This window comes from Nicotiana tabacum, chromosome 13, assembly GCF_000715075.1.
Source record: "Nicotiana tabacum cultivar K326 chromosome 13, ASM71507v2, whole genome shotgun sequence".
In the NCBI taxonomy this organism is placed as follows: Eukaryota; Viridiplantae; Streptophyta; class Magnoliopsida; order Solanales; family Solanaceae; genus Nicotiana; species Nicotiana tabacum.
In genome coordinates this window covers 105858588-106002766 of record NC_134092.1, presented here as the reverse complement: position 1 = coordinate 106002766, position 144179 = coordinate 105858588, and the positions used below count along the sequence as shown (strand labels likewise).

General features: G+C 38.6%; 6 protein-coding genes across 13 annotated transcripts in view; 4 read left to right on the top strand and 2 right to left on the bottom strand.

Moving 5' to 3' along the window:
* The first annotated feature begins 3900 nt into the window (after positions 1–3900).
* On the top strand, positions 3901–13099 carry LOC142168286 (uncharacterized). The gene is made up of 6 exons (XM_075228948.1): positions 3901–4855; positions 9205–10034; positions 10103–11717; positions 11934–12056; positions 12164–12268; positions 13005–13099. Exons 1-6 carry the CDS (start codon positions 3901–3903, stop codon positions 13097–13099), a joined length of 3723 nt encoding a protein of 1240 aa, XP_075085049.1.
* Positions 13100–26693: 13594 nt separating this feature from the next.
* On the top strand, positions 26694–27173 carry LOC142168285 (uncharacterized). Its single transcript, XM_075228947.1, has one exon. The coding sequence runs from the start codon at positions 26694–26696 to the stop codon at positions 27171–27173; it is 480 nt and encodes a 159-aa protein (XP_075085048.1).
* A 14600-nt stretch (positions 27174–41773) lies between these two features.
* On the top strand, positions 41774–94218 carry LOC107787584 (uncharacterized). 5 transcript variants are annotated; one of them, XM_016631845.2, is made up of 6 exons: positions 41774–42190; positions 43055–43718; positions 43896–44742; positions 45374–45574; positions 45660–45811; positions 45902–46793. In XM_016631845.2, exons 2-6 carry the CDS (start codon positions 43095–43097, stop codon positions 46316–46318), a joined length of 2241 nt encoding a protein of 746 aa, XP_016487331.2. In that variant the 5' UTR covers positions 41774–42190; positions 43055–43094; the 3' UTR covers positions 46319–46793. The 5 variants fall into 5 exon arrangements, with proteins under 5 accessions (XP_016487331.2, XP_016487329.2, XP_016487330.2 ...); XM_016631844.2 differs by having other exon boundaries at positions 41794–42190; positions 43055–44204; positions 44355–44742; XM_016631843.2 differs by having other exon boundaries at positions 41787–42190; positions 43055–44742.
* Positions 94219–95379: 1161 nt separating this feature from the next.
* Positions 95380–103190, top strand: LOC107787582 (uncharacterized). Of its 3 annotated transcripts, none has more exons than XR_012698125.1 (8): positions 95380–95949; positions 98020–98267; positions 98455–98610; positions 98720–98876; positions 99464–99606; positions 99701–99736; positions 100057–100880; positions 101871–103190. XR_012698125.1 is itself a non-coding variant. In XM_075228274.1 (7 exons), exons 1-7 carry the CDS (start codon positions 95874–95876, stop codon positions 100783–100785), a joined length of 1545 nt encoding a protein of 514 aa, XP_075084375.1. In that variant the 5' UTR covers positions 95380–95873; the 3' UTR covers positions 100786–101154. The 3 variants fall into 3 exon arrangements, 1 of the variants encoding a protein (XP_075084375.1); XR_012698126.1 differs by lacking the exon at positions 101871–103190 and adding an exon at positions 101020–101154; XM_075228274.1 differs by lacking the exon at positions 101871–103190 and having other exon boundaries at positions 100057–101154.
* A 557-nt stretch (positions 103191–103747) lies between these two features.
* LOC107787585 (short-chain dehydrogenase ptmH-like) lies at positions 103748–110694 on the bottom strand. Its single transcript, XM_016609176.2, has 3 exons — positions 110216–110694; positions 107163–107322; positions 103748–104260 (listed from the first exon to the last, which is right to left on the bottom strand). Exons 1-3 carry the CDS (start codon positions 110547–110549, stop codon positions 103924–103926), a joined length of 831 nt encoding a protein of 276 aa, XP_016464662.1. The 5' UTR covers positions 110550–110694; the 3' UTR covers positions 103748–103923.
* A 30776-nt stretch (positions 110695–141470) lies between these two features.
* Positions 141471–144179, bottom strand: part of LOC107787586 (uncharacterized) — a 9125-nt gene continuing 6416 nt past the window's right edge. The window contains exons 3-5 of one of the 2 annotated variants that reach the window (XM_016609178.2): positions 143122–143306; positions 142629–142874; positions 141471–142141 (exon numbers count right to left, since the gene is read on the bottom strand). In XM_016609178.2, the coding sequence (XP_016464664.1) occupies positions 141887–142141; positions 142629–142874; positions 143122–143238 (618 nt within the window). In that variant the 5' untranslated portion in view covers positions 143239–143306 and the 3' untranslated portion in view covers positions 141471–141886. The remainder of the gene's footprint in view (positions 142142–142628; positions 142875–143121; positions 143307–144179) is intronic. The other variant, XM_016609177.2, reaches the window with a different exon arrangement.

The following is a 144179-nucleotide window of genomic DNA, read 5'->3' as shown; positions in this document are numbered from 1 at the left end:
GTTGGGGCTGCTTGATATAGTGGTTTGAGTTTAGGACATCAATCAGATCTCCAGCATGCTCTAATAACTTGATGAAGTTGAACTAGATTGATAAGCAGTCCTGCAGCTTGTGAGAACAGTAGCCGCAGTCTTCTGGCAATAGTACTTGTAAGGAAGATGTGCTCAAGTGTTTCCTGTTTCATGGGTGTACAGCACTAACACTTGGAGACAACTAAGTAACCCTATCGTCTCCATATATCATATGTTTGCACTTTCTCTTTCCACAGTCTCCATAAGAAGGAGGATATCTTGAACGGTAATCCATTTATCTGTAGCAGCTTGCATTCATGATTTGGTGTGTGCATATGCCTTAGTAATTGCCAAGCACTGCTTAATGTAAAATTTCTTGATGGTGTAGGCATCCATTTAGGAGTGTCCCGGGAGTCTGTAGATGTATCAAAATACACTTCATGTTTTAGATAGTGAGCAATGTCTTCAGGGAAGTTTTGGTTTAAAATCTGGTCGTTCCATCTATCTCCATCTCTCAGGTATACTACTTCCTGTAGTTCTTCATTGTCATTGAAGTGAGGTGGAACTACATGATACAGTGAACCCAGGCCAGTCCAGTTCTCATGCCAAACACTTGTAGAGCCCTTAGTCATTTCCCATAAGATTTCATGTTCTACACCCTCTCTTGCCTATAACATTTTCCTCCAAACATGTGAACCTTGCTTGGACTGTACAGTTGTAGGCATTTCTTTTTGCAATACTTATTCCATATGAAGTTGGACCAAAATAATTTTGATGTTCTGAACTTCCATCATAGTTTGGCGAAAAGATATTTAGAAACGTCAAATAATGATCTGAAACCTAGCCCTCCTCCTCTTTGGGAAGGCAGAGTTTCTGCCATTTTGTCCAATGTCTGCTCCTGCCCTCTTCTTTTGTACTCCAGTAGAACCTAGCAAAAGTCTTATGCAAGTGTTCAATAATGTTGTTAGGGGGATCTAGAAGTGATAGGATGTGTGTAGGTAAGCTCTGGAGGACGCTGGATATAAGAGTGGCCTTGCCTGCAAAAGACAATAGTTTACCTTTCCAGGAATGCAATTTGGCTTTAAATTTCTGAGTTAGATCATTGTAGTGTTCTTTTCTTCTCGTTGTGTAGAATATTGGAGATTCTAGGTAAGTTAAAGGGAACGTACCTCTTAAAATTCCAGTAATTGAGCCCACACTTTGGAAGAGGTGGCCTGCCACATTGTTGTGCATGTAGTATGAGCTCTTTGATTTGTTGATCAGTTGGCATAATGTTTGTTCATATTGTCTGAGTACTTCAACAATCTTACCCAAAAAATATGTATCAGTAGAAGCAAAGATGATTGTATCATCAACATATGCCAAATGATTTAACGGATTAGTCCATTTAGGCATTCCATACCCAAGGAACCTCTTGTCCTCAAATAATTTTGCCATTGATCTAGTCAGAACTTCAGTAGATAGGATAAACAGAGCTGGAGATAGGGGATCTCCTTGCTTAACCCCTCTTGTTGACTTGAAAAATCCAGTTGCTTGACCATTTATTAGGATTTAATACCAATTGTTTGCCAGTAAATTCCAGATCATGTGTATGTAATGCTCAACAAACCCCATTCCTCTTAGCACCTGAAGAAGATACTTACATGATACCCTATCATATGTTTTTGCCATGTCGTGCTTAATCACCACATTAGCAGGTTTCCCTCTCAGTCTTATATCAGAAACTATTTCTTGTGTGAGCAAAATGTTTTCAAATATACTTCTTCCCTTCACAAATCCAGACTGGCTGGTGGAGATCAATGAAGGCAGTATTTTTTCCAGTTTGTCATGCATGACCCTAGAAATGACCTTGTTGACAAAGTTGCTTAAACTTATAGGTCTTAAATCTGAAAATATTTGGACCTGTGATTTCTTTAGTAGAAGTACCAGGTTATTGTGTGTAATTGATTTTGGTAATGATGCACCTAAGTAAAAATGTTGTATCATGTTGAATATGTCCTCCCCAACAATGTCCCAGTAAGTTTGGTAAAATAATCCAGTAAAACCATCAGGTCCACTGGCACTATCTCTAGATAAAGCAAAAATTGATTCCTTCACCTCTTCAATTGTAGGAAATTTGCACAGCTCCATGTTTTGATCTATGGATAACATGGTGGGTACATTCCTAGGTAAGTCAAAGCTGGTAGGATCCCCAGCCAAAGACTCTACTGCAGCCTCAGACATAAGGTTTTGTGATTCCAGCCAAAGACCATCTCCATTTTAAATCCTTTTGAGTTGCAGCTTCTGTCTCTTGCCATTCACATGGTTGTGAAAAAATCTTGTATTCCTATCACCTTCAGCAAACCAATTCATGCCTGTTTTTTGTTTCCAAAACTGCTTATCAATGCTAAGATACTTCTTCAATTCTTCTTGGGCTTGTTGTAGTACAATTATATTCTCGATTGTTGGTTCTTCTTCAAATAGCATCTCCTTAATCCTGACAATGTCTTCCCTAAAGGCTAGTTGTTTGAAGATGTCACCAAAAGTCAGCTTACTCCAATGGGATAGAGCAGTTTCACTCTCTTCAATTTCTGTTTGAACATTATGAAGGGGTAACCAACAAAATCTGCAACCCAATTCTGTTGTACTGTATCATTGAAGGTGTTGTGAGTAGTCCAGAAATTAAGAAACTTAAAAGGTTTAACAAACTGCGTAGTGTCTTCCCTACAGTTCATTAGCAATGGAGCATGGTCAGATCCAGTTCTTATTAGGTGATCGACCTCAATATTTGGAAATAGAGTCTAGAAAGGTTGATTGACAAAAATCTTATCAAGCCTCTTAAATATGCATTCTGCATTTGATCTTCCATTCCACCATGTGAAAGGACCTCCTTTGTACCCATTGTCAAACAAACCTGAAGATTTAACACAGTATACAAAGTCCTCAATCTCTGTTGGGTGTACATGCAGGCCTCTAATTTTCTCTTCCTCATCAAGAATCATATTGAAATCTCCTCCAACAAATCAAGGTAATTCCATATCATAAGCAAGGTAGTATAGGTTATCCCACAGTTCTAATCTATCCAGTGATGAACATTTAGCATACACAAAGGTCATCGTAATGTGCTTCCCAATATCTTGATGATATATATTGATTGTGAGTTGTTGGTCAGTGTCAATCAGCAGTTCCCACTCTACTACTGCATCAATAAAAAGCCATATCTTCCCATTGATATTAGACAGTGTTGTTTCCAAGCCCAGTCTTCTCCTGTAGTTTTGAAGTAACCTTTGTTTCTGGAAAGGTTCCATGAGTGCTATAATGAAAAAACCATGTTCCTTTTGCATGTTGATAACTCTTTGAAAGGCCTGTTGAGTCTTGACAGACCTTATGTCCCATATTAAGGTTTTAACCATCATCTAGTTGTTGATACTGCCCTCTTGGGCAAGATTCTAGTTGGTGGTAGTGTTTCCTTAGCATGCATTTGCTTCCTTCCTTTCTTTTCATTTCTGGATGAGATCCTAGGTGACAAATCTCCTTCTTTTGCGACAACTTTAAAGTTACCTGCAGTAGTTTCATCATCACCTTCATCGTCCAGTTGTTGTTTGTCAATCAGAGCTGTATGAATTTCAACAAACAGTTCCTTGTGTGTGATGATATCATGGAGAATCTGATTAGGAGAGATCAGTGGCACATTGAGTTGGATCTGGATTAGAGAACTTGTAGAAGAAGCACATACAATGGGAACAGTGGTAATTGTTATTGATTCCCTCTGTACTATTGCAAGCCCCAACTGGTCAAGGCCCTTGTTGGAGTTCTGGTCACAAAGAAGATGTAATTTTGATGGTGAGAGTGTTTCACCATGACCTGGGGCAGCACATGATGATGACATTTGTTTATGCAAAATGTTCAGCAATGGAGAGGTTGGATTTGTGGGATCACTTGTATTATTTAGCAAGTGATATGGAATTACCATGGTTGGTAGGAGGGGATTTCAATGTGTTATTGCATGAAGATGAGAAAATAGGGGGACTTCCAGTACACCCTCCTGAATATGAGGATTTTGCATTTTGTGTAAACTCTTGTGGTTTATTTGAGCAAGGATACAAAGGAAGTCCATTCACATGGTGGAATGGGAGATCCAATGCTGAGTGTATATTCAAGAGATTGGATAGGATTTTTGTGAATCTGCCATTTCAGAACATGTTGGCAACTATTGAAGTTGAGCATCTAATCAGAACTGGATCAGATCATGCACCATTGTTAATGACATGTGGGGTACAGACAACCAAGTTTGTCAAGCCTTTCAGATTCTTGAACTTTTGGACAAAGCATGCTACATTTATGGATGTGATGAGGCAGAATTGGGGAGCTGATTTCATAGGGGATCAGTTTTTGATGTTCAAGCAGAATATCAAGAGGGTGAAGGCAGCACTCTCAAAATGGAATAGGGAAACATTTGGTGATATCTTCAAGCAATTGGCTATCTTGGAGGACATTGTTAGGGTGAAGGAGATGTTGTTTGAAGAAGAGCCAACAACTGAGAATAGGATTGTGCTTCAAAAGGCTCAATCTGAATTGAAGAAATACTTGAATATTGAGGAGCAGTATTGGAAGCAAAAAACTGGGATGAATTGGTTTGCTGAAGGAGATAGGAATACAAGTTTCTTTCACAACCATGTCAATGGCAAAAGAAAGAAATTGCAACTGAAGAGGATCAAAAGTGGCAATGGGGTATGGATTGAAGACCAGGAGCAATTGGTTACAGCTGCAGTGGACTTCTATCAAAAACAGTTCACAAATGAAGGGGATGATTCTGAATTTCCCTTGCTCAATAATGTACCTTCAATGGTCACTATAATGCTGCTCGGTGGGCCGGGCCTGAACCGGACCGGACCGGGCCCGCGGTCCTAACGGGCCTGGTGGGCCTGGTGGGCCGGTCCTGGGTGGGCCGGTCTTGGTGGGCCTCTGAGCCCGTCACGGGCTGGTCTCCATGGTTGAGCCCACGAGCCCGGGACCGTTTGGCCCGGGACCGGCAGGCGGGCCTGGGCCGGTCCTGGCGGGCCTGGCGGGCCCAACGGCTATTTTAAAAAAAAAAAAAAAAAAAAAAAAACCAACGGCCATATTTAAAATCTAGCCGTTTGGGCTGAAAATATGACCGTTTTTAAGTTAAAAAAATGGCCATTTGGCCCCCAAACTTTATTTTAACCCCAAACTTTATATAATTACACTTTTCCCCATTTCTCAACTATAAATACCCCCTCATTCTTTCATTTTTATTCACCAATTCATCAATATCTCTCAATATCTCTCAATCTCTCTCAATCTCTCTACTACAATTACTTAATTTATTGTTGAAATTTCGTGAAAAATTGTGAAGTTGTTGAATTGAAGTTTTCAAGTGTTCAACGATTTTCAATTTTCAAGAAGTTGTTCGGCAATCCGGTAAACTCGTTTCAACTCTTACGTTTTTATAATATATTTTTGTGTGGTTTAGTTTGCATAATTATAATTAATATGGCATTTACTTTGAAAAAAATGTTTGGTAAAGGAAAAGATAAAACCGGTGAAAGTAGTGGCCAACCAACTACCCTTCCCCCGGCTCCCCGACCTAGAAAAGATAAGCAAGTTGAAAGTAGTCGCCAACCTAGACGTCCTCCTCCTTCCGTAATTCTTGATAGTGATCACCCTTGTTTTCAATTTACCGATAGTGAATTTTATCATAATGTTGCACCAGGTGATAGATTAGATGATGAAATTATGAATGCTCTTTATCCTAATGAAACCATCTTAGAAAATAATGAGGAAAATGAGGATGATGATGAAACTCAAGCACCGGATTTAGATGATACACCTACTAGTCCTCTTAATAACCCAAGTGATGCACCGGTCGACCCACCTGTAGAAACTCCTACTTTTAATAGAGAACCTGCTAAACGCTTAGAAACATCATTAGTTTGGAATTCAATTGGGTTCATTATATTAGAAGAGTGTTTAATCCTACTTATAAAGGTTGGCCTCGCGCAACAGTTAAGAGTGATATTTATAAATTCAAACATGAATATGAACAATATTTGCGTTATTTATTTACTCATATACCTAATCGGATTTCTATTACTACTGATATTGGTAGAAGTGGTAATGATTGTGATTACCTAACTGTTACAAGTCATTGGATAGATGAAGAATGGATAATGCAAAAACGCATAATTGCATATAGAATAATTAATTCGCGTCACACAGGTAAATTTATAGCTAACACTGTTGCAGATATTTGTAGATATTTTTGCTTTAGCGATAAAATAATGGCAATTTCAATGGATAATGCTTCTAGTAACACCAGTGCTATAGGCATGCTTACAACAACACTAAATCCTGCATTTACTAATATTTTCCATGTTAGATGTATTTGTCATATTTATCATTTAATTGTCGGTGATGGTATGCGAATATTAAACATAGAAATTGAAAAGGTTAGAATGGCTCTTAATTGGCTTTTTTATTCAAACCGTAGAAGTAGACTTAGAGAGTATTTTAAAAAATGTGATGAATATGGCCTTAGAGAAAGAAAGGTTCCTAAACCTTGCCCGACTAGATGGAATTGTATGTACGAAAGTTTAGTAGTAGCATATGAATATAGAAACCCAATTAATGCAACGTTTAATTCTCGGGTAGGTGGTGAAGATGATGATGAAATGCTTACCACTCAAGATTGGACTAATGTTAAAATTCTTTTAGATTTTTTAGAACATTTTCAAATTGCAACAAATGCATTTTCTGGGCAATATTTTCTTGGCAATATTATCCTACTATTTCAAACTGTTTAGTTTATATTGCAGCACTATCTGATTTGTTTGTTGAATTTAGTGAGGGTGGGGATATTTATGAACTTGCTATAAATGAAATGAAACAAAAGTTTAAAAAATATTTTTTTCCTATCCCTCCTATTTATGGTCTTGCTGCAATGCTAAATCCTACAATGAAATTGGGAGGTCCTCATTTTTGGTATTCAAATATTTATAAGGCTTTAGATCTTTCAAATGAGGAAATTGCGACACTTGCAGATGCAAAAGCTTCAATTAAGATTAACGCTCAAACAGTTTATAATGCTTATCAACTTGCCTTAGAGCATGCTAAGCCAACTATTCCAACCCCTACTTCGTCTAGCTCACAATCCTCTAAAAGAGTTGCGGGCTTAAAAGCTCTTAAATCTTGGACGGAGTTCAGGGGTCTCAAGGTGAAAATTATGATGAAACTTCACATCTAAATGAGCTTCAAGTTTATTTGTCTCAGGGACTTGAAAAGGAGAATCCAGACGGCTCTTTTGATCTTTTGGAATGGTGGAAGGCAAGGGAAAAACATTTTCCTGTTCTTGCAAGGATGGCTCGGGATATTTTATCAATTCAAGCTTCAACTGTTGCATCAGAGAGCGCTTTCAGTCAAGCAAGACTGCAAATAGGTGATCATAGAGCGTCTATGAGGGATAGCTTGGAAAAATCAGTATTGTTTAGAGATTGGATCCGCTCGGAAAGAAGAAACTTTGGAATTGCAGAAGCACAACCGGCGATAGATGAAGCTTATGAAGAAATGATAGCGGAACTTACGGAGGATTCGGCTTCGCCCGGAAGTGGTGATGAACAAGCTTCTTTTCCACCACCACCAACGCAACCTCCTCCGAACCTTGAAGGATTTATGAGATTTGTTAGAGATAATACATAGAATAATATGTAACTTGTATTTTGGCACATCTTCCTTAGTTTTTTTCCTTCTAATGGTGGTATTAGTACCTTGTTGTGCTCATTCCATTGGGGGAAGGATGACTAAGAAAGATATGTCATTTTTTGGTAATAAAATTTATTGCTTCTACCCATGAGCTTCTTTTCGCAATATTTCTTTGTCTATACTTAGAATTATTTATATGCTACAATATATACATAATATACAATATATATACTACAAGAAAATATATTTATAAGATACAATATATACATAAGATACAATATATATACTACAAGAAAATATATAAGAGAATATATATACATAAGATACAATATAATATACTACAAGAAAATATATTATGCTACAATATATACATAATATACAATATATATACTACAAGAAAATATATAAGAGAATATATATACATAAGATACAATATAATATACTACAAGAAAATATATTATGCTACAATATATACATAATATACAATATATATACTACAAGAAAATATATTTATAAGCTACAATATATACATAAGATACAATATATATACTACAAGAAAATATATAAGAGAATATATATACATAAGATACAATATAATATACTACAAGCAAATATATAAGAGAATATATATACATAAGATACAATATAATATACTACAAGCAAATATATTATGCTACAATATATACATAATATACAATATATATACTACAAGAAAATATATTTATAAGCTACAATATATACATAATATACAATATATATACTACAAGAAAATATATAAGAGAATATATATACATAAGATACAATATATATACTACAAGAAAATATATTATGCTACAATATATACATAATATACAATATATATACTACAAGAAAATATATAAGAGAATATATATACATAAGATACAATATAATATACTACAAGAAAATATATTATGCTACAATATATACATAATATACAATATATATACTACAAGAAAATATATTTATAAGCTACAATATATACATAAGATACAATATATATACTAAAAGAAAATATATAAGAGAATATATATACATAAGATACAATATAATATCAAGAAGTGATATTTATGCATGACAATTTAGTGTTTTACTATTGTTTTGTTATTTTCTTTTTCGTCAAGCACTTTAATAATTAGATATACATATATACTACATATTAATATAGCCATGATACTACAAGAAATTGTCTTTAAAAAAAAAAAAAAAAAAACCCGCTAGGCCCGCGAAGCCCACGAGCCCGGCCCGTTAAGCACAGGACCATGTGGGCTTAGGCCCGTCACGGGCCGGTTCCACCCATTAGGCCCACGAAGACCGGGACCGCCAGGCCCGGGACCGCCAGAGCCCGGGACCACGAAGCCCGGGACCGCGAGGCCCGGCCCGTTAGGCCCACTAAGGCCCGGGCCCGGGACAAAATACAGCCCTAATTGGTCACTATGGATCAAAATTTGGAACTTAGCAGATTGCCAACAATTGAAGAAGTAAGGGCAGCAGTTTTTGAGCTTAGTGGGGAGAGTGCTAGTGGCCCTGATGGATTCACTGGCTTGTTTTATCAAACATGCTGGGATGTTATTGGTGCTGATATACACAACATGGTGCTACACTTCTATGGAGGAGCTGCATTGCCTAAATCCATCACTCACACCAATCTAGTGTTGCTGCCCAAGAAACCTAGAGTCGAGACCTTCTCTGACTTAAGACCTATTAGTCTGAGCAACTTCATTAACAAGGTTTTGTCTAGGGTGTTACATGACAGATTGGAGATTTTTTTGCCATCTCTAATAGCTCCTAATCAATCCGGATTTGTAAAGGGTAGGAGTATATTTGAGAATATTTTATTGACTCAAGAAATTGTCACTGACATAAGGTTAAGAGGAAAGCCAGCTAATGTGGTGATCAAGCTTGATATGGCTAAGGCCTATGATAGGGTCTCATGGAAGTACTTATTGCATGTGCTAAGGAAGATGGGATTTTCTGAACACTTCATCAACATGGTGTGGAACTTGATGTCAAATAACTGGTATTCAGTATTGGTGAATGGGCAGTCCTCAGGGTTCTTTAAGTCAACAAGGGGTGTGAAACAAGGGGATCCCCTATCTCCAGCATTGTTCATTCTGTCAGCTGAGGTACTTTCCAGGTCTTTGAATAAGCTTTTTGAAGACAAATCATTTGTGGGATTTGGAATGCCTAAGTGGTCTGATTCTTTAAACCACTTGGCGTATGCTGATGATACGATAATCTTTGCATCTGCTCATCTTTCCTCTTTGAACACGATTATGGCAGTTTGGGGAACTATGAGAAGATATCAGGTCAGATGATCAACAAAGATAAGAGTTCATACTACATGTATTCAAAGGTTGCTAATGGATTGTTTCAGGCACTTGGAGCTACTACAGGATTTGCAAGAGGTAAATTCCCCTTCACATATCTAGGGTGTCCTATTTTTTACACTAGAAGGAGGAAGGACTATTATGAGGAGCTTATCAAGAAGGTGAAGGCTAAATTGCATTCATGGAAAGGAAAACTGTTGTCATTTGGAGGAAAGGCAACCCTCATCTCTAGTGTATTGCAAAGTATGCCAGTTCACATGTTATCAGTCCTTGATCCACCAAACAACATCCTGGGGCATCTACATAAGACTTTTGCTAGGTTCTTTTGGAGCACAAAGGAAGAAGGGAGAAGCAGATACTGGGCTTCATGGAAAAATCTTTGCCTTCCTAAAGAGGAAGGGGGAATAGGTTTTAGGTCCTTAAATGATGTCTCAAGGGCACTGTTTGCTAAACTATGGTGGAGGTTTAGGACCACAAAATCTTTGTGGTCTAATTTCATATGGAATAAGTATTCCAAGAAGGAGCCACCAACTGTGGTGCGTTTTAGGAGAGGGTCTCATGTTTGGAGACAAATGTTGAATGCTAGGGAAGAAGTAGAACATGAGATCGTATGGGAATTGAAGAGTGGAACAACTAATATTTGGCATGAAAATTGGACTGGATTGGGTGCACTTTATCATGTATTGCCTGAAGACTTTCCAATCAATGAAGGTCTTCAGGAGGTGGCAGAACTGCGGCAAGGGGAAACATGGGATGATCAGCTGCTAGATCAAACTTTCAATGAGGAAATTGCAGAACATATAAGGCTAAATGTGCACTATGAAGGCAGTGAAGGATATTGGGATAAGCCATACTGGATGCCAACTCCTTCAGGCAAGTTCAGTGTTAGCAGTGCTTGGCAAATATTAAGGCATAGGGCAGATCCTAATCAGGAATTCAAGTTAATGTGGATTAAAGGTTTGCCATTCAAGATATCCTTCTTCTTGTGGAGATTGTGGAGGCAGAAAATAGCCATCGATGACATATGGAGGAGGCAAGGGCAAATAGTGATGTCTAGGTATTGGTGTTGTCAGCAGCCCCAAGAAGAATCCATTGAGCATATATTTGTCACAAGTCCTACTGCCTCTAAGGTATGGAACTTGTTCATGGGGGCTGCTGGAATTTCTGTGCAATTGATTCAATTGAAGCAGATTATAAGGCATTGGTGGTATGCTCAGTGTTGCCCGAAATTAAAGCCATTATTTCAAGCAGTACCAGTTATCATCACTTGGGAGCTGTGGAAGAGAAGAAATGCAGGTAAACATGGTGGTTCAACGTCCACAAATAGGGTGATTCATGAGATAAATAGGACATTGCATCAACTGGGAAGGGTGAGGTATGCTTGGATCAATAATATTCCATTGATATGGCCAGACATGATTCAATACTTTGAAGGATATAAACCTATATTGATCACTACAAGAGTAACATGGCAACTTCCTTGTCATGGTTGGTACAAATGTAATACTGATGGAGCTTCAAAGGGCAATTCGGGACCTAGCTCCCTAGGCTTTTATGTGAGGGATGATGAAGGTGATGTGGTTTATGCTAGGGCAGTAGACCTGGGAGTTACAACTAATATGGTGGCTGAAGCTAAGGCTATTCTTCAAGGGTTGGAATATTGTGTGGAGCATGATTTTCATCCTCTCATACTGGAGACTGATTCATTGGTGATGAAGAAGGCGGTAGAAGGGGAATGGGATCCTCCTTGGGTAATTGCACAGGATGTGAAGAAAATTATAGAGATGAAGGACAACTTCAATGTGATCTTTCAGTATGTGTTCAGAGAAGGCAACTCAGTGGCAGATTTTATAGCTAACATTGTGTTCTCTTTTGCAGGTACATCTGAGTTTCATTCATTCTCTGAACTGCCTAGTGCATGGAGGAGGTTGATAAATCTAGACAAATATCAATCACCTAACCTTAGGATTAGGATAGCAAAGAGAAGAACCCCATCATATGGTATTTTTGGAGATTGTTGAATCATTTTTCAATGGTATTAGCATACTTTCATTTTTCATTTTTCTGAGGATGGTTTAGCAATGTTTTGAATGATGTCTACATTAAAGGTTCTAGTAGGGAAGGATCTGAGCTTACAAGATCACAAAAAGGAACAGGCTGGCCTTTGCCTTGCAAAGTCTTCTTAAAGCCAGATCATTCCTGGCTTTTGCCTTGTAAAGCCAGCCTAAAGCCAGCTCATACCTGGCTTTTGCCTTGTAAAGCCTGGCTAAAGCCAGCTCATGCCTGGCTTTTGCCTTGTAAAGCCGGCCTAAAGCCAGCTCAAGCCTAGCTTTTGCCTTGCAAAGCCTGCCTAAACCAGGCTCCTCTTCTACACATTAATCTTGATGAGTGAGCACATGATTAATACTTGAGCAAAATCAGTCCACTGCATATGGAGATCATATAGTAGCGACACTTGGAGAATGATGCGGACTTCAACTCTGTGGTGGAGATGTTTGGAATTCATTTTAGCCTATAGACAATATACCCTGGCGCCTGGTGAGAGCTTGATAGATGCTGCTTGGTATTTGCCAATGCCAATTGGATTCACATACACTAATAGGAGAAGGAAGCATTCAACTTATCATGTTGTAATAGTTAGTTCATTAGATTTTAGCTTTTCTATCTTTTTTAATAGCTAGTAGCTTCATGCAACTTCTACTTTGGTTTGGACATCTTGTAAGCATTGGACCCAATTTTGGGATTTTATTTATATATTAGCCATTATTTAAAAAACAAAAAGTATGAATCGGCGCGTTCGAAGTAAGATGGAAGAATTTGAAGTTCATAAGTAGATCCTATTTGTTTTGGGTTGCGCTTCTTAGCTTTAGTGTTGTTCTCCATGTTCTGACGGTGCGAGCGAGTCCGTTTTATATTTACAAACTTGATTTGCCTTTGGGTTGATCTCAGCTTGTTGTACTTCATCATTGCAGAGTTGTGTAGCACTTCCTGTGGATTTAAGTAATTCCCCAATATTCTGTGAAGGCACTTCCTGGCCAGAGTGATTTAGGGTAACATTTAAGTCTCGCTTTTGTGTTCCAAAGCTCCTTTGAACCCAGGTTGTTATGGTTTCCTTTGGGGATGTCCCTTTGAACCCAGGCTACTGTAAATTCTGCCTTGTTTCATTGTTGTTTACTTCAGCTGTGGCTTGTATTTTGTTGGCAGGCTCTATTATTATGTTGGAACTTGTATCTTCAAGGGGAGTAGCTCCAGAATCAATAACCTTTTTTTGGACTGTTTGTTTTTGTTTTGCAATTCTTGCTGAAGTTGGGGCTGATCTTGACCTTTGCTCATTTCTCTTACTTGTGAACTACTAAGTGCAGGAGATTGAATTTCAGCAACAAGAACAGTGGAATGAAATTATTTTATGGTATTATCTTCAGAGTTATCAATCTCAGTAGGAGAAGGATCCACCTCCTTCGGAATAACTACCTGAGTAACCTTAGTTGTATCCTTAGGACCCAATTTTCCACCATTAACTACTTGAGCATTGATTTTAGGATTTGAAATGGGATCTTTTACCGGTTCCAGGGCAACTGGTTCATCTGTTTGAAGCTGTATAACTGGTGATTTTTCTGCTTTGGACACATGTTTCTCTGTCACTTGTTCTGCTGGTTGTTTGAATTTATGTTGCTTGCTCAATTGCTTCACACCCCTAAAATTTCTTTTCTTTTGAGTTTTCCACTGGTCTTTGGGATGGTTATCCCTTGGTTGTTGCTGAGTTGTTGCCTTGTGGTTTAATCCTTGCTATTGTTCCTCTATTTGGTGTTGCCCTCCCTAATTCTCTTTAGAACTCTGATTGGTCTGGAGTTCAATGTGCTGATGTTGGTGATGTTGTGGGCCAGGAGTACTTGTAGCTCTGGTTGCAGTTTGACTGGCATTGTTGTCTAATGAATCTGCAGCAGATTTCCTTTTCCCTTCCTCATCTCTTTTCTTGATGGAACAGTAGTAATCTTCATGTCCCAAATGTCTGCAGTGACAACAGTAAGGGGTAAGGTCTTCATACACAACTTGCAATCATTGGCCATCCCCATTGACATCCTGATCATTATCAAAGTCAAGCCACACATGGTAAGGCCTTGTTTGTGTTAAGTCTACATGTATCCTTACTTTGGCTACACTTCCCCTGGTCTTTTGCATTGAAGCAAGGTCAGAGTGCAAAACCTTACCAATTGTGATAGTAAAACTGATAAAATCTCCCTGTAGTAGCAATGCCATGGCAGCTCTGGGATGACTATCCAAACAGGGACAATAGGAGTATCCTCATTAGATTGAAGTTGGGTGTCCAAGCCTGTAAATCCACTCTTAGTCCCTGAATATACATCAATTTTTTGTCCAGACAGTGGTGTGATCATACTCATTGTCAAGGTCAATGTAAATTATTCTAGCATTAAAATAAGTTATCTTAACTTTGTTTTAGTGGATTTTAACTTGCTGTCTCATTTTGTGCATTTTTCATCTGTAGAGAAAGCTATAGAAACTCGAAATATTATATACAACCTGCAAAGGCCTCTAAATTGGGGGAAGCTACTTGTTATTGAATTTGTTGATACCCAATAAGTGAAAGATAAGGTCGAGGCACCACCTCAATCTCCCTTAACTCATGCAACTTCTGTAAGCACACTCCCTACTTCTGCTGCCCCACCTTCTGTTAGGCTCCAACCATCACCAAGGCAACAGATGCAAAATAAGCAGCTTCAACCTCATCCATCTCTCCCACCTCTGCCACCGTTGTCTAATCCGCTAATATCAAGGAAGCTCCCAACAGCAAGGGAGCAACATCATCTACCAGCACCACCTCCACTTCCTGAAAAACTTGACCCTCCAGTTGTCACTATGGATGATCTTTTTAGGAAGACAAAGGCAACACCTCATATTTAGTATTTGCCTTTGTCTGATGAACAAGTTGCAGAAAAGTTGAAGGCACAAGGGAAGAGTATCAAGCAGTAGAATTTGGCTTTTTTATCCTAAGCTCCTCTTGGATTTCTCATGGATCAGTCTTACACTGTAAGATAATGGTAATAGAGTATCATATTATTGCATCTTTGCAGGTCTGCAGGTCTTGTGCATTGGAAGGTGTGGTTTGGTTGCTAGAGGAAACTGGTTCGATGACAGTTTTTTCTTTTCAAAGTGTTACCTTGGTCTAAAGGATAAGTAACCGAGATAGCTTTCCCCCATAGCAAGGAAATTCTGCTAAAGCTCATTGCGTTTCTCCACCATATAAGATCCCCAATTTTGGGGAGCTTTGAATTTTGCATCTGTTATTTGGTGGAATGAAAAACCTTGTGGATTTGTCTCCATAACTGTAATCATGTGTAGTTTAGAGCAAAAGCTTGATTTTGGGGTGTACCTTTTGCGAGAATACAATCCTTTAATCCAATATAGTTTGCTCTCATGTAATTATTTCAAGATAATTCTTTAAAGTAATGTGACACTGTAACGACCCGACCGGTTATTTTGCTTTCTAGATCCTCGTTCCCCTAATTAAGACTCCCCGTATGTGCTTGTATCTTAGTTTTCTAGCTTACTTTTTGTCATTGGGAAGCATGCCATCCTGCAAGTAGGTAATAATACAATTGCGCCAGTCCCAAGTTAAACTTACAGATTTTACCTTGATTTGGTCTAGTGACAAGTTGAGGAGATGGACTACGCTTTTATCCCCAGTCGCGATGCTTCTGGTGGCGGCGGCTAACTTGGCGAGGCCAATTGCTATGATGTTCTGAGCTCGCGGGATTTGGTCTAGCTGGTATTCGTCGAAATTGGGCAGCAACTTACAGATCTCGGCTTGATGTTTTTGCAACCTTTGTTCTTTGAATCCCTGTAACTTGGTTGACCACGAGTTGAGAATCACAGCGGAGTTTCAGCCACTTCGCCTCATATTTGAGGGCTAGCCTCAACCCAGCGATTACGGCCTCGTACTCGACCTCGTTGTTAGTCATGGGCATCTTATGGACTGGCAAATTATTTCACTGGTAGGGACCTCGAGTACGAGTCCCAGCCCGCGGTCGTCCAACAAATGTCATAGATTTTCGGTCAGGTCGACCCAGCGATTCCCTGATCAATCTATGACATTTGTTGGTCGACCAGTCAATCTTTGGACTTTCTTCTTAGTAGTCAACTGCTCAGGTATCCCATCAATAGCCTTGAATTGATCAAGGTTGACCTCAATTCCTTGTTGTGATACTAAAAACCCCAAAAACTTTCCCGAGGCTACGCCAAATACGCACTTCTCGAGGTTTAGTTTCATCTCGTATTGCCTTAGTATGTCAAAGGCTTCCTTCAGGTGGTCGATGTGGTCTTCTGACCTTATGGATTTAACCATCATGTCGTCGATATATACCTCCATGGTTTTGTCGAGTTGATCTTTGAACATATTTGTGACCAGCCTCTGATAAGTGACCCCTGCGTTCTTTAGCCCAAACGGCATGACTCTATAACAATATGTTCCCCTGTGAGTGATGGACGTGGTTTTCTCTTGGTCCTCTTTTTCCACGAGTATCTAGTTATAGCCCGAGTACACGTCTAGGAAACTTAGCAGCTCGTGCTCGTCCATTGCGTCAATAAGCTGGTCGATATGTGGCAACGAGAATGAATCTTTCGGGCACGCTTTGTTTAGTTCTGTGAAGTCCACACACATCCTCCATTTCCTATTTTTCTTTTTGACCATTACCCCGTTGGCTATTCATTTAGGGTACTTCGACTCCCTGATGAAGCTGTTTGCTAATAACTTTTCAACCTCCTCATGGACTACTTCATTGATGGTGGGGTTGAACTTTCGTCTGACTTGCCTTATCGAGAATGAAAGGGGTTGATGTTCACTTTGTGTGTGGCGTTCTCTTTGGGAATGCCTGGCATATCTGCATGGTTGAAAGCGAATAAATCTACGTTAATTATTAAGAATTAAATAAATTTACCTGGTTCTTGGAGTTTACAGCCGATGCAGGACTTTTTGCCGGGGTCGCAGCGGTCTAATTGAATAGGGTCGAGGTCCTCTATAGTTTATTCTGCGGCGTCAATTGTTTCAGGGTCCATAATGACGTCCCTAACTACTTATTGTGGCGACCTCGACCCTGCTGATTGTTATGCATCTTTTTCCTTGTCTTTCTTTTATTGAGTTGTCGTGCTATCCATGGCGATGCGGTAGCATTCCAGGGATATGCGTTGTTTTCCTTGTATGCTGAATATTCCCCAAGGTGTTGGGAACTTGAACACTTGGTATATGCTGGAGGGGACGGCTCTCATAGGAAGTATCCATAGTCGTCCTACTATGGCGTTGTATGCGGTGGCTTGGTCAATGATGTGGAACATTGTCTCCAGAGCTACCCCATCGTCGAGGACGGGGAGATTAATTTCTCTTGAAGTCCGTTCAACTGCATTGCTAAAACCGTTTAGTGTGATGCAACGTGGCACTATCTTATCCTCGAGTCTCATCTGGGCGAGGACTCAGGGATGGATGATGCACGCTCCACTTCTATCATCTACCATGATAAGTTTAATATCAGTATCTGAAATTTGTAAAGTAATGACAAGGGCATCATTGTGAGGGAAAGTCAAACTGTCGGCATCTAACTCGTCGAAAATGATACTTTCTTTGAGTCCGTCATACCGTTCGTGGGTGAACAATCTTTAGATCTTATAGGTGGCAGTGAACTTAACACCATTGTTGGAGGCATTATAGATGTCACCAATAATCATATTGATGGTACGAGCTGGTGAGGGGGGCTTCGGCGGGCCTTGACATTCTCGACCCCTGCCGAAGGTGTTACTTCCTTTGTCGCTCAGCAGCTCTTTGAGGTGCCCTTGCTGCAACATGTTCACTATCTCTTGCCTTAGGGCGATGCAATCTTCTATTTTGTGTCCGCGTTCCTAGTGGAATTCGCAGAGGGCATCGGATTTCCTAGTACTCGTCGGACCTCATCTTTGGCGGCCACTTGACCTTTGTTCCAAGCTTCTCTAGGGCGTAGACTATCTCTGTTGGTGAAACACAAAAATTGTGAGCAGATAACAAGGGGGGATACCTCTCTCGTTTATGTGAGTCCCCGTCCTCGGCCTAGACAGGCCAGTATCATCATAGCGAAAGGCAAGATGGGCAGGGTCCCTAACGTAAGGCTGATGTCGTTCCCTGTTTGGCTGTGAGATCGGGTGATCCCTCCTCGTGTTATCCCTTCACTCTTTCCTAGGTTCAGTTTGTACCAAGATGAGTCATCGAGTTAGTCTGTTGAGGTCGTCATCATCTGCTCGGACTTTGGCGCTATAAGCATTATGGATTTCATCCTAAGTGGTTGGAGGGTACTTCATCAATCGGCTCAGCAGCTTTCTGGTAGCTCTTGAACCCTCTCTGCTCAACCCATTCTGAAAGGCTGTGACTGTCATCCATTCGGACACATTTGGTAAGATCATCCTTGCCCTCTTTAATCGGGTGAGGAAGTCCCTCTCATAGGGATTGCTTGATGGCGAAGATGTCGTTTACTCTTGTTTCGGCTTTCTTGGCCCCGACATGTGCCGTCACGAACTTGTCGGCCATTTTTCGAACTTTTCTATGGAACGGGCTGGTAGCTGTGAATACCATGTTAGTGCCCCTCCAGTGAGGGTTTCGCCGAATTTCTTCAGCAAAATGGAGGACACATGTTCCTTGGTGAGGTTGTTGCCCTTTACAACGGTGACTTAATGAGTCATGTGGTCTTCGGGATCGGTTGTCCCATCGTATATTCTGAGATACGGTGGCATTTTGAAAGTTTTTGGTATGGCATGTGGGGTCACCTTCTCGCTATATAGTTATTCTACGAATCTACCGGCGTCCCCTTTCGGTAGTAGCTTAGGGGCGTCTGGTATCTTGTCGACTCATTCTTGGTGTTCTTTCATTTGGTCTTTGAGCATTTTGTTCTCATTCTCCATTTCTTCCATTCTTTTCAAAATAGCGGCGAGGACGTCGTCACTTGCGCTGTCAATAACACTGTAAGTTATACCTGGAGTTGGAATGTCTGGTTGGTCGCCCTGTTCGTCTCCTCGTTGTACCGTGTGGGCTCTCGTCGTTTCTATAGTCGTGGATGGAGATTGTTTGTTGTGCACGCTTACTAGGGTATCAGTTAGCCATGCTTCGAGGAGCTTTTTCATGGCAGGTGGCGTCCCTTCTCCTGTAGACGTGGAATCCCCTTTCCCATTTGGTTTCGTGGTGCTACAATGAGGGGGAGGTGACCTTTCGCGCTTGGGGAAGGCAGTAGGTGTTACATCATCTCCCAGTGTTTCATAGCTCCCGTTGATAGCGTTCATGAGGTTACTGGGGTCATCACCTGTCGCCCTAGTTCCGTTTCTTTGGTTACCTGCCATGAAAATGTCTACACGTGTGGAGAGTAGAAAAACGTTATGGCTCGTTAGGTTAGCAAATCGCGTGAGTTGTAGATCTAATGAAAACTAAAAGATTAGCTAAGAAAATCCCCACAGATGGAGCCAAACTGTTTGACCCAAAATTTAGACCTTTAAACAATTAGATTTTTCAATAGACTAGAGTTAATCTTAGCCAATATTAATATCCAAAAGATGTATTAATCATTTTTGGGAGAAGATAGTACGAGTATAATCTACGTAGCAATATCCGGTGACACTACTATTATATTCAATGATCCAAAAATGAAGGAGGTACCATTAAATAATAATAAATAGCAATTAATGATATTTAAGTAAAGAAAAGCATGTGAGTCACCCGGGTGAGATTATTTAGTATTCTTTCTGATAATGATTGATGAACCTTTAAATATTCGGATTCCTCTTGGATCGTGGGGAAAAAGTTAGACAAGAATCTCAAGAAAAAGGTATATTTTGTATGTGTGTAATAAAACAAAATTTTTCAGAGAGTGTCAATGTGTTGTCTTACAAATGAGTATTCAATGTCCCCTGTAACTATGTCTCTTTCTATTTATAAGGGAAAATGTACCAAAAAATTCTCATAGTACAGAGAATATCCACTGGAATATTCTCTTTAGAGTCTTATCCTAAAACTAGCTATTATTACTCTGTTTAAGATGAGTGCTCGTCCTTGACCTTGATCTATGTTGACTCCCCGACCCCGCCCTTCATCTCTTGTGAGACCACTTCGACCTTGAGCATGCCTTTTGTCGAAGTCATACTGGTGATACGTGGCAGCCCTTGAAGGCCCTCTTAATGCTGATATGGTTTAATCATAACTAAGATAATTTTTGGCCCATACACATATTAAAAAGAAAGTGTCACATAAAATAGAGTAAAAAGACTATATTATTTGGGAGGTCATTTTTCTAAAGTCATTCAATAAACAAATTGAAAGTGCAGTAGATTTTTACTTTGAATAAAATGTCCTATTACATAAGATGGAGTAACAGTTTCTTTTTCCTCTTGACAAAAAGTTACTACCAATAATCAAACTTCTGCAACAAAAAATGCTTAAGAGCCATCTTCAAGATACAATCTGACCTTCAATCCAAGTCTAATCCCTTGTACTACTTGATAATGGCTCTTTCGCAATTTTTGTTCAAATTGCATCTCAAAGATTCTAAGCAAAAGTATAAGTTCCTAACAATAAAAAGCTACAAAAAAGTGAAGTTACTAAGACGTATGAAATAAAGCTATAACTTCCTATAAAGAAGATCGAAGTTATATCTAATCTTTGAACCTTCCCTCAGGGCCGGCTGAGGGGTGAAGCAACTAAAGCATTTGCTTTAGGCCTCACCCTTTTGGGGCCCCAAATTTTACCCATAGTAGACTTAGTTGAATTTGTATTAGGTATTTTATGTACAAAAGGGTACAATTCTTTATTTAAAAAATGATGTAACATTTTAATTGTGATTGTTTTTATCGTTTCAGCAAAAAACTGGCGATGTAAATCTTACCCTAAACCCTTTACGTGTAAATAAATTGAGGAATGGGTTTGCATGAGTATAATTATTTTCTCTTTACCTTTCCTCAATAGAAAATATGTTAGTACATTTTATAATCTCTTTCTTCGCTTTTCTAAATAGTCAATATCCTTTTATACCTTTCTCATCAGAACGTGTAATACATCATTTTTAATCAACTTCTTGAATCATATTTTATTATTTTAATTGTCTAGTTTTTCTCTATAGTTTGTGTTTTTGATATTTGTAATTCAGAAATATTTATTTCCCTTTTAATTAGTTATTGCAATTTAAATATATCGACTAAAAAATAATTGCATTCCTAGAAACATATATGATTTTAGCAATAAATGAATATTAGTACAAAATTAAGAGATCTATTAGTACAAGGAACGAATTCAACTGAGAAAGATTTTTCAAAGAATAAATTCTTCGTAACCTGGCTAATGAACTGATGATGATAAATGGATTGGCTATATTATCAATTAGAAAATTACTACAAGAAAAAGATTATAAAAAATTATTTACAACTTTACATCTCAAAATGCTAAAAACGTAGACTTCAAACAAAAATAAATAAATATTTTTTTAAAATAAGGCATCTCATTAAATTTCGGATTTAGGCCACCAAACCTATTGAGCCGCCCTGCCTTCCCTTCCATAGATGAATGGAATAAAACGGTAGAGAACAATGAGAAAAATAGAAGATCATGCAAATAAAGACTCAAAAAGATTCACGCTAGCAGGGAAGCGACTGGATACTCTAGCAAAGTGAAATCAACGCCAACTGAATTACGACTAAAATTTTCTAAAAATTTATAAATAAAGTTTAATAGTACGAAAATGATTAGGTGGATAGTTAAAAATACCCCTATATAAATTTGTTAAATTTTAATCTGTTTTTGTCTCCTTGTAATTTTCTTTCTAAAAAGTTCAAAGATAATTCTCACAAAATAACCAAAGGTGAAATTCATGAAAATGATCAAGATGAACAAAATATATTAGAAAACAGAGAATAAACTAATGCAGCGCTATAATAGGTTACTGTAGAAAACTTCTAAAAGATGTAATAGACTCTTCTTATTTAATCTTACTGGATAATCTTTTGAATTGATCAGAGGATACAATAGTCTTCACGTAATTAAACACAATACTTTCACTGTCTAGACAATTTTGCTGCCATGAAAATTAAAACAAATTCACACGAAAAAATTTCATGATTTAATCATATTGAAAATTTTCATTTTTTTTTTTGTTTTAATAAAGGATACAGATGAAGATATTACGATAAAGAAATTACCCCAACCCTTCAAGCTGTCTTCGTTTCCCAACTCAAAAACAGAAACCAAAACTGGCCAACGTCATTTCTCGTCCCTTCCTTTTTTATTTTGGTAACAATTTCTCGTCATTTTCTTTACTCGCCTTCTGTTTATTATTTTTAACATCGAAGAGAGGAAATCTCCAATTCAAGTGCCTTAATTTAAACCTTCTTTATTTGCATTCAGTTTAATGCTCAAAACTGACACTGAGAATTGGAACGGTTGAATTACAATTGAAGTGACTTTTGACTTTTATAAAATGGCACATAAATGGGAAAACGGTTGAATTGGAATTGAAGTGACGTATCGGTCTTTAAAAAAACAGCACATAAATAGTTAAAAGTAGGAAATACACCTAAATTTTGAGAAAAAAGATAAATAAATTTCTTGGCCAAAATAGATGTCACATCAACTTCTCATGTGGCCTCCTTTTATACTCCCTCCGTTCACTTTTACTTGGTACATTTTGACTTTTCACATCCCTTAAAAAATAATAAATGAAATGTATAATTTACCATGATACTCATATTAATTGATGCATATTTTATTGGGTTTGAGAAAATAATTTGAAATGAGTAATAAATATTGTAGGCTTAACAGGAAAAAAAAAATTGTCTTCTCTTAATATGCGTAAAGTGACAAGTAAAAATGAAAAAATATTTTTAGTATACATGTCAAGTAAAAGTGAACGGAAGGAGTATATAGATATAGATTTCTGGAGACTAATAACTCCATATTAAAGACAACAGTGTTATATTTATGGTTTGTAATGTTAAGGAGTTTAAAATCAACTTAGATTTTATCTCTAGAATATCAGGTTGGCTAAATTTATTGTTGGATCACATCTAAAACATTTCCGTGGATCATGTACCTGGCACTATTCAAATACACGTGTAAAATCCATTAATACATCCTTCATTACTTTACAATAGGGATCTAGATGGGAGCCACATGTCCACTAAAATATTTAAAGGCTAAGATTAATTAAAATATTCTTCTTCCTCCTATGCTGCAATTAAAAATAATAAAAGAACTACATAGTATAGTTACTCCCAAAATTAATAATCCGTAATATATATATAACCAATGTATATTTTTGTATATTTGGGTAGCAAATGTGAGTAGTTTTGGCGGTCAAGCAAATATGTATTTGCCTAAAAATAATAGGTTGTCAGCATTGCGAATTGGTTACCATGAAATTTTTACGAAAGGCAAAAGTGCACGGATACCCAATATTAATACCATTGCTTAACCTACACCCAATTCTTAAAATTGTTTAACTTATACCAATTTTTAATAAGTAATTAACATTTAGACTAAAATACCTTTAAAGTGGGAATTTGGGTATAAACTTCCGACAAATCCATACAGTGAAACTCCATGGGAGCACAATTTTGACATTACCAATTCATAACAACATAAAATAAAACAAAAAATGTACAAGCGAAGAGAAGGAAATCTACATATATTAACAATAAAAGCAATGTGTGAGCTTCTTCGTTTTCAACTGAAAAAGCTGTCATGTTTTGAACCGATTCACTAATTTATCATGATCACACAAAAGCCATGGTTATTTGTGTACGTCCGCTGCTTTATTCAAAGCAAAAAATTATGTGAAAAAATATGCATCTAATAGTGTGATTGCAGGTATGAACTTAAGATATTTTGTATGAATTTCAGATATTTTTGTATGAACTTAGGTAAATTTCAGACATTTTTGAAACTTTGAACTTCAGAAATACTAGTATGAACTTCAGAAATTTGAGTATGAACTTCAAACATTTGACTATGAACATCAGACATTTGGGTCTGAAGTTAGGCTTGACCAATGGCGTAGCCTCCCTATGCCCACGGTGGTCATCAAGCGCACACTCTTCGCCGAAAAAATATATTCTTTATTGTATAGGGTAAAATCGGTTCATATTAAATACTCGTATAATAGAGCGACATGTAGAACCAGAGATAGGGGGAAAGTGAGACAAGTGGAAACCAAGACCGGGGGCAGTAGCTTCGGTTAACACCGGAAAAGCCGTCGAAAGGAAGATTGCTAATGAAGACAAACGAGTGAATGCCACCCGGTAGCATTCAATGAAGAATATTCTGCAATATTAAATACACAGTCTCTTATAAAGAATTATTGCATTCATAGCCTGTTGTTATATATTCTTCAATGGCCCCTATAATTGTCATTTAAGAGGGGCTTGATCCTAGGACCATGTTCCTTAGGTGCAACTATAAATATTGATTTCAATAACCATTGTAAGGGCACGAATTTTCTGACAAACTTATGCTACACATTATTCTAAGCTCAATAACACTTTATTTCTTGTTTATTGGTATTACTATTGCTTATGGAAGCTCTGCTCCCGGAACCAAACTATCTGTTATCTTATCTCGATTTCAACGCTAAGTCTTGTATTTTTATTTAATTTATTTATTATTTTGGGATCAAATCGATTAACTTGTCTATAAACCACGTATAAATTCAATTGTATCGTTTTACGGGTAAATAGTTTGGCGCCCACCGTGGGGCTTAGACAATTGCGTAATTGGGTTGATCCTTGCATATATTACTAAATTGTTTAAATTCTTTATTTCTTAGCGAAAAATTATTTTAAAAAATGGCAGATAACGATGTCAACTTCACGCACAACGTTGAGGACCAAGGAAATCAGCCTAAATACGAAGATTCGATCGGCGATACCCGCAACAAGGAGGACATAGGCCACACCGATCCATGGCGGACAGTATCCACGGCACTTTGGAGGGGCAACTCCTGATGATACTGAAGATGAGCACGTTGTGGAAACAATGAGAATCTTAAGAGAGCAACAAAGGGTTATTATGGGTCATCTCTCACGACAAAATCAGGTCATGACGGAGTTGAAGCAAGTTTTGCCGGGTGCTTCCAACAACACTAATGGAAGAGGTCTAGTTCCTCCCGGTACTCCCGCAAACCAAATAGCACAAAGGATTGATAACAACACCCTGAGGGGTGAGGTCGGCTTCGATAGGGCCGTGGGGAACGGTAACAGATCCAGTAATACAATGAGAATGATCCCTTTAAAACCGAACTCGTGCGATTTATGAGGGAAATAAATGCCCAAATGGATCAAACCCCGGGCGCACCGCCGGTGTTGAAAGGACCGGACTCAAAGAAGTACACCCAGTTGCCGTTCAAACCAAGCGCGACACCAGAGATGATCCCGAAGCGGTTCAAAATGCCAGACGTGCCAAAATATGATGGGACTTCAGATCCTCAGGAGTACATCACCACCTATACAACGTCGGTGAAATAAAATGACTTGGCGCTGCACGAGATTGAATCAGTCTTGTTAAAGAAGTTCGAGGAGACCCTCACGAAAGGAGCCCTGACATGGTACTCACTTTTGCCTGAGCACTCAATAGATTCCTTCGAGATGCTCGCAGATTCTTTTATCAAGGCCCGTGTCGGGGCCAAGAAGGTACATGCCTGAAAGGCCGACATATTTAGAATTACAAAAGGAGAATCTGAATTGCTGCGGGAGTTCGTGACCAGGTTTAAAAAGGAGAGTTTGTTGCTACCGGCTATGCTGGACGAATGGGCAGCTGAGGCATTTACCAAAGGGCTGAATCCGAGGAGTTCTGACGCTTTCCAGAAATTGAAAGAAAGTTTTCTCGAGTTCCAAGTGACAATATGAGCAGACGTCCATAACCGCTACGAATCGAAGATAAGAATAGAAGATGACCAGCTCGGTTTCCCGGCATCAACCAAGTGTCGGGATCGAGGAAAGAATAAGGAAAAATTGAAGGTTGATCTCGACGCAGATCGATGGTATTCTAGAGGTCAGTTTTTACCGTACGAAAAGGCTGAAGGACGTGGCAGATGTTTTCGGTCGACGGATAGATTCGCTATTGATAGGAGAGTTGATCGCGACCGGAATAACAGATCATTGCAGGATAAAGAGGTATCGGCCTCCCGAGACTCCACCTACCCCAGGATGTCCGAATATAATTTCAACATCAATGTGGTGGAATTGTTATCGACAATGAGAAACATGAAAGAAGCTCGATTCCCGAGGTCGATGAGATCTAACCCCAGCCAGAGGGACCCCAATCTATGGCACGAGTATCACGGGACTAACAGCCATCGGACAGGGGACTGCTGTCATTTGTACGAGGAGGTAGCGATATCGCTAAAAAACAGCCATCTCAGAGAATTCCTAAGCGGCCGGGCTAAGAATAACTACATCTACAACCAGGATAACGTGAAACCCTCAAAAGTAGGAGAAGATCCCCTTCGTCTAACAATCAACATGATTTTTGAGAGGAACGAGATTAATGGTGTAAAATTTTCGGCAGCGAAAAAGACAAAGGTATCGGTGACCCATAGCAAGAGACTCTAGGAAGTCGCCAAAGACGACATCACCTTCATGGAGGAAGACGCAGATGGACTCCTACTACGGCACAACGATGCCCTAGCAATTTCTCTTAATGTTTTAGATTTTAAAATTAAACGTGTTTTGGTGGGCCTAGGAAGTTCATCTAATATTATCCGATGGAGAGTGCTGGAACAAGCCAAGCTGACCGGAAGTATCATTCCGGCACTAAAGCTCCTCGTCGGGTTCAATTTAGCAAGCGTGACAACCCGAGGGGAGATTCTGCTGTCTACGAATGCCGAAGGGGTAATGAAGATGACCCTTTTTGAAGTAGTAGATGGCGATATGGGCTACAATATTATTCTTCGGAGACCATGGCTACACGAGATGAAGGTTGTGCCGTCAACATACCATAAACCTTTGAAATTCCCAACTTTGGAGGGAATTAAACAGATAAGAGGAGATCAACCGACGACAAGGGAGAGGAACGTGATCTCAGTTTCCATTAGTAAAGGGAACGAGCATGCGGCATAGCAATTACAGGAATTGTCGCTTGCTCCCGAGCCGAACGAAGTCAACAAGGGGGAGGAGTCATCGGGATCCTATCAGGTACCAGAAGAAACATACGCAACCAAATCCACAGTAGAAAAAGCTCAAGCAAGTCGCATTGTTCAAAAAGTTCTTGGAGAGGAAGTTCCACTTAGGGACAGGATTAAACCCCGAGCTTAGGTCAGGGTTTATAAAATTTCTTAAATTTAATGTTGACTATTTTGCGTGGTCGCATGCGGATATGACAAGTATCCCACCAGAGGTGGCCGTGCATAAGTTAAGCCTGGATCATAACATCCCTCCGGTAAGGCAGAAGAAGCGCCATATTGCCGAGGTCAGAAACAAATTTGTCGAAGAAGAGGTAACTTGATTGCTTGATATCGGTACAATCAAGGAGGTAAAGTATCCTGATTGGCTAGCTAACGTAGTAGTAGTTCCAAAAAAGAATAATAAATTTCATATGTGTGTAGATTATAATGATCTGAATAAGGCATACCCAAAAGAGTTGTTCCCACTGCCAAACATTGATCAAATGATTGATGCGACGGCTGGGCACGAGTTAATGAGTTTCCTCGATGCCTATTCCGAGTTAAACCAAATCAAAATGAACCCGGAGGATCAGGAAAAAACTTTGTTCATAATGAACTTTGGTACATATTGCTATAATGTGATGCCTTTCGGGCTTAAGAACGCCGGAACCACTTATCAGAGGCTCGTGAAAAAAATGTTTGAAAAGCAAATAGGGAAAACAATGGAAGTTTATATGGATGATATGCTGGTTAAGTCTTTGAATGCAGGTGATCATCTTAAACACCTCTAAGAAACCTTTGGCATCCTAAGAAAGCACAACATCAAGCTTAACCCCGAGAAATGTGCATTTAGAGTCAGCTCCGGTAAGTTCTTAGGGTTTGTGGTGTCACAAGGGGGATCGAAGTCAATCTCGATAAAATTAAAGCCGTCGAAGACATTTCCGACTAGTTGTCAAATGTGAAAGAGGTTTAGAGGTTAACAAGAAAACTGCTGCTTTGAGTAGGTTCATTTCCCAGTCTTTATAAAAGTGCCATCACTTTTTCTCACTTATGAAGAAGAAGAACAACTTCGGATGGATTCCGGAATGCCAGCACACTCTAAAAGATTTGAAAAGGTATTTATCGCGCCCTCCATTACTATCGAAATTAGAGGAAGGTGAACAATTGCTAATTTACTAAGCGGTCTCGGAGGTAGCGGTAAGTGCCGTTTTAGTCCGTGAAGACGAAGGTATGCAATCTCCTATTTATTCTGTTAGTAAAATTTTAACGGAAGCGGAAACTCGCTACCCACACCTCCAAAAATTGGCCCTAGATCTTGTAGTCGCCGCTCGAAAGCATATGCCTTATTTCCAATGTCACCCGATAACCATGGTGACAACCTTTCCCCTGCGGAGTATCCTTCACAAACCTGAACTTTCAAGTCGACTGGCCAAGCGGGCAGTCAAAATGAGTGAATTTGACATAGAGTATAAAACTAGGATTGCGATCAAGTCATAAGTTTTGGGTGACTTTATGGCCGATTTCAGTCCTGGACTGCTGCTCTGGCCACCAAAGAAGCGGTGATGGTGTCTAAATCGACATCGGGAGTCTGGACCTTGTTCACGGACGGAGCTTCCAACATTAAAGGGCCCGGTCTAGGTGTAGTATTAATCATGCCTTCGGGAGAAACCCTGAGGCAGGCCATAAGAATTGTTCCCTTGACTAACAATAAAGCAGATTATGAGGCCTTGATTGTAGGACTCGAGTTGACCGGGGGACTGGACTCCAAGGTCATAGAAGTCAAATGTGATTCCCAACTGGTAGTAAATCAGGTACACGAAATCTTCGACGCCAAAGAGAAACGCATGCAACAATATGTAGTGAAAGTCCAGGCTCTGCTTGCACGGTTCAGGGAATAGTCAATAACCTATAATCCAAGGGAGGAAAATGCGGAAGCAGACACACTGGCCAATCTGGGCTCATCCACGGAAATGAAAGAATCAGACTCTGAAACGGTTGTGCAGCTTATGCATTCGGTATTGGATGTGGACGGCTATTATGAAGTAAACACGACCAATTTGGTCTGGTACTGGGGGAATGAGATCATTGATTATCTCGAGCACGGAAAATTACCCGAAGATCCCAAGGCATCCCGGGCGCTACGCACTAAAGCAGCTCGATACAAATTCAGGGGAGGTCAATTGTATAGAAAATCTTTCCAAGGCCCATTGGCCCGATGTTTAGGAGCCTCCGAAGCTAATTACGTCGTGAGAGAAGTTCACAAAGGAATATATGGAAATCACTCGGCGCGGATTCCTTAGTATTAAAGCTAATTAAGGCAGGCTACTACTAGCCCCGGATGGAACAAGACGTTAAGACTTATGTTCAGAATTGCGATAAGCGTCAACACCACGCACAGTTGGTGCATCAAGCGGCAGAGCTATTGCACTCGATTTTGTCGCCCTGGTTATTCATGAAATGGGGGATGGACATAGCTGGTCCGCTGCCGCCGGCTCCCGGTAAGGTAAGATTTCGGTTAATTTTAACTGACTACTTTTCTAAGCGGGTTGAAGAAGGTTCTTACCAAAAAATAGGCGAGCGCAAAGTAGTCGATTTCCTGTGGGAGAACATAATTTGCAGGTTCGGGATACCAAAAGAAATAGCTTGCGACAACGGGTCACAATTTATAGGCGCAAAAGTCACAAAATTCCTTGAAGACTTGAAAATCAAAATAATCACATCATCGCCATACCACCTGAGCGCAAATGGTCAAGAGGAATCAACAAACAAGGTGATAATTCAAAATCTCAAAGAGAGATTAGAAGCAGCCAAAGGCAAATGGCCCGAAGAGCTACCGGGAGTGCTATAGGCATACCGAACAATGGCCAAATCAAGCACGGGGGAAACACATTTCTCTCTCGTATACGGAGTAAAAGCCCTGATCCCAGTAGAAGTGGGAGAACCTACCATGAGATATTTTTGGGCGAACAAAGAAGCAAACAACGAAGCATTATTGGTCGGATTAGAGTTGCTAGACGAACGTAGGGACTTGACGCATATAAGGATGACAACCCAAAAACAAAAGAATGGAAAGATATTACAATTGAAGAGCCAATCTCTGTTATTTCAAAGTGGGAGACTTGATTTTAAGGAAAGTGGCTCAAAATACCCGAGAGCTCAATGCAGGAAAGATGGGTCCAACGTGGGAAGGCCCCTACCGCATTTCAGCTATCACCGAAAAAGGATCATACAAATTGAAAAATCAAGACGGACTAAAATTTTCAAGCAACTGGAATGTGGCACACCTCAAAAGATACTATTGTTGATGAGCACCGCCTATATGGAAAGTATGTGTTGCACTCTTTTTCCCTTCGTCCAGTTTTTGTCCCAATTGGGTTTTTCTGGCAAGGTTTTTAACGAGGCAGCAACGGAAAGCATACTAGGGAAAAAGCATCATTAGCACAAATAAGACCTTTAAATAATAAGGCATGGAAGCAATGAGCTACTACGGGACTGTTAAATAGTCTTTTGCTCGATAGCAAAGTTCCTACCAGGAAATAAAGCTTGCTATCGGGCCGAAGGTTACTCGACCGTTCACGGGTGCAAGTCATTGGGGGTGGTTAGGTAATCTTTGGCTCGATAGCAAAGTTCCTAACGGAAAGTGAATCTTGCTTTCAGGCCAAAGATTATCCAACCATTCACTGGTGGGATCCTCAAAGGAGCAAGACTTCTAGTGTTAAAATTCTCATTCTTCGCATTCGAACACTGAGGGGAATGATATAAGAATACGGCAATATGACTGCCACATAAACCGGTACTATAAAATCCAGGAACAAAGATGCATCATCGGGACCGGGGACTGCGCGGCCAGCCCCGTAGAAACAAGTTGTACAAATTAGCCACAAGTAATGGCAATTTATTTTTCAGCACAACGAATGCTTATATATTTTTCAAAATGGAAGAAATAAAGTAAAGTCCTTTTATTTTTATCTTGTTTCTTGTCCGAACGATGAATTAATTTTATCATTTGAAAGTTAATCAAGTACTTCAAAATACTAGTGCCAGAATGAACAGGAGACGTCCTCTTCAAGAGCACCATAAATATAAGAGGGCCCTCTCTTATAAAACCCTCACAGTAAAGGGTTGGTTCCGGAAGAATTCATGTCTGGGATCCAAATACTATCGGGAATAACACACCTAAAACCTTGCATAACTCGATGCAAAGAGAAATATTTGCACAATACTAAAATGAAAAAGCACTTTTATATAGCAACCGTGCCAAGTAGCACAAGTACAAAAGTATGAAGTGGAAAACAAAAAGGAAAGAAAGAAAAAAGCTAAACTACTGCATCCCCAGAACCCGGGGGAAGAGAAGCATCTGCGCCCCTGGGAGAAGTAGGTGGATCTGCCGCCAGCTCAAGATCTTAACCTTCATCATCATTCCCTTCAAGTTCCTCCTCAGTTCCCAAGAACTCGGAACCGGAAGAGTCAGTCGCATCAGGGTGGACCGAGAGACCCTTCGGGCAGTTGACTCCAGCTCACGGTCCTTGGCAATCTCGGCGTCAAAGTCAATGATGCCCGCTTTGGCCTCTTCCAAGGTTTTTCTCCTTATGTTATACACAGAATATATTTTTTAACAATGAGGGAAGCCGCTCGGTGCTGAAGCTCTTCCTTAAGATGGTCAACCTCGATCGAAAGTTATAGCGGCCTGAAGGCTGACGTCAAGGTCACGGATAGTGGAGTTATAAACTTTATTATGCTCCATGACCTTCCTACACTTCTATTCCATTCGGGAATGCTTCTCCTCAGCAGCAACAGTCTCTTCAACTTTGGAGTTCAAGGTTGCCTCCAAATTATTTTGTCTTTCAGTAGAGGTAGCCTCACGATCAGTAGCAACAAGAACAACATTTTGGACATTGGTCCACTTTGCCTTGGCCTCTTGAAATTGTACCCTTACCTTTGCGGCCTCTTGGCTGAGGGTCACCACCTTTTGCTCACTCTGCTGCAACCGAGCCTCCAACTCAACGGCCTCGACAACTTGTGCTTCTAGTGTAGGGAGGCCAGCGGTAATTTGATCCCGCTCATCCAACAGTTGATCCCGCTCGGAAGTGAGTTTCTTGTTATCGAGGATCAACTTTTGAAGGCCATCGGAAGCAAGAAAGTTAGTTGCAAAATCAAAAGTTCAAATCAAAAATCCTGTCATAACAAAGTTAGAAGAAACTGCATAGGGAACAAATATCATACCGATGTTAAGTTGTGCATGACATTGTTTATCATATACTCCCCCCAAGAGAGAATGTATTTTATTCTTATCTTTCTCTGAAACAAGAGGCTTCAGGTAATTAGCAAGTTCCACCAGTCGGGATAGGAGATGGCACCCGGTAAAGACCGAGAGGGAAACTTCCCTCCTCCTATGGACTGGTGACTAGGGAAGAAGGACATCCTCCTCTCGGGTGTCAGCGGCCGGTAGAGATGATGTAACAGTTGCTGGTGGAGAAGGCATAATTGGCGAAGAAGGAGACGGAGCTGATGGCGTTGTAGGTTGAGAAGCACCTGCGACAGAAGTAGTGCTAGTTATTGGTTGCTCGTCAACCGAAGACAGAAAAGGCTCGGTACACAGTCTCACAACACCGGGAGCAGCGACCGGGGCCCGGAAGTGAGAGTTAGAATCTTCTACTGTATCACACTCTCCCAGAGCGCCTGGACATCATCCTCAGTTGGCGTAACTAGCTCAGTAGATTAAGCATTATGTTGAGCTGATGAAGGTCGTCGTCTTCTATGTATAGAAGCCCATTCATCACTAGCTCCCCCATCATCATCGATCACCATGGTGTCTGCGGCTGACTCATCACCTTTTTATTTTTACCCTTGTCCATAGAGGAACGTCACCTTTTTTGTTACTTGTTCTCCAGTCAGAAACTCCAAGAGGAAGCACCTAAACCGAAAGCAGGTCCTACGACACCCGTTTGGGTGAAGGCCTCCTACAGCAACCTCGTCGCATCTGCGAGATCAGCCAAAACGTCCTTCTTAGGGACGATAACAAAACCCTGTGGAAGACCTGAATTCAACAAAAGAAAAAGTTAGCTAGTTTTCTTATATGTGGGAAAAAAACAAGATAAGTTCGAGAATCAACTTACTATGATTTTGGGCCTTCCACCCGTATTTAAGGGGAAATTCTTTCCACCGGTGGGTCTCAAGCGTAGTAACATCCAAAATCTTCTGGACCCACTGGTCCAAGTCTTCAACCCTTGGTGGTGTCCACCGAGTTGCTGAAATAATATGAAGAGAAGGATCGATAATAACATGGAACAAATTTTAATCAGAAAAAAAAGACAGACGTTGAACTTACATTTACGATTATGTGACTCAGGAAAAGATGTAGTTGTGGCCGGGATGATATCCATGTTGGCAACTACAACGAACCGCTCCATCCATCCATGGTCGTTGTCGTTATCCATGCTAGTGAGCAAAGCATGGTGACCATGTTTGCTAAAGTTTATCATTCCCTCACGAAAAATCTTGAGGGAATAAAGGTTCATCATTCAAACCAGGGAGAGCTCTTCCCCCGTCTCCTGGCATAGCCTCCAAATGCAAGCTACCGTCCGCCATACAAAAGGGCTCACCTGTGCCAAGCATACTTGATAACGGAAGCAAAGCTCCAAAATTACGGAGTCAAGGTGAAGGGGTACGTGTAAACGTACGTAAAACCCTTCTTGGGGAAGGTTACCCGCTCCGCAAGATTGGGAGTGATGCTGTTCAAATCATGGAACCCACAATCTTCCTTCACAACAGGAATGCTAGGAGGACGGATGAAAGAAGGGAATACACCAACAACACATATGGGGGAGTTAGTAGAAGGAAATTTCTCCTCAAAATCCTTGGTTTTGTTGAGCTTTATAGGGATAATGGTGCTCACCGTAGGAGGTGCAGCATCATCAATGCTTTCCTTATTCTTTGAAGAGCTAGAGTTCTTGGAAGAAGAGGCCATATTTAACCGAAGAAAGCAAAGGTTTCTCTCAAAAAGAAGGTTAAAGAAATTTGAAAGCAAGAGAGAGTTGAGTAAGAAAAGATGAGAGAGTTCAAAAAATTATGAAGTGTAAAAGGAGAAGAATGAAGAGTATAAGTAAAGGAATAGGCAGCTAAAATTGTGGCCATGATTACCTCGAGAACCGGTAAAAGTATTGTTAAACCATGGGATGACGCGTGTTCGGAGTATTAAATGTGGAGAGACGTGCGTCTAATCAAGCGTCAAAAACCTTTTCAGAGGGGGTCAGAAAGTTTCTCGCCAAGAAAGGTATATTCACCAACTTCCCGATGACACAAGGATGTGCCATAGGAAGTAGGGGGACTATCTGTATCGGGTAAAATCGGTTCATATAAAATACTCGTATAATAGAGCGACACATGAAACCAGAGATAGGTGGAAAGCGAGACAGATGAAAACCAAGACTGGGGGCAGCAGCTTCAGTTAACACCGGAGTGCCCCCGAAGGGAAGACTGCTAATGAAGACAAATGAGTGCCTACCACCCTATAACGACTCGGCCTGTTGTTTTGCTTTTTAGATCCTCGTTCCCCTAATTAAGACTCCCCGTATGTATTGTTACTGTTTTATGACTTGCGGGGATGGTTAGTTCGGGTTTGGAAGGGTTCGGGTTAAAATCGGAACACTTAGTTCCTTAATATTGGCTTAAAATGGTTAAGTTTGACTTGAGTCAACATTTTGAGTAAACTACCTCGGAATCGGGATTTGACGGTCCCAATAGGTTCGTATGATGATTTTGGACTTGAGCGTATATTCGGATTGGGTTTTGGATGACCCGGGCGCATTTCGGCACTTAATATTAAAAGTTCACGCATTAAAGGTTTTCAAGTTCTTTAAATTTGGTTTGAGGTAGGATTTGGTGCTATCAAGGTTCGATTTAAATTTGTGACTTGCACGCAAAATTTGGTATCATTCCGAGTTGATTTGATAGGAATAGGATGCGCGGAAGTGTTTCTAGAAGTTTTTGAGTTTCATAATTTAATTCATGCGTTTTGGCGTCCGATTCATATTTTTAGATGTTATTTTGGTGTTTCGAGTACGCGAGCAGATCCGTATTATATTGTTAGATGTGTGAGTGTAATTGGACAGGGTCCCAGGGGGCCCTGATGCAAAACGGATAGGAAACAGATTGGAACTTTAAAATTGCCAAGTGTTGGTGCCCCAGTTCTGGTGCGTTCGCACTTGCGGGGTTTTGGCCATAGGTGCGACTTTGCAGAAGCGGATCATCGACCGCAAAAGAAGCCTAGAGAAGGCTGTCCAGTGGTCGCAGAAGTGGAGGCCTTACCGCACCTGCGAGCTCGCAGGTGCGAGGAAAATGGTCGCAGGCGCGGGCTAGGCCAAGGAGGTCTGGATTCGCAGATGCGGACCAGCTCTGTAGAAGCAAAAGCGCAGGCGCACATTCTTCTCCGCATAAGTGGACTTGGCTAAGCTGGGCGAGGACCGCACCTGTGATAAGCTGGGCGAGGACCGCACATGCGATGGAGTTTTTCGCAGGTGCGGCGTCACAGGTGCGGCGTCGCAGGTGCGCCCCAGAATCCGCATAAGCGAAAATCGCTGGGGCAGTGAGGTTCATTTAATGTCGGGACTTAGGCTATTTTGATTCATTTCTTTCACTTCTTGGACGATTTTAGAGATATTTGAAGAGGGGTTTTTACCTAGCACTTTGAGGTCAGTAATCTCTATATAAGATGAGTTTAATACATGCTTTTGGGGTAGAATCTTAACACATAAATTGTAGAATTTGTGCGTTTAGTTGAAAAATCTAGGTTTTGATAAAAATGGGATTTGACCACGAAAATGATTATAGAATTGGGTAAAAATTTTATATTTGAGTTTGTGAGGTTATGGGTAACATTTATCTTCGAAAATTTCCGGAATCCGGGCACGTGGGCCCGGGGTGAATTTTAAGAATCTTCCAATTTAGGTCGAATAATTACTCTAATAGCTAAATTATGAACTTGCGAGTGTGTATTGATTGATTTAAATTAAAATTTGGCTAGCTTCGGATTGTTCGGCACCAAGTTGAGACTTTAGAGTGAATTCGTGGGCCGAAAGGTGAGTTTTGAGACGAGGTAAGTCTCTTGTATAACCTTGTAAGAGGGAACTCATCCTCTTAGGTGTATCTTGTTGTGTATTACTTATGTGGGGATCTATATACGCACTACGTGACGAGAGTCCGTGCGTATCTATATTTCATGATATGTCCGGGTAGTCTTAGATCCACATCATACCTTAATTGTACCATTGTGTTTATTATGTATATTGATTGTTTTGAATAGAGCTGAGGCTAGGGATTTTTAAGTTGCAAATTTTAAATTTAGATTTATTTTTTTGGAAGAATTGAGGAAATACATAATAACTCTAAGAAATCCATGTCCTCTCGCGTCGTAAGTACTTCCGCGAGCGAGGTAAACTTCTCTACTCTCATGGGAGTGGGCCGTTCGCCTTGTCAGTATAATAGATGCATCTATGGTTCGTGCCGTTCGACCCTCGGTAGTGCACACAATATTTGGATAGGGCCGTACGATCTTGGCATAAATCGTGCGTGATAATACTCGGAGCCCGATTACACTTGATATTATTTTATGGCTTGAGAGGTTATAATTTATTTAATAACCGAAATTGATTTGGAACTAGTAAGTGTTAGTTGGAGACTTTGGAATTTACTATCAGTTAAAGAATCATTTATTCACTGCTTGCTATTATGTTATTATTATTATTCATATATTCCATGCCTATTTAGAATTTCTGTATTTTATTTGCTGTCCCATAGTAAGTGTTGATATCGACCCCTCATTACTACTTCTTCGAGTTTAGACTGGATACTTACTGGATATATGTTGTTTATGTACTCATGCTATACTTCTGTACTAATCGTGCAAGATCTGAGGCAGGTGCATCTGGTGTCCATTCAGGCACGCACCCCATTATCCTGAGGCTTAGTGGTGAGATGCTCTCTGAGTCTGTTCTGCAGCACTCGCAGTTTCTCTCTTTTGTATTTACTTTTTGTCTATCTCACTTTCAGACAAAAGCTTAGGTGTTTTGTATATTCTATTAGTTTTTCATACACTCGTGACACCGGGTCTTGAGAATATGTTAGTAGACACTTTATCACTTTTGAGTATTTATTTCATCATATTTGCTCTTTTATTAGTTTACGCTTTACTTTATTAAATTTTTCACTTTTCATTTACTTAATAAATAAAAATCAACTACTTTGAAATTATTAAAAGGAATAAATATATGTCTAGTTCACCGTTGGCTTGCCTAGCGACGACGTTGGCCGCCATCACGGCCTATAGAAGGAATTGGGTCATGACACACCCAGTAGCATTCAATGAAGAATATTCTGCAATATTAAATACACAGTCTGTTATAGAGAATTATGGCATTCATAGCGTGATGTTACACATTATTCAATGTCCCCCATAATTGTCATTTAAGAGGGGCTTGATCCTAGGACCATGTTCCCTAGGTGCAACTATAAATAGCGATTTCAACAACCATTGTAAGGACATGAATTTTCTCACAAATTTATGCTACACATTATTCTAAACTCAATAACACTTTGTTTCTTGTTTATTGGTATTACTATTGCATACGGAAGCTCTGCTCCCCGAACCAAGTTATCTACTATCTTATCTCAATTTTAACGCTAAGTCTTGTATTTTTATTTAATTTATTTATTATTTTGGGATCAAATCGATTCGTTTGTCTATAAACCACCATAAATTCAACTGTACTGCTTTATGGGTAAATATTTATATAAGTTAAATACTACTTTATATGGTTATATATATTACATTTTGAACATCCTTAACACAGTTGAGTGAGTCAGTTAAATGATTCAGGGTGTTCAAAGTGATGTGTTGTTCACGCATTCAAAATTCTTCCCATTTTATTTGCCAAGAGTAAACGAAAACCACCATGTCTGGTCTATTTGGTTCTTTTTCAATCTAAAACGTTTTCAGATAAAATAACTCTTAAAACTTGTTAAATAACTAACCTTAAAAGTAAAGTTTTTAACTATAAGTTATTTCTTACATAAAATTTATAATTTAAAAGTTAAACTCTATAAAAATTTCATCAACAAAAGCTCTCTACAAACTACAAATCCTCTCAACTCTCTCTTTCCTTTGTTTCATGCTTATTTTTATTAGTAAAATTTCTAATGTTGTCTTTTTCTTATTTTAATTTTAATTTTTAAAATTATAGTTCTATTATTTTTTTTATTGTTTAGCCAAATATTGCGTAGTTTGATCTAAAAATTTTGGTACACTATTCATCGACAAAAAAAATTATTGACTTGTTTAAAGTTTGAACACCCTTGACAGAATTTCTGGCTATGCCATTAGGCTTGACATTACCCAACTTCAGACCCATATATCTGAAGTACTACTGCTATATGTCCAATATTTTTTCATGGATGAAATTAAATTTATCTCATATGCTAAGTCCAACAGACACCGTGACAATATTATCTTTGAAAAAATAAAGAGAAATTTTCAGAATCCACTATTGTTTAGTGGCTATTAACTTCCTATAGCTACCATATATATAATTACTTCCTATAGCTACTATTTAGTTGTTACGCGACTGTATTCGCTGTATTCGTGTTACTGTATTCATGAATACAATAGCGAAATTCGCCTAAAAAATAGGGGAGTCCAGTTGTGTGACTGTATTCGCTGTATTTGTGCTACTATATTCATGAATACAGTAGCAGAATTCGCCTAAAAAATAGGAGAGTCCAGCTGTTTAATAACGGAAAGAGGATCAATTAGCGTGTATCACTCCTAATTTAACTCAACAAAATCAATTCTAAATAAATTTCGCTGCTACGCGACTGTATTCATTGTATTCGAGCTACTGTATTCATGAATACAATAGCATAAATACATCAAATACATCTGGAGAGTCCAGCTGTACGACTGTATTCGTTGTATTCGCGCTACTGTATTTATGAATACAGTAGCAGAATTCGCTTAAAAATTAGGGGAGTCCAGCTGTTTAATAATGGAAAGAGGATCAATTAGCGTGTATCACTCCAAATTTTACTCAACAAAATCAATTCTATATAATTTTTGTTTCTATTGTGCTATATTCCATGTATTCGCGCGACTGTATTTATAAATATAATGAGGTAATCAAGAAATAAGGGTGTATACTGTTCTATTCAATTCGATTGCATACATTATATTCAATTCACAAATATTTATTATTCACTATTATACATTGTATTCAATTCATCGTATTCAATTCGACTGTATTCAAATAGCAAAAAATCACAAAACACAGTGATATTCGATTGTATTAAAAAAATACAGACTTTCTAAATACATAAATACAGGTAAAAAAAAATATATTTCTACAAAAATATAATGTATTTGTATCATTGTATGTGACTAAAATAGCAAGGAAGAGAAGAAAGTTCGCCGGAGATGGTATTTTCCGGCCAAGCAAAATACTGTACATATTGTATTAAAATAAAAAATGGAGACGAGCAAAAATTCGGCCCTCAAATCATCTCCGACGTAGCCATGACCAGATCTGTTCACCTAAGAGGATGAGCCAATAATGGATGATGACGCTGACGATTCTGACGACGATCACAATGACGACGATGATTCTGGCGCCTACTGTTCGCCTACTCTTTTTTCGCTTCAGATCTACTCTCTTCGCTTAAGAAAGTCCACATAGCAACCAAAAATGGCTGCTACGATGACTGCCTTGATGGAAAAGGGAGAGAGATTTGAAGGTGAAGAGAGTGAATTGAGAATCTTGTTGATAGAGAGAGACAAAGATTATAATTGGTGTATTTCACTCTTCAATTGTAGGGTATAAAATAAATACCTATTTGATATAAAGTAGAAAAGGTAGCTATAAGTAATAGTATTTTGAAATTATTTTGGTTTATAATAAATAGGGTGTAATAGTTTGCTATATGAGGCAAAATTTAACCAACAATTAAGAATGCTAACTACTACCTTTATCTCAAAGAGTATACATAACTTAGTCCAATGATAAAATCAACAATATCAGAGTTAATGCATCGAAGATGAGCAGCTCTGCAGGTGATTCAACTCAGGCGATACTCATGGGCCATGGCAGCACAACTGAAGAAGACGAAGAAGGAGAAAGCAAAGTGCTCCATTCATAAGTTATGACTAGAAAAAATTCAACATGCCTAGTCTCTCTCACGTTCTTCTCCCACTTTATTGCAGTTACGTTAAATGGATTAACATAAGGAAAAAATAAAATTTCATCTCAGAGAAATTATTGATAGGCCGAAGATCACTATTTAGACAAACATAAATTATAAGCGAATGTGATTGCACAAAGATAGGTAACAATTAGGTTTGGCCAAAGGCAAGAAAATCTTTTGAGATCCACTTTATCCATAAAATGGCCAATTGTGCACAGAATTAATAAAACATGGGATACATTAAAGGGATCATTACACAAATAGTCGGTTGGATTTATTGTTTATTTTTTCTAACTAGTGTACATAATTTTTTTTTATTTTTACGAAAGAAGAGAAATTAATGGCCCAAGAGTGGTGAGTCCATTGATTAAAAGGCCCATCTAACAATAATCTATCTATATATTATTAAAATGAGAGGAAAAATCACTTTCCTTAAGCCAAATGGCATGATAGAAAAATCTACGTGACATAAGTGGTTAATAATTAAATATTGGCTTTTGTTTTTGAATTTAAATATCTATAAAATAATAAAATAAAATATTTTATAATAAAAAATAAAAAATAAAAAAAATGTCCATTCAAATTGGAGAGTAGTTTCAAGTTGGAGTTTTTAAATTATTTTAAAATAAAAAACTAAAATTAAAAAAATTAAAAACTACCAATTCAATATTTCTTTGCTTTTATTAATAATTTTTGTTTTTTTTAAAAATAAAAAGTTTATTTATTCAAAAAATATTATTGAGAATAATATAATAAAACATAAAATAAAAAATATATATCTTCTATTATAAAGTAGCATACAAAAATTTAAATAAATTAATATGCTAATAAAAATTTCTATTAACAATACAATAATACTAAATATTGGATAATATAATAAAAAAATACAAAAAAAAGGTTATTCGATGCCTGTATAAGTCTCTTTAATTTAATTGAGATTTTATTCATTAAAACTCAGAAAATATTATTAGAACAATAAGATAAAATTTAAAATAAAAAAATATTTCAAGAGTAATAAAATATATATCTTCTATTATATTATAAAAAGAAAGTAGTACACAAAAATATTAAACAAAGTAATATGCTAATAAATTTTTTTTATTAACAATGCAATAATACTAAAATTGGATAATATAATAAAGAAAAATAGAAAAACAAAAAATTTATTCGATGCCTATATATGTCTCTTTAATTTAATAAAAGTTTTATTATTGAGTATATCATATTGACGGACAATGTTCAAACAAGCCCGATCACAATTTGATTTAATTAGTATTTTTTGACTACTAGTTTGGTAAAAATGTAAGGGTAATATAGGAATCTTAGACCGTCGATCTCAATCTTCTTCTGCCCTCACTCGTCAGTCGTCACACACAATCTCAGCTCCGTTCTTCTTCGCAGTACACTCGTAACAATAACCCTAAAAAAGAAAAATCACTTATTTTCATCAACATTTTTCAATCCCCAAACACCTAATCTCTAATTCAGATCCTCACTGTTTTTCAACAGAAAATTGAATTGACGTCACCGCCCTTAGAAAAGTTTCCCTTAACCCCTTTTTTGTTTCAAATTTTTCCTTTTAATAATTGTTTTGATTTTGTTTTTCTTTAAAGTTCTTCATTTGTTGTTTTGTTTCTCAATTTCGATGTTTCTAATCTGATGAAGCTCGGTTTTATGTGTTTACGGTGTAACTAGGGTTTTGATACTCATAAAAGTGATTCAAGCCTCTGAGCCCTAATTTACAAGGTTAGTCTTTCTTTCAAATTTGTTTAGCAAAAGACTATCCATTTCCTTTTTTTAATTGTGTTTATTTCTAAGGTTATTTATGTTTAATTGATGCATTTACCTATAAGTATCACCGCATTGTATTTATTCAAAAAGGTTATATCATTGGCAGGAGTAATTTTCACTGATATATATATTGGATTATTATGCTTAATTAATTGATGCATTTTCCTGTAAGTATCACCACATTGTATTATGAAAACAAAGTATCACCCATGTTGTATTATAGGCAGAAGTGATATTCACTCTCATAATATATGGAGGATTCATAATAGCGGACCTCAGCTAATTTAGGATTGACTCATTTTTGTTTAAAAAAGATTTTTCACAGAACTGTGTATTTTTAGACTCCAAAATAGATCTGATTCTCTAAGGAGGTAGGAGGCTTTATGGTCACTGTTCTTGTCATAGAGGCATTTCATTTTCATATTGGAATTTGGTTGGTTTTTGTCTTTTCTTAAAATATACTCTTGCTTCCTTTATCTAGGTATCCCACATTCTGTAAAAACTTCATTGTTTTCTACATTTGCATTTGTCCTATGTGGAAAATGAGCTGGGGTAGAAAAATTGTTGGCCTATATATATATATATCCTTTTAGAGTTAGGTTTGCATTAGTTTTCTGCTGCTGATTTCTCTCTTGCAGACTCAGGTCTTACTTTGCTATAGTTTAAGATGGTCTCTGCAGTCTAATGAGCCTACTTGACATTACAGTATCTGTTAGTTTCAGATTCCAAAATGTTGATGTCTTTTTCTAGTTTTGAGTGCTCTTACATACACATTTGGACATGTTTGCCTTCTTGTTGACTTCTTGATGGTTCGATCAGGTACCATTTTTGGATAAAACTAATATTTGGAAGAAACAGGATGTCGTCACCGTATCCCATTATTGATAATCCGCCAATTGATCAGTTGAAGGTCACAGAGCTGAAAGAAGAGCTTAAGAGACGTAATCTGCCCATTAAGGGGTTGAAGCAAGAGTTGGTAAGGCGATTAGCTGAAGCAATCCTCGAAGAACAGGATGCTGCTCATTCTAAGTCTGAGAACGATAGTGATTCCACGCCTGTGCCAGAGGAAGAAATGGCTGAACCCGTTGATTCTGAGAATTCCAAGGATGATTTTGATGCTGGCAATATCACAGATAAGAAAGCGGATGAGAAAATGAGCGAGGTTGATGCAGCTGAAAACAGAGTGCAATCGGATGAAGGGAAATTCTCAATTGAGGAGCCGGTTGGTGGTGCTATTTCTACTATGGTTGAAAAGGATCCGATAGACCAATTTGGTGATGCGAAAAGCAGTGCTCCAACCGAAGAGGACCAGATAGCTGAAGTTAGTGTTGTGCAAACCAGTGAACATGTCAGTGTGAGTGTAGAGTCTGTCACAGCTTTAAGTGGACAGGACTCGCTAAAATATGAAACCCAGAATGAGAGTGGAGATTTAAAAGAGCAGTTGGAGAATCCCATTTCAAATTCTTCACTAGTGGAGGAAAAGGTCAGTTCATCCATTCTGGAAAGTCAGGTATCTGAGGTCAGCCCTGTTTTAGGGTTCCAAGTAAAATCTGATTTTGTTTCAACTGATGTCTCAATTAGTGAAAAAACAGAACTGAAGGATAATGTAATAGCTAATGATGTCAAGTTAGAATTAGATATTAAACCTGAGATGGTGCAGCTATTGTCGAGCAGTGATGTCCCTGATGATGCAAAATTGCATCCTATGGATGTAGAAGAACCACATGACAAGAAAGTATCTACAGAAGAACCAGGCAAGGAAAACGAGAAATATCCTGAAGTTAGTGTTGTGCAAACCAGTGATCCTGTCAGTGTGAGTATAGAGTCTGCCACAGCTTTAAGTGGACAAGACTCGCAAAAATATGAAATCCAGAATGAGAGCGGGGATCTAAAAGAGCAGCGGGAGAATCACATTTCAAATTCTTCACTGGATGAGGCAAAGATCAGTTCATCCAATCTGGAAACTCAGGTATCTGAGCTCAGCCCTATTTTAGGGTTTCGAGTAAAATCTGATTCTGTTTCCACTGATATCTCAATTGATGAAAAAATAGAACTGAAGGATAACGTAATTGCTAATGATGTCAAGTTAGAATTAGATGTTAAACCTGAGATGGTGCAGCTATTGTCGAGCAGTGATGTCCCTGATGATGCAAAATTGCATCCTATGGATGTAGAAAAACCAGTATCTACAGAAGAACCAGGCAACGAAAACGATAAATATGTTGATATAATGAAGACGGATGGCAATGGGGATTCTGCAGAGAAGTTGCAATTAGACCGAAGTCCTGGTGAGGATTCCATGGAGGAGGATGTTTCAGACGGTAAATTAGCTGATTCTAAGTTGGACTCAGTGAAAGAAACAGATGGAAAGAAAGAAATTGAAATGGACACGAATAGGGAGGTAGGATTTGTTGCTTCTGTGGATGATGCTAGGTCAGCTGCCCATATAGATACCAATGTTGAAGACGATAGTCCCACTGTGCTGTCTATGAAAAGAAAACTTCATGGTAAGTTGACCTCAATAGTTCTTTTTGCTATTTTTTACTACTCTGTTATGGCTTTACAATTTTCTTTTTGTGGATTCTGATTGCTAAAGCGTCACAAGAATCTTATTTGCTCTAATTTTATTGGCTATTAGCGGATACTTCAAAGTAGAAAGAATAATGAGTACAGAGATTGGAGAAGCATTCCCTGTAGGCTTTATGCATATCCCGGTCGCTCCTTTTTCAAGGAACACTTCTGTATTTACATTTCATTCCTCTCATGTCTTCTGACAGTGCAATTATTATGACTTTACAATTTATTTATTTTTGATTCTGATTGCTAAAGTGTCACAAGAATCTTATTAGCCGTAAATTGTAATTTTACTGGCTATTAGCAGATTCTTAGAGTGTAAAAGATGAGTACAGAGATTGGAGAAACATTCCCTGTAGGCTTTATGCATATACAAGTGTTTCCTTTTTCAAGGAACACTTCTGTATTTACATTTCATTCCTCCCAATGTCTTCTGACAGTGCAGTTCTGATTAAGCACTTTGCTATTTAATGGGAATCAAATAAATGGCACTTATTGCTTATATCATTGCTCTGGAAATTTCTTAGATCTGCCCCCAATCTTATCTTCTATGTATTGCTGTAGATCAAGGAACAGCAGCTGGGAGCAATGATATTGTAAAGAGGCAGCGTAGATGGAATTCAGAAGATCTTAAAATTCCTGAGAACAAGAAAGGTGATGCTGTGGCCTCAACTACCCCCAAGGATTTTTTCCAGCCCTCTTTCAGACGTAGTTTCTCTAGATCTGATTCAATGGCCAAGGAGGAACCACCAAAAGAACGTGTGGGTGAGTTGCCACTTCTTTGATGGTGAAATGAGTATACTCTGGATGTATATGGGTATGAATAATGTAATTGTGTTGATTGTAACAGTTCCCCCATCATCAAAAGTGCCTACTAATTCTCTCTTGATCGGAAATTTTCTGCGGCCTTTCACCTTGAAAGCGGTGCAAGAGCTACTTAGCAAGACGGGTACTGTGACAAATTTCTGGATGGACGCTATTAAAACCCACTGCTTTGTTTCTGTAAGCACTCTTATCTTTGTTGGTTTTCTCTCTGCCTCCGACGACACATTTGTCTTGGTGAATTTTAAGTTGCTGTCGAATTTTGTGCAGTTTTCATCTGTAGAAGAAGCTATAGAAACTCGAAATGCTATATACAATCTGCAATGGCCTCCGCATGTAGGAAAGCTACTTGTTGCTGAGTTTGTTGATCCCCAGGGAGTGAAAGATAAGGTTGAAGCACCACCTCAATCTCCTTCAACTCATGCAACTCCTGTGACCACAATCTCGGCTGCGGCCGTGCCTTCTGCCCAGCGCCAACCATCCCCAAGGCAACAGATGCAGAACAGGCAGCTTCAACCTGAGAAACTTCCACCACCTCCACTTCCTGAGAAACTCGACCCTCCAATTGTCACTCTGGATGATCTCTTTAAAAAGACAAAGGCAACACCTCGCATTTACTATTTGCCCTTGTCTGATGACCAAGTTGCAGAAAAGTTGAAGGCACAAGGGAAGATTATCAAGCAGTAGAATTAGGCTATAATTTATCCTAATCTCATCTTTGGTTTCTCATGGGTCAGTCTTACACTGTAAGAGAATGGTAAGAGTATCATATTATTGCATCTTTGCAGGTCTGCAGGTCTTGTATGTAGCAAGCTCTGGTTTGGTCACTGGAGAAGCTGGTTCGATGACAGTTGTCTTTTGCAAGTGTTACCTTGCCTCCGTGATAGCTTTTCGTGCAAGGACATTCTTATAAAAAGCTCATTGTGTTTCTTCACCGAATCAGATCCCCAGTTCTTGCGACCTTAGAATTTTTGCATCTGTTGTCTGGTCGAATGAAAAACCTTGCGGAGTTATCTCTGGAACTATAATTACTGTTGTAGTTTAGAGCAGAACCTTGGTTTCTGGGGTGTACTTTGTTAGAGTGCAGTCCTTTTGATATAATTTGCTCAGATGTTCCTTTTGATATAATTTGCTCAGATGTTGATGAGGATTCTTCTTGCTATTCACTGCCTAGGAGTCTGATTGACTCTATTTGTGTACTTGTTATCAAACATGACGGACTTTCTATTGGTGGGCAGTAAAACAATCAACCTGAGTTTGGTTTTAGTGGACTGAACTATTATTAGAGTCTATTACTGTACTAATATCAGTTATGAATATGCTATGGGGCGTTTCAGTCTAAAAAAATAAATAAATATAGGAATTTTTACTTTCCTATACACTAATTGAAACTTTATTACCATCCCTACTTAAGTTTCAATTTAATTACATCCTATATACAATTTACCAATTATATACACTTTAGGAATTAAATGAGTATCCCTTTATATTAGGAATCAATTATTTCTCATCCTTATTCTCTCCCCCTTTTGTGCTCGCTCTCTCTCAATCCCTAATTCCAGTAATGTAGAGCAAAGGGAAAGAGAGCAGTAATAATTCCATGCTTATTGCACAATTGGTGTTCAAATTCCGGTAATGTTGTACAATTGGTGTTCAAATTGAAATTGTTAATAATAATTTTTTAAGGTGTTTGACTCTCCACCATTGACAACCATTAAAAAGCTTTGAAGCTTTAAATTCGAATTTGGGTTTTCAAAAATCATTATTTGTTTGAATTGGGTGTTGCAAACAATTGAAAATATTGTTTGGAGTTTATATCTCAATTTTGAGGGTGTTTTGGTGAAGATTACACTTGATTTTGGCTGAATTTCAGATAGAAGAAGAAGACATGACATACATTATACTTACGAAATTGTAGTAAAGTTGTAGTAAAATTGTAGGTAAATTGTATTCTGTTGTTTATATATATATTTTTATTTAAATATTGTATGAAAGTTAAACAATATTGTATAAAATTTGTATAAAAATTGTATTTAAGTTGTATGATATTGTAGTTGAATATAACTGGGTAGAAATAATGTATGAAAGTTGTACATAAGTTGTATAATATATAATTAGTTGTATGAAATTTATTTTTACTATGTATAAATCAAATACAAAATATACAAAAGACATATTGTATAAAAATTATATTTAAGTTGTATGATATTGTAGTTATATTTAACTGTGTAGAAATAATGTATGAAAGTTGTAGATAAGTTGTAGATATGTTGTAAATAAGTGTATACTGTATATTTAGTTGTATGAAATTTATTTTTAGCATGTATGAAAGTTATTGATAAGTTATAAATAAGTTGTATATTATATAATTAGTTGTATAAAATTTATTTTTAGTTTATATGATGCTGTAGATGTATCAAATTTGTATTAAAGTTTTACGAAATTTATTTTTTTAATTTATATATTGTTGTACCATACAAATTTATCATCTCTCTGTTCCAATTTGTTGTACTCTAAAAACAAAGACAAACTTGTTAGACAGTTTCCGTGCATGTTGAGTAACTCATACAGTCTGAGAGTCCTAGTCTTGCGTTCCAATCTATTTACTGGAAGTATTGAGTATGATCCAACATGAAATAGCTGGAAAAATCTCCAGATCATAGATATAGCTTCCAACAACTTCACTTGTATGTTGAATGCAGAATGCTTTCCAAATTGGAGAGGAGCGATGATCAGAGATGATTACATAGAGTCACGACGCCACATCCATCTTAGGTTCCTCCAATTTTAATTGATTATCACACGCCCCTGATTACACATGTGTAACCCGCCCCAATATTAGAATGCACGCATATATCAAGAGTGATAAGTTATCCAAGCAGCAAAGTAATATGATATGCAATTCTGGGAAAAAAAAACATATGAAGGAATATACACAATCAAACAAATTAAAAAGAGAAAGTGATTATGAGAATGGCTAGCAAGCGATACGCACCTAAATCAAAGAAGAAGGTGAAGATTGCAGAGAAGAGACCACCGATGAAAGTAGAAAAATAAGGAAAGAGAAAAGGAGAAAAAAAAGAAAAAGAGTGTAACTAAATCCTTTGATTGAAAGCATTAATAATGGATTGAGAGCCTTTTAAGGTGGAATGTATATATTTTGTAGATAAAACTTGTTTAGGACGGATAATTAACTAAACATGAATATTTTTGATAATAAAATTTCAAATAGTGTATATGAACGAAAAAATCTCTTAAATATATGCTATGCAGCTGTGGGCTTCTTTTTATTATTTTTTGTAGAAGAAAAGAAGAGAGCATTATCAACAGTTAGACACCACAAGTTCACACACACAAACTTGTGCAAGAAGCTTCATCATACTATTCTAATACTCTACCATTTAGGATGTGTTTGGTATGAATGGAAAATGATATTTTCTAATTTTTCCTTGTTTGTGGCTTAATTATAATATTTTTCTTATGAACTCATTTCCTTCGGATGGAGGAAAAGAGGAGGGAAAATATTTTCTAATACTCTCTTTCAACCTTCCCCACGCCAACTCTCCTCCCAATCCACACCATTGCCACCTCGGTTTCCAGGCTCCCACCGCCACCCTCATCCCCTTGCCCTCACCCCTTTTGTCTCCTATAATATTTGCCTAGATTATATATATATATTTTAAAATATTTTTGCTAAGCAACTAAATACCATAAAATAAGTAAGAAAATTACTTATTTTTTAAGAAATATTTTCCATGGACAACATTTTTCTTTATACCAAACACACCCTTAGAGTGATTATAAAACAAGAGTAATTTGTGCTTCCATGACTAATGTGATCTAAGAAAGTATATTTACTAGTATAATAACTAAAAATTGGCATCCGCAGCGAAGTATCAATCTTGCTGCTTTTTCTAGTGAAGAATAATCACCAATATTTGAGAATAACATACTCACTATTACTCATATTACCTAGCTAAACGGAGTTGGAATTTCTCCATCTAGTTTAATCTATATAGCAAATTTTTGACAAGTTACATTAGTTGATCATACTTCTTTGCATATTTTTTTTTCACCAATAAACATTTCCAATTTTACACCAACTAGCTTCAGTAAACATTTGTATAAATAATTCAAGTAATCTTATAAAACATCAGTACCAAGGGCGCTCAACTATATATGAGACATATCAATAACTTTTTCCCCTCACGGCTAGGGGTAAGGGTGTCAATGGTTCGATTCGGCTGATTATTATAAGAAATTTATATTATACTATTTTAGTTACTTAATTGAGTATAACCTAAATTAGACTTTTTAAAATCGTCACAATCATCTCAATTTCTCTTCGGGTATTAGTACAATTTAGTTAATTTTCGGTACTTTATTTTTAGAACTTTGTGTAAGAGTAATGATGTGTGGCTATAATTCCATAGTTTCGTACATTATGTGCCTTGCATTTTACATGCTTTAATGATAAATTGTACTTTATTTGCGCATAATGGGGTCTATTTTATGTGTAGGTAAATTGGAGATGAAAGTAGAGCAAAAGGGATACTTAAACGTTGAAAGTGTGCTCGAGAACAGTGAAAAGGAGAGACCTGGCAAGGCCATCCAAAGGCCAGGCTGGACCAGGCTTTAGCCTGGCGAGGCCAGCCTAACGCCAGGCTGGACCAGGCTTTAGCCTGGCGAGGGAGGCCAGCCTAAGGCCAGGCTGGACCAGGCTTTAGCCTGGCGAGGCCAGCCAAATTCCAGGCGTTAGGCTGGCGACGCCAGGCCTAACGCCAGGTCCAATCCAAGTTTTGAAGACTTAATTCGTTCCGGGTTTGACTAGGACTCGGCTCACACGTTTAGGGTTTCTTCTACACATATAAATAGACCAAAAATACCACTTGGAAGAACGTTTTGTTTTCAGCAGCCAGAGGCAAGAAGAGCTGGTGGAATCAACTCTTGGGAGTTAGAATCATCATTTCTACATCTTTTCATCTTTACTCTATATTTTAATTATGCAAAATATTTGGGATATTGTTACTATGAGTATGAGTATCTAAATTCCTAATCTAGGGTTTTGATGGAACCTATTGAAGGATGATTTTCTTGTTACGTTAATATAGATTTGCCGTAGTATTTTCTCTATTTGTTCAACTATATTATTTTTGTGGTTGATTGAAGGGCCCTTCAATCAGCTGTGCCTATTTAGTATGTATTACTCGGGAGAGAGTGTATATTTAGGTAGTTGTTGAACAACATCACTCCTAAACGTATATGAGGGATCAATACGGAGGTTTAAAGGTGGGTTTAGGGATAACGAAATCTTGATGCGATCTGAGTGAGCTATACTTAATGCCAGCTAGCGTAATTCGGGAGAATATGCCTAGTAAATTGTGATAATTACTCGGGAGAGAGTTACGACAGTTAGAGTGCTCATGGTCGATAGAGAAGACTTAGGCAAATTTGTAGAAAATGTAGCGGAAAAGATTCCAACAATAAGGGAAATCACAACCTTAGATCATTCCAATTCTTATTTACAACCCGTTCATAGTGAGTTGTTAATTATTACATTTTCATTACGTAATATTTAGTTAATAAAACCCAATCTGTTACTTAAATATTTCTGAAGATTGATTGTGTGAATTTGTGCGAGTCTAGTAGCTGTGTTTGATAGGTTAATTCCTTGTGGGATTCGACTCCGGACTTATTAGTTGGAATATATTTACAACGACCGCTTAGTCCTTTTTATAAGGCATAATTGGGCATGATCAAATTTTGGCATCGTTGCCGGGGAATTAACGGTATTAATTGCAGCTAAAAAAAGTGCTAGAATTCTTAGTGTAGTCAATTTTCTCCATTATAAACCAAATATATTAAAATTTTAACATTTGTAGTCTTGGGTGTTACAGGTGCATGCCTAGGAATTACTCAAGAACTGGTGAATTGCTTGAAACGATATCAGATCCTGAGAAAGTTTTCAAGGCACTAAATCATGCAAACAAGAGAAGCAAACAACAACGAAACTCGAGAGAACAAATTGAACCAAACATGGGTGACGGAATAGAAAATCTAATAAACAACAGAAACAATGAGAATGAACCAAACATTCGGGGTGTGGTGCCTCTTGTACCAGAAACAACATTATATGATTGGGCACATCCCACCATCGATAATCTGGCAACCGCAATTACAGTCCCTCAGATATAAGCAGAATCATTCCAAATCACAAATAACATGATACATTTGTTGCAGAACAAGGGACTGTTCTCAGGGTCACACATTGAAGATCCTCAGCAGCTCCTGAAGTATTTCCTGTCAATATGTTTAACGCAAAGGCAACCTAACGTAACACCGGATGCAATAAAGCTTTTGTTGTTCCCATTCTCGATGACAGGAGAAGCTCAGACTTGGCTTAATTCACTCCCCATAAATTCCATCACTACTTGGGAGGAATTAGTCAAGCAATTTTTGAACAGATTCTATATAAAATTGCCCAACAGATTGATGATATATTGAGCTACAGGCAGAGACCAACAGAATCACTACATGAAATGTGGGAGAGGTTTAAGGGCATGCTGGTTAAGTGTCCACATCATGGTATTCCAGATCAGATGTTGGGACAGAGATTCTACATGGGACTGGCTGACAGCTTAAAGGCCAATGTTGATGCTTCAGCAGGTGGAGCATTTTTGAGATGTAGACTGGCTGACAGCTTAAAGGCCAATGTTGATGCTTCAGCAGGTGGAGCATTTTTGAGTAAAACATTCGCAGAATGCAAGATCCTACTTGATAAGATGGCACAAAACTCATGATGGATGACTAGAGCCTCCACGATCACTCCGGTAGTTCACTCAGTGGCGTTGGACCCAAACAACTCCATAGATGAGAATGTGGCACTCTAATGACACAAATGAGTATCCTCACCAAAAAGATTGATGAATTAGGTCAGAAGCAGCAGGTTCACATAGTTGACACAACTAATGGGGGCTTATGTACACCATGCATTAACCAACCATATGTTTGCTCGTGGAGGGCGGAAGGTGACAACTAGCGATATCATGAAGATATGAATTATGTAGCCAACTATGGGGGACATAGGCAAGGTGGTCTGAATTGGGATCAACATAATCAACAATATAGACCAACGCAGCAGCAGTACAATAACAACAACAATTCTGGAGCTATGCGACCAATGGGTCAAGTTGCGCCTTACCCAAGGCAACATGGCTACATCCAGCAAAATCAGCAGCTGACTTATCAACAACCTCAATAACAACAGATTATAAGACCAGATGATGGGTTTACTAAACTTGAGGGAATGTTGGACAGCAACAACAGAATGCTGCAACAATTGATTGGGTCCACAGGAAAATGCAACAGAGGGTAGACTCGCATGAATCAGCGATAAAGGGTATTGAGATTCAATTAGGACAGATTTCTATGGCCCTAAACAATCGTCCCCAAGGAACGTTACCTGTAGATACACAAGTCAATCCAAAAGAATATGGCCCGAAACAGCTTATGGAAGTGAGTCTACGAAATGGTAGAGACCTAGATCTGGAGTAAAAGATGGCTCACGAAAGCCGGCCTACTGAAACACTTGTGCCTGTCCCCATTGAGATAGATGACTCAACATGGTTGACAGAGGTGACAGTACAACATGCACCAACCGAAACAAGCAAAGAAAAAGAAGTCGCGAAGGAAACTGAGTCTGAGCAAGAGAAGGCAGCAGAAACAGTGCCAGAGCAGGTTCAAAATCAAACCACATTAAAGAAGCGGCCTCCAGCACCTTTCCCCCAAAGATTGGCCAAATGTAAAAAAGATGGGCAATATAAGAAATTCTTGGAGATGTTGAAGCAAATTCAGGTAAACATTCCATTGATTGATGCCTTAAAGGAAATGCCTGGTTATGCAAAAATGATGAAGGACTTGATGTCTCGTAAGTTTGACTTTCAAGACTTGGCCACAATTATACTAACTCAGATATGTAGTGTTGTTGTGACAAGACCCATAGCTGAGAAGTTATCTGATCCAGGGAGTTTCACAATCCCATGCACTATAGGCAACTATGCATTTGCTAAGGCACTCTGTGATTTGGGGGCAAGCATAAACTTGATGCCCTTGACTATCTACAAAAGGTTAGGCATTGGAAGAGATAGACCCACGTCTATGCTGTTACAGCTGGCTGATCGGACAGTGAAGAGGCCCTCTGGTATCCTTGATGATATATTAGTACAGGTGGGGAAGTTTATTTTCCCAGCATAGTTTTTCATTTTAGACTGCCGGGTTGACGAGGAGATTCCCATAATTTTGGGAAGGCCATTCTTGGTCACTGGGAGAGCCCTAATTGACTGTGAAACTGGAGAGCTAAAGATGAGATTAAATAATGAAGAGATAACATTTATGCAGAAATCTATGCGGCGACCCAGTGAGTTTGCTAATTGCTCTCTGATAGAAGCTATGGATGTGATCTTGGAGGAGGAAGATGAGACTCTGAATGCAAAAGACCCTCTAGCAGCATGCCTCATGAACTTAGAAGAAATGAATGGTGAAAACTTGGCAGAGTGGGTTTTGGCTCTTGAAGGGCGAGGGTACTGGAAAAGAGAGCTGGTGTTCGAGCCCTTACACTTAGAAGAAAGAAAAACACCTCCAGCTAAGCCGTCAATTGAAGAGCCACCATAGTTGGAACTAAAATCGTTACCTTCTCACCTCAGGTACACTTTCTTGGGACCTAAATCCACTTTACCTGTTATTATCTCATCCAGTTTGTTAGATGTGCGGGCAGAACAACTTTTGCAGGTGTTAATGGAATGCAAGACTGCAATTGGTTGGACCATTGCAGATATTATGGGGATCAGCCCAACATTTTGTATGCGTAAGATTCTATTAGAAGATGGGCACAAACCTTCCAGAGAACATCAAAAAAGGCTAAACCCCAACATGAAAGAAGTGGTGAAGAAAGAAGTGATCAAGTGGTTAGATGTGGGAATCATCTTCCCAATCTCTGACAGTAACTGGGTTAGCCCAGTTCAGTGTGTGCCAAAGAGGGGTGGAATGACTGTAGTGCCCAATGATAATAATGAGTTGATCTCAACTCGTACAGTTACGGGTTGGCGAATTTGTATGGATTATCGAAAACTGAACACAGCTACCCGGAAAGACCATTTTCCTTTACCATTCATTGACCAAATGTTGGATAGACTGGCAGGGAGGTCTCACTTCTGCTTTTTGGATGGGTATTCGGGGTACAATCAAATTTCCATAGCCCCTGAGGATAGAGAAAAGACATCATTCACTTGCCCATATGGCATCTTTGCCTTTAGGAGAATGCCGTTTGGCCTATGCAATGCACCGGCCACCTTTCAGAGGTGTATGTTAGACATTTTCACTGACATGGTTGAAGATATTATGGAAGTCTTTATGGATGATTTCTCTGTGGTAGGGGATTCGTTCGAAGACTGTCTGCACAATTTAAGAAGAGTGTTGAAAAGGTGTGTGGAGACAAATTTAGTGCTGAACTGGGAGAAGTGCCATTTTATGGTACAAGAAGGCATAGTGCTGGGGCATCGAGTGTCCAGTAAGGGTATTGAGGTTGACCATGCTAAGGTTGAGGTGATTGAGAAGTTGCCACCGCCCACTTTAGTTAAGGCAGCAAGAAGTTTCCTCGGTAACGCCGGGTTCTACAGGCGATTTATAAAGGATTTCTCTAAAATTGCTAACTCCTTGAAAAGGATCATTCTTTTGTGTTCTCTAATGACTGCAGGTTAGCATTTGAGGAGCTGAAAAGGAGACTAGTGATTGCACCAATCATCGTCTCACCCAACTGGGAGCAACCATTTGAGCTCATGTGTGATGCGAGTGACTATGCTATAGGAGCAGTCTTGGGGCAGCGGAAGGACAAACTGGTACACCCAATTTACTATGCAAGCCGAACGCTAAGTGGTGAACAACTCAATTATACCGTGACTGAGAAAGAGATGTTGGCTGCGCTGTTTGCATTCGACAAATTCAGGTCTTATTTGATTGGTTCAAAAGTGATTGTTTATACTGACCATGCAGCACTTAGGTACCTGATAGCAAAGAAGGGGTCAAAGCCACGCTTGATCCGTTGGGTTCTTTTGCTACAAGAATTTGATTTGGAGATCCGCGATAGAAAAGGGGCAGAGAACCAAGTGGCAGACCACCTTTCAAGGTTGGAGGGAGCTAAAAAGAAAGTCGAGGTAGAAGATATAACTAAGACATTCCCATATGAACAATTGCTAGCAGTGACATTGGAGGAAGCGCCATGGTATGAATACATTGCAAACTACCTGGCAAGCGGTATTGTCCCCTATGATCTTTCCTCTGTTCAAAAGAAAAAGTTCTTTCGTTACTGTCACATGTATTATTGGGATGAGCCTTACATGTTCAGGATTTGTGTTGATATCATGATCCGGAGATGTATCCCCGAGATAGACCAATCTTCTGTTTTGCAGGCTTGTCATGCATCACCATATGGTGGCCACTTCGAAGGAGTAAGGATCGCCGCGAAAGTGCTGGAATCGGGTTTATACTGGCCGATAGTGTTCAAAGATGCACACTTATGGGTGAAAGGTTGTGACGAATGCCAAAGAACTGGGAATATTTCCCGCCAACATGAGATACCTATGAACCCAATTCAAGAGGTAGAAGTGTTTGACGTGTGGGGAATCGATTTCATGGGGCCTTTCATAAGCTCATATAGTAACAAATACATACTCGTAGCTGTATACTACGTGTCGAAATGGGTGGAGGCTGCAGCACTCCCGACAAAATGATGCTAAGGGGGTAATTGGTGTTTTGAGAAAGAACATATTCACCCGATTTGGCACTCCAAGGGCGATAATTAGTGACGGAGGCACTCACTTCTGCAATCGAGCCTTCACAAAGTTATTAGAAAAGTATGGTGTACGTCACAAAGTTGCCACCCCATATCATCCACAAACGAGTGGGAAAGTAGAAGTGTCGAACAGAGAGATAAAGAGTGTTTTGACAAAGACTGTGAATGCTACAAGAACGGATTGGGCAAGAAAGTTAGATGATGCACTCTGGGCCTATCGTACCGCTTTCAAAACTCCGATTGGTATGACGCCATATAAATTGGTATTTGGGAAGGCATGTTACCTACCAGTGGAGTTGGAACAAAGAGCTTTATGGGCACTGCGACAGTTGAATCTTGATATAGAAGTTACGGGCACAAGTAGAGTCACAGAGCTGCACGAGCTTGATGAATTTTGTTACCACGCTTTTGAGAGCACAAGATTATACAAGGAGAGAATAAAAATAATGCACGATAAAAATATTCTTGAGCGGAGTTTTAAACTCGGAGATAAGGTATTGCTATACAACTCGAGGTTGAGGTTATTCTCGGGTAAGTTAAAGTCAAGATGGTCGGGACCATTTAGTGTGGTGGAGATTCACCCCACCGGAGCCATAGAGATTGCTGCATCAAATGACTCTCGCACGTTTAGAGTCAATGGGCACAGGTTAAAACATTATTTGGGCATGGAAGATGCGAAGGTAGTGTTGGTGACTCATTTGCTTAAGCCACCAAGGTTAAGCGAGCCTTAAGTGCAATTATCTGCGTCGTGCCACGACGTTAAATCAGGCGCTTGTTGGGAGGCAAACCAATTCGTAGTTGAATTTTAGTGTAGTTAGAATTTTTCCTTTTTTGTTGTTGTTGTTATTGTTGTTGTTGTTGTTGTTGTTGTTGTTGTTGTTGTTGTTTTGTTTTTAGGTACTAACAAGTTTGCAGGCGAGTTGGGCAAGTCGAACAGGGTTTCAGCATCACCTGACACACCAGGCGTTGGGGCTGGCGACGCCTGGCTAACGCCAGGTATTGCTTGGCCTTAGGCTGGCGACGCCTGGCTAACGCCAGAGTCTACTTGGCCTTAGGCTGGCGACGCCTGGCTAACGCCAGGGTCTGCTTGGCCTTAGGCTGGCGACGCCGGGCTAACGCCAGGTACTAGGCTAGGCGACTCTAGGTAAGTTATTTCGGCCCAGTTTAAGTTATTTTAGTCGAACCTCCTCACATTACACACCCTAAACACTAAACACAATACAAACAACCCTAACCTCACTTAAACCAAAAACACATCAAGCTTTAGGAAAGAAATTCACAAGCACACACATCTTCTCATCACCGTTGCTCTTAACCAAACACACTGCATGAATTGCCCTCACCCACAAACACTCAACAACACATTGCCATAGTGGTCTCCCCCATCCCATTGAAGTCAAGTTTAATCTTGCTATTCTTTCACACTAATCAGAAATTCTCAGGCAGCTTCCTCCTCTCAAAAGCTTCAAAGGTATGATTTAGTCTCTTTCCTTAGTAATTTCGAGAGAGGTACAAGTATACAATTACACACAAAAATTAGTGGTTGTTCTTCATTGTGGTATTGAGTTTGTGTGCCCCAACCCCATGAAACCTCATAGGAATGGTGCTGCGATTATGACAACATGTGGTAGTACGGAACCCCCAAGCCGATTTGGGAGGATGAGGAAATCCCTCATGTCCATAAGAAATTCCATGGCGCTAATGCATGTTAAGTGTTTGATATAATGCCTCAATGGCATTCCTTGTCCCCATTGGAGCCCGAGTCTCCGGGATTAATAGACTAGTGTTATGACGTCATACACCGCGATAAAATCTTAAGTGTGGGGTGGCTCGCGGGTAGCCCATGTATTGTTCTTTGATTCTAATATTAAGAAAAGATGAGGTGAAGTTAGAGTAACCTCGGAAAGTCGGGAAAAATTATGTGTGTAGTGTGTAATGCAGTTTTATCTGACTACTGCTTATTTGTGTAGGAATAACGATTCCTCCCAGAAAAGACACAGGCAAAGCCAAGGCTACTTCCACTGTGCCGGCTAAAGTAAAGGCGACCTTAGCACCTCCCCCAAAGAAGAGAAAATGGGGGGGGGGGAGCTACCTCCAATCTAAGTGGAGTACAAGATGTGGCAACTATAGCAGCTATGCGTCAACAACCACAAGGCCAACAGGAGTTTGGTATCAACAGCATACCACCACATACTAAGGATTGGTACATGCGTTGTAGGCCTAAACATGTACACCCGGAAGCAGCTATCAATGAACGCAGCTTGAAAGTAAAGTATCAGGCAACTTGGAGGGGCATTCAGGATATGGGGTTGAGCTATGTATTCAAGAACACAGGGAACATTAATCTCAACTTAGTCCGAAAATTCTATGCAGGGTTTGATTTGCAGAGTACTGAACAGTTGGTGCCGATTCGTGGGCGATTGATAGATTTTTCACCCACGGCCATATGTAACTTTTTAGGTGCTCCGGATGTTCCTGTGGAGCCATTGGACCACTTCATTCGCCGGCCTACATATAGAGAGTTGAGACATATGCTTTGTAGTGCCGATTCTACGGCAACATGGGTCCGGGATAAGATAACTAATCGGCACAAGAGGTTTCCCAAGAAGAAGGTGAGGGCGAAGGCTCAAGTGTGGCTTAAATTGATAAATGCATGACTCCTACAGTGCAATCATGACACACTCATTAGCCGTGAGAGGACCTGTGTACTCTACTTCCTCATGACGGGTCAAAGGGTAAATGCGGGTCATCTGATCCGCTACCAGATGTCTGTAGTCAAAATGAGTAAAAAGATAGATCGAATGCCATTTGCCAATTTTCTAACTCAGTACTTAAGACACGAGGAGGTTGAGGAGGAGCCAGAGTTTGACCACACCATTGATCAGCCCCTACGACAAATGGACATCACTAGCCTCCGACTGAAAGAAGAGACTGTCATGACATCGTTGACAAGTACCGAGCGCAACGCTCGGGATGATAGTCTTCTAGCCTATCTCTATGGGATGATGGATTTGCAGCTAAGGATAGGAGGTTGACAGGCCACATCTGAGGAGAGGACTGAATTGGAGCACCGGTACCCGCTCAATGCTAATGCCCGGAAGCTGGTTGGGTTAGGAGATGGATACAGACTCCCCAATGATGAGGATATCAACACACCGGAGAAGTATAAAGCTGAGCCAGAGCAATCAAATGGTGAGGGAGATGTTGATGATGATGAGGAGGACGAACATGATGAGGAATGGAGAGCATCAGAGGATGAAGACGTTGCTTGATCAGGGAGTTTCTTTACACCCTCCTCATTTTTCATGTTTTGTCATTTTGTGCATTCACCGAGGACAATGCATGATCTAAGTGTTGGGTGGGGACTTGTACATGGTTAATTTTAGTCATTTAGTTATTTAGTGTTAATTGTTTTAGTGCCGTTATTAAAAAAAAAAGTTGGACTCATCCCGACGATGGATCTCCCAGACAGTTTTCTTGAGGGAAGTAAGTCAAAAGAAAATACCAAAAAGATTTTTCGTGTGCAGGTATTGTAGTAATTCCCCCTTGGTTTTTCTTTGGGCCGCGGTTTTTTTCTAGGGGCTTTTAGTTGAACCGGGCGTAGTTAGTTCTAATTTTTAGGAGTAGGAACCACGAAGCTATGCATTTAATTGTAGCAATATCTCTTAGCTTTGTTATCCCTTGAGAATAGTTAGTACTATGGTTGTGACGCTTAGGCTCGATTTTTGACTCTCGCATAAGTACCTATATTCGTAGATTCCTAATTTTGCTTAACTGCTTTGACTGGAGTGTCACGATGAAACCAATCCTGAGTGAGTTATGTGCCATGCGTGTGTGAGTTTTGTATGTATTCTGTGCATTGCATTTGATGTCTAGAACTTTCCTTGTGTGTGTGCAAAGCGAAATAGTAGTCTTGTTCAGTCTGAGAAGTGATATAGGCATTTCTTTGTTAAGCCAGATATATATAGTTTACCCACCTAAAAGTTATGTAACGTAGTTAACCCCTTTGAGCCTGTAATCCTGTTTCTTTGGAAACCACACTACAAGCCTTACCCAGTTGTTTGAATTAATCATCTATTTGAACCTTTTCACCTCTAATGAGCACTGGAATTATTATGAACTTTGTAAAAGTTAAAGTGTGGGGTGGTTGGTTTGGTTTTTGAGTGGAACTAATGAAATAAGGAGAAAGGTGAACTGTTTTGAAAAAGTAAGAGCCGCTTGAACTGAAAAAGAAAGAAAAAGAAAAAAAATAGTTGTATTGCTGGGAAAAAGAATATTCTTTGTTAAGTGGCGACTCTTAATGTAATTATGTGTAAAGAAATATGGGGCAATATAAATTGAAGTGAAGGTGGAATGTTTGGTTTGGCACAAGTATGGTATGTGTGTTAAAGTATATGTATTAAAGTGCTTAAAGGAGGTGTAGTCACTCATATCCAAATGTATCATACCCGACCCGCAGCCTACATTACAACCAATGAAAGTCCTACTTGATCTTAGACTGAATGAACTCGATTAGTAGAGTATTACACTACGGGCAAGCCTATGGTGCATCATTTGTGGCATATGAATGTTATTTCTGAGAGCGAGTGAATTTTGTCTATCTTGAGTTCCTATGTTCTTAAAATTCAGTGTGTGGAACTAAGCTCTTTGATTGGGTGAGGGCACATGATTCGTAAAGGAAAGGTAATGTTGTTGACATCCATGTCACAGTAAGTAAGTGAATTGTGAATAAGGCATGGTATTTGTGAGTCAAATCTTGAGGCGAGGATGTCACACTTGTGTGCTTAAACTATTTTAAAAATTCTTGGTGTAATGAGTTAGGAGAATTGCTTTAAAAGGTCATATCTATAAGTGTAGTTTGATTGTTCGAGGACAAGAAATGTTTAAGTGTGGGGTATTGATGTGTGGCTATAATTCCATAGTTTCGTACATTATGTGCCTTGCATTTTACATGCTTTAATGATAAATTACACTTTATTTGCGCATAATGGAGTTTATTTTATGTGTAGGTGAATTGGAGATGAAAGTAGAGTAGAAGGGATACTTAAACGTTGAAAGTATGCTCGAGAACAGTGAAAAGGAGAGACCTGGCGAGGCCAGCCAAAGGCCAGGCTGGACCAGGCTTTAGCCTGGCGAGGCCAGCCTAAGGCCAGGATGAACCAGGCTTTAGCCTGGCAAGGCCAGCCAAATTCCAGGCGTTAGGCTGGCGACGCCAGGCCTAACGCCAGGTCCAATCCGAGTTTTGAAGACTTAATTCGTTCCGGGTTTGACTAGGACTCGGCCCAAACGTTTAGGGTTTCTTCTACACATATAAATAGACCTAAAACACCACTTGGAAGAACGTTTTTTTTTCAGCAGCCAAGGGACTTGGACAGGCAGAGGCAAGAAGAACTGGTGGAATCAACTCTTGGGAGTTAGAATCTTCATTTCTACATCTTTTCATCTTTATTCTGTATTTTAATTATGCAAAATATTTGGGATATTGTTACTATGAGTAGGAGTAGCTAAATTCTTAATCTAGGGTTTTGATGGAACCTATTGAAGGATGATTTTCTTGTTACGTTAATATAGATTTGTCGTAGTGTTTTCTCTATTTGTTCAACTATATTATTCTTGTGGTTGATTGAAGGGCCCTCAATTAGTTGTGCCTATTTAGTATGTATTACTCGGGAAAGAGTGCACAGTTAGGTAGTTGTTGAACACCATCACTCCTAAACGTATATGAGGGATCAATACGGAGGTTTAAAGGTGGGTTTAGGGATAACAAAACCTTGATGCGATCTGAGAGAGCTATACTTAATGCCAGCTAGCGTAATTTGGGAGAATATGCCTAGTAAATTGTAGTAATTACTCAGGAGAGAGTTACAACAGTTAGAGTGCTTATGGTCGATAGAGAAGACTTAGGCAAATTTGTAGAAAACATAGCGGAAAAGATTCCAACAATAGGGGAAATCACAACCTTAGATCATTCAAATTCTTGTTTACAACCCGTTCATAGTTAGTTGTTAATTATTATATTTTCATTACGTAATATTTAGTTAATAAAACCCAATCTGTTACTTAAATATTTCTGAAGATTGATTGTGTGAATTTGTGCTAGTCTAGTAGATGTGTTTGATAGGTTAATTCTTTGTGGGGTTCGACTCCGGACTTATTAGCCGGAATATATTTACAACGACCGCTTAGTCCTTTTTATAAGGCATAGTTGGGCGTGATCAAGTAACACTATTATTAGAGTATAGATTAAGAGTACCATATGTTTGACACAGACTCTGCATTCCATACTCATTCTTTACCAAGAACAAATATTTTTCTATCTTAGAGCAATTACTTATAACAGAAATTTTGCAGCCAAAAGACAAAGTCTTAAAAACAAAACATTAAAATCATCAGAATTTTCGAAAGTATATGGACTTAATATTTGATTCAAAATATTGTAATGTAAGTAAATAAAGAGAAAATTAACATACTTTAGTGACTTGCTGCTAAAAATAGCTGTAATAATGGTTTAGAGTGTATAGGGTAAAATTGGTTTACATTAAATGATCGAATGGAAATGTGACATGTGGAACCGAAGACAAGCAAAAAGTAAATTGTGTAGTAATTAGTACCGGGAACAATAACTGTGATTGACATCGGGTTGACCCCGAAGGGAATATGATCAACGTGAGCAGAATCAAATGCTTGTCATCGGTCAGCTGCCCATAAAGATACCAATATTAAAGACAATAGTCCCATTGTGTATTCTATGAAAAAAAAAGCTTATGGTAAGTTGTTTGTAACAGATATGGAGTTGTTTTGTCATGTTAATTTTCCCATTTACTAGTTTTACCTCTAGGAGTCTTAATTGGAATTTATTGTTTCATGCTCAACCCTTATTTCCTATTTGACTCTTGTGTGCCTTTACTGAAGTTGTTGTCTCTTCGATTTCCATGATATCCTTTCCTAATTGCTTATCCTTAATTGAAATTATTATTATCTCTTCTGTAATTGTCTATCCTTATTTGAGGTTATGATTATCTTTTCTGTTGCTTATCCTTAATTGAATTGGCTGCATCTCTTTGTAATTGCTCAACCCTAAATGAAGTTTAGTTATCCTTTGTCGTAGGTGCCTCATCCTTATTTAGAATAACTTGTTACATAGTATTTATCCCTTATTGAGCCATTCTTATTGAGGCTAGTATTACCTATTGTGTTTATTCTTTCTGAGCTCGTTCTACCGCTTCTTTGTGATCCAAAGCACTTGAGTTGATTTACTTCTCGCATTCTCGTGTTGTTGTTGTTGTACTCAGTTTGTTGAGCCGAGGGCTATGCGTGGTTGTGGTATTGACACTGTTTAGATGAAATGTTGTGGAATATGATCACATGTTATGAAAGTCATTCTATTATGATGTTGTGTTTTTGGCACGTGATATTATTAGGAGGTTTTGTTCGGGTGTGTGCACGAGGTTTCTGCCATGATAAGGTTACTATTGATACATGCACATACGGCGTGACAAGGCAAGCTATATATATGGGTTTGCACATATGGCGAGACAAAGTGGAAACACTATTATGTGCGTGCGGCGAGATAAAGCAGGCATTTTACTTTATTATTGTGTACATGGCGAGACAAGGTGGGATATGTCAGGGTTTGATTTGTGATAACTTATGATGGCCTAGGGGCAGTGTTATTGTTGTTATTTGTGAAGTGGTGTGTCTACCCTGTGTGAGTTATACCGTGTACATTTCGTGGTAATTTCTTCTTATGTGCTATTCATTCTCTCTACTCTTACTTGTTGACTTGAGTTATGGTAGAATACTTGCACAAGTATACGCATACTTTATCACTGTATCGATTTAAGAAGAGGAACACTGATGCTACCGATCATTTGTATGTACTCCGTCTACTTGTCTTATATGTGAGATTGGTTCTATTGGCACGTGTGTCGTCCGCGCGGTTATCAGTTGTAATGAGGGCACAAGATGCCAAGTGATTATTGGTGCTAAAGCGGTTATTCTTATCAAGTTGCTACTTGTCTTTTCTTTATTTGTTTTTCACCGGATTTAAACTGTGTCCAACTTACTCTATTGTGTTATTACTTGTGGTGTCTCGCTCCTAATTGTTGCTTCTAATTCCTATTGTAAGCACCGTATTATTGTTGTTATTATGCGTAATTCTGTAGAGATAATGTACTATGTTAGTTTTATACCTATACTTGTTCAGGTTATCTAGTCTAATAGGTGTATTGACTGTCCCTCGTCACTACTCTACTGAGGTTAGTCTTGATAGTTATTGGGTACCGTTGTGGTGTACTCATACTACACTTCTGCATATTTTTGTGCAGATCAAGGTAATTCGGAGTCAGTCGATCACTAGCCATCTGTATGGATCTTGCTGTGGAGACTCAAGGAAAACCTGTTGTTGCGTTCACAAGCCTCAGAGTCACCTTCGATTTTTGTTCTTGCATGGCTTATCTCTATTTTGAACAGTTGTATTTAATGGTTTTGTAGCAAACTCAGTAGAGCTTATGACTTGTACTACCGGTTTTGAAAATTGTAAGTTGAGTAATAAGGTTTTATTTCCTAATTATTAATTGTTGGTCAAATTCTTATGTAGACTCAGTAAGTGTTAGGCTTACCTAGTCTTAGAAACTAGGTTCCGTCACGACATCATACAGAGGAAATTTTGGTCTTGACAAGTTGGTATCAGAGCTCTAGGTTCATAGGTGCTACGAGTCATAAGCGAATTTTGTAAAGTCTTGCGGATCGGTACGGAGATGAATGTACTTATCTTTGAGAGGCTACAAAACTATTAGGACAGTTTCACTTCTTCATTGCCTATCGTGCGAGTTTATTGATCCCGAATTTTGAGTTTTTATCATTCTATTCTCTCACAGATGGTAAGGACACGAGCTATAGTTACTGATGACGCTACCCCCGAAGCAGGTGTCGCTAAGGATAGAGGCTGGCCAAGGAGGAGCACGTGCTACAGCTAGAGCACTTGTCAGAGCAGCAGTTGAGAAGCCACCAGTAGCTCATGTTGGGATACGGGCACCGGAGGCTCTTGTTGTTGCCCCCGGACTTCAGGAGACCTTAGCACAGTTCCTGAGCATGTTTGGTACATTGGCTCAGGCGGGTTGATTTCGGTTGCACCAACTACTTCACAGATCGGGGGAGGGACTCAGACTCCCATCGCTCGTACTCCAGAGCAGCGAGTCCACATTGGTCAGGTTCCACGTGTCATGGCGACTCAGCCTATGGTCCCAGTTCAACCCATGGTTATGGTCGCAACATCTGAGGAAGAACAGCTTAGACTTGCAAGGTTCAAGAACTATAACCCTCCTACTTTTAGAGGTTTAGCTTCAGAGGGTGAACAAGGTTTTCTAGAGGAGTGTCACCGCATTATCCGTACTATGGGTATTGTGGAGATGAGTGGGGTTGCTTTTACTACGTTCCAGCTTAAAGGATAGGCATATTAGTGGTGGCGAGCATATGAGTTGGGTAGCCCGGCCGATGCAGCTTCACTTTCATAGGTTCAGTTTTCATAGATGTTCCTGAGAGAGTTTGTTCCTCAGACCCTTCGGAATGCATGGCGCGCGGAGTTTGAGCAGTTGTGCCAGGGCACTATGTCCATGTCATAGTATGTTGTTAGATTTAGTGATTTGTCCAGACATGCACCTGCTTTGGTCTCTACAATTAGAGAGCGAGTCTGTAGATTCATTGAAGGGCTCAGACATGATATCCGGTTCAGCATGGCACGGGAGTTGGAGTCAGATGCTCCATTTTAGTAGGTAGTAGAGATTGCCCGCTGATTTGAGGGCATGTGGGACCAGGAGAGAGAGGACAGGCGGGACTAGGAGAGAGAGAGAGAGAGAGAGGAAAGGCGAGGCCAGGAGAGAGAACAGGCGGGGTCAAGAGAGAGAGGACAGGGAGGCTAAGAGGTCTCGTAGACCGGAGAGATCTACTGGTCCTTATTTTGGAGGCAGGGTACGGCATGGTAGAGGCTTTGTGGGTCATCCAGTTCAGTTTGCACTTTAGGTTTCGCACGGTATTTCAGGTGCCCATGTGTCCCAGAGTACCCGTACAGCATAGTTTCTTCAACCATGTCATCAGAGAGGTTGCTTTGAGTGTGGAGATACCAGCCACATGGTGAGAGATTGTCTACACTCCGACAAATGTGTCACAATGAAGTATTCAGGATATGAGTTTGATTCCGGCTGTTGTTATCCCTGCACCGTCAGATTGGGTTACAGGTCAGGCGAGTAGAGGGCACCCAAGAAGGGGAGGCCCGACCCATTGATGTGTTTCCTATAGTAGGCTTGAGGATGCTACACCAGATGATATCGTACATGTATAGTTTCGATTTGTTATAGAGGAGCATCATTCGTACTTTGTTTTGGTTCTGCTTATCGGGATGGGTCCTCTTATTTTGCTTCACATGTGAGTGAGTTTTGTGATTTAGTACTCTACTTATGTGTCTGTCCCTGTTGGGAGATTCTATAGTAGTAGCATGTGTCTACCGTTTTGTTTTTATTCATTATTGAGAGTTATGAGATTTTGAGTGACTTTATGTTCCTCATTTTGGTAGTTTTGATGTGATCTCTAGGTGATGGGTTACGATTTGTGATTTAGATGCTCTACCAATGTGAGAGTTCAGTATATGTTGTGATTTTATCTGTGGAATTGAATTAATTGAAGGTTTCGGATGGTGAGATGTGTATGCTACCTGCGATTCAGAGCTGAGGATAGGATCCTCGCGTCTTTATATGATTTGATACGTCTGAACCGGGCTGCGGGCCGTAGTAGAGTTATATCAGGATGAGATCCTTGTGATTTGTTCATATACCTTGATTCTTCCTTGTTAAATTTATTCGTAGTATGGTACTAATAGGGAGATGTGCCTGTCGGGCTTGTTTGATAGTTCTCTTGTGTGTTTCTCTTTGCATATTCAAACATATTTGTGTTGTGCTTATTGGGTTTTAGCTTGTGAGGGGTGTGACTAGGAGGCGTTAGATATAATTTGTTGATTCGGGTGAATAGTCGTGAGGTCTTCATGTTTATTGAATCGTTGTTAGTGTTGTGAAGGTTTGAAACGGGGTTTTAACGGATGTGAAGCTAATGGTCGGTGCTGGATTTGATTATGGACAATTGATTGGCTAGGGTTATTTTTAAGGGAATATGTGTGATGTGTTACGTCGTGTGGTTGTGCCCTGTAGGCGTAGGCATAAGTTGTCGCAACTGGTTGAGGTTGGTACTGTGTATTGATGCAGGAATCAGGTCTTTTGGGAATGATGGGATGGTGAGAAATTTGGTTCTAAGGCTTATTGGTGTTGGCGGAAGGAACAAATGTCAGTTGAGATGGCGTCACCGGGCCTATGTTGATTTTGGGTGACGTGGGATCACCCGTGAGTGTATGTAGGATTAATACATTCAGTGATTGGATGACTTCTAGATGATTCTTGGCACGTTCGAGGACGAACGTTTGTTTAAGAGGGGGAGAATGTAATGACCCGACCGTTCATTTCGAGTATTAGCGCTCTGTTCAGTGGCTTAAGGTTTTGAGCACCTCCATATTATGTGTTATGGCATGTATGCATTGTCGAGTTTGGACTTCAGATGATTCTGGATTTGATGTGGTAGAAGGATTCGTGTTTTAGAATATTAAGCAGCAAGAGTTGACCGGAATTTGACTTTTTTGTAGACAACTCCGGAATGGAATTTTTATGATTCCAATAGTTTCGTATGGTGATTTGGACTTAGGCGTGTGTCCGGATTTGGATTTGGAGGTCTGTAGGGTAATTTGAAGCATTTCGGCAACAAATTGAAAAGTTGAGGTTGTTGGAATGTTGAGGGGTTTGACCGAGAGTTGACTTTGATGATATTGGGTTCGGAATGCAATTCCGAGAGTTGGAATAGCTCTATTATGTCATTTGGATCTTGCATGCAAATTTTGACGTCGTTCCGGGTTGATTTGATGTGTTTCGGCATGAGTTTTAAAAGTTGGAATATTCGAATTTTCATAAGTTCGATTCATGGTGCGATCCATAGTTCCGACGTTGTTTGTTGTGATTTGAGACCTCGAGGGGGTCCGTATTATGTTACGGGACTGGTTGGTATATTTTTACGGGGTCCCGAGTGGCTCGGGTGAGTTTCAGACGAGATTCAGACCGTTTAGAGCATGTTGAATGAACCTGGTTCTGGGAAGAACCTGGTGCAATCGCACCTGCGAAATTTTGACCGCATGTGCTTGCGGTATTCTGGTCGCTTCTGCAACAATGGCAATGGCCATGTCTTGCCACTTCTGCGGACATTTTCACGCAGGCGCGATGCCTCTTCTGCGGCTAGAAGATCGCACGTGCGATGGGCCTCGCTTCTGCGGCTTCATTTACGCTTCTGCGCAGTTGCAAATGCGACGTAAAGTTTTGCAAGTGTGGTCCTTTGCCGGGCTGCCTTTCATCGCAAATGCGAGATTTATCTCGCAATTGCTAGAGCGCAGATGCGCTTCCTTGTCCGCAAATGCGGAAGTCCTGGGCATAATCATATAAGTCGAGGGTTTGGCCATGTTCTTAATATTTTGAGTTGTAGACCTCGGATTTGGGAGCTTTTTCGTGGGTATTTCAAGCAACTCATTGGGGTAAGTGTTCTCTACCTGAATCTTGTTATATTTCATTAATACATTGCTATTTTCATCAGTTAATTAGTGAATTAAGTTGGAAATTTGGGAAAAATTTGTAAAATCTTTCAAAATGTAAAATGATGATTTGAAGGACGAATTGAGGTAAAAAATTGATAATTTTGGTATGGTTGAACTCGATATCGAATGGGTGAATCGATTTTTGTAATTCTGGTCGGGTTTCAAGACGCGGGCCTGGGTTGACTCTTTGGAGCGATTTTTCAATTCTTAGCCAACTAAGATCACTATTTCATTATTTAAATTAGTTTCATATAGTTATAATTATAGTATTAAATTGTTTTGGCTAGATTCAAGTCGTTCGAAGTTGGAAATTGAGGAAAGTCCTACTAATTGATTGATTGAGCGTGTTTGAGGTAAGTATTTTGCTTAACTTTGTGTGGAGGAAACTACCCCTTAGGTATTGAGTCTTTGGTGCAAATTGTGTCATGTGAAGTCTGTGTACACTAGGTGACGAGTACGTGCCGGGCTTATTTGTGGAAAGTTGGCCTTTTAGGGCTCTTAGGTTCTTATGTTCATAAGATTTGAAGATTTTTTGTTATGTTAAGTTCCCCATTTACTAGTTTTACCTCTACGGGTCTTAATTGAAATTAATTACTTCATGCTCAACCCTTATTTCCTATTTGACTCTTGTGTGTCTTAACTGAAGTTGTTGTCTCTTCGATTTCTATGATATCCTTTCCTAATTGCTTATCCTTAATTGAAATTATTATTATCTCTTCGTAATTGCTCAACCCTAAATGAAGTTTAGTTATCCTTTGTCGTAGTTGCCTCATCCTTATTTAGAATAATTGGTTACATAGTATTTCTCCCTTGTTGAGCCATTCTTATTAAGGCTAGTATTCCATAGTGTGTTTATTCTTTATGAGCTCGTTCTACCGCTTCTTTGTGATCCAAATCTCTTGAGTTGATTTACTTGTCGCATTCTCGTGTTGTTATTGTTGTTGTTATTGTACTTAGTTTGTTGAGCCGAGGGCTATGCCCGGTTGTGGTATTGACACTATTTAGATGAAATGTTGTGGAATATGGGCACATGTTGTGAAAGTCATTCTATTATGATGTTGTGTTTTTGGAATGTGATATTGTTGGAGTTTTTGTTCAGGTGTTTGCACGAGGTTTCTGTCATGTTGTTATTACTATTGATATATGTACATGCGGCGTGACAAGGCGGGCTATATATATATGGGTTTGCGCATGTGGCGAGATAAGGTGGGAACATTATTATGCGCGTGCGGCAAGACAAGGCGGGCATTTACTTTATTATTGCGCATGTGGCGAGACAAGGTGGGCTATGTCGGGGATTGATTTGTGATGACTTGTGATGGCCTGGGGATAGTGTTATTGTTATTATTTGTGAAGTGGTGTGTCTACCCTGTGTGAGTTATACCGTGTAAATTTCGTGGTAATCGCTTCTTATGTGCCATTCATTGTCTCTACTCTTACTTGTTGACTTGAGTTATGGTAGAACACTTGCACAAGCATACACGTACTTTATCATTGTATCGGTTTAAGAAGAGGAACACTGATACTACCGATCATTTGTACGTACTTCGTCTACTTGTCTTATATGTGAGATTGGTTCTATTGGCACGTGTGTCGTCCACGCGGTTATCAGTTGTAATGAGGGCACAAGATGCCAAGTGATTATTGGTGCTAAAGCTGTTATTCTTATCAAGTTGCTACTTGTCTTTTCTTTATTTGTTTTTCACCGGATTTAGACTCTGTTCAGATTATTCTACAGCATTATTACCTGACTGTGTCCTGTTAAAAAAATTTTTTACTAGTGTATCATTGCAGGTATTAATTTGTATTCCTTATCCTGCTTAACTTTATATTAACATTGTCTATGTTAGTTCACCTTCATACGTGTTCAGGTTGTTTAGTATGGTAGGTGTCTTGACTGTCCCTCGTCACTACTCCACTGAGATTAGTCTTGATACTTACTGGGTACCGATGTGGTATACTCATACTACGCTTCTGCATATTTTTGTACAGATCCAGGTTTTTGGAGTCAGTCGATCGCTAGCTAGTTGTACGGATCTTGTTGTGGAGACTCAAGGTAAACCTCCTGATATGTTTGCAGGCTTCGGAGTCACCTCCTAATATAGTACTTGCACTGTTTTATCTCTATTTCAAAATAGTTGTATTTAGAGGGCTTTCTAGCAAACTTAGTAGAGCTTATGACTTGTACTACCAGTTTTGGGATTGTAAGTTTTGTATAGAGGTTCTATTTCCTAATTATTAATTCTTGGTCAAATTCTTCTATAGACTCACTAAGTGTTAGGCTTACCTAGTCTTAGAGACTAGGTGTCGTCACGACATCCTAGTCGTGATAGCAGTATTCATGCACTTGATGAAAAGTGTACTCTAGCCCTATCTTGACTCATTCATCATTGTGTTTATTGACGACATCTTGGTGTACTCCCGGAGCCGAGAGGATCATGAGCAGCACCTGAGGACCGTGCTCTAAACCTCGAGTGAAATGAAGTTGTATGCAAATTTTTTAAAGTATGAATTCTGGCTTGATTCAGTGTCGTTTTGGGGTCATGTAGTGTCGAGTGAGGGGATCAATGTAGATACAAAGAAGATTGAAGCAGTGCAGAGTTATCCCAAACCGTCTTGAGCTACTGAGATCCAGAGGTTTCTTGGTTTGACAGGGTATTACCTTCGATTCGTAGAGGGTTTCTAATCTATTGCTAAATATATGACCCGATTAACCCAGAAGGGTGCTCCGTTCATATAGACCGAGGAGTGTGAGGAGAGCTTTCAAAAGCTCAAGACTACTTTGACTACAACCCCAGTGTTGGTGTTGCCTACGGGTTCGGGGTCTTACACTTTGTACTGTAATGTGTCGCGTGTTGGCATTGGCACGATGTTGATTCAAGATGGTAAGGTGATTGCCTACGCATCTAGACAGTTGAAGGTACATAAGAAGAACTATTTTGTCCACGACCTTGAGTTAGCAGCTATTGTTCATACCTTGAAGATTTGGCAGCACTATTTTTATGGTGTCCCTTGTGAGGTCTATACCGACCACCGGCGTATACAACATTTGTTCAAACAGAAAGATCTTAACTTGCATCAGCGAAGATGGTTAGAGTTGCTTAAGGACTATGATATCACCATTCTATATCATCCCGGGAAAGCCAATGTGGTGGTCGATGCCTTGAGTCAAAAGGCAAAAATCTTGGGCGGTTTAGCAAATCTACCGGCATCAGAGAGGCTATTAGCATTAGATGTTCAGGCCTTGGCCAACCAGTTTGTTAGATTGGATATTTTGGAGCCGAGTCAAATTTTGGATTGTGTGGTTTCTAGGTCTTCCCTATATGATCGTATCAGAGAGCGTCAGTATGACGACCCCCATTTGTTTGTCCTCAAAGACACGGTTCATCAGGACGATGACAAGGAGGTCACTACTGGAGATACTGTGTGTTACGGATGCAGGGCAGGCTATGTGTTCCCAATGTAGATGGTTTGCGTGAGTTGATTCTTCGGGAGGCCCACAGTTAACTGTACTCCATTCATCCGGGTGCCACTAAGATGTATCAGGACTTGAGGCAGCACTACTGGTGGATGAGGATGAAGAAAGACATAGTGGAGTATATAGCTAGGAGTAGTGGAGTATGTAGCTCAGAGCCTAAATTGTTTGTAGGTGAAGTATGAGGATCAGCAGCCAGGTGGATTGCTTCAGAGGCTAGAGATTGGAAATGGGAACGGGTTATTATGGATTTTGTTGTTGGGCTCCCACAGACTCTGAGGAGGTTTGATGTAGTATGGGTGATTGTGGATAGGTTGATCAAGTCAGCTCATTTCATTCCAGTGGTGACTACTTATTCTTCAGAGCAGCTCGCTCACGTTTATATTCGCGAGATTGTCCAACTTCATAGCGTGCCGGTATCCATCATCTCTGACCAGGGTACGCAATTTACATCGCGATTCTGGAGGGACGTACAATGTGAGTTAGGCATGTAGGTTGATTCGAGTACAACATTTCACCCTCAGACAGACGGACATCACGAGAGCACTCTTCATATATTGGAGGCTATGCTTCGTGCATGTGTGATGGAGTTTGGGGGTTCATGGGATCATTACTTGCTGCTTATGGAGTTTGCCTACAACAACAATTACCAGTCGAGCATTCAGATGGCTCCGTGTGAGGCCTTGTATGGGAGGCGGTATCGATCTCCGGTGGGTTGGTTTGAGCCGGATGAGGCTAGACTATTGGGTACATACTTGGTTCAGGATGATTTGGAAAAGGTTAAATTGATTCAAGATCGACTTCGTATAGCCCAATCTAGACAGAAGATTATGCGGACCGGAAGGTTTGCGACGTTGCATTCATGGTTGGGGAGCGGGTCTTGCTCCAGGTTTTGCCCATAAAGGGTGTTATGAGGTTCGGGAAAAAGGGCAAGTTGAGCCATAGGTATATCGATATTTTCAGATTCTCGATCGATCGATCGGATCGGAGAGGTGGACTACAAGCTTTCACTGCCACCTAGTCTAGCTGCAGTTCATCCAGTATTCTATGTTTCTATGCTATGGAAGTATCACGACAATCCGTCTCATGTGTTAGACTTTAGATTAGTCCAGTTGGAAGGATTTGTCTTATATTGAGGAGCTGGTGGCCATTTTGGATAGGCGGGTCCGAAAGTTGAGGTCTGAGAACACTGCTTCACTGAAGGTCCAGTGGAGGGGTCAGCCAGTCGAGGAGGCAACTTGGGAGACTGAGCATGATATGCGTAGACGTTATCCTTATCTTTTCATTACTTCAGGTATGCCTCTATACTCGTTCGAGGACGAACGCTTGTTTTAAGAGGGGGAGGATGTCACGACCCGGCCGATCGTTTTGAGCATTTCAGCCCAAATCCCCTATTTATTGCCTCATATATGTTATATTGTGGTTATGTAACTTGCTGAGGTGTTTGATTTTGGTTTCGGTTGAGTTTCGGAGTGAAATGGGCCATATAGTCCCTAAGTTGGAGTCTAAAGTTGATAGAGTTGATCGTAGTTTGACTTTTGTGAAGATGACTCCAGAATGGAGTTTTAACGATTTCAGTAGCTCCTTATGGTAATTTTAGACTTATGAGCGTGTTCGAATGTTGACTTGGAGGTCCATAGGTCATTTCGGCGTGAATTGGCGAAAGTTAGAAAATTGAAGGTTTGGAATATTGGAAAGTTTGACCGAGAGTTGGCTTTATTGATACCAGGGTCAGATTTTAATTCCGAAAGTTGAAATAGGTATGTCATGTCATTTATGACTTATTTGAAAAATTTGAAGTCAATCTGAGTTATTTTGGTATGAATCAGCATTAGTTTTGAAATTCGAAAGTTTATAAGTTCATTAGGCTTGAATCGATGTGCGATTCGTGGTTCTAGTGTTCTTTGATGTGATTTGATGTTTCGAGCGTGTTCGTATGATGTTTTAGTACTTGTTGGTATATTTGGTTGAGGTCACGGGGACCTCGGGTGTAATTCAGATCATGTTCGGCGCATTTCGGAACCTTGAAGACTGCTGAATCTTTTTGTCACGCCCCAACCTGCGGAGATGTGGGCCGCGTGGCTGGCACCCGGTGCCGTACTGGCCCGAGCGAACCACTCTGTAACTCATTTTTTTTCTTCTGCAACTATCATGGGCCAACATGGACACGACTCATAATGTATAACTATAAGTGGGCAAATGTTGTATCAGCGAACCATCGTACTTAAAACGTGAATACATATGGGCCGTCAAGGCCTCTGACATACTGTACATGATGAACCTGTGTCTACAAATCCTCTAAGAGTATTTGACATCAAAACATGGTCGGGACATGGACCCGGCCTGCCCATAAGTCTGTAGCAAAACTCTAACACGATGACCTACAGACTCGGCTGCACTCCGAATAAAGTGGAGTTTTACTGATCCTTCGCTAAATGCTAACCTCGTCTACTATAAGGGCTAGTCAAACTGATTATCTATACCTGCAGGCATGAGTGCAACGTCCACAACAAAAGGACAACAGTACGAATAATGTACCGAGTATGTAAGACATGTAAATCAGTATATAAAGGACATGAAAGAAGCATGGAATAAATGACTCAACCTGTAAGTCTGGATAGCTCTGTAAATCATGAAATATTTATAATGTCATACATATGCGTATAAATGTCATATCATGTATATGTATATGCGTACATAACATCATCAAGTCTCTGATGGCATCCCATCATATCATCTCGGCCTCTGTGGGCAAAATTATCCACGTATACCAACTGATCAGGTGGTGGTGCGTATATAACGCCGTAACCTTTCTTCATATATACATATAATATACATATATATGCGTATATAACGCCATCTGGTCATGGGTCAATGTACATGTATAAATGAATGCAATGCATGAGAAGTAAGTCAATAAGATCTCTCGGAATATCATAAAATTATTATGCCTTCAATTAATATCATGAAATAAACTTTATTAACTTACGTATTTTCTGAGACCCATGAACAGACGATATAATAATAAGACACATAGGAAATCAAGAACATAGGCACCCCTAGTGCTTCTATGAATAGAGACATTTATGAAAGTTATGTGTTTGCTCGTTTTATTTATATCGTGTGGATCATGCCAAAAGAAAAGAAGGATATCCTGAACATACCTAGTCTTAACCCACTGGCTCAAGAGCTCAACTCGTATCCACTTCACGATCTATGCAATAACAAGAGTAATACTATTGTCAACCATACGAACAATTCTCTTAATCGCATAACGGAAGGTAACCTATACTACAATGAAATGGACATGATTTCTCCGGTTATTATCATTACCTAAATCCTACCATAGTCAAGGTAATACGACAACACAACTAGCAACTCTCACAACAAGTTTTACAACCCAAACTATGATACAACGAGCGGCAAGCTCGACTACGATTATCAAACATACTTCTCCAATATTTCTTTCCTTCAAAACATATATCAACGACAACTACAACTATATATCCAAGTTACTCCAATGATTTACAGCCACAACACAACTTCGAACATTACCGAATAGCCAACACAATAACAACAATGTCAAAATATGATTTTTCGCTATTAATTCCATAATTCTCATTCCACAATTTAGTCATGACCTAGATGGATTTAAATATATCATGGAGAGGAATATTCTTACCTTATTTGCCAAGAAATACTCTTATTCCACCTTACTTCACATTGAAGAAAACCCGGATTAACCAATAAGCCAAAACTAAATAACGAGATCGAGGTGGTGCGCAAAACCCATATATTGTCTTTGAGAAAGATTACACTCTTCTTCCATAAATTTCCAATTCACATTGATGCTACTACAATATGAATTCACATTGATGCTATATCCCTTGTGATGTAGTACTGCTGCTATGTATAATTTCCAAAGATGAAAGGTTGCTTCAAATTTTTCTACTTCTCGTGAAAATGAAGGAACCAAAATAGTTGTTGCCTAGTTTTATTTATGAAACACCATATTTAGCTAAAGTGATAAGGGGATCATATTTGCTGCAATTCTTTCTCATAAGAAGTGTCCAAAGAGAGTGTTTATATCACTATATCACCAACTTCTTCCAAATGTCCGCTCATAAATCTTATAAAGGATATTAGTCATATGTTACATATTGTCATGGCCCAACGTAGACATGCCAATATCATATTTATTCTAAAATAACGTATCCTCGAGGTGTTGGCATGAATTCCCCAAATGAAAGAATTAATCATTAACCAAAAAGATGTTGAACGTTGTTAATTCATTCTCCGCACAAAATGAAGTGTAAATATTATAAGTAGCTTTTGCCAAAATGAAAGCAAATGGACATTTAATGCTTGGATCATGCCAAGAGAAGAAAGGATTAGCCTTGACATACCTCAAATCCAACTTTGGATGACTTCGTGTTGCTGCTATAAATGGAAAGAGAATGCTATTGCTATGTTGGAGAGGAAACAGTGTTGCTACTATATCTCAAATCATAAAATATTGAGTTGAATAGAAGAAGATCAAATTAAAAGGTGATGCCTCCATAAACTCATGTTTTCACTACCTAATATTAAGTACTGCATATGCATTCCTTAAGCTCGTCACTTCCTAAAATACATACATACATACATACATACATACATACATACATACATACATACATACATACATACATACATACATACATACATACATATATATATATATATATATATATATATCTCCTTCTTACACGTGGGATCCTCCCCCTTCCACTCTTTCCTTAATTGATGACACATGGTCATCTAATAAAATATACAATAATATATATTTTTATAATAATCCCTCTTATATGCACTCACATGGTTATTTGACTCCTCTAATAATTTTATTAATATAATAATATATGGATGTCTAATTGAATAGACACTATCACGTGAACTACCATGGATAATATCAAGAAACCTTAGAGATCTCGTCCTCATCTTAAAGTATTATTATTAAAATATTAAAATATTAATAAATTATGGTACCATAAAATCAATACATACACTATTATTTCATTAAAATATCCATGTAAAAAATACATATATTTTATCAACTTCTAATTTTGCTAATCTCGTGTAAAGAGTTCAAATTTTCGTACGCTTAATTCTTAAAATGGTAAAAACATAACCTTCTTTTCTTGTGAGAAAATAACTTCTATCTTTACAATAAAGAAAATTCCATAAATTTTCTCATATTATGTGTATAATTTAAAGCATATTCGGAAGTAGTAATATTAATAACTATATAAAATTATATTTTTCAAACATTTTACAAAAAATGTTTCACTAAAAAATAAATACCATATCAAAATGTATCTAACAGTATCAAGGTTGTTAAATTTATGGGGTCTTACAATAACATAGTCACAAATCCTCTATAACCTCATGAATGGCCTTAATCCCTTGAAATATTACGTTAGTAAGGTCTGTATCTCCATTCATGTTTTGAGCAAGTATCTTACTTAAATGAAAAGTTAAGAAAGTCATCTAAATTTATTAAGTAGTAACTTTACTTATACATGCGCCAATCATAGGTCATCCTTTTTAGTAAGATGTCAACACACCTTTTTAAGTACACATGTAACTTTTATAGACAAAATAGGTGTCCCCTCCACCTTGTGCATTCATGTCTCCATCCCTTGGCTGGACCTATTCCTAACCCATGTGAATCATGTCCACATAGTAATTATTCACTAATTAATCTATTAATCTTCCACTAAAATTCAATATTTAACCAATTAGCCATATAATTAATTTCTAGGTCTCATTTCACTTAAATACTAATATACTTCATGTATTTTACTATAATATATTTTACTATTATGGTCATATGGTATATTGTATAGCACTGATCCATAAATACGGGGTATTATAGCTAGGACCATATTTTATTCTAAAATGTCAAACATCAACGAAACTCGCTTTCTTTGATTTGTTTACCCTCTGACCTTCATGACACTTACTTATCACTTGTTATAAATAGCATAAATACTTATAACCTCAAAAATAGTCTTGTCCTTGAACTTTTGTCGATTATCTTACGACAAACAGCACGTACAAAAGTACGTGATGTAACACTTCTAGTGCAGGTTTCCTTGTAGGCGATCGCGAGTGGAGGTTCATGATCGCAAAGAGTTGTTTGGCGACTGGTGAAATTTGTTCTATGCGATCGCGAGACGGTTTATTCGATCGCGAAGTGTGCTAAGTTTGTTCATCGCGAACACGTTGGGTAGATCGCGTTTGCGTATAAGGAAGGCGAGGCTAGGGGCTGAGGCAGGCTTGTGCTACACGTTCGCGTGGCCTTGGACGCGGTCACGTAGGGGAGGTAGCTTATTCATCGTGTTCGCGGTAGATTTCACGTGATTGCGAAGTGCACTTATTCGAGCTGGGGAGAATTACTCTATGTGATCGCGAGTCTTTGTCCGCGATAGAAGGCGAGTGGGCAGCGGAATTTAAGTTTCAAAACGTGGGTTTCATCTCATTTTTCATAATTTGGACCTAGAGAGCTCGGTGTGAGGTGATATTTCGAGGATTTTTCAAAAATATTGTTGGGGTAAGTGATTCTAAATCGGATTAGATATATTTCATGAATCTATTATTATTTTTATCATCTAATTAGTGATTTGAGTTGAAAATTTGGGGGGGAATTGTGAAAACTTCCTAGACTAAATTTTGGGGTTTTGAAAGATGATTTGAGGTCGAATTTGAGTAATTCTTGTATGGTTGGACTCGTTATCAAATGGTGTTCGGATTTTGTAATTTTGGTCGGGTTCCGAGACACAGGCTTGGGTTGACTTTTTATTTCTTTGCAAAGATCATAACTTTATGATTCGAAATAGTTTCCTATAATTTATATTTATGGTATAAAGTTTTTTTGGTAGATTCGAGCCGTTCGGAGTTGGATAAACGAAAGAAAGGCCTACTAGTGGATTGAGTTAGTGTGTTTTGAGGTAAGGGGGGAATTTCCTAGGGGAGGGGAATTTCCCTTAGGATTGGTGTTGTTTGTGATAACTGTGGTGTGTGAAAGTCGTGTACACAAGGTGACGAGTGTGTGCACGGGCTAAATATTGAAATTTACCGATTTTAGCTATGTAGATTCCTTTTATGCCTTAATTGAGTTACCTTAACATGTTATAATCATCATTTCTAGGCTATCTTCACATGCTTTACTTGTCTCATCTCCCACTTGTTAATTGCCCTACATGTTTAGTTGAAGTTGTTGTTGTTTCCTCTATTCCTTATTCATTATTTAACCGTGAATTCTTTACTTGAAGTTGTTATTCTTGGAATATCTCGTTGATGAAACTGGTATTGAGTTATAAAGGTTGTGATTCACATTGAGGCAAAGTGTTAAGTTGTGAAATACTATTCTGTTGAGTTACTCACTTTCGGTTGTTATTGTTGAGACTCTTGTGCATATTGTGGTTGAGCCATGAACTCTTTATTGTAAAAATACTATTATTGTTGCTTTCTTTGGCAAGTTGTGATATTGGCACTTAAGGTGCAATTTGTGATACATTGCGATATTGATATGCATGCGGTAGTATACGATTTTGGGGTTAAAACGCATGCGGTGAGATAAGGTGGGCTTGATACACGTGGCTAGTAGGGGAACTACTAGAAGCCACGCGGTGTGATAAGGTGAGCTAAAATACGGGAAGCTATTTCGGAAAAATAATTTTCAATACTAAATGCAAGGCTCCCATAGTTATATAAGGAAAGATTGTGGATTACTTTTGTGATTTGAGACTACGAGGCGGTACCTCGGTAGTGACTCTTGTTGGTACTTCTCTATTACGTCACTTGTGTTTGGTTGTTTTGTTTCCTTGACTTACTATTTCTTGTTTTCTTCAGTGATGAATTATTTGCCTTGATTCATTGTAGTTATTTTGGCATATTCCTTACTTGTTTCATTTCTATTGTCATTATTATTTTACCGTTAAATTATTCATCATGTTTCTTATTTATTCCAGTAGGGCCATGACCTGACCTCGTCATTACTCTACCGAGGTTATGCTTGGCACTTCCTGGGTACCGTTGTGGTGTACTCATACTACGCTTCTGCACAACATTTTGTGCAGATCCAGGTACCTCCTTCCAGTCCAGGCATCAGTGAGTTGAGTTCGTATTTGGAGACTTCAAGGTACACCTGTCGGCGTCGGCAGGCCTCGGAGCAATGGCAGACCTAGAATTTTGTGCAAACGGGTTCAATCTTAGAAGTACATAACTTTAGTCGTAAAATAATAGTTGTCAAGTGTGTTCAAATAAAATATTTATACAAAATTTATGCAGCTTTAATCCTAATTTATACATATACACAGTATTATTTTTTGATGAAGCGGGTTCAGTTGAACCCGTTTGCTACCACATGTATCCGTCACTGCCTCGGAGTCACCCTCTATCTATTTCTATATCTTCCTTCTTTTATTAGATACAATTGTATAGGGATGATTACGACACCGTTGTAGAGCTTGTGACTCGATATCACCAGGTTTTGGGAAAAATTATATATGCTGAGCTGTGGAGTTTTCCTTATTAATTTTTTTGAGTATTTGTTAATTCAGTTATATTTCACATGTTTGTTAGGCTTACCTAATCTTAGAAACTAGGTGTCATCACGACATCCTACGGAGGAAAATTTGGGTCGTGACAGGTGGGATTGTAAATAATAACTTTTACAGTAGAGTAACACACTTCTAATAATAGTTCAGTTCACCAAATCAGACTTAAGGTTGTTATCAAAATATAAAGTCAGTCTCCTTTTACAAGTCAGTGAAACAGTCTAGGAGACAAATAGAGGCAATCAGATGCCTGGGTAGGGAAGAGCAAGAAGAACCCATGCATAGCATAGCAAATTAATTTGGTATTCATTGTACTATAATGTTCTGGATGTTTTCTTTAGCACTTCTTTTTCAATTGGGAAAAACAACCAAGTAATGGTTGATCTTTTGTTTACTTCACTTGCTCCAACCAATATGTTAACTTAGTGAGTAGTCTATGCAATCAGTAAAGAATTTCCATGCAAATAGCATTAGACAACTAAATAAATTGATCAAAATTTATTCGCGATCCGTCCAACTTATTTGTGATTTGATTTGAAATACCTAAAGAATCTTGATTTTTTTTGGTTGTTTTAACACTTAACCAATTGCTAGAAAACTTATAAGCTTCGGTATTTGTCGATTAACTTACAAAATAATCTAAAAGCAAAAGGAAAAAGGTGTGGGAACGTAGTGCCAGAAATTGAAGCTCAGATTAAGATGTATAATACTCATTTCATTCTTTTATAAGCTATAAAATGATTTGCGAAAATTTAATTAAAAAGGTGCTTAAAATGGAGGAGGCATTAATATGCATTTTAGAATTCTAGGATGTATAGTCTTGAATTATTTTACTATTTCTGGGAGATTAATAACTCCATATTAAAGACAACAGTGTTATATTTATGGTTCGTAATATTAAAGAGTTTAAAATCAACTTAGATTTTATCTCTATAATATCAGGTTGCCTAAATTTATTGCTAGATCACATCTAAAATATTTCTATCGATTATGTATCTGGCACTATTCAAATACTCGTATAAAATCTATTAATACATCCTTTATTACTTTTCAATAGGAAGCTAGACTGGAGCCACATGTCCACTAAAATATTTAAAGGCTAAGATTAATTAAAATATTCTTCTTCCTCCTATGCTGCAATTAAAAATAATAAAAGAACTACATAGTATAGTTACTCCCAAAATTAATAATCCGTAATATATATATAACCAATGTATATTTTTGTATATTTGGGTAGCAAATGTGAGTAGTTTTGGCGGTCAAGCAAATATGTATTTGCCTAAAAATAATAGGTTGTCAGCATTGCGAATTATATAACTTGCCCTAAAAATAATAGCGTTGTCAGCATTGCGAATTGGTTCCCATGAAATTTTTACGAAAGGCAAAAGTGCACGGATACCCAATATTAATACCATTGTTTAACCTACACCCAGTTCTTAAAAATTGTTTACCTTATACCAATTTTTAATAAGTAATTAATATTTAGACAGAATATCTGGAGTGCAAGTTCAGTGACGCGAGGGAGAAGTAAATTTGGACGTCAAACTTGACTCACAAGTCATTTCGAAGAGGGGAAATTTCAAGTATCTTGGGTCACTTATCCAGGGAATGAGGAGATTGACGAGGATGTCACACATCGTATTGGGGTGGGGTGGATAAAATGAAGGTTAACGTCTGGAGTCTTGTGTGACAAAAAGGTGCCACCGAAACTTAAGGGCAAGTTTTATCGAGCGGTAGTTAGACCGGCCATGTTATATGGGGTTTGGTGTTGGCTAGTCAAGAATTCTCATATCCAGAAGATGAAAGTAGCAGAGATAAGGATGCTGAGATGGATGTGTGGGCACACTAGACTGGATAAGATTAGGAATGAAGATATTCGGGAGAAGGTGGGCGTGACTCCCATAGACGACAAGATGCGGGAAGCGAGACTTAGATGGTTCGGGCACGTGCGGAGGAGAAGTCAAGATGCCTCGGTTAGGAGGTGTGAGCAGTTGGCTTTGACGGGTATGAGAAGAGGTAGATGGAGGCCTAAGAAGTATTTGGGTGAGGTGATCAGGCAGGACATGACGCGACTTCAGATTTTCGAGGACATGACTCTAGATCGGAAGGTGTCGAGGTCGAGCATTAGGTTTAGGGTTAGGAGGGAGTCGAGCGTTTTTCTTCCTTCGTATTGGGGGTGGGGCTAGCCTGTTAGAGTGTTGTCTTTGGGTTTCTGGTGGTGTAATTAAGTTTGTATCCGCACTTTTTTTTCCTTTCATAGTATGGTGGCTCTATTACTTATTGTTGTTATTACTTTTTCATCCATTTTCTGTTTCCTACGATGCTTATATTATCTTTCTGATTTTTATTGTTGTCACATATTTTATTGTCTATTTTTGTCGTTTTGAGCTGAGGGCCTCTCGTAAATAGCATATCTATCCTTTCGGGATATGGGTAAGGTCTGGGTGCATTCTATCCTTCCCAAAACTCACTTATGGGATTGTTATTGTTGTTGTAATTAACATTTAGACTAAAATACCCTTAGGCCTTAAGTGGGTATAAATTCCGACAAATCCATACAGTGAAAGTCCACGGGAGCACAATTTTGACATTACCAATTCATAACAACATAAAATAAAACAAAAAATGTACAAGCGAAGAGAAGGAAACCTACATATATTAACTATAAAAGCAATGTGTGAGCAGAAAGCTTCTTCGTTTTTCAATTGGAAAAGCTATGTCATGTTTTGAACCGATTCACTAATTTATCATGATCACACAAAAGCCATGGTCAGTGTATATGACCACTACTTTATTCAAACCAAAAAATTATGGGAAAAATATGCATCTAATAGTCTAAGGTATGAACTTCAGATTTTTTGTATAAACTTAGAAATTTGTTATTTGAACTTCAGATATTTTGGTATGAACTTAAGTAAACTTAAGACATTTTGGTATTTGAACTTCAGAAATTTGAGTATGAACTTCCAAAATTTGACTATGAATTTAGACGTTTGGGTCTAAAGTTAAGCTTGACCGGTGGCATAGCCACCCTATGCTCAGGGTGGTCAAGCGCACTCCAAGCGTACGAAAAAGTATACTCTTTATATAGGTTAAATACTACTTTATATGGTTATATATATATATATATATATATATATATATTACATTTTGAACACCCTTAACATAGTTGAGTGAGGCAGTCAAATGGTTCAGGGTATGTTGTTCACGGGTTCAAAATTCTGCCCATTTTATATGCCAAAACTAAACGGAGACCACCATGTGTGGTCTATTTGATTTTTGTTCAATCTAAAAAAATTTCTAATAAAATAAATCTTAAAACTTGTTAAACAACTAATCTTATAAGGATTTTTTTTTAACTATAAGTTATTTCGTACATAAATTTTATAATTTAAAAGTTAAACTCTATAAAAATTCATCAATAAAAGCTCTCCACAAACTACAAATTCTCTCAACTCTCTTTTTCCTTTGGTTTTATGCTTACTTTTATTAGTAAAGTTTCTAATGTTGTCTTTTTATTATTTTAATTTTGATTTATAAAATTATAGTTCTATTTTTTTTTTTAATTGTTTGGCCAAATGTTGCTTAGTTTGATCTAAAATTTAGTACACTATTCATTGGCAAAAATAATTATTGACTTATTTAAAGTTTGAACACCCTTGACGGAATTTTTGGCTACGCCATTGGGTTTTACAATATCCAACTTCAGACCCATGTGTCTGAAGATACCACTGCTATATGTCCAATATTTTTTTCATGACTGAAATTAAATTTATCTCATATGACGAGTCCAACAGACACCGTGACAATATTATCTTTGAAAAAATAAACCAACAATTAAGAGTGCTAACTACTACCTTAATCCCAAAGAGTATACATAACTTTGTCCAATGATGAAATCAACAGTATCAGAGTTAATTTATCGAAGATGAGCAGCTCTGCGGCTGATTCAACTCAGGTGATACTCATGGCAGCACAACTAAAGAAGATGAAGAAGGAAAAAGCAAAGTGCTCCATTTCATATGTTATGACTAGCAAAATTCAACATGCCTAGTCTTTCTCACGTTCTTCTCTCACTTTATTGCAGTTAAATTCATGGTATTGCGTTAAACGAATTAACATAGTAAAAAAAATAAAATTCTATCTCAGAGAATCTATTGACAGGCCGAAGATCACTATTTAGATGAACAGAAATTATAAACGAATGTGACTCCACAAAGATAGGTAACTATTAGGTTTGGCCAAACTTACTTCGAAGGGCAAGAAAGTCTTTTGAGATCCCCTTTATCCATAATATGGCCAGCTGTGCACACAATTAATAAAACAGGGGATACATTAAAGGGATCACATTTAGAAGATTTAACATAAAATATATAATATAAAATTTACTAACTATTTTTAGTTTAAGCAGGTTACTAACTATTTACTAACTATTTCTACGTTAAATAGCAGGTTGAAAGTGGATTCCCGTACTAGCAAATTGGCTTGATAAAATGGCACTAGGTGACAACACATAACATGAATTGATAATTTTTTAGCCTTATATTAGGTTTGGCAAAAATAACCCCAAACAATTGGCATTATATAGCTAAATCCTAAAAAAAAAGTACTCTTTTTTATATTCTCTCTTAAACAATTGGCCTCAAACCGTCTGCTTCCCCCTATTCGCTGCTTACTTCTCTTCTTGTTCACTACTCCCCCTCCCCCTTCTCTCCTTGTATTTCTTCTTCTATCTCTTCTCTTTCGATCTCATAGTTTAGCAAAAATTCTTGTAAATTATGCAAAAAAATCAGTGGGATGAAAATGTAAGGTTGATCTCGCATTAGAGAAAATTAAAAGTAAAAACTAAGAGAGAAAAAATACATTTCAACTTTGTTTTTCTTCTCTCTCTTTTTTTTTTGGTTGGATTGAATGAGTGTGTGTGATTGAAATTGGTTGAAAAATACATAAACAAGGCTATATACAAAAATTGAGCAAGATTAGAAGTGATTTAGATTGGTTTCAGGTAAAAAAATCAGACCTAAATATCCAACTGCGATACGTGTATATCACGTTGTATATCGTGTATATCAGTGTATATCACACACAGATTTTTAAGGACGTCAGTGTATATCACTTTGTATGTCATGTATACAACACAATATTTTTATGGACTCCCATGTATATCACATTGTATCTCGTATATATAACATAAAGTTTCATGGATATACATAGATACACATGGTATACATGAGATAACACTGATGTACATAGCGATATACATGGGATACAATAGGAGATACACACGTGGAGTCATCTTGAACTTGAGTTTTCAATCTTAAATGTGTTATACAAAGAAGGAAAATAAAATTTTAATATACTCTTTTTGATATACACATTATTATTATGTTATATATTGTGATATATAAATAATATAATTATTATTGTGTTATATATATCTGGATATACAAATAAAAAACTAAAAAAATAATTAAAAAATATTTGGGAGTTTTTTCGGATACCAACGAAGGAAATTGAACCTAATTTATAGGATGATGATTGTTATGAGAGAAGAGAGAGAAGATTTTAAATATTTTTTGCTATTTTTAAGGAAAATAATTTTGATGGAGTTTATTTTTAGGATGATGGTTGAATCAATAAAAGATAGAGAATAACTTTAGGCTAGTATATGCCAAATCCTAGAATGTTGGTTTTTTTTATGTCAATAGTTGGACATAGTTGTGATGCATGCCAAATCCCAAGTGGCTTCCGGAGGAAATTTTTACGAAACAAGAGAAATTAATGGCCTAAGAGTGGCGAGTCCATTGATGAAAAAGCCCATCTAGCAGTAATTTTGGTTAAAAAGTAAGGGTAATATAGGAATCATAGACTGTCGATCTCAATCTTCTTCTGCCGTCCACTCGTCAGTCGTCACACGCAATCTTTCTCTCCGTTCTTCTTCGCGGTACACTCGTAACAATAACCCTAAACAAGAAAAATCACTTCTTTTCATCAACAATTTCCAATCCCAAACACCTAATCTCTAATTTAGATCCTCACTGTTTCAACAGGAAATTGAATTGACGTCACCGCCCTTAGAAAAGTTTCCCGTAGCCCCTTTTTGGTTTCAAATATTCCTTTTAGTAATTGTTTTGATTTTGTTTTTCTTTTAAAGTTTCTTCATTTGTTGTTTTGTTTCTGAATTTTCGATGTTTCTAATCTGATGATGCTCGGTTTTATGTGTTTACGGTGTAACTAGGGTTTTGATACTCATAAAAGTGATACAAGCCTCTGAGCCCTAATTTACAAGGTTAGTTTTTTTTCTTTTTTAATTGTTTAGCAGTAGACTATGAATTCCCATTTCATTTTTTTTTTAATTGTGCTTCCTTGCAAGGTTTATTTATGTTTAATTGATGCATTTACCTATAAGTATCACCACATTGTATTTACAACAACAACATACCCAGTATTATACCACACCGTTGGGTATGGGGAGGGTAGTGTGTACGCAGACCTTACCCCTACCCGGTGTTATCAAAGGCGAAAAGCGCAAAAAAGCTCTAAGGTCTGTTGAGGCTTTAAGCGCAAATAAAGGGTGGGATTTAATGAAAAAAGGCGCAACTGGAGAAAAAGTAAAAGTATGTATATGTAAGCATGAAAAATAAATATATGGACAAAGAAATTGAAAAAAGATTACGATAAAGTGAAATATCAATTATTTAGTGTCGCCTTTTCAGGATTACACTCATTGGCAAGGAAAAGCATGCCTTAGAACCTTTATGCAACACTGAAGCGTCCACAAAGCGAGGTGAAGCGCTCAATATATTTTGAGCCTCGCTTCAGGGCTTAAGCGCGCCTTTGACAACACTGCCCCTACCTTGTGAGGATAGAGAGGTTGTTTCCAATAGACCCTCAGCTCAGGAAAGCATAAGCACCACATTAAAGAAAATATAGACAAGGAACAATACCAAAAAGCCATATAAAAGCAGAATAAAAATAACAAGACAGTAAGGTGATCAACAATGAAAGAAAACAACGGTTAGGCAACATAAAAACCTACTACCAACAGAAAGCGAGACTGTGTGCCAATACTTCTATTATGAACTCTCTAGACTACCTACTCTACTACCCTAATCCTTGACCTCCATACCTTTCTATCAAGGGTCATGTCCTCGGTCGGCTAAAGTTGTGCCATGTCTTGCCGAATCACCTCTCCCCACCTCTTCTTTGGCCTACCTCTACCTCTCCGTAGGCCCTCCAATGTCAACCTCTCACACCTCCTCGCCAGGGCGTTTGTGCTCCTCCTCTTCACATGACCAAACAATCTAAGTCGCGCTTCCTCAATCTTGTCCTCAATAGGAGCCACACCCACCTTGTCGCGAATAACCTCATTTCTGATCCTATCTAACCTGGTGTGCCCGCACATCCATCTCAACATCCTCATATCTGCTACCTTCTTCTGGACATGAGCTATCTTGACTGGCTAACACTTAGCCCCATACAACATCGTTGGTCTGACCACCACTATGTAGAACTTACCCTTAAGTTTCGGTGGTATCTTCTTATCACACAAAACACCTGAAGCGAGTCTCTATTTCATCCATCCCGCCCCAATACGATGTGTGACATCTTCACCAATCTCCCCATCCCCTGAATAATAAACCCAAGGTACTTAAAACTCCCTCTCCTAGGGATGACCTGCGAGTCCAGCCTCACCTCCCCTTCCCCTCCTTCAGTCTCGCCACTGAACTTACACTCCAAGTATTCTGTCTTGGTCTTGCTCAACTTGAAACCTTTAGATTCCAGGGTCTGCCTCCATACCTCTAATTGCGCGTTCACATCGTCTCGCGTCTTGTCAATGAATACAATATCATCTGCAAATAGCATGCACCACGACACCTCCCCTTGGATGTGACGCGTCAGTACGTCCATCACCAGAGCAAACAAAAAAGGGTTGAGTGCCGACCCCTGATGCAACCCCATCATAACCAGAAAATGGTCCGAGTCCCCACCCACCGTCCTCACTCGGGTCTTTGCTCCATCATACATGTCCTTGATCAACCTAACGTAGGCAACATGTACACCTCTAGCCTCCAAACATTTCCACAAAATCTCCCTCGGAACTTTATCGTACGCCTTTTTTAAGTCGATAAACACCATATGCAAGTTCTTTCTCTCCCTATACTGCTCCATCAATCTCCTAACAAGGTGGATGACTTCCGTAGTCGAACGCCCCGACATAAATCCAAACTGGTTCTCGGAAATAGATACACTCCTCCTCACCCTTAGTTCTACCACTCTCCCAGACTTTCATAGTATGGCTAAGCAGCTTGATACCCCGATAGTTATTGCAATTTTGGATATCACCCTTGTTCTTGTATACAGGAACTATCGTGTTCCACCTCCACTCTTCAGGCATCTTCTTCGTTCTAAAAATGGCATTAAATAACCTAGTGAGCCATTCCAAGCCTGCCTTGCCCGCACTCTTCCAAAACTCCACGGGGATATCACCACATTGTATTTATTGAAAAAATTTATATCAGTGGCAGAAGTAATTTTCTCTCTTTTATATTGGATTATTATGCTTAGTTGATACATTTACCTGTGAGTATCACCACATTGTATTTGTGAAAAAACAGTGTTACCCATGTTGTATTATAGGCAGAAGTAATATTCACTCTCATAATATATGGAGGATTCATAGTAGCGGACCTCAGCTAATTTAGGATTGATTCATTTTTGTTTAAAAAAGAACTTTCATGGAACTGATATTTTTAGAATCCTTGATAAATCTGTTTCTCTAAGGAGGGGGCAGGCTTTATGTTTACTTTTCTCGTCATAAAGGCGTTTTGTTTTCATATTGGAGAGTGGTTGGTTTTTGACCTTCTCTTAATATATCCTCTTGCTTCCTTCTTTATCTTAAGCATGCCACGTTCCGAATAAGCTTCATTGTTTTCTGCATTTGTCGTATGTGAGAAATGAGCTGGGGTAGAAAAGTTATTGGCCTATGTATATCCTTTTAGAGCTAAGGTTTGCATTATTTTCTGCTGCTGATTTCTCTCTTTTAGTAGACCTTAGGCCTTACGTTGCTGTAGTGTAAGATGGTCTCTGCAGTCTAATGAGCCTACTTAATCATTACAGTATCTGTTAGTTTCAGACTCCAAAATGTTGATGTGTTCTACTTTTTGAGTGCTCTTACATTTACATTTGGATGTGTTTTCCTTCTCGTTGACTTCTTGATGGTTCGACCAGGTACCATTTTTGAATAAACCTAATATCTGGAAGAAACAGAATGTCGTCGCCGTATCCCATTATTGATAATCGACCAATTGATCAGTTGAAGGTTACAGAGCTAAGAGAAGAGCTTAAGAGACGTAAGCTACCCATAAAGGGGTTGAAGCAAGAGTTGGTAAGGCGATTAGCTGAAGCAATCCTCCAAGAGCAGGATGCTGATCATTCTAAGTCTGAGAATGGTGGTGATTCCACGCCCGGGCCAGACGAAGAAATGGCTGAGTCCGTTGATGCAGATAATCCTAATGATAATTTTGATGCTGATAATACGACAGATAAGAAAGCGGATGAGAAAATGAGCGAGATCGATGCAGCTGAAAACAGAGTGCAATTGGATGAAGGGAATTTCTCAATTGAGGAGCCGGTTGGTGGTGCTATTTCTACTATGGTTGAAAAGGATCTGGTAGCCCAAATTGCTGATGCGGAAACCAGTGCTCCAACCAAAGAGGACCAGATAGCTGAAGTTAGTGTTGTGCAAACCAGTGAACCTGTCAGTGTGAGTGTTGAGTCTGCTACAGCTTTAAGTGGACAAGGCTCGCAAAAATATGAAACCAAGAATGAGAGTGGGGATTTAAAAGAGCAGCTGGAGAATCCCATTTCAAATTCTTTACTAGTGGAGGAAAATGTCAGTTCATCCATTCTGGAAAGTCAGGTATCTGAGATCAGCCCTGTTTTAGGGTTCCAAGTAAACTCTGATTTTGTTTCCACTGATGTCTCAATTGATGGAAAAACAGAACTGAAGGATAATGTAATAGCTAATGATTTCAAATTAGAATTAGATGTTAAACCTGAGATGGTGAAGCTATTCTCGAGCAGTGATGTCCCTGATGATGCAAAATCGCATACTATGGATGTTGAGGAACCACATGACAAGAAAATGTCTACAGAAGAACCAGGCAACGAAAATGATAAATATCCTGAAGTTAGTGTTGTGCAAACCAGTGATCCTGTCGATGTGAGTGTAGAGTCTGTCACAGCTTTAAGTGGACAAGACTCACAAAAATATGAAATCCAGAATGAGAGTGAGGATATAAAAGCGCAGCTGGAGAATCACATTTCAAATTCTTCAGTGGATGAGACAAATGTCAGTTCATCCGATCTGGAAACTCAGGTATCTGAGCTCAGCCCTGTTTTAGGGTTTCAAGTAAAATCTGATTCTGTTTCCGCTGATGTCTCAATTGATGAAAAAATAGAACTGATGGATAACGTAATCGCTCATGATGTCAAAATAGAATTAGATGTTAAACCTGATAGTGTGCAGCTATCATCAAGCAGTGTTGACCCTGGTGATGGAAAATCACAACCTATGGATGTTGAAGAGCCACATGACAAGAAAGTATCTGTAGAAGAACCAGGCAACGAAAACGATAAATATGTTGATCTAATGAAGACTGATGGCAATGGGGATTCTGCAGAGAAGTTGCAATTAGACCGGAGTCCTGGTGATGATTCCACTGAGGAGGATGTTTCAGAGGGTAAATTAGCTGATTCTAAGTTGGACTCGGTGAAAAAAATAGATGGAAAGAAAGAAATTGAAGTGAACACAAGTAGGGAGGTAGGATCTGTTGCTTCTGTGGATGATGCTAGGTCAGTTGCCCATATAGATACCAATGTTGTAGACGATGGTCCCATTGTGCAGTCTATGAAAAGAAAACCTCATGGTAATTTTTCTGCAAGAATTCGTTTCGCTATGCTTTACCACTTTGTTATGGCTTTACAGTTTTCTTTTTGTGGATTCTGATTGCTAAAGTGCCACAAGAATCTTATTTGCTCTAATTTTACTGGCTATTAGCGGATACTTAAGAGTGGAAAGAATGAGTACAGAGATTGGAGAAGCATTCCCTGTAGGCTTTATGCATATTGCAGTCGCTCCTTTTTCAAGGAACACCTCTGTATTCACTATTTTCTTTTTTTGGATTCTGGTTGCTAAAGTGTCACAAGAATCTTATTAGCTGTAATTTTACTGACTATTAGCAGATACTTAGAGTGTAAAGAATGAGTACAGAGATTGGAGAAACATTCGCTGTAGGCTTTATGCATATACCAGTTGCTCCTTTTTCAAGGAACACACATGTATTCACATTTCATTCCTCCTAATGTCTTCTGACAATGCAGTTCCGATTAAGTGCCATTTGCTATTTTATGGGAATCAAATAAATGACACTTATTGTTTACATCATTGCTCTAAAAATTTCTTAGATCTGCCCCCAATCTTATCTTCTATGTAATGCTGTAGATCAAGGAACAGCAGCTGGGAGCAATGATATTGTAAAGAGGCAGCGTAAATGGAATTCAGAAGATCTTAAAGTTCCTGAGAACAAGAAAGGTGATGCTGTGGCCTCAACTACCCCCAAGGATTTTTTCCAGCCCACTTTCAGACGCAGTTTCTCTAGATCTGATTCAGTGGCCAAGGAGGAACCACCAAAAGAACGTGTGGGTGAGTTGCCACTTATTGATGGTGAAATGAGTATATTCTGGATGTATATGGTGGATAATGTTATTATGTTGGTTGTAACAGTTCCTCCATCATCGAAAGTGCCTACTAATTCTCTCTTGATCGAGAATTTTCTGCGGCCTTTCACCTTGAAAGCGGTGCAAGAGCTACTTAGCAAGACGGGTACTGTGACAAATTTCTGGATGGACGCTATTAAGACCCACTGCTTTGTTTCTGTAAGCACTTTATTTTTTAGGTTCTCTCTCTTCCTCCTACATGTTTGTCTTGGTGAATTTTAACTTGCTGTCGAATTTTGTGCAGTTTTCATCTGTAGAAGAAGCTATAGAAACTCGAAATGCTGTATACAATCTGCAATGGCCTCCACATGGAGGAAAGCTACTTGTTGCTGAGTTTGTTGATCCCCAGGGAGTGAAAGATAAGGTTGAAGCACCACCTCAATCTCCTTCAACTCATGCAACTCCTGTGAACACAATCCCGGCTGCGGCCCCACCTTCTGCCCAGCCCCAACCATCACCAAGGCAACAGATGCAGAACAAGCAACTTCAACCGGAGAAACTTCCACCACCTCCACTTCCTGAGAAACTCGACCCTCCAATTGTCACTCTGGATGATCTCTTTAGAAAGACAAAGGCAACACCTCGCATTTACTATTTGCCTTTGTCTGATGAACAAGTTGCAGAAAAATTGAAGGCACAAGGGAAGATTATCAAGCAGTAGAATTAGGCTATAATTTATCCTAAGCTCATCTTCGGTTTCTCATGGATCAGTCTTACACTAAGATAATGGTAAGAGAGTATCATATTATTGCATCTTTGCAGGTCTGCAGGTCTTGCACGTAGGAAGCTCTGGTTTGGTTGCTGGAGAAGCTAGTTCGATGACAGTTGTCTTTTGCAAGTGTTGCCTTGGCTCCGTGATAGCTTTTCGTGCAAGGACATTCTTATAAAGCTCATTGTGTTTCTTCACCGAATCAGATCCCCAGTTCTTGCGAGCTTAGAATATTTGCATCTGTTGTCTCGTCGAATGGGAAACTTGCGGAGTTATCTCTGGAATTATAATTACTGTTGTAGTTTAGAGCAGAACCTTGGTTTCTGGGGTGTACTTTGTTAGAGTGCAGTCCTTTTGATATAATTTTGCTCAGATGTTGACGAGGATTCTTTTTGCTATTCACTACCTAGGCATCTGATTGCCTCTATTTGTCTACTTGTTATCAAACATGACTTCTATTGGTAGTCAGTAAAACAATCAACGTGAGTTTGGTTTTAGCGGACTGAACTATTATTAGAGTCTCTTACTGTACGAATATGCTAATGAATATGCTATGGGGCTTATCAATCTGAAAAAAATATGCAGCTAGGGGCTTTTATTGAATTTATTTTTTGTAAAAGAAAAGAAGTGACCGTTATAAAGCTCCTGTATCAATTCAAGTAATCTTATAAATTATAGGTACCAACTATATGAGATGATTTTCATAAAACATATCAATAACTTTTTCCCCTCACGGCTAGGGGTAGGGGTTTAAAAAATTTATACCATACTATTTTAGTTACTTAATCAGTATAACTTAAAGTAGACTTATTGAAATTGTCACAAATATCAGTTTCTCGTCGTTATTGATACGATTCAGTTAATTTTCGGTATTACTAGAGTATAAATAAATTAAGAGTACTAAATGTTCGTTGAGTACTAATTTCACTACAAGAACTTGTATATTTGCAATGCTCAACCAAGATTTTGATTTACGAGTAAAGGCAAGAATACAGACTATGCACTCCATACTCATTCTTTACCAAGAACCAATATTTTTCTATCTTAGAGTAATAACTCAACTACTTATAACCGAAATTTTGCAGTTCAAAAGACAAAATCTAAAAAAAAAAAAACATTTAACATCACCAGATTTTTTGAAAGAATACGAACATAGTATTTGACTCAAAAGATTGTGATATAAGTGGGGGAAAAAAAGAAGAAAATTAACACACTTCAGTGACTTGCTGTTTAATATACAACGTATATTTACACATATAAATTTAATCGGATCTCTTTTGATATCTTCTCAATTTATTTTAAAAAGTATAAAATTCTATCAAAATTATTCAATATGGTTATAGATTTATATCGTACCCTATGATTTTACTAAATAACCTTATATTTAGTTCGACAAGGTTTTGGTTTGATAATTTGATTGATCTTTAAAAAACCATTAAAACCTTACTCACGGCTAAACAAAAAAGAAAAAAAGAGAAGAAAATTCTTTAAAACCAAAAAACAAATATCAAAAAAATGAAAATAAAAATAAACGGTAAGTCAGTTAACCTAGCAGTAGTACGGTATAACAGGAAACCATATTTTCTACTGCACTCTCAATTAAAAAAAAGGTAGAACAATATATGATTGATGAAACCCAGAAATGAAAAATAAAATAAAAATAAAATAGGCGCAGAAATAAGAATCTCCCTTGTGCGAGTAACTCTCTTCCCTCCCTCTTTTCTTCTTACGTTCCATTCTTTCACTCTGTTGCACTTACCCCAAACAAACCCTCCTTTGGGTTTTCTTTAGTCTTTCCTTTTTGTGGGGTTTGCCTAATTCAAAATCCTTGCTATCCCCCTTCAAACACCATTTTTTTTTTTGCTTAATCTTGTGATTTGCCAATCTTGATTTGTCTTTCGTTAGAAAAGAGTTTGGAAATTTTATTGGTTTTGGGGTAGTTTCTAGGGTTTTCTTCACTTTTTAAATGCAATTTACCAAGATTTGTTGTCAGTTTCTTCTCAGCATTTGCTCAATTGGATGGTTTTATCATAACCCATTTTGATTTCTTGGCTAATGATTGCAACTTTGTTTAAATTCTTGGTTTAAAGATTGCAACTTTGTTCAAATTCTTAGCTTAAAAATTGGAACTTTGTAGTGGTGAAGAGGGAAGATGAATAGTGTTTTTAATGAGCAGATACTTGCAGACAAGCTTTCGAAGCTCAACAGCACTCAGCAGTGCATTGAAAGTATGCTTCTTTATCTTTTTTATATGTATTTCTGTTTTATATTTTTTAACTTGTCTATTCTTTACCTCATTAATGGATATTGTTGGAACTCAATATCGGGTGTGCCTTTTAGATCTTGGTAGTTCTTTTCTTGTGAATTGACTAAATTGAGTACTTGTGAATTGACTAAATTGAGTAAGAACTTGTACCTCCACTTCTCTTGAATGAATCTGATAAGTTCTTTTAGAGGTTCATTCGGAAGGTTTAATGGCGATAGATGGGGTCTAACTTTTACTATTTAATATTTTTTGATTTAGTAACCTTATGGTGTTGATTTCTGTATTTACTTGTATCTGTACATTGAACTAGGTTGAAATGGTAGTCCTTTCCCAAATTGATTGTCCTATTTTCTTATTGAGTCAACTTGGCCAGTTTTTGGAGTTAGATTGGATTTAGGTGACTTTTTTTTTTCAGAAATAAAAAGCATGCCTAAAACGATAAGGAAAGTACTACAATTTGCGATATTTAGTTTCAAAACGATGAAAAGATATTTTAAAATGTTAGTCAAATATTATTTAGTTTAACTCTCAAGAAGTAAAATAAATAACCATTTTAGTATAGAGGACATAATTTTTAGGAAAAAAAGAAAAAAGAAGAAGGGTGAAGATGGAAAAATCTTGCCCTCTGATCTGGAAAGAAGTAGTGCTAGCGCTGCTTAGATACATCCTTGCATTTGCCATTGTCCATTGAGGTCAGTGAGTAGTTTTACTAAACTGACAGCGTGTGCTTCAATTGCTTCAATCTTGCTGAGTTTTTGCTTTCACTTGTGTTTTCTCTGAATAAGGTCCACATTCCGATCATTAAACAAAGTATTGCTATGGAGAAACTTGTGTTTGTCGTTTGTTGATATACTTTCGAAGTGTTGCTTCTCGGGAATCTTCGTTTGATTACATAGCATATGAGTGACTATTAATTTAGAATTGTTGAGGTGTGCGCAAGTTGACTCGGACACTACCGTATTCAAAAAAAAAAAAAAGAAAAGAAGAGAGTGGAGATTATCCTTATTGACTGTCCCTTTTTTGGTCATTATAATTCTTTCATAAAGTCATAACCCTTAGACCTTCCTTTTGGAAGTTTAATTGGTCATCTAGGTGCATCCTCTGTATACATACTTCCAAGTCCTTATGTGTACTTTATTATTTTGGCATTTGTATGGTTAAGTTATCTCATTCCGTCTCTTCGGGAGGTTTTCGGTGTATTTCTTAACTCTTAGCGGTAACTAGTTGACGTTTTGTACCAACTCTCACCTTACCTTTATAAAAAATACAAATAACAACAACAAAAAATACAAATAAAAAAATCAAAAAAAAAAAAGGAAAAAAAATTCATACCACTCCATCTGGGTGGGAATAAGATTGCATTTCTCCTAGAGGTCCATAAGTAGATTAAAGTAGAAAGTTGAGTCTTCTGACCTACTTAACTTACAAGAAAGCAGCTAGTTTGTAGTAATTCTGTCCATACGGATGATTCCTATATCATAAAACATACTCCCTCCGTTTCAATTTATGTGAACCCATTTGACTGGGCACGGAGTTTAAGAAAAGAGAGAAGACTTTTGAACTTGTGGTGTAAAATGAGGCACATATATGTTGTGTGGTTATAAATCATTGCATAAATTGTTTCCAAATAAGGAAAGAGGTCATTCTTTTTGGCATAGACTAAAAAGGAAATAGGTTCACATAAATTGAAACGGAGGGAGTATATGCCATTGTTATAAGGTGTCTTTTTAGGGTTGGCATATGGAGTACTTCAAGCTTCTCAATTGCAATTTGAACACTTCTGCTGTCAATATGTGCAATGCTAGACTAGAAAATTGAACAAAAAGGGATTTCTGATGTCATTTACCTTGCATCAAGAAAACATTAGTTGCATATTGGCTGTGAGTTTTTTAAACCATTAAATGGGGTGATACTTGGAAATATCCTATTGCTTCTCCATTTGGTACTTATCCTTTCTCTGTCTTTTCTGTTTCGTCCAAACTCATATTCGTTTCCCTTTAAGTAACATCGTTTATCTTGGTTTTCTATGCAGCATTGTCCCATTGGTGTATCTTCCACCGAGATAAAGCAGAGCTAGTTGTTACAACATGGGGTAAACAGTTCCACAGTTCCGAAGTGGCTCAAAAAGTCCCTCTACTATACCTGGCAAATGACATCCTACAAAACAGCAAGCGTAAAGGAAATGAGTTTGTTACCGAGTTTTGGAAGGTTCTTCCTTCAGCACTAAAGGAGATGGTCGAAAAAGGAGATGACCATGGAAAGAATGTAGTTTCCAGATTGGTATGCTTCCTTCCCTTTTGCTTCTGAACTTTTGGCCTCGATAACCCTAACTTGTGAACGAACATGGCACAAATCAAAAGGCAAATATGCAGCTTATTTTAGCTCTTTTTTTCAGTACCTGATCAACTTGTTGCTCGAAATTTATTGAGATATAGTAGTTTGATTGTCTTACTTAAATGGTTTGTAGGTTAATATTTGGGAAGAAAGGAGAGTTTTTGGATCTCGAACGCAGAGCTTAAAGGATATAATGCTTGGAGAACAGCTGCCACCACCATTAGAGTTTGGAAGAAAGCGAAGTCGTTCTGTCAGAATAGTTAAAAGGGACTCGCGGTCCATAAAAACGGTGACATGCTCCTCATAAGGCACTTTTGTTTATGTCCACTGATTGCTTAACGTCTGTATCTTGCTTATTTTACTATTACATCTTGTTCTTACCATTGCTTTGTAACCAGAAATTGACCGTTGGAGGAACAACTGAAAAAATAGTGTCAGCATTTCACTTGGTAATCAGCGAACATTCTACTGAAGACGAAGAAATGAACAGATGCAAGTCTGCTGTCCACCATGTTAGAAAGATGGAAAAGGATGTTGAGATGGTCCTTACAAAAGGTATAATCTGGTTCTCTATTGGACTGCAAAGCTAACATGTCTGCACTGAATTGCTCTATTATGTTGATAATAACCTGTTGCCATTGCTACTTTGAATTTTGTAAACATCAATATGGAAAAAAATGATGATGAAGATATACTGAAGGCCATGATTTGGCGGAGTGAAATGCAATAATTGAAAGAAAAATAGTCATATCAATCTGAGTGTAAAAATATCATTTTTTTTTCATAACTTCCCCAGAAAAAGGATTAAGATTATGTCGTGTTTGAGGTATGGGAGTAATGTGGAGATTCCATGTTCGAACTACAACGACAACACTTGGTCTGCATCCATCTGCCCCAGCTGTGTGGACATGATACCATAGAAACCTGTACTTGCTGGCTGTATAGGCTGCCTGGTGGATAAGTCGAGCTGCACGCAAGTTGGCCTAAACACCACCGAGAATAAAAAACAGGAATAAAGTTACAGGGGGCTGAGACCTTAACAGAGTGATAGATTAGACATCTCTTTACAATCTTTTTCCTTTTCCCAAAAAGTTGTTACTTTTAAATTATCTATGGGAATTGAGTCATATTTTCTTGTGCAGCAAAAGATCCAAAGAGGAAAACCTTATCCAAAGAACTGGAGGAGGAAGAAAATATTTTGAAACAGTGTATTGAGAAACTTAAAGTTGTTGAGGCAAACAGATTGACTCTTGTTTCACAGTTAAAAGAAGCACTAAATGAACAGGTAAGTGATAAATCCATTTGGTTTAGTCTTAGTGTTCTTGACAAATTTTCATGCTGTACTTATCGTCCAACTCATTGCTTCTTAATTTTGTCAGGAATCTGAACTAGAGAATGTTCGGACTCAGATACAGGTTTTTATCTCATTTTCAATTTTAAGCTTATCAATTTATTTTTCTTACACTGTGGTTAGTTGTTTGCTTTATCATTATCCTTTTTTGTTTGTTTTGGGGGGGGGGGGGATTGTTGGATGGTGGAAAAAGAGAAGTGGAGTGAAGAAAGACTTCAATATGTAATTGCGGTGAGAGGGAAAGGGAGGTGTATTGCTTCTTGAGCGCCTTCCCAATAATTGGAAATAGGGCAAGTGTGTATTTAGCTTTCTAAATGATTAAGTGGCGTGATTTCTTAGTCAAAGCACTGAGATTATGAGTAACTTTATCTATTGGATTTTCAGGTGGCAGAAGCACAGGCGGGGGAAGCCAGCAACATGCGGAAGCATCTTGATGATGAAGATTATGTGGCAGACTCAAAGCCTTTGGCTATAACATCTACATCAAATGACACTTCTCCAAAAGCAGGACAAACGAACAAGAAGACAGCTGCAGCAATCGCAGCTGAGGTAGCTGACAAACTTACAGCTTCTAGCTCCTCTCAGTATATCATGTCATCTGTCCTCTCTTCATTTGCTGCAGAGGCGGCAAAAACTGCCGGGCTGTCAAAAACTTCATCGCTTCCAGCCACCAACAATTCTATTTCACATCCAGAAAAGTCTCTATCAGATTCAAATGTTTTAATGCCAGCACAGCCACTTAATCCTCCGCCTTATCAGTCAATGTTGGTTCCTCATCCCACAGTGCATAGTCAAATGCCAAATTCTCAGGGTCAATATCATTCACTTCCCAATCCAACACCCCAGCAGTATTTACAGCCATCGGCAGGAATGGTGAGCCCTTACGGTTATGGGATTCCCGCCTTGCCGTCTGTACCACCTCCTCCAGCACCTCCATCGTATATGACTTCAATGGTGCCTTTAACACAGCAACAATTGTCAATGGTGCAGCAGCAGCAGTCTTTAGCACAACAGCAACAAGTACCATTACCTCAACAAGCTCTACCTCCTAATTTCCGTCCTTTGCAACCTCCTGGGATGGTATACTATGCTCAACCGCATCATTCACAATGAGGAACTCTTCGTTTGACTGTCAAAGATCGTATAAGAAACAACAAATTTCAGGACACTAAGTGTTATATGCTGGAGAAGAGCGGCTGATAGTGCAGGTAATAGATTACCATTAGTGCTTAATTTTCCATCTTCAAGTCTGTTTAGAAATCTGTGATGGTTAGTGTCTTTATCCAGTGTTGTCATAGTTGTTCCTTTGCAATTTTTCCCCCCTCATTTTCTGTTTTTCCTTTTCAGCATACATGTAACACTAACATGACGGCTAAGAGGCTGCTGACAATTTTGTATTACTAGTTAAACATGATAAAAGGACTTGGCTGGCTTTTTTCTCTTCTCACATAAACTTGGTAAAAGAAATAACCAGCTATCTCCATTACACATCTGTTTTCGGTGCTTAACTCTAAGCCAAAAAATAAACAAATAATTATTGAAAAGAAAAGTCAGTGTCAGTTATCAAATGGTAAGACTAATCAATTGCGGAAAACAAAGATTTTAATCTGGGGAGATCAATACTGGCCAAGGGAAAACAGATAGAAGAATTGCAGGATCTTTGCACTTGTCAAGAGGCCTGTTGGACCGCCCCCCCCCCCCCCCCCAAAAAAAAAAAAACCCACCCACACACACACACACACACATAATCCTGACAAAGGGATTGGACATGAAACAAATTTGTAATAGGGTGCTTTCATTTGTTATGTCAATTTTGTAGTGCATTTAAAGAATCCATAGAAATGCACATGTCACACCCCTGTTTCATCAAGAAAAGGTAAAGAGTTTATGTAAAATCAGAACTTGGTTATAACATGTTTTGATTATTAAAATAAGAGTTGGGAAGTGGAAGAAGGTATTCGGACATCTGATTTTGTTTTGAAAGTAAGAAAACAGTACTATGTTGAATTGGAACTGACTGGTGCTGAAGTCTGCTGGAGGACTTGATCACCATGCATAAATAAAAATACCTCTCCTATATATTTACTTATTAAGTAAAGAAGTATACATATCTTCATATCAAAGATAAGATTGTGTGATTTGGGCAAGCATGCCATACATTTATTTGGGCAAGAATTTACATTTCTTATTGCTTTCAGCCTTTCACAAGGGGTTACACAAGCATCATTCCAGAATGAAGAGAAGGTCATTGCGCGTAACTTAGAAACACCCTATCACTCTACCTGCACAAGGTAGGGGTAAGGGTGCGTACATACTACCCTCCCCAGACCCCCACTTGTGCGATTATACGGGGTATGTTGTTGTTGTTAGAAACGCCCCATCACAATTCTTGCCATAAATTGTTCAAGGAGTAGCAGGGAGCTTGTACTACAAACAACATCAAGGATTCGTTCTCTTTCCATAAGAACTATGAGGTCTTTGGTTCAACTCCCAGCGGAGACAAAAGAAAACTAGGTGATTTCTTCCTATCTCTTGAGCTTAAATAAAGTGAGGGTTCATATAGCCGATCCCAACTTGTTTGGGACTGTGGCGTGGTTGTTGTTGATTTCTTCCCATCTGCCGAAGTGTTGGTGGATAGAGTTTTCCGATACCTGTGCTGCTGGGAGGTTGTAGGTATACGGTGGAATTAGTCGATGCGCATGCAAGCTGGTCCAGACGTCACCCTCATAAAAAAAGAAGCAGCAGGTAGCACAAGATTGCCATTATGGTTGAGAAATGACCAGTAGAAAACCAGGCTGGTGGACTCTTCTTTAGAAACTTTTGTATTGGCATGGATTTCAGTTCTGGCATTGACTAGTGCTGTGGTGCATATATGAGGTGCAGATAATAGAATTTTCTATGGAAAACTTGAGATACTTTAAAAGTTCAGCAAATTTGGATAACACATGAAAGAACATTTTACAGACCTTAAGGAATCAGTTAATGCATGAGGAGCAGTTCTTGAAGCAGTAGAAGCACTTTAATGGTCCTGGCCCTGGGGCATAATACTTTCCATATCTTTTTCTCTGGACTAACACTTTCAAAGGAGGCATAAACACAAAGAAGTCAGGGCACTGAAAACAGAAACACTCAATTGCGAAGAAAACTCCTATGGTTCCCAAAATAATAATTTTCTCGACGCATAAGCATTATTTAGATGGCCTTGTAGATTGTAATTTCTCAGATATAAAGTTTTAGGGAAAAAAGAAAAAGAGCAAGGAGCTGGCAAGCAAATTTCAAGAGGAAATGCGACTCTGAAAACTATATGTGGGTAGTATTAATTTTTACGTTTATGTTTATCTTAATTTGATATGAAGACGGTTCTTTTATGCCGTAATTCATATCTATAGTGGAACTAAAGAATATTTACATATGTATTCAGGATGAAAAAACCCCAAGCGATAAGTAGAATTGACATGTATAAGTTATAACATAGTTCTTAGGAAAAAGGCCATTTTTTCACTCCCCTAATTCTTAGTTTATCAATTTGGTTTCAAAGTTCTAGCCATATTTTAAAGGAAAAATGACATTGTATAGCCGCTCTCAAAATAATAGTCGAATTTTTTTTTTTTGTATATATACACATTTCTGTACGTTATATACAAAAAAAAATATACAAATTTTATACATTTTTGCGGTTATTGGATTGTAAATAGTTTCGGCCGCGAGCTAAAAGTGAACTTTGTCCTATTTTAAAGTTGTTCATTTTAGTTCGTTTTATCTTATTTAAATTTTTTTTTTCCAAATTTTTTCTTCATGAAATTCGGAAGGAAATGAGTTTCCAATACTTTTCAAAGATTAGATCTTTTGCAATATTTCTTGGAACAAAACAGAAGTGTATAAAAGATTGAACCTAAAGAATATCTTAGCCAGGATATGCCAGTTAAGGCCTTTTTCTTGGTTCAGGAACCTAAACTAGGGACAATTCTACTTCTACACACTACATTATAGACAGTTTGAGGTAAAACCTGTTTAATCATGGTAAAAACTTGTTTAATCATCACGAATCCGACAACAAAATAAGAGCCAATTCCAATAGAAGCAAACGCGATTTCACGTTATTTTTCATTTCTTTCACCATCCAGTGAGAACACTGTATTTCATTTATGTAAATATTTATCTAAATAACCAAGAAAATAATTTGCTGATCAGATACAAAAACCAGACCTGAGCAAAGTTAAAAATCGACAATAAGAATCTAAGAATGCTGTATCAACACTTCATTCGTTTCCTGAGAATGAAATCTTTGATAAAAAGTGGAAGGTGGTACATGATTGCAGCAATAGTAGAAAAATGGCCAGTAGAAAACCAAGCTGGAGGTTTCTCCTTTAGCACGGCGTTCACCGTCCTCTTTGCAAATTCTTCTGCAGGAGTTGATCTTGGTCCTTGTGAGAAATGTGCTCGTGCCCGGATTGCTTCTTCAAATTTCTTGTATAACTTCCACTCTGGCATTCTACTGTAATTGGCAATTGCAGAGTTTCCAATGTTTGACGTCACAGCTCCAGGGACAACAGCGATGACATCAATGCCAAATGGCCGAAGTTCTAGTCTACATACAGCGCATAGTAGAGCAATAAGGACCACAACATAAACACAAGCATATGCTATTCCAAGGAGGGAACAAGAAAATAAATTTGTTGAAAGAACTAATCCGTGCTGAGGACTTGGATATTGGAGTAAACCAGCTAATAACAAGCATTGCTTAAAATAGAACTCAATCTGTCTGTCAGCTCCGGTATCAGGAACTAATTTCAGAATTATATTACCATCCAACTATAGGTGAGATAATAATAGTAAATTGAAGAAATGATGTAAGTGTATCCGCCAAGAGGATAGCTCCTCTTTTTTATGGGATAAAAATGCAATCTTTATAACTTTGGAGAAAATTTTGGGTCTCTTCATACTAAACAAAATTATTCTCCCACAACCTAGAATAAGTAACAACAACAAAAAATCCAGTGAGATCCCACAAAGTGGGGTATGGGGAGGGTAGAGTGTACGCAAACCTTACCCCTACCTTATGAAGGTAGAGAGTATGTTTCCGATAGACAACCTAGAACAAGTAAAAACGGGAATATTTTGGTGAATGAATGAATCATAACTCACCCACTAGTATCCCACTATGACCTGCTTGGACTCGGGTACATAAGCCAGCTACATCTCTTTGTCAAATGCTAGAAAAGTTGACATCTAAGTTGAGCTATTATTCTAGTCTTACCTGCTGGGACTTAAGTATACAAGTCGGCAAGGTCTTACTGGTAAAGGCTATTCAAGTTGACATCCTTAATATTGAGCTATACCACCTTATTTTATCTGATATCTCCTTCTGTTTAATCTTCTTTTTCCTTTTCCATTGCACCCTCATAAAATCCAGAATCAGAGTGGGATGGTATGGATGTGGTTAAGGAATTCTCACCCTGCAAACTTCTTTAAGCATCTCTCGCACTCATCAACACCCTCCCATTATATGGATGGACTTTGCACCTCCATGGAGTTACTTTACCAACTCAGCATCTTTTCTAAGATTTGCATCAACTTTCAATGTCGCCCAATATTTCCCATAAACTCAAAGATGGACTATCTGAGAGAGAGGATACCTAGACAACTAAAAAGATAGAGAAGGAGTTGGCTGTCGGAGATGGTAGAAGACAGCCAAATGGATGAGAGAGAAGGCGTCCAGGTCCTTTTTGAGAATAACCAAAAGTAATCCTATCTTTGTTCCCAACTTGAATGTCCTGTTTGACTTGGCATTTTCATTAAGAAGAGTTAAAAAAGGAGAAACATGTTTCTAGTTAGAAAGTGGTAAAATGTGAGGTCAGGTATTGCTAACTCTACTATTAATTTTTCAAATTTGAAATAGCTTAAAGAACTGGGTTTTTTAAAAGAACTGTAAAATGTGGACTCATAATGTTTTAGAAACTTCACTTTTAGGACGGTGCGCAAAGGGGAAAAATGACATACAATCTGGAGGGTGCCAAATTTCAGTTTTTGATCAGCTACGATAACATTTTTCATATTTCTTTTCATAAGCAACCTGTTCAATTATGATAATTTAGGATCTGGATACAATAGCATCACTCCGCGTACAACCATGAAAGGGTCATTTTCTTGGCTATCACCTAGGAACTATCTCCACCAAGCAAGGACTACTTAACATAAAATATATGTAAACCTTAGAAACACAAAGAATGCAAATACAAGTCCATAACAATGTCCAGTGTTATTAAAGGAGAAAAGCGCAAAAATGCTAGAGTCTATCGGGCTTTATATGAAAAGGGTGAAAAGGCAGAAAAAAATACAAAAATATATATGTAATTCGAGAAAATGTTAGAAGTGAGGATTCATATAACTGACCCAACTTGTTTGGGATTGAGGCTTCGAGAGTAATAACTAAAAGCACCAATATAAGTTATATAGACAAAACATTATAAAAAATCTTTATTGTTTAATGTCGCCTCTTTAGGATAAGCCTATTTTGCACCTAGCTTCGGGGCTTAAGCGTGCTTTACGCGAGCTTTTGACAACACTTTAGGCTGAAGATTTAGGAGTAAAATAAGCTTTCCAACATGAATATCACTACTCAGAAAAAATTTAACAATACTGTGAACTATGCAGCAGCTTACTTATATGTTATAACAATCAAGGTGCACAACCTGATTTGACCAGGTAACTGGTAGTAAAGGGCAGAACTATATCTCCATGTGATGCTATCAGCCTACAACACTATCTCAGTGTCTGATTTAGTCTCAAATAGGGTACTAACCAGTTAACAGACTGAACCTTGGCTTCCTATTTTCAGCCATGACTTTTGCAACCTGGCCAACAATGTGTTCTTCAGAACTACTCCATGCAAGGCAGCCCGGTGCACTAAGCTCCCGCTATGTGCGGGGTCCGGGGAAGGGCCGGACCACAAGGGTCTATTGTACGCAGCCTTACCCTGCATTTTTGCAAAAGACTGTTTCCACAGCTCGAACCCGTGACCTACTATTCACATTGCAACAACTTTATCAGTTACGCCAAGGCTCCCCTTCTTCGGAACTACTCCATAAGAAGCGAAAAAGATACTTATGAAGTCAAAAAGTTTGATCATAGGAGGAAAACAATGGCGGAAAAGTAATTTCGTTTAAAGCTGAGGTTTGAATAGGTGATGCCTCATCCGATGCAAAGGTAACTATGCGAGAAGGTGAACATGTCCAGAGAAATTTATCTGGTTTCCAGTAAATCTTAAGTATGGAGTTTGAGTCTTTAATCATAGGAGGAGAACAGAGTAAAAAACCGTAATGTGGTTCAAGGAAGAGAAAATCAACTACTTAATGACAATCTAATAAAAATAAAGCACCCAAAAACTAAAGATAGAATAAGATAACAAAGTTTAAGAGCCTGTAATAAAATTTATCAGTTTTTGCTTGGCTGCAATCCAAAACAAAGTTGGCTATAGCATACAAGCATACCTCAAGGTATCAGTAAATGAGTGTACAGCAGCTTTGGATGCACTATAAGCACCTGACCATGGTCCTGGAGCCAGAGCAATGCAACTTCCAACATTTACAATTTTCCCTTTCTTCCTAGATGCCATGTGAGGAACAACAGATTGAATTAACCTTATGGGACCTATAGAATATAAAAAATGTCATATACCCAGAAAAAAGGAGAAAAAGAGATTTCTGCCAGGACTTAGAAAAAATATAAAAGAAAGCTAAGAGAAGAAAGAATTAAAAAATGAGGTAAATAATCATTTATTCCAAATTTGACAAAGTAAAAAAGGCAGCCTGGTGAACTGAGCTCCCATTATGTGCGGGGTTTGGGGAAGGGCTAGACCTTGCATTTCTGCATACCCACACGATGACAACTTTTACCATCGCGCCAAAGCTTCCCTTCCAAATCTGACAAACTACAGATGGAAACTATTTATTTGGAAGAAATGGATATACTATGATTTTTGTTATCCGGACCAAGAGGTGTGGGATGTGAACATGGAAATGTCATTGATGATGCTAATAGTCATGCAAGTTGAGAACATTAGTTTACATAAACTAAGGTGACCATATAAACACCTACCGTTATGTGTATATACTTCCACAGTCTTTCTATTTTTCCTAGCATAATTTGATTTATTACTGCTATATTAGATTGAAAGGAAAACATTTCCCTTTAGGAAGTTCCAACAATGTGTCAATCTCCCAACAGAACAGAATTCTAACATGAACAACACTATGCATTCCGACCTTCAATCCCCAACAACCGTGCCAAGTCAAGAAGAATGTCAAATGTGGGGCGAATGGAACATTATTTCCAACCTAGCTGATAAAGTGTGTAGAAGATTATCGTGGAGTTCCTAAAAGGACTCACTGCTTAATGTCATGCCAAGAGATTCCATGTTTACTTAATGCCTGGATATTAGAAGCAAGGAAATTGTCAGGAGTAAAAGGTACAATACTGAAAAGCTAGAACAAACACTAGCAACAAGATGATGTTGTTAATATCATACTGTGAAAATATAGAAGAATATACACTTAAGATGATGATGTTAATATCATACCGTGAAGATATAGAAGAACTTAGCAAAGAGGCAAAGCAAAAAGTGAGCCACTCAAGTACTAAGCACACTAGAACCAAATGGTTGAGGATAAATTTATTTCTGAAAATTCAAATATGTAGGATGGAAAGAATATGACATTTCAAAATGCAATGTTAAAGTATATTAGACTCAAATATAGTTTAGAGGACTCCACTTATATGCCTATTAGGATATCAGTCATCAGTGGTGTATATGAGATATTAGCAGCAGATTTTACATTGCGCTGCTTCTCATTCGCCTTATTCTTTTTGTTCTTGTCGATGACCCCACAAGGTTCTAAAGTTTGAATTTGGTTAATTCCAAAGTCATTTCCCATTTTCCTTGCAAATTAGTAAACTGATAATGCTTTGATAAAAATAAAAACAGAATCCAGTCAATCAATTTGGAAAATGACAGTTAACCTCTCTTTCTTACACAATATTCTTGCCTTAAATAGAGAGCTTTGGAGTTGCAATAAATAGTAGTATTGTACAACAGATTAGGTGAAAAAATCTAAGAAAGCCTATACACATTTCCAAATCTAAGTAGGTTAAACAATGTTTAAGCAATTAGTTAAACTGAATTATTTCAATTTTTGTTAAGTTACATCATCCTCACTGCTCCTCTTGGATTCATTTTCAGCGTGAGAGACATATAAGCCAATAGTTCACTGAAGTCACAGTACCTTCGTCAGTTCAAATATCCTCAGTATACTGATGGTTAAACAAGTACACAAATCAGCATAACAAATAAGTGCACATAGGCTAAAACAGATAGATCAAGTACTAGCTCTGCTAATAAATATATACTCAATCAGATTACGAAATTAAGCTTCCAAAAGTGATTCTTTGAAATAGGATAGATAGGTTGCCAACCAACCAACCTACCATGGACCCGGCACCCTTAATTATTTGTCATTGATATTTCACTGTGGTCCCGATCAATCCAGTAGGACCAAGAGCTCAGCACACCTATGGACGCCCACCAACCTATTGAGCTAATCAACTATGAGGATATAAGCTAGTTGCTTTTACCTCAACCTTATTGAAATTAACAAATTCTCCCTTGCTTGTAGAAAGAAAACTATTAACCCGATAAAATCATTATAATCATGCCCCCCCCCCCCCCCCGAGAAGAAAAAGAAAAGGGAAAAACCGTTATTTCCCTTTTGGATCAAGTACTCAAGGAAAGAGTTGGTAAAATCTGAATGATATGACATAAACCAGAAGGCTCAATATGTCTACTGCTTCAAATAAGGTAAAGTTGGAAATACCAAGATTCAGTTTTCGTTCCAAATCTATTCTAAATTTTATCAGAGTCCCCATCATTTAAGATTATCAAATCACCAATCAAGAACTTCAATAATCCAATTACCAACATGATACTTCTTTTCTAGCAAGAGAATTCAAACTCTGAACACTTATTAGAAGGTTTCCAAGAAAATTAGCACATTTTACACACACTGAGTTCAACTGAAATAATAACAAACAGTGGAAGTACAATTTTAAATTAGCAGGCTTTAAACAAGTCAAATCATATTTGTACAAACAATTCAAGTGGAAATATAATACTTCAATGTTACAAATGGTTGTCATGTTTGCTTCTCAATAATCGACCAAGTAATCACTCACTAAAAGTTACTCCTTCCGTTCCAATTTATGTGGTGGTGTTTGCTGCGCACATAGTTTAAGAAATAAAGACTTTTGAAACTTGTGATCTAAAACAAGTAGAAGATACTTGTGTGACTATAGATCATCTCACTAAGGTTAAAATAGAAAGCTTAACTTGAATAGTTTCTGAATACGGAATCTTTTTGGACAAACTAAAAGGGAAAGTATGATGGAGAGTACAGCTTATATGATACTACTAACATGAATTTGTTAAATATCTGAACGTTGTTTTAACATAACAATTCAAATAAGTAGAGTTATGTATAATGATGCATACCGAAAACATTGGTGTTGAAGGTATGTTGAATAGAAGATAAAGGGACTTCAGCAAGAGGGCCAACACACTGTACACCAGCATTGTTAACAAGAACATCAATGCGCCCAAACTTTTCAAGAACATTAGTGAGGACACGTGTCACACTTTGATCAGACAAAACATCGAGTTCTTGAAGAAAGAATCGCGGATCATCTTCGAAATCGGACATGGATGTCAGAGACCGAGCTGTGGCTACAACAAAGCAATTCTTGGATGCAAAAGCTCGAGCTAACTCATGGCCTATTCCGCCATTTGAACAACCTGTTATCAGAACTACTTCCTTAGTTTCTTCCATTAGAGAGAATTTGCAGAGACTGTAAAAAAGTTTTGAGGGGATTTTGTAAGTGAAGGAGATTCGATGAGTGCTATAAGAGAATGTACAGAGTTTGGCAGTTAGGCTTTAATGCCTATTGATGACTTCCTGGAGATTTCTGTTTTATTTTTTGGGTTAATAACACTTTTGATTCATCAGTTATTAATAGTTTTAATCCTCGTGATATGCATATGTAATTTTGAAATGTGCACTTTTAGAGCCTTTTTGGCTGCCCAAAAATTACTTATTTTAAAAGTGTTTTTGTTTAAAAATACTTTTTAAAAAGATATTTTTGTAAAATAGCAATTTGTGCATTTGAATAGTACCTTTTGCAAGCACATTAAGTTTGATCAATCTTTTCAAAAAGTACTTTAAGTATCAAATTACCAAAAAAGAAAGCAAATGTTCAGTTATCAACTAGTATATTTAAAAAAGAGAAATGAATTTAAATATTTATTATAAAGGAATTGAATTACATTATAAAACATAAAATATAAATATAAATTAAAGAATTTTAATTAATATAAAATATAGTTATTCCAAAGCAATCACATTGAATATCTGATATTACTTATTATTTATATGATAATTTAAATATATCAAATGCATCATCCAATATAAATTAAAAATCTATAATTTAAATATATCAAATGCATCATCCAATATAAATTAAAAATCTACTCTTATGAGACTATTCCAAAGAGGAATAGGAAAAAGAGAACAAAAATATAATTTAAAATAAAAAAGAGAAGAAAGGTATGGTAGAAATATAAAGGAAAAGGTTTAATTAATGAGAGATAATTTCAAAAATATAAATTTATTGTAAGCTTATTTTTGTCCTAAACAAATTAATTTTCTGCTTCTGCTTCTTCGAAGAAGCTAGAATTTGTAGCTTTTCCCCAAAAATAGAAAAACTGCTTCTGCTGGTGCTCAAAAGCACTTTTTTCATATTGGCCAAATACCTTAAATTTTTAAAAAGGTATTTTTTTTGACAAAAAAAGAAGTATTTTTAGCCTTCCAGAAACTTGGCCAAACAAGCTCTTAAAGGTAGTATATATATTTAAAGGTAGTATAGCTCTTAGTATGGCTCATATATTACATATTTATTACATAAAGGGATAAAAAGCATACATTTTAATTATTGAAGGTTAAGTGAGCCGAGTCACATATCACAAAAACTAAAACTAAATTTTGCCAATATCTAATGGGCCAAAAGTGCCAGAATTTTCATAAAGCACTAAAGTTTAGAGCCTAATAACTATAGTTTGCCTAATTACTATTCCTAGGTACTGTCCAATTGTTACTAGCTTGTATGACTTGCATTCAAACGCGCAACAGATACAACATATATCAACTATAACCAAGGCGAAATACAAGAATGTATACAAAGGATACAACCTGTATCGACTGTATTTGTTCGCGCAACAAATACAACTAAGGCGAGATATAGAAAATGCAAAAAAATAAAATGCTCTTGTTGAGAGTCGAACTCAAGAACCACTACCTAAGCAGACCCTCTAACCAACTTAACTACGAGAGCTTATTGCTCTCTTGTTTCAATTCAAAACAATTAATCTCTTATTTCATGAATTTGCTATAAAATTTAAATATAGTTATGGATGATAAATTTGCTTAAAGTATAACTACGAATGATAAATATAGTATAAATGTTTGATGTGTCGCGTAATTTTCCCTTCCCCCCCCCCCCCACATCTCTCTCTCTTTTAATATATATAGGTAAAAATTTACAACACCAAACGAATGAATGCAATACACCATTTTTTCATATACAAACTTATCATTTAATTACGTGATGTATATTTTTACTTTATCTGTTAATCGTTAAGTTAAAAGATGTTCTTATGGTTTGGAGTAACCACCGAGCACATGTAAGTATATATAATATTTACACTAGTTTGCTGCAATCTACAAATACATATGTTTGATAAATTATAACGACCCGACCAGTCGTTTTGAGAGTTGCAGCCTCGTTTCCCCCATTTACTGCTCATTTTATGCTTTACAATTGCTATGTGACTTGCCGGGGTAGTTGGTTCGGGTCCGGAGAGGTTTCAGAATGAGTTGAGACACTAAGTCTCAAGGTTGGAAGCTTAAATTGAAAAGGGTGACCGGATATTGATTTATGTGTAAACGACTCCGAAATGGAGTTTTGACGGTTCCGTTAGCTCCGTTGGGTGATTTTGGACTTAGAAGCGCATACGGATTATGATTTGGAGGTCTGTAGTTGAATTAGACTTGAAATGGCAAAAATTAAAAAATTTTAAGTTTGACCAAGAGTGGACTTTGTGGTTACGAGGCTTAGAATAGGGTTCCGGGAGTTGGAATAGGTCCGTGGTGTCATTTGTAACTTGTGTGCAAAATTTGAGGTCAATCGGACGTGATTTGATAGATTTCGACATCCTTTGTTGGAGTTGGAATTCCTTAGTTTCATTAGGCTTGAATTGGGGTGCGAATCGTGTTTTGATATTGTTTGATGTGATTTGAGGGATCAACTAGATTCGTATCGTATTTTAGGACTTGTTGGTGTATTTGATTGAGGTCCCGGAGGTTTCGAGTGGAGTTCGGATGGTTAACAGATCAAGATTTGGAGTTTGAAAGATTGCTGAAGCTGGGATTCTTCTGGTGCAATCGCACCTGCGGAGCTTTGGTCGCAGGTATGAGCTGGGAAGCGCATGTGCGAACTGGAAAGGATGGGCCAGTGGTCGCAGATGCGAAGAGCATGTCGTAGAAGCGGAGTCGCTCCTATGGAAAGGTGGTCACAGAAGCGGAGAGTGAGAGAGGTTGAAAGGGGTCAGGTGTTTCCGCAGAAGCGGACATGTGAGCGCAGAAGCGCTTCCGCAGGTGCGGAGTCTGAGAGCTTAAGTGAGCTCCATAGATGCGGAGGTTCCGCAAAAGCGGAATTTTGGGCCGCGGGTGCGAAAGCACTGGGCAGTGTTTAAATTCGAGGGTTTCCGAGATTTTCACCATTTTGGACATTTCAAGCTCGGGATTAGGCGATTTTTGAGAGGATTTTCGAGGGGTTTCTTGAGGTAAGTCACTTGTGGTTAAATTTACTCAATAATTATGTTTCCCCATTGATTTTTTCCACCTAGATTGTGTGGTTTTGAGGTGTACTTTTGGAGTTTGAGCTAGGGATTTGGAGAGTTTAAATTGGGGATTTAGGGGTTGATTTGGTGTTGGATTTTGGTAAATTTGGTATGGTTAGACTCGTGGTTGAATGTGCTTCCAAATTTTGTGACTTTTATCGGATTTCGAGACGTGGGCTTGGGGGTCAACTTTAGAGTGACTTTTTGAGTTTTGATTAAATGCTTAGTATTTTCTTATGGAATTGATTCCTTTAGCTCGTGTTGATTGTATCGAACTGTTTGTGGCTAGATTCGAGGCATTTGGAGGCCGTTTCGTGAGGCAAGGGCTTGTCGGAGTAGGGATTTGCATAACTTGAGGTAAGTAACACTTCTAAACTTGGTTATGTGAGTATAAATCCCTGAATTACAGGTTATATGCTTGGTATGGAGGTGACACACATGCTAAGTGATGGACGTGTGGCTGTGCACCATAGAAATTATGACTTAATTGTTCCCGTGGAGTTGCATAATCAAATAATCATGTCAATACCCACATATCCTTCATGTGTTAGAGAAATTGAGCTAAAACTTATGTTAAAATCATGCTTAGGCCATGTGCCGATATTTTTGGGACCCATAGAGGTCGTATTACTGTTGAATTACTTGTTTAAAATTACAATTGTGAACTCAGTCACATCTATCATTTGCATATCATATCTCAATCTCTATTACCATCCATTGATACATCATATCATCATGACAAGCTGATTTTGATGACATTGTGAGCCGAGAGACTGGAGAGATTAATGACTGAGTGAGGCCGAGAGCCTGGTTGTGAGTGATAATTAAGGGATAAGGCTGCATGCCGCAATATATTTTTAATTATTTATGCCTGGACCTGGCTTATTATAGCACTTGAGCTGAAGGAGCCCATCCGGAGTATGCACTCCCATAGTGAGCGCAATGGATATTATATTTGGGATGAGGTTCCCTGGGCATGGAGTTGCCCTATATATTTACATTTAGGATTGAGTTCCCTGGGCAAGGAGTTGCCCTATACATTTATATTGAGGATGGATCTTCCCTGGGATAGACCTTTCCCGTACTGTATTGAGTGATTGAGTACTCTAAGCGTGTGAGTACACGAGGCTTCCATTGTAGTGTACCACATACAACATGTATAGTGGCATGTAGATATAGAAATGTCATATCCCTCATATCATTCAAAGTTGATCTATTTCACTTGTATTGAGTTTTTTTATCTGTTGAACTTGAAAACATGCCTATCTTTCTGTACTGTTAATTCTATCTGTACCTGCTGAGCTCGTCTCTATTTTCAGTCCAATAGTTAGTCTTGTTACTTACTGAGTTAGTTGTACTCACATTACACCCTGCACTTCCTGTGCAGATCCAGGTGTTACCGGATATAGTGGGTGTTGATTATCTGAGCAACTTGATCATTCGGAGATTTCGAGGTAGCTACTCGGCGTTCGCAGACCTTGACTCTCCCTCCCTTTCTTTCAGCTTTATGTATTTAGTTTCAGTTTTTCATAGACATTATTTTCAGACTCGAGTTGTATAGACGCTCAGGTACTCAGTGACACCCTGGTTTTGGGAACTATCGTATTGAGTTTTGACTTTCTATCCAGTTTATGAAAGCTTTAATTATTTAAACCTGTGTTATTTCATTTTTCACTTAAAAGTGTTGGAAATATTTTGAGGTGTCGGCTTGCCTAGTACCACGTTAGGCGTCATCATGACAGGCTAAGTTTTGGGCCGTTACATAAATATGGCAACCAAGATTCAAAGCACTTTTCTGAATATTGTAAAGATTCAAACTTAGGATCTAAGTTTTACTTTATGCCTTGGTTAAATTTGGTATCGTCTCTTTTAATCGATGAAAGTGGATTAGATCTAATCAAATTTTTTATTTTTTATTTTTATTTACAATATTTTGAAGGGGAACCTTGGCGTAACTGGTAAAGTTGCTGCCATGTGACCAAGAGGTCACGGGTACGAGCCGTGGAAATAGCCTCTTGTAGAAATGCAGGATAAGGTTATGTACAATAGACCTTTGTGGTCCGCCCCTTTCCCAGATCCTGCGTATAGCGGCAACGTAGTGCACCGGGCTTCCCTTTTATTTGCAATATTTGGATGTCAATCAGAACTTCATTCTTTCTTTATTTGAAACTTTCTAGGTTTAGATTTTTAGATAACTTGATATGGAGTAACTATTTTGTATATAGCTTATGGTACTAAAAGATTGTAATGTCTAATTGATATTGTATACGGGTGAAATCGAGCTCATGATGCATCCTAACCTCCGACAAAATAAGCTAGACTCGAGACATGGCAACAAGGGACCGAAATCGAGCCAAAGTCCCACCGGGACAGAACCCGGGGGTATGATGCTTGCCTTTGAGAATATCGAGGCCATGGTCCCGGAATCGGTCTTATCCTCGATCGACTTCGAAGGACATTGTCGGAAAATCCAGCATAGCCAACAAAAGACCAAAATATCCGTAACCGGTCGAATATTACTGTGGGGATCTCGTCACGTATCGGTGAGGAACCGACAATCAGTGAATCAGAAGATTTTTTACCTTTCATAGAGTTTTACCTAAAATAAGACTCCCATACTATATAAAGGGGGTCTGATAATTCATGAAGGATATGGTAACACACACTCACAAGAAATTATATTATTATTTTCTTTGTCTCCAGCTCTCATTCTTTTTCGTCTGTACCGGTCTCAGTGAGCTCGGTTCGAGAGTGACTATTTCATTAAGGGTAAAACTATCTAACTCGTGTGGTTTGAATTTGTTTTGTCTTTGTTTATTCAATATCAACTTAATTTATCGTTTTGTATCAAATTAATCAGCGTATCCTTAAAATTACTTTTAAATTTAATTGTTATTCGATTTTGAGGGTAAACAGTTTAGCACCCACCGTAGGGCGAAGGATGATATCGGCAATTTGATACAAATTCCCGTAACACACCCTATTTTATGCTTGTTCTTTGAAGTGTCTTTGATTCCAAGTTAAAATCGAAATGTCAAACCCCCAGTCTGCCTCTCTAAACATGGATGCGGAGTCCGGCCACCATGGCGAGAACAACAATGTATCACCCGATAACGAGGTGCCCCCAATCAATCTTAGCGGAGTTACGGTCGCGAACCCTATCGACGTCAGTTCGCATATGGCCATCAACACAAATTTGCTTACCGATCCCGAGAACAACATACATAGGGAAGTCCGATCAATTTCCCAGAATACGCACAACGGTGAAAATGATGGGATCAACTTGCGGGTGATCTTCGAAATGTTACAGGCTCAACAGGCAGTGATAGCCCAGTTGCAGAACCAAAGTCGAGCGCCGAGCAGGGTTGAGCCCGAGCTATCCTGGGAAGCCACTCGCAGAAATGAACAAATCACGGAGAGGCCGAAAGAAAATGAATCGGGGACTAACCTTGAGATCATAAAAATGCTCGAGGAATTGACAAAACGGATAGAATCTTGGGAGAAGAAAATCGAAGCTAATGACAAAAGGTGGAAACCTACAATTCCAGGGTCGACGAAATCCTAGGAGCACCTCCGATATTGAAGGACCTGGATTCCAAGAAGTTTATTAAAAAACCTTTTTCCTTCGAGCGCTGCGCTGAAGCCAATCCCAAAGAAGTTCCGCATGCCCGAGATTCCTAAGTACAATGGAACGACCGACCCAAATGAGCATGTGACTTCCTACACATGCGCCATCAAAGGGAACGACTTGGAGGATGACGAGATCGAGTCTGTCCTGCTGAAAAATTTCGGGGAAACTCTGTCCAAGGGAGCTATGATATGGTATCACAATCTACCTTCTAATTCTATTGACTCGTTTGCTGTGCTTGTAGATTCCTTCGTAAAAGCACACGTCGGGGCTATCAAGGTCTAAACCAGGAAGTCAGACCTTTTCAAATTGAAGCAGAGGGATAATGAGATGCTTAGGGAATTCGTGTCCCGGTTTCAAATAAAACGGATGGACTTGCCTCCAGTCATAAACGATTGGGCTGTTCAAGCATTCACCTAAGGACTCAATGCTCAGAGCTCGTTGGCTTCACAACAGTTGAAACAAAATCTGGTGGAGTACCCGGCCGTCACTTTGGCTGATGTGCATAATCGATATCAATCAAAAATCAGGGTCGAAGATGATCAACTCGGGGACCCTTCCGGGTCCGTTTATCCCATCAGAACAGTTGACAGAGTCTGGTGAGGCATTGATCGTGAACTAATAACGAATAAGGATTGATACCAACTATACAATGGAGACTGAAGGGGTAGCCGATCTGGGCGAAACCCCTTGAAAAGTGAAAAAAGAGGTGATCGAGGTAAAAACAACCGGGGAATCATTAGCAAAAATAGTTTTGACAGGCCCATCAGGCCGAAAGAAACACCAAGGCTATCGGAGTGCAATTATTATGTCGTCGCCGCCGCCATTGTAGCTGCCATTGGACGTATCAAAGACACCAAATGGCCTCGTCCCCTACAGTGTGATCCAGCCCAAAGGGATCCTAACTTAATGTGCAAATATCATGTCACTCACGATCACAGGACAGAAGATTACCGACAATTAAGAGAGGGAGGTAGCCGGACTATTCAATAACGGGTATCTCCGAGAGTTCCTCAGCGATCGAGCTAATAATCACTTTAGGAACATGATCATCGGTGGGGTCGACATTCCCCGGGGGCCGATGCTGAAGCGCACCAAAGTATCTATCATAAGGGAAAAACGGACTCGGGATTATATGCCGGAGGGAACCTTGTCCTTCAACGACGAAGACGCTGAGGGCATCGTGCAGCCCCACAACGATGCACTAGTAATATCAATACTTATGAGTAAATCTCGAGTTAAGCGTGTGTTAATTGATCCAGGTTGCTCGGCCAACATCATCTGATCGAGGGTCGTAGAACAGCTCGGCCTACAAGATCAGATTGTGCCTGCGGTCCGAGTCCTAAACAGGTTCAACATGGCATGTAAGACCACTAAAGGGGAGATAACATTACCAGTGAACACCGCCGGGACAATTCAGGAAACAAGGTTCTATGTGATCGAAGGGGACATGAGGTGCAATGCTTTGTTTGGGAGACCATGGATTCACAACATGAGGACGGTACCCTCGACTCTGTACCATGTGTTGAAGTTCCTGATGCCGGAAGGAATAAAAACAATTTACGGAGAACAACCAGCCACAAAAGAGATGTTCGTTGTTGATGAGGTGGTCCCAATATCCACACTTTTGATATCGAATGAGCTAGGTCCGGTCACCAAGAGAGAAACCAAATAGAAACTACTGGCACCGACTCTATCCCAACCGGAGAAGTAGGAGATGGATGAGAATGAAAACTACGGGGTTCCTAGGACTTTCATAACTCCCGACGATTTCGACGCTACCAGATCAACGGTTGAGGAACTGGAGCAAGTCGTATTGATCGAACACTTGCCCGATAGAAAGATATACTTGGGCACAGGATTGAATCCCTTAGGAAAAAACTCATTCAATTTCTTTTAGTTAACGAAGATTGTTTCGCTTGGTCCCACCTTGATATGACAGGGATCCCGCCAGAAATAACAACTCACAGGCTAAGCTTGGACCCGAAGTTTCACCCTATCAAGTAGAAGAGGAGACCCCAGTCCAAGGTCAAACATGCTTTCATCAAGGACGAGGTATCTAAACTCCTTAAAATAGGGTCCATTCGGGAGGTTAAATACCCGGACTGGTTAGCAAACATAGTAGTAGTCCCCAAAAAGAGGAACAAATTAAGAATGTGTGTGGACTATAAAGACTTGAATAAATCATGTCCCAAGGACTCTTTCCCTTTCCTTAACATCGATCGCATGATCGATGCAATGACCGGCCACGAGATCCTCAATTTTCTCGACAATTATTTCGGGTACAACCAAATTCGGATGGACCCGGGTGATCATGAAAAAACTTCCTTCATCACCGAGTACAGTACCTACTGCTATAACGTGATGTCGTTCGGACTAAAAAAAATGTCGGCGCCACTTACCAACCCCTACTAAATCGGATGTTCGAAGAACAGATAGGAAAATCAATGGAGGTTTACATTGATGATATGTTGGTTAAGCCCCTGCGAGCAGAGGACTATTTGAAACATTTGCAGAAAACCTTCAGCATATTGAAGAAATACAATATGAAGCTGGACCCGGAGAAATGTGCATTCGGAGTCGGGTCCCGTAAATTCCTCGGATTCATGGTATCCAATCGGAGAATCGAGATCAACCCAGATAAGATCAAGGCCATCGAAGATATTACCATTGTGGACAACGTGAAGGCCGTACAAAGGTTAACTGGACGCATAGCAGCCTTGGGATGATTTATTTCGAGGTCATCTGACAAGAGCCACCATTTCTTCTCACTGTTGAAGAAAAATAATAACTTCTCATAGACCCCGAAGTGACAACAAGCCTTGGAGGAGCTCAAGCGATATTTATCGAGCCCACCGCTGCTTCACACGCCGAAGACAGATAAACAACTATACCTATACTTGGCAGTATCGGAGATAGCGGTAAGTGGAGCCCTGGTACGCAAAGAGAAAGGTTCGTAATTTCCAATTTACTATGTTAGCATGACTCTTGGCGCGACCAAAACTAGGTACTCTTATGTAGAAAAGCTGGCGCTCGCTTTGCTAAGCGCCTGTAGGAAACTAAAACCGTACTTTCAATGTCATCCCATATGTGTCGTAACCACTTACCCATTGAGGAATGTAATGTCTAAACCCGATCTCTCAGGACGGTTGGCCAAATGGGCCATAGAGATCAGTGGATATGACATCGAATATCTGCCTCAGACGACCATTAAGTCTCAAATTTTGGCAGACTTTGTGGCCGACTTTACATCGGCCCTAATACCCAAGGTTGAAAGAGAGTTATTATTGAACTCGGGGACTTCTTCGGAAATCTGGACCCTCTTTACGAATGACGCCTCAAAAGCAAAAGGGGTCCGGACTTGGAATTGTCTTGAAACCACCCGCAGGTAATATAGTTAGACAATCTATTAGGACTGTAAAATTAACTAACAATGAGGCTGAGTATGAGGCCATAATTGCAGGTCTCGAACTGGCCAAAACCTTGGGGGAAGAGGTGATTGAAGCTAAGTGTGACTCCCTCCTTGTGGTGAACTAAGTTAATGGGACGTTCAAAGTCAGAGAGGAACGAATGCAAAGATACCTGGATAAACTGCAGGTAATGTTACATCGGTTCAAGGAGTGGACTCTACAACATGTGCCTCGGGATCAAAACAGCGAGGTCGATGCCCTTGCTAACTTGGGATTGTTGGTCGATGACGATGAGTTCAACTCGGGGGTGATCGTACAACTCATGAGATAGGTAGTGGAAGAAGGTCACACCGAGATAAACTCAACAAGCCTAACTTGGGACTGGATAAACAAATATATAGAATATTTGAAGACCGGAAAACTACCTTCGGACCCTAAGGAATCAATGACTATGCGTACGAAGGCGGCCCGGTTTAGCATGTCCGAAGACGGTACATTATTCCGGAGAACATATGATGTCCCACTGGTAATATGTCTAGGACCCAGAGACACCGAGTATGTTCTGAGGGAAATCCACGAAGGCACCTGCGGAAATCATTCGGGCGCCGAATCACTAGTTTATAAAATAATCAGAGCCGATTACTATTGGATCGACATGGAAAAGGACGCGAAGGAGTTCATACGAAAATGCGACAGATGTCAAAGGCATGCTACGATGATTCATCAGCCCGGGGAGCTGCTACATTCGGTCTTGTTGCCCTGGCCGTTCATAAAATGAGGGATGGACATCGTCGGCCCCCTTCCTTGGGCACCCAGTAAGGCTCAATTTTATTTATGACTGACTATTTTTTTAAATGGGTGGAAGCCCAGGAGTTTGAGAAAGTCAGGGAGAAGGAAGTCATTGATTTTATCTGGGACCACATAATATGTCGGTTCAAAATGCCGGCCGAGATCGTATGTGACAATGGAAAGCAGTTCATCGACAGCAAAGTAAGCAAGTTTCTCGAAGATCATAAGATCAAAAGAATCCTGTCAACACTCTATCACCCTAGTGGGAATGGACAAGCTGAGTCCACGAACAAAACCATACTCCAAAACCTCAGAATGAGATTGACCGACTCCAAAGGAAAATGGAAAGAAATCTTGCCCGAGGTCCTATGGGCTTACCGTACGACCTCAAAGTCCAGTACCGAGGCCACCTCGTTCTCGTTGGTTTATGACACCGAAGCTCTAACACCGGTCGAAGTCGGAGAACCAAGTCTCAGGTTCCGACATGCAACCGAATAATTAAACAACGAGACCATGAATATGAACCTAGAACTGTTGGATGAAAGGCGCGAAGCCGCCCTCGTCCAAATAGCCTCCCAAAAACAACGGATATAGAGGTATTACAATCGAAGATCCAACCTTTGACACTTCAATGTCGGGGACTTAGTGTTGAGGAAGGTCACATTAAGCACCCGGAACCCGAACGAAGGGAAGCTGGGAACGAACTGGGAAGGTCAGTATCAAATTATCGAGATCACCGAAAAGGGGTCGTACAAACTCGGAGCAATGAAAGGTGAGTGACTACCGAACAACTGGAACATAACTCACTTGAAACGATATTACTGCTGAGGTACGACCCCGTTTACTTCTTTTATTTATTTATGTTATGGACTAACACTTGCTGGTAACCGTCAAATAACAATACAATATTTTAGGTCTGAAAGCACGCGTTGCACTCTTTTTCCCTTGAACCGGTTTTGTCCCAAATGGGTTTTCCGGCAAGGTTTTTAACGAGGAAAAAATGGATCATGCTAACTTAGAATCGAAGATCGGTTGTCAACAGTATCCGAGGCTTCTCTATGATCGACCTCGAACACTGGGGGCATCACCTTCAGATAACGATTATGGCAAGGAAGGAAACTTTGTGCTCGAATAGTCTAGGCTCGATCGATAGGATTTACTGTAAGGGCCAAACAGTCAAATGAACCATGTCCACATAGACTGCCCGAGCCTTGACACAAAGCTTGAACACATATGTCACTTTGTATACTATGCACAAAATTGAAAGGAAGTTTCTACCTTGCGGATAAATATTTTGCCCCTTGAAAATTTTTCTTTCTTACATTTGATCCCCTAAAGGCATGGAGCTCAAGGGACACCTCACTCGGGGACTATTGTCCAAGGCAGATTTGGATAGCCCGGGATAATAAAGCCCGGGGTCACAAAGCTTATTTGGCAGTTCCCGAACTTTAAAGGCTACGACCACTCCCATTCGGGAACGATTATCTCGGTTAAGCCCGATGACTCGGGGTAACAAGCCCACTGGGCAACACCCAAACTAGAAAGGCTACGACTATCTTAAAATGGCTCGGAGACGTCCGAGACCCATAACAAAAAAAAAGGCTTTCAAAATTTCTAAACTGGTTCAAAAGGCTACCCTCGATGAGCTGTAATCTAAAAGATTCTAAGTACTTTGGGGAAAGTTTCCAGTCATACCGAGCCCCAAAATAATATCGAGAGCGCGGCTTGTTCAAACTCCGAACAAGACCTTATTATTACATGGTAAGGCATTCGATATTTTTGCAATCATAAAGAACAAAGTGAAAGGAAACGAGCTTAAAAATGTCGAAGGGAAAAAGAGCATTATAAATATATGTGAAAAGATCTTTACAAAGGCCAAACGATCTTGACAAAAAAGTACAAAAATAAAAAAGTACAAAAACAAAGAAAAATATACAAGGCACTTAAATGGCTCCCTCCTCTTCGCCGAGACCACTGAAGTCTTCTCCCCCCAGGATCCGTTCGAACCCTCAGAGTATTCTTCATCCTCGGGATACACCAACTTCTTGGCCTCGGCTTTGAGCCCCTCAGCATTTTCAACCTCGCCCGACAAATCAAAACACCGAGCATGAACTTCTTCGAGGGCATCCCTTCGGTATTGCCACTTCACATACTCGACAATATCTTTTAGGCAGTCTTGGGTTACCTCGGCATCAGCTTTATACTAGGCCACCATATCGTCGGCATCGGCTTTGGTCACTTCAACCACCGACATGGCCGCTTTAAGCTCCTTGGCAAGGGTCTCTCGATCAGAAACGATCGAGCTTAGCTGATACTGGAGCTCCTCAATCTTTTGGGACCGTGCCTTAGCCTTCTCCCTCGTCGCTCGAAGTTGGACCTTTGCCGAGGTCAACTGCACCCGGGTAGTCTTCTTTTCCGAGGCCAGGCAGTCCATCCTGCCTCTCCACTCTTCGGCCTCGACCTTGACTGCATCCATCTCGGCTCAGAGCTGGTCGAGTCGATCAATCTTCTGTTGAACCTACAGGTTCCGACCATTAGACACCGTGTCTAGCTCATCGTCACTAACTTCAAAATTTTTACTTGTTCAACCAGGTCGGCATGTTCTTTTCGAGCCGCTTCCAACTCAGCTCGAAGGCTCTTATCCTCTCCTTCATGCTGCTTCTGAGAAGTTTGTACGTGTCTCTCTTCTCAGTAAGCTCTCTGACTTCTACTTCGAATTGGTTCAGCTCATCCCGGTACCGGAGGAAAGTTTCATGGTGAAGCACTGAGGCCTACAAATACGAAGAAAAATATTAGGATTATCAATGAATTAATTCAAGTATTAAAGGAGAAATTGAAATCATCAAGAGTTATCTAAAGTTACCCAGTTCAGCACCTGTTGTTCTTCGTTGAATAGGAATGGCGCGTCAACCTCGTTCATTTTGGCATGGTCCTCTTCGGTCACTTGGGCATCCTCCGAAATGGTAATGACAATGGACTGCTTTCGATCAGGATCCACACTCGGGGCAAGGAACCGACTGACCAATTTCATGCTCGAGTTAGGACCGCCTGCCCCCGAGGTCGGAATCTTCCTCGGTACCTCTATGTTACCCAATACGATGACGTCTTCCGTGGCGGTTGAATCCACGCCATCAAAAAAGCAGCGGAGGGGGTCGTCCACTCCGTGGGCCCCCTCATTGAGGTCTTTCACTGTTTGGGCCTCATTGGACATGGACTTGGTGAACGAGGGTGACTTGGTGATGTCTATCTCACCAAGTGCCTCCTTCGGGGCACTGCCCGCATCCCGGGAAGCCTAGGCCCCTGTCTCCTTATCGACCTCCCTGGCTTGAGGTATGTCTTCCCCACAGAACTCTGGTTTGGAGCCCCCCTTCTTTTCAAGTTGTGATGGCTCGCGGGCCACTAGAACAAACGGTTCTTCTTCTTCTGATTCGTCCCTCAGCCGATAGAGCGAATCCAAAGCTGGTGCTTAGGTGCTGGTTTTTTCTCTTGACTTGTGCACCGACCTTCTCCCTGTTTTATTCTTCTCTGAGCTTTGGGAATTCGGAGACCTCTTCGTCTTCTTCTCTTCGGCTTGTTTCGGAACAGGGGAAGCGACAGGAAAATCCTTGCCACCAACTGAAGGCCTCAGCTCAACATCCTTGGATAAACCTACAAAAATAGGTAAAGAGAGTAAGTACTTAAGGTAGAAAGGAGAATCCTAATACTACCTACTCGGGAAAGAAGTCTCACCATGAGAACGGGCCTACCAATGGCCCTTCGAGAGTGTGCGCCATGAGCGTTCGGAGTAGGGCATCTGTGACACGAACCCTCGACCCACTTCTGGAGTTGAGGGACAACATTTGGAACCCGAGCGACGTCTGTACCACCACAAAGCACCGATAAGGAAAAAATAAGTAAGTATGAAATTAACATTCAAAAGAAAGTTATACTTACATGATATATTCACCTTCTCGGTGAATGGCCTGCACTCAGCTGGGATCAAGTCTGAAGTCTTCACTCGGACAAAACGGCCTTGCCAGCCCCGATCTCGATCATCATCAATACTTGAGAACAGGGCTTTACTGGTCTGACGCACAAGCTTTATCAGTCCCCTCCAGAAGATTCGGGGACTGTATAAGCGAAGAAGATGGTCAATGGTGAACGAGCACCCATCAATTTTGTTCACAAAGAACCGAAGGAGGATCACAATCCTCCAAAGTGAAGGATGAATCTGACCGAGGCATATCTCATATCTCTTACAGAAATCTATGATGACCGGGTCCACCGGGCCCAGTGTAAAGGGATAAGCGTAAACACTTAAGTATCCCTCGACATAGGTGATAATGGCCTCATCGGGGTCGGGGACCACTATGTCTTTATCGACCTAGTTTCAACCTTTTTGGACCGTAGGGAGGACCTCTTCGGTGATCGAGCAGATGTATCTCGAGACCTTCTCACACTGGCCCTGTACTGAGGAAGGCTTTTAGACCTTGAAATCGACGTTGACCGAGCATCCCCCGGGGATGAACATTTTCAAAGGGGGTTCAAGTACTGGTTCGTCGACGGCCACGCACGGAGCGGTCTCCTCGGCCTCAATAGCTGGCCGCGAAGAAGAAGGAATTTCTTTTTGGGGAACAGTTTTGGAAGTATTTGCCATTTCTTTAGAGAATGAAAATGGAGGAAAATCTGAGAAAGGAGAAGAAAGAAAGGAAGTTGAAGGATTAGATTTTTTTGCTTGAGAATGAAGATGGGTAAAATTTCTTGCCAAGGACTTCGAATAATCGAGGTAAGAGTGCTAAAGAGTATTGAAATCTTAAAGGTACGAGGGTAAAAGGTTTGGATGTAAAGTTAAAATGAACAAAGGATGGGTAGTTATAGTAGTTTAGCGACGTTTCACATCCAGGGATGGCTGACCGGCGACTGACATGCATTTAATGCCATTATGACTTGAGTGACGAGATGTTTTAGTTGATTTGTCATTTTTGTCACGATGTATAGAAGTAAGAATCGGAAGCTCATGTCGTTTATCGTTGTTTACTCTCCAAAAAATGAGGGGACTATCTGTATACGTGTGAAATCGAGCTCATGGTGCATCCTAATCTCTGACAAAATATTCTAGGCTCAAGACATAGCAACAAGGGATCGAAATCAAGCCAAAGTCCCACCAAGCCAGGGCCAGGGGGCATGGCGCATGCCTTCGAGATTATCGAGGCCATGGTCCCGAAGTCGATCTTAGCCTCGATCGACTTCAAAAGACATTGTCGGACAATACAACATAGCCAACAGAAGGCTGAAATATCCGTAACTGGCCGATTATTACGGCGGGAATCTCGGCACATATCGATGAGGAACCGACAATCAGTGAATCAGAAGATTTTTTACCTTTCATAGAGTTGTACCTAAAATAGGAGTACCCTACTATATAAAGGGGCTCTATTAATTCATGAAGGACATGGTACACTCACTCAAAAGCAATTATATTATTATTTTCTTTGTCTCCAACTTTTGTTCTTTTTTGTCTGTACTGGTCTCAACGAGGATGGTTCGAGAGTGGCTATTTCATTAAGGCTGAAATTATCCAATTCGTGTGGTTTGAATTTATTATGTCTTTGTTTATTCAATAGCAACTTAATTTATCGCTTTGTATCAAATTAATCCGCGTATCCTTAAAACCACTTACAAATTTAATTATTATCCAATTTTGAGGGTAAACAAATATACACACATTTGTATATGGATTGAATTTTCTCAAAGGATATCTCTTTTCTGGATAGTTGATTCAGAATAGGGTCTCAACTTTTACTAAGTTAAGATTATTAAATAGACGAAATATTTGTTGTCATTACATTTGGATTAGAAAATGAACAAACATGCACTTCATTTTTTCCAAGCTTTGATCGGATTTCGTTCTTTTGTATTGTTATTGCATTGGACTTCAATGTTACATTGATCATTTAAGTATTACAGAGTCAGTAGGACGGAGCTCTCTCGAAAAACTCTCTCTATACAAGGCGATATTCTTCTACAGTAAAATTACAGTGCCTTCATGGCCTTAGATCAACCATTAGGTGGTGGTATTCCTCTAGACTTGTTTCAAAAGAGACCCATTAACACAACCACTAAACCCAATTGGTTTCAGCTGAAAATTCTAAACGACCTGCTTCAGATTTACAAATAGGTGAAAGGTGCACTGTAGCGGATAATCGTCTGGAATCGTCGAACTATGCGCAGATCTTTACTGGGCCAAATCGACAAACGCAACATACTGGAGTTTATTCTCCACTTCAAATGCTACCTCCCAATCCAGTCAAAGAGCTCTCAACCGTGGGAATTGAGACTTCCATCCCTTCCCAAATTGGTCGTGATCACACAGCTAATGGAGATGACGGCAAAGACATCCACACAAATACAACTCAATGGGAAATGGCTTCTGCACATCTAGATAACATCTCTCAGCAAGCAACTCAATTCTTTATTGACCCAATTTCCACAACAATCAACAAAGCATCCTCTGCAATTCCTTCCACCCTGGCTTCTTGCCAAAATACTTCAACCAGTTCTACCATTACATTTGGGATCCAATTGGTTGGAAAAAAAATCCAATACAGGATGATACAAGTCACCAAGATGTCCAACTCCAAGCACAAGCTGAGAAAAATGGTGCTCGACCAAGTGATGCCCTTGATGCTGTGCAACTGAATTACCAGCCTGTTCCTACTCCTTCACTTGGCCAAAGACCAATCGAGAAGCTATCTATTTACATGGAGAAGGTATCTCAACCACCCCCCTACACATCAACTTCAGCCAATTCTTACATCTCTAAATTTACCAGCATCAGGGAATGTCTCTGCAGCTCCTTTATGTAACTTGGTTCATACAACAACTACTATGTTACCTAGGACTGCAAATGATCACTCACATCCCCAACTCATTCACATACCAACACCCTCTACCTTTCCTAAAGTATCTGCTAATTTTGATAAATTTCATGCCACTAACCAGCACTAGAACACCCACAATCGTATCTTACCTCCCAAAGAATCTACTCCTCAAGCAAAAGATTACAGGCAACCCACACCTTTACCACCATCACACACAAATCCTACAAATGCAACCACTTTTGCTCACTCAGAACACCCCAACACTACTAAATCACCTACAAATGTTAGCCAAAATACCCAGCTTCAGACCATTAAAACAGCTGCCCTACCAAATACAAAAGAAAACAAATCCCAACCACATAAAATACCCTCCTATCCTACACCACCACCTCCCAATATTACACAGTCCCTACCTACCAAACTACGAGCAAGGCAGGCTGGAGAGATTGCCCCAATAGAATTCACAGCTCCCAGAATAACTACCAAGCAGGTCCAGCCAGCTGTTATCTTCACTCGAAAGGATTACATGATCACTCTTGCAAACAGGTGCCAATATACAATTGTAGGCAAGTTTCTAAATACAATGCCTAGAATGGAACAGATTAGGAGCAGTTTTATTGTCCAAACTGAACTCCAATATGCTCGAATTTGAGCGGTCTCAGCTTCCTCTCTCACTTGGACTTGAGCGGCTTCAGCATCGGCCCGGTAGACGGCCATGATTGCATCTACCTCGACCCTTGACTTTTCGGCTTCAGATTTGGCCTTGGTAAATTCGGAAGCCAACCGAGCCTCGAGCTCTTCTATTTTCCTTTCTTGAGTCAAGCTCTTCTCCTTCATACCTTGAAGCTGACTTTCGACTGATGATAATTTGGCTCGAGCAGTCTCTTTTTCTGTAGCAAAGTGGTCCATACCCTCTTTGCACCCTAAGGACTCCGCCTTTATCGAATCTACCTCCTCGCGGAACTGTTCGATCCTCTCGATCTTCTGCTGCAGCAGTGAGATTGAAATATTAGCCACTGTTCCCGAATCGAGCCCATGAGCTTTTAAGATTTTCATTACCTGCTCGATCAGGTCGGTCTGATCTTTGTGAGTCGTGGCCAACTCGGCTCGGAGGTCCTTGATATGTTCTTCTTTTTGCTTGCCGAGAAGGTTGAGGGCATTCCTCTCATCGGCAAGCCTTTGAATGTCGGCCTCGTACCGACTCAGCTCGGCTCGAGACCGAGAAAATACTTCTCGATGAAGCGCTGAGGCCTATGCCGAAAGGAGAAAAGAAGTTAGAAAGAGAAAAATGAACACAAAGGTAATACCAACAAGGGGAGTTAAGGCTTACCCTATTTAGAGTTTGATGCGCTTCATTGAAAAGGCTTGATGCCTCACCCCAGTCCTTCCTCGAGACTTCCAAGTCACTCATGCCGGTAGCATCTTCGGCCCCAGTAAAGTAATCGCAGAAGGGATCCTCCCTTCCATGGGCTCCTTTGATGGAAAGGGTCTTCAAGGCCCGAGCCTCTTGAATCATCTTCTCAGAAAACGAGGGGAGCAGCGGGGAGCCTCCAATTTCTATTGCCCCGAGTGGAACACTCAGGGCGTTCTCCTCATCTCGAGAGGCCTCGACAGCCATACCCATTGTTAGTTTAGTGTGGTGGGAAGCATCTTCGATCCTCGATGACTCGGGGACTTCGCCCAAGTCTTTTCCCGAGACCTCCTCATTTTAAGACGGAGTCTCTACAGCCTTCACCGATTCAGTGGCCTTTGGGGCCTCGGTGCTCATTCTCGCTCAGGCCACCAGACCGGAGTCGTCTTCTTCTTCTTCTTCGTCCTCCTCCTGTAGATGCCGAACAGACTCTTCAGTCAGGAGGATGATGTTCTTCCTCGGCTTACGAGCCGCCTTCTTCTGGGGTTCTAGATCCTCGGAGGGTGAGGTCTTTTTCCTCTTTTTTTCATTCGCCAATTTCGATGCCGGGATCGAAGTATCCTCCTCATCAGTTAGGGGCCTCATAACAGCATCTTTGCCAAGGCCTATATGAAAAGAAATTAAGTGAGACATGCCTTGACAGAACCATCAAAGACCTGGAAAAGGGGCTTACCGTGAGTTTTGACCTCCCATCGGTCCTTTGATAAATCGCTCCATGAGCGCTCAGAGTACGTAGAAGTCGAGGCCAGGTCCCGAGCCCAGCTCTTGAGGTTAGGAATTGCACCGGGCATCCAAGCAACCGCTACATCACGAAAAGGGATTTCGATAAGAAGAAGCATATGGACAAAAAATAAATAAGAACTAACAGTGGGATTGTACTTACGCTTCATATTCCATTTCTCAGGAAATGGCATCTTCTCGGTCGGGATTAGGTCGTAAGTCCTCACTCGAATGAACCGGCCCATCCAGCCTCGGTCATTGTCCTCATCTATGCTCGAGAATAACACTTTGGTGGCCCAGCGTTGGAGTTTTATCAACCCGCCTTGATAGAGGTAGGGGCTGTATAACCTGATGAGGTGATCGAGGGTGAAAGGCATCCCCTCGATTTTGCTCACGAAGAATCATAGCAGAATGACAATTCGCTAAAAAGAAGAATGGATATGGCCTAGGGTTATTTGATACTGACGACAAAAATCAATGACGACGGGGTCGAAGGGGCCCAGCGTGAAAGGGTAAGTGTAAATACTTAAAAACCCTTCCACATGGGTGGTAATGTCTTCTTTTGGGGTCGGAATCACCACTTCTTTGCCCTTCCAATTGCAGTCTTTCTTTACCTGCTTAGGGTACCCTTCGGTTATCGAGCATATATACCTCGACACTGGCTCACATCGACCAGGAATCGACGAGACTTTATCAATCTTGAAGTCAGAAGTGAGAACACATACCCCGAGTATACACTCTTTAGGTCATGGCTCCACCGGTGTTTTGTCGTCGGCCGGCCGCGATGAAGAAGCGTTTTTCCTTTGAGGAACAGTTTTTGATATTTTTGTCATTTTTGTATGGATTTGAAGTTAAAAATAGATGGAGATAATAAGATTTGGTGTTTTGAGAAGATGGTAACGGTGAAAATCATAGATTCGCAGAAGAAGAAGTTAGAAGGTATAAAAAGCTTTGGAGATTAGAAATCTGAAAGTAAAAGTTTGAAATGGTGGAGAGATGGGCTATTTATAAATTTCACAATGACGGTTTAATATTTGCGGTGGACGACCATCGACTGACACGTATTTAATGCCTTGGTAACTGTACAGACGAGACGTTTCAGTCATTTCTGTCGCTTACGTCACAAGGATGACATCATGACAGGTCGAGGTAGAAAATCGAAGGCTCACCCGATTTTACTGTTTGACCGAGACCGGGAGTTTGCATCGAAGGATGGTCTCGTAACAGAATAGGCTATATCACGAGGATAAGGTACCGAACTCAAAACCGAGGTACCTATCAAGATCAAAGCTTGTAGCGATTGAAGCCAAATGAGATAGACATCGAGCAAGATCGAAGATAGCATAAAAACAGAAAGGCAAGATATATGTGGCTGACCGAGGATCATGGCGTAAATCTCGGTGACTGGTCGAGGATCATGGCGTGAATCTCAGAACGGATCAAATCAGAAATGGTTAATTAGCTAATCATGAGGTTTCTTTATGTAATTAGAATTGTACCATAAATGGAACTGCTCTACTATATAAAGGGGGTTTTAATCATTTGTAAGACGCATTTTTGACAGACTCAAAAGGCAATATAATTCTCTTTATTGTTCTCACCATTGTTATTCAGCTTGTTATACTTTCATAGTTCTTGTATCAACCAGTTCAAGGGTGTCCAAACTCAAGGGCTGAGTTTTATTCTAACATTGGTTTGCTTTACTTTATTGTTAATTTCTATTACTCATCCTCACATTTATCAATTGGTATTAGGTGAAATCATGTGTCCTTAGAGCCATATTATAAGTTTAATTGTTATCTAATTTTAAGGGTAAATATTATGATATTAAACTAATTACTATATATTTTTATCAGGCCTTTAATTAAGAAAATTTAATTGTGGGACCAACCATTGACACAAAATAAATGACAACTAGGTCCGTCACATTGGAATCTTACCCCATTCGAAGGTCCGAATTATCCTATGATATGAAATTGCTTAATTTTTGTAGGGAAATGACACCTCAAAAAATAACAACAATACTGAAATAATATTACTTGTTAGCAGAATTACACGAATTGGCTTGAATCGTGCTAGGCGTTGTCCTGAGAAACTATTTCATCAATGTGAAATATTTTTCCAGGATTAAACAAGCCTACCTCTATTTATTTAGAAGATACAGAAATCAGCAAAATTAAATAATACCAGCAAGTTTGGAATGATGAAATAAACACAGGTTATAAAAGAAATTGGAACACACAAAAAGTTAGACGTAATTTAGAATGAGAGGGCTTGTAGTGATGATTACTAATCATTAGCAATCATGAGAGAACAAAATATTTGTTGGTGTGTCTTCGGATGGTATAAGAAGTGGGTATTTATAGTTGTAAGAATTGTGTAAGAAAATGACAAGTGTTTATCTACTTGTCAAAAACTTTCCATACAAAGAGATATTTGGTAGGGGCTCTATACACTTGTCCATAGCATCAAGGAGATCGAGCCACATAACTATTTATGTAGTCACTTGTCCACAAAAATATTGAAATGCTACCACAGTCCCCCACTATTTCAATTGTTTTGTACAAATAAAAGTAATGGATAGAAGAGTAAAACTTGTTGGATTTGTATGGTCTAAATGTAATAGGTTTGGTGTCTTCTGGACTATGAACCAAACTTATACCAATAAAAATTTAACTTACAGAATTACTGGTAAAATATAATATTTTTATGAACCAATAATTCTTATTATAAGTCAGAGATTTTATCAATCACATTTCGACCCTCACAATTTTGTTGTTCAACGCGGTTTTGCGCCCAATAAGCCATGCGTGTGCCTGATTATTCATGAGAGCTCTAGAGACTAGGCCAAAATCTCATGGGAGCGACCCACTCCACTCTCATATAGGTAAATTCATCAAGTGTATACTGCTTTTAAATACACCATCCATAAGGAATATGAATTCATTAAGAGTTATAGCTCAGGCTCTCAATTAGTAGCAGTCAAGCACTCTCTTTTAGTGCTTCAGTGTCAATATTGACTTGTTATTACCCATATGAACCTATTTCATGGGATCTCCAATCACATAGGTTGGGTTACCATCTCTATTGACAATATGTCGGCCTTAAACCCATCTCTTTTGAGGTTTGAAGAATTAATTTTCTTCTCATAGGTTTAGTGAGAGGATCGGCCAAATTAACTTCTGACTTCACATAATCAATGGAAACTATTCCATCTCTCAACAGCTGTTTTATTACATCATGTCTCAATTTCGTGTGTCTACTTTTATAATTATAAGAATTATTTTTTGCTATAGCTATTGTCGCTTAGCAATCATAATGTATAGACACAGGAAGCAACACATCCTTTATTAAAGGGATATTAGCTAAGAAGTTTCTTAGCCACTTAGCCTCAGAGCCAGCTACCTTAAGAGTTACAAACTCTGATTCCATAGTCGATCTAGCTATGATCATCTGTTTAGTTAATTTTCACGATATTGCACCGCCACCAAGGGTGAATACATAGCCACTAGTGGATTTGGTCTCATATGAATCAGAGATCCAGTTTGCATCATTGTACTCTTCTAAAATAGAAGAAAATCCACTATATAGGATAGCATAATTCATGGTTCCTCTCAAATAATTCATTGGTCTAACTAATGCAGACCAATGCTCTCTATTGGGATTATGAGTATATCTACTCAGTCTACACATAGCATAGGCTATATTCGGCCTTGTAAAATTTATTAAATGCATCAGACTCCTAATAATCTGAGTATATATAGACTGAGCAATTGGGTCACCATTATTCTTTTTCAACTAAGAGTTAGTGTCAAAAGGAGTGCTTACAGGTATGATATTAAAATATTCAAACTTCTTTAGAAGTCTCTCAACATAATGTTCTTGTGATAACATTATGACATCTTCACTCCTTATAACTTTAACTCCCAATATTATATTTACTTTACCCAGATCTTTCATATCAAAATTCGCAATTAGAAATAATTTAGTACTTTACACAATATTTAAACGAGTACCAAATATAAGTATGTCATCAACATATAGAAATATTATCACATAATCATTGTCTACCACTTCAATATAAAGAAAAAAAATTATCTCTCAGTAAGACTTGTTCCAATTTCTCGTACAACAGTTTATGAGTTTGTTTAAGGCCATAAAGAGATTTAATTAATTTACAAACTTTATTTTCTTTTCCAGGAATAACACAGCATTCACCCTTCAGGTTGAACCATATAAATTTCTTCTTCTAAATCACCATTTAGAAAAAGCAGTTTTGACATCCATTTGGTGGATAAAAAGCTTATGAATTGAAGCTAAGGCAATTAAAACTCGAATAGAAGAAATTCTAGTCACTGGTGCAAATGTATAAAAATAATCTATATTTTATTTTTTAGAAAATTCTTTTGCTACTAACCGAGCTTTATATTTATCTAAAGATCCATCGGGATTAAATTTCTTTTTGAAAATTCATTTACAACCAATAAGTTTTGCACCAGGAGGTAAATCAGTTAAAATCCATGTATATTTTTTATAATAGAATCAATTTTAATTTTTATTGCCTCTTTCCAATAATTAGCTTCTAAAGAAGATATAGCTTCAAAATAATTTGATGATTCATTATCGACAAGAAAAGTTTGAAAATCATTTCCATAAGAAAACTATTCTTTCCTAAGCCTTTTGCTCCTTCTCGGTTCCTCATTAGAGGTAATTTTATTATTTATTTCAACATGTGTATGAAAACTTTTATCAAACAGTGGATAAATATATTCAAAGAACTCAGCATTCTTTGTCTCAATTATAGTATTGCAATCAAGCACATCACTTTTTAAAATAAAAAATCTAGCACTATGTTCAACATATCCAATAAACATGCAATCAGCAGTTTTAGAACGTATTTTTCTCCTTTTAGGTTCAGGAAAAAGAACTTTAGCAAGGCATCCCCGCACTTTTAAATATTCCAAGTTAGGTTTATAACTCTTCCACAATTCATACGGAGTTTTGCTAGTTCTTCTATGTGGTATTTTATTTTGTAAGTGACATGCAGATAAAATGGCTTCACCTTACAAATTGTCAGATGCATTTGAACTGACTAGCATATAGTTCATTATCTCTTTCAATGTTCTATTTTTTTCTTTCAGTTACTCTATTTGACTCAGGTGAATAAGGCGGAGTTACTTCATGAATAATTCTATTCTTTTCACAAAAATCATTTAAAGATAAATATTCTCTGCTTCTATCAGATCTAATTCTCTTGATTTTTCTACTAAGTTGATTTTCAACCTCAGTTTTATAAGAAATAAAAGCATTAAAAGAATCATCTTTATTTCTAAGCAAATACAAATTAGTATATCTAGAAAATCATTAATAAAAGTCACATAATATCTTTTACCACCTCTAGTCATAATTTGCTTTAAACCGCCTAAATCAGTGTGAATCAAGGATAACAATTCAGTTTCTCTATTTACAGAAAAATAAGTCTTTCTAGAACTTTTAGCTTCAGCACATATTTCACACTTGTCAATATTATTTGAGTCTAAATCAAATATTAATCCTAGTGACTGCATTTTTCATATGTATGCGATATTAACATGTCCTAATCTAGCATGCCATAAAGAAATAGACTCAACCATGTAAGCAGAAGAAGATGTATTTTCATGTCTAGTATCAGAAATATTAAGCACAAATAAATCGTGATTACAATATCCATTGCCCACAAAAATATTATATTTGGTCAGTACTACCTCATCATTTTCAAAGAAAACCTTCACTCCAATCTTTCCTAATAATCCCACAGAAATCAAATTGGTTTGGATATTAGGTACTTGCAACACATTACTCAATGCTAGAGTTTTACCAGATGTGAGTTTGAGAAGAATTTTTCATTTTCCACGAACGCGAGTTGTCCTTGAGTCACCAAGATAAATAGTTTCTTCTCCTTCCTCAATTTGGGTGTAAGACAAAAATTCATTTTTGTTTGCACAAATGTGCATAGTAGCACCAAAGTCTATCACCCAATCTCTCACATTGGTCACATTATTTATTTGGAAAATTACCGCAATAACTATATTATCCGCTTTAGTCAAATTTAATTTTGACTTAGCGAGATTATCATAACTCTTCTCTTGCATTGAAATGCATTTTTCCGAAGATTTTTATATTAGCATTAAAGATGTAACTATGTCTATTCACATACCTGTATTTTGACATTAGTGTCTGCCAAAGTTGTGGGTGCAATAACGTATTTGCAACACCATGGATATCTGGCAGGACAGTTAGAACAGTAGCAGCGGAGACAACACAAAAATTGGTAGCACCATCAAAAATTTCCATAGTAGTATTACTTGCCGTAGTTTCTTAGATTGTAGGGAAATGACACCCGAAAAATAACAACAATACTGCAATAATATTATTTGTGAGCAGAATTACACGAATTGGCTTGAGTCGTGCTGGGCACTGGCCTAAGAAACTATTTTAGCAATGTGAAATATTTTCTCAGGATTAAACAAGCTTACCTCTATTTATTTAGAAGACACACGAATCAGCAAAATTAAATAATACCAGCAAGTTTGGAATGATGAAATAAACATAGGTTATAAAAGAAATTGGAACACACAAAAAACTAGGCTTAATTGAGAATGAGAAGGCTTGTAGTGATGATTACTAATTATTAGCAATCACGAGAGAACAAAATATTTGTTGGTGTGTCTTCGGATGGTATAGGAAGTGGGTATTTATAGTTGTAAGAATTGTGTAAGAAAATGACAAGTGTTCATCTACTTGTCAAAAACTTTTTATACAAAGAAACATTTGGCGGGGGCTCTATACACTTGGCCATAGCATCAAGGAGATCAAGCCACATAACTATTTGTGTAGCCACTTGTCCACAAAAATATTGAAATACTACCACAATTTTGTCATGGCCTTTTGTCATCTATTAGATTTTTGGTTCATTCTCCATTTATATCCTTGTTATTAGCAAAATATCTTGTATTTATCTGTTATTAATGTAGCTTCAACTAAAATGGGTAAACTCCACGATTTCAAATTTATTCATCAACTTTCGATTATAGTTTAAATTAATCTTAAAGTAGGAGATTTGTTGGAAATTATGGCAAAAAACAAGACTTTTTTACCCAACAACGAAAATAATATTAAAACAAAAGTTTAACACAAGGCAAAGTTGCTCAATCTATGATGCATAGGGTGACGCTTTCCCCGTTGAATGAAATATCTTTATTGAGAATATCTAATCACCCATAATATATCATAATCAGAAGTTACAAAAAGATACCATACAACCCTTTGATCCAACACCTGATGGATCATTACAGAAATTCCAACCTTTTCATCCCATGAGCAAAATTTCATTTTTTGCAGCAAGACACAATGTGGTGATATATAAAATCTTTCAAGACGAGAGGCGACATCAAAATTATCGTACTATATTATAAGTGTGAAGCATTTAGTGTGAAATTGAAATACCAAAATAACCTTATAAAATTAAGTAACAATAATACTCTTCAAAAATAAATAAGTTATTTCTTCATGAACTTTAAACCAGAATTTTCATTTATACTAATGTACAAAAACGTTCCATAATAAATACTCCTAAATCCTAATAGTGCAGTTGCATTCATGCCATTTTCATATTCTTCTAACTTTTTTACTTATTTCTTTCATTTATATGTTATGTATTAATAACGCACAAAATCACTACATATATTCTATTAAATCTATATTTTTCTCACACTGAGCAGTAATTGTTTTTCTTACTATCAATGAATTGAGAATACTTGCACTATATTTAAAGTATATATATATATATATATATATATATATATATATATATATATATATATATAATGAGAGAAATCTTGAAGTTAGAGATTCAAGTAGAGTACAAAAGGAGATGACTAGAATCACTGAGGCTGGATATGAAAAGCTCTTGAATGAGGCAAAAAAGAAGGCGGACCTATACTAATTAGTATAAATATTTTAATAAAAATATTGTAATTAGTGTGTAATGAGTTGCGCAAAAATTAAAGAAAAAAAGTGCAAGCTCAAACCAATGGCGAGCCTATTCAAAAGATATTTATTTTCATTGCAAGGCACAATCATACTGAAAATTTGCTATCAACTTAATTTTAAAAGTAACATTCGAACAACTTCAATTATGTAGCTTCTTATAATATATCAAGTATTTAACTTGATAGTAATTGCTTTTTTTTTAATATGCGAACCACACATAAATGCCGGCTATGATTACAAATGTTTCATGTAAAAATTCTGCCTTCTTTTTAAGAAATTGTTGGCTCCGCCTTTTTTACAGCCGTACACATATCAAGGATATAATTGTATTATGAAGTATACAATTATGTGTCAGATGTTGTTAGTGTAATATTTTTTGCACTCCTTGAAAAATATACACCCTATTATATCACGATAAATATAATGTCTATTCGTTTACAAACTTAATTTTTAATAATCAGAAAAGAATTGACAAACACAAAAGACGTGAGAATAATATTACAATATATATGTGATAAGTAACATGAAATTTGAAGAATGAATTTACAAGCTCTCTAGTGGAAGATGAAAGAAACAAACTAAAATGTGCTTCTAAGATAATAAATAAGAAAATTTATAACCTTCAATACTATTAGTGTGGAAGATGAAAAAAACGAAACTGAAATGTCAAAACAGTACTAACTAATAATTAAGAAAATTTATAGTAGCTAAGAAGCCGCTTTTTCCCCTATGGACAAACTCGTTAGTTAGTTTTTAAAAGGTATGATTTCACTAAATTAACTTTAGATAAGTAGGGCATTTTGGTCATTCAGTGTTTGAAGGATATTTAAGTGCAATAAATCTAAAAGTTTTCATGCTTATAATATACTCTCTCTGTTTCAATTTATGTGAACTCATTTGACCGGTCACGGAATTTAAGAAAAGATAGAAGACTTTTGAACTTGTGGTGTAAAATGAGGCACATATAATTTGTGTGGTCATAAATCATTACATAAAGGTAAATTGGGCACGGACTAAAAAGTAAATCGGTTCACATAAATTTAAACGGAGGAGGTAGTATGATATGATGATTATTTACTTTTTCGGGCAAGATTGTTTTTGGTTGAAATGGAAAAAAAAAAATCTTTTCTTTATAAGTAAAAAGAGGAAAGTTCTCGATAGTTCAAAAGAACTCAACATAATTAGTTAATGGGAAATTACGTTAAAATTTGACCTTTTATGGAACATATATACATCAAGAACATTGTTTATAAGAAAGTATCAAGCAAAATACGATTATATTACATGTTTGCATAACTTAATCATTTCGGTGTTCAACAACTAAGTCGGTAAAATATGCTTACTATTCATCAGTTTGAGCTTGCATTTTTTCCCTTTAAAATTCATGTTACTCATTACAAACATATTTAATATTATTTATATTTAGAAGTTTATATTAATTGACATGAAATACACGCGCTGCAGAAAAAGAAATAAATGCAAATAATTATTGCGCGAAAAGTTTCTTTAATAATATAGGAGGCATAACTTGATCTTGTTAAATGAAAATCAATTATGAGCTAAAATTTATTTTTCCCCCGCCTATAACCGCCACCAAATCATGATCATAAAATTGAGATTTAATCAAGTCAAAGAAATTACATTATAGTTGAAATATGAGATAATGTTGGAGCTTAATCTTCCTATATGTTAAGCCAGCACTTTATACAAACCAATTCTTTTTTTCTTTTAATTCCCTTATAATTGATACTAGTATTTTGTAACTGGAAAAGCAGGCAATTTTTACCAGCAGAATAAGACGAACTAATTATTCAGAGGAACTATAAACACGGGTCTCCCAATCCTATTTGCAGCAAAATAAGAGATAAATGATCTCTGAATTATACACGAACCCGAAAAGAGTGCATAATTCGGAAGATTAAAATGGCATTTGTTCATGCGTTGAGACAAACTGGAATCTCTTCCATGTCCTCACAAAGAATATGGCATAAAAAACTCCCCTTTAAGGTATCCTTGTAACCTTCTTCATGATGAGGCTTTTGAGAGGAGATTACCAACTGATGAAGTGATAAGAAGGTTCGGCATTCAAGGCCCTTCTAAATGCTATTGTTGTAGAGATGCACAAGAAGACTATATTGCTCACATATTTTTCTCAAGCTGGAAAGCTCAATATGTATGGAAACATTTCAGTCAGCATAGGTATTATTATGTCAAGCAACTTAAAACAGACATTGATGAAATGGTAGTTCATAAAGCCTTTGAAAGAGGCGCACAGTTTTGTTCTCCAATGTGTTCCTTCAATTATCTGTCGGGAGTTGTGGAAACAAAGGTGTGCAGCTAAATATGAAGGTTCATATGCTTATGTACAATGCTTGCTAGATCAAGTGCAATCACTGATAATCATGCTTTTCTTAAAGTTCACTACAAGGGAATCAAATGGCAAAACAACTGGGCTGGGCTGGAATTTGCAAGTTCCTAGAAGGTTTTAAACCTCCAATGAAAGCTCTCAAGGTGATGTAGTCACTTCCTCCTTCAGGTAGACTGAAACTTAACACGGATGGGAGTAGTAATGTTATGAAAAGAGTGTCCGGTATTGGGGGTATTGTTAGGGATAGCAGTGGAAAGCTTGTCATGGCATATGCCAAGGCTCTTCACTTCTGCCCTAACAATACAGCTGAAACACAAGCTGCACTTTTTGGAATTGAGTGGATTGCCTTCAATAGAATTCACAATGTAATTCTAGAAATGAACTCTTTATTGATTGTTAATATGCTTAATTGATCTTCTTCACCTTTCTCGGAGATTCATGATGATATTCTAAAGATGAAAAAGATTATTCAAAGTCATCGAATTGAAGTTTAGCACTGCTATAGAGAAGGAAATTCAGTAGGGGTATATCAAATGGATATGAGGCAAATGCCTTTATTTAGATTCAGGAGATCAAAAATGAAGAACCTGCGGCTAGATTGTTTGTATATATCCTGTGTTTGTACATTTTTTGTAAGCTCAAAAGTCATAGCAACACATGTACATGGAAGACTCACTTCCTACAATCATAGTAGTACTAACATAGCTGGCCATTTTTTATGTTAAGTGATATTGGATTGGGCATGTCCAGTCCTTTTTACTTCACAGAGGAACATAGGCATTTGGTTCCTTTTGTTGTATGTTTCTCGTTTTGGTTATTAATCTACAGGTAGGGGTCTGTCTAACCCCCCGCCAAAATGGTGGTCTTTACAAACAAACAAAAAATGGCATTTGTGATTACAGCAGGTTTTTCTAGTCTTCTTTCTCTCTTACTAAAGAAAACTGTTTAAACTATTGCAAAACTTGAGAGATGGAAAAGGTTGAACCGCTTTGCTTTCAGTAATAAGAACTCGATTCTAACCTCCTGAGAATGCTCCTATACTTTGCAGGGCTATCATACCAAGTAGTTGTATTAATAATTTCACTTTCCAACCAATATGGATCTTCTTTCTTCTCAGTCAGGCTTCTGAAGTAGCTTTCCCACCGTGCGATTGTTCTCCCTAGACGAATACTCTTTTGCCTTAGAAAGATAAACTTGAGAATGTCCTTTGTGAACACATTGATCTCCTCGCCTTCAATTATGTAGATGTACTGAAATGAAGTACAACTTAACAGTCAAGAGTAAGCAAATTACACGTAACAGTTAACAACTTGTTTCATGTGCTATTACAACAACAAGCAGACACTTGTGCTTGGTTTGAAACCCTTTCAAAACATTTTCTTTATTTGAAGCCCTCCACTCCCATCAGATGAGAAATTGGGCGGAAGATCTATCAAAGGCTAAACATAGAATACATGATTATCATTGGCTGTTTCTCTTTATTCAGTAGGTCAAGCTACAACTCTAACTGGTCCATGACTCACCAGAAAGGGTTTAGACAAAAAGGTATTTAGTTAAGTTGGAATAAGTTTTGGATAAGGCAACAACATAACAAATCACTAGCTAAGTTAACCTGCAAGGATTGCCTTTTTAGGGTAACACCATCTAAAGGAATATAAATAGTGAGCTCCAGAAGTATACATATATCTGTGCACAAAATATCGATGAGGGTGAGGGGGAGGGGGAGGGGGCAATTACCAAAAATATGAAGCCCATAGTTGCCAAGACTGCTTGTACTAGCTCATCCAAGATCCCTGGAATACCTTCATCTGGCTCACCAGAACCGTCACTGCCTCCTCCACCACCACCACCAGGGCGATCTCCACCCCCATCCCCTCCTTCATAATATTCTTGTTTTCTTATCTGTTGCTTCAATAAATCCTCAACTGACGGTTCCTTCTTCAAATTTCCCATGGTTTTCTCAAGAGCTTTCCAAGGAGAAGCCTGATCAGATAGTAGTGCCAAGTGAGGTGTTATCTTCTCATATAACAAACATCCATAAGCTTATTTTGCTCAACTCATGATTTTCAACAGAATGTTAGGAGCTACTTTATACTCATTTTTTATGCAGTTTTATGGGAAAGAAAACCAGCTTACGATGCATATGCTGTGCGTTCAAGGAGAAAAGAGACATCTATTGTTAGTTTTTCTTTTTTCAACAACCGTGCTGTCCGGGCCAGCGTGGACACACCTCGACTAATTCCACGGGATACCAGATAACTATGTTCACCAAGGCTTGGACATATGGCACAAAATCACATAGTGTTTTTGCCTCCGCTGGGATTTGAACCTTTCTCACCCACTTCATTGACCACTAGGCCACACCCTTAGGTGCATCTGTTGTTAGCTTTAAAAATGCAGCACAATATATTTATTCTGCATGGATGAAAGACGAGCTGAAACAAATTCACACAAGATTGTAACAAGAAACAGATTTCTTTTGAAAAATAAGGAGAAGAAAAAATGTGAGACGGTCAAATGGGAAGCAAATTATATATGCTCACTGAGCAAATTCAAACGCCCAAATTAAACAAAATAAGAGGAAAAAATAGACTAAACCTTAAAAGATAACTTTATAAGAAATGTTAAAGTTTTCATAAAGCAACTAAAACTAATACACCACACCTGATAAGTTACGGGCACATGACATGCGCAACATATTGGACAGATAACCTAAACAATGTTGGGGTGCCAACTAGCATTCTGTACATGAAAGGTCGTATAGTCAGCAAAGTGTTGCCCACTCCTTAACCTACCTGATTTAGTGAGAGACAAGGAGTGGGCAATTGTAAGATACTACACTATGACATTACCGAGGAATAGGGAGAAAAAGAGTTGGGCAATTAAAAGGGTTGAAAGAGGCACTCTCTTCTTTCACCTTTCTCCTAAAAACTTTTTAACTGTCTTCAATGATTTTAGATTCCATGCCATGGAAAACAAAAGCAATAAAGATCAGAAATTAAGTAGAAATGAGAAGAAAATGACAATAACCACATAGTAAAGGATTATGTTTAGCAGATCTGGGAGTCACAACTGGCCAGTTGATGTTTCTTGATACACGCAAGGAAGTAGAGCCGTCAAAATGGGGTTGGCCCGTGAGGCCGGCCTAACCCAACCCGTAACTTGGGTAGGGGTGGGCTAAGGTTTTTTTAGCCAGTTTAGACTGAGGCTTCAAAGCACCACCATAATCAGCCCGTCCGCCCTTGAGGCTGAGCCGAGGCCAGCGTGTGAGGCCAAATAGAAATAATC

Bases quoted from the DNA above. Each gene is read 5' to 3' on its own strand.
- LOC107787584 (XM_075228275.1), top strand. From the start codon at position 90,503: ATGTCGTCGCCGTATCCCATTATTGATAATCGACCAATTGATCAGTTG. The intron at 92,163-92,737 runs GTAATTTTTCTG...GTAATGCTGTAG, and splicing joins TATGAAAAGAAAACCTCATG to ATCAAGGAACAGCAGCTGGG. The intron at 92,939-93,019 runs GTGAGTTGCCAC...TGGTTGTAACAG, and splicing joins ACCACCAAAAGAACGTGTGG to TTCCTCCATCATCGAAAGTG.
- LOC107787582 (XM_075228274.1), top strand. From the start codon at position 95,874: ATGAATAGTGTTTTTAATGAGCAGATACTTGCAGACAAGCTTTCGAAG. The intron at 95,950-98,019 runs GTATGCTTCTTT...TTTTCTATGCAG, and splicing joins CACTCAGCAGTGCATTGAAA to CATTGTCCCATTGGTGTATC. The intron at 99,737-100,056 runs GTTTTTATCTCA...TTGGATTTTCAG, and splicing joins ATGTTCGGACTCAGATACAG to GTGGCAGAAGCACAGGCGGG.
- LOC142168286 (XM_075228948.1), top strand. From the start codon at position 3,901: ATGGAGAGGTTGGATTTGTGGGATCACTTGTATTATTTAGCAAGTGAT. The intron at 4,856-9,204 runs GTGGGCCGGGCC...CAACAATTGAAG, and splicing joins GGTCACTATAATGCTGCTCG to AAGTAAGGGCAGCAGTTTTT. The intron at 11,718-11,933 runs GTGTGGAGCATG...TCTCTTTTGCAG, and splicing joins TCTTCAAGGGTTGGAATATT to GTACATCTGAGTTTCATTCA.
- LOC107787585 (XM_016609176.2), bottom strand. From the start codon at position 110,549: ATGGAAGAAACTAAGGAAGTAGTTCTGATAACAGGTTGTTCAAATGGC. The intron at 107,323-110,215 runs GTATGCATCATT...TATATTCTATAG, and splicing joins CTTCAACACCAATGTTTTCG to GTCCCATAAGGTTAATTCAA. The intron at 104,261-107,162 runs GTATGCTTGTAT...CGCTGTATGTAG, and splicing joins TCATTTACTGATACCTTGAG to ACTAGAACTTCGGCCATTTG.
- LOC142168285 (XM_075228947.1), top strand. From the start codon at position 26,694: ATGGAGGAAGACGCAGATGGACTCCTACTACGGCACAACGATGCCCTA.